Source organism: Pituophis catenifer, unplaced genomic scaffold (assembly GCF_029215685.1).
Source record: "Pituophis catenifer annectens isolate HBS135680 unplaced genomic scaffold, rPitCat1.0.hap2 SCAF_2, whole genome shotgun sequence".
In the NCBI taxonomy this organism is placed as follows: Eukaryota; Metazoa; Chordata; class Lepidosauria; order Squamata; family Colubridae; genus Pituophis; species Pituophis catenifer.
In genome coordinates this window covers 121,826,285-121,970,463 of record NW_027256882.1, presented here as the reverse complement: position 1 = coordinate 121,970,463, position 144,179 = coordinate 121,826,285, and the positions used below count along the sequence as shown (strand labels likewise).

At 39.8% G+C, this 144,179-nt stretch overlaps 1 protein-coding gene across 3 annotated transcripts; it reads right to left on the bottom strand.

Annotated features, from left to right (window-relative positions):
* Positions 1–27,177: 27,177 nt before the first annotated feature.
* ADGRL1 (adhesion G protein-coupled receptor L1) lies at positions 27,178–137,296 on the bottom strand. 3 transcript variants are annotated; one of them, XM_070937407.1, is made up of 23 exons: positions 137,246–137,296; positions 92,267–92,412; positions 83,035–83,251; positions 72,894–73,003; positions 52,241–53,041; positions 49,815–50,126; positions 49,144–49,247; positions 48,816–49,001; positions 47,918–47,956; positions 46,106–46,289; positions 44,143–44,265; positions 43,765–43,970; positions 43,298–43,468; positions 42,751–42,960; positions 40,557–40,777; positions 40,126–40,192; positions 39,688–39,779; positions 35,153–35,321; positions 34,022–34,150; positions 33,753–33,849; positions 33,250–33,378; positions 32,881–32,898; positions 27,178–31,050 (listed from the first exon to the last, which is right to left on the bottom strand). In XM_070937407.1, exons 2-23 carry the CDS (start codon positions 92,334–92,336, stop codon positions 30,272–30,274), a joined length of 4,434 nt encoding a protein of 1,477 aa, XP_070793508.1. In that variant the 5' UTR covers positions 92,337–92,412; positions 137,246–137,296; the 3' UTR covers positions 27,178–30,271. The 3 variants fall into 3 exon arrangements, with proteins under 3 accessions (XP_070793508.1, XP_070793509.1, XP_070793510.1); XM_070937409.1 differs by having other exon boundaries at positions 30,910–31,050; positions 32,850–32,898; XM_070937408.1 differs by lacking the exon at positions 32,881–32,898.
* Positions 137,297–144,179: the final 6,883 nt, after the last annotated feature.

The following is a 144,179-nucleotide window of genomic DNA, read 5'->3' as shown; positions in this document are numbered from 1 at the left end:
ACAGTAAAATTTCATAATTATCAACTGAAATTCACACCATCTAAATGAGTAAAAAAATCGCAGTTTGAACATTTAGCTAATAACATCTTTTATCAAACTAACAGATTTTATTTTAAAAAACATAAGCTTTTGTAAACTGTAGCTCACTTACTCAGATGTAGAGTGACTACTATGGTAAGATTTAAATTGGGAGTGGGGAAGAGAAGACAAATTGGTTATGCAGATGCTAGTTACCTGTGAGACAGACTACAAATACCTTATTAAAAGTTAAAACTCCATTGTGTTACACACGCACTGCCTGACATATCCTAATAGTCACTCCAAACATCTGATGAAGCATACTACTATATAGCTCACATTTTTACTTTTCAATAACAATTGTTAGTCTGAAAAGGTATTACCACACATTTTTGCCTCCCATAGATTCCACAGTTCCCCTCTACAACCCCTATCTTTTAATTTGGGGGAGGGAGTGGGGTTACCAAATAGTAAGAATTGTTTTTAGATTTCGGCTGAGAAATGCCGCAGACTGAGAAGCTCTAGCATCTGATACACCAAAGAAGTTCCTCACTAAAAATGTCTTGATTCTAGTCATCCCAATCAGTAAAGATATTTTTTTGTGAAACACAGAAAAGAATTTGAATGCATTTGTAGACCCTCTGTGACATATGGAAAGGAACTGCACACCTAAAAATTCATCATATCTTGGCTCTGAAGCAACTTTGAATTGTTCACACAATTGTCCTGAAGTCTGGTATAAAGAGTTTTGTTGCCTATGGCAAAATACAAGATGGCCATTTTTGCAGTTTCATTTACCAAAGCTTGATGGGCTGGCATTTAGATCTTGAACATTGTCCTTCGGGCTGTCTTGTCTCTATCTATCTATCTATCTATCTATCTATCTATCTATCTATCTATCTATCTATCTATCTATCTATCTATCTACCATTTATCAATCAAATTTAAACACTGTCCATCTCCCTATCCAAGTGACCATTGACATTTACAGAGTGTTTTGGAGCCATGTACCAGCCGTACAAAGATCTTCCAGTTCCATGTAGAGAATTCTAATGTATTGGTAGAGTGTTATTAGTTACTAGTACAGGTTTGTTTGGGGCCCCAGAGTGGGTGGCAAGACCTGCACAGTCCTCTGCACAGATGAGAAAAAGCCAGGAAATTCAGGAGGATCACCTTGGAAACTTCCACCTACTGATTTTTACCCTGCCTGATGGCTCTTCTCTCCTTTCTTGACTCTTCTACTAACCAAAGAATTCATGAAATGAGATGGTAGCTGGTGGGCTATTGCATTTTATGTCTTGGGATTAATTAATATGTATTTTCTTCCCTTGAGTAGGGAAATGCATTAGAGTACAGAATTGACATGAATTCTCTGAAGTGGGAAGAGAATTCAGAAGCCACAGAAGTTGTCGGACAATCCCACCCATCCCCACCACCATGGGATCATTTTCTCAGGAGAATGAACAGAGGATGAGAAAGAGAAGGCTGAAAATGCACAAAAGTTAAAAATAACTGCATAAATTAAAAACATGTTTCTTTCCTCAGAGCGACCCAAAGGAATCCCTAATTTTGGATTATTGCAACAAAACCAGGAAAACAATGGGAATAAATAATTGCTGCAAATGAATGTCTGTTCAGCTAATTCTGATGCTTAAAATCATCCTGCACTTAAGTCTATATATGAAAGGCAAGTTGGCTCAGCTAAATTTGTCTCTGTATTCATTGGGTTGAGGATTTATGCCATATGGCAACATTTATGGGAAACATGTTTGAAGCTTGATATCACAGGTAGACGTAACAACTTTACAAACGAAGGCAAATATACATGACCCAGGATAGTGTTGCAGGATCCAATCTGGATCAGTCACCGGGACCAGAGGTTTAGTCTTCCGAGCTTTCAGACTTGTTCTGGAGCCCATCCTCACGGAACTTCTCTCTCACCAGAATGCCAACACATTAGGGATTCTTTGCCAACACATTCTGGTAAGAGAGAAGTTCCGTGAGGATGGGCTCCAGTAAGAGTCTGAAAGCTCAGAAGACTAAACCTCTGGTCCCGGTGACTGACCCAGATTGGATCCTGCACAACTTTATTTATAACATCAGAATACATTTTCCTAAGCTGGGTTGGAATTTGTTTTCACAGCATTTCAGCTTTTTTGATATACTTTCTCATGGACCAGAAGGCAAAAGCAGAATGCAAACATATTTTTGTGTCTAGAAAACATGCTTGCGGAACCCAGAAGTTTCCTGAACAGATGGTAGAATAGCAGCCAGTAACGAAGAACTTTGTGGAAGTTCTCAACCAAAACTGCAGTTCAGGGGCAATGAAAGAGTGATGATCGGACTTCCGGTGGCTCTGCGCAATGCCAACGGAGCTCTCTTCAAGAGCTCCAGTCCCGTGTCTCCGTTTAGCCGCTAGAACATCGAAAATCGGCTGTCTAGCGGCTTCAAACCTCTCCCCCAGGGAAAAGGGGGAGAGAAGAGCAGAAGGGTCTGGGTAGAGCTTCCCTAGACCCCCATGCTTTTGTTTTTTTTAAGCCTGGGGCTTGCAGGGTGAGAGCTCCCTGAAAGCCCTTCAAACCTCCGGAGCCAGGACGAGTCTGCTTAAAGCAGACCGAAGCATCGCGTCCACTCCAGCAAAGAAATAAAAAGGATTAAAAAGAATTTGGAGTTTTGAATTTGGATGCTGGCAGAGTTAATCCAGGAGACTTAAAATGCAAGTATTCTATGCTAACTTTGTTTTAAGAAATAAAAAGAAAAAGATGGCGCCTTTGGGCGTGAAAATTGAAACCTAAAAGTGAAAGTCCTTGTTAACATTAGCAACAAGGTATCAGGCTACTTAAGAAAAAGACTTAAAGTGGAAGTGGAATGGAAAAGACTGTGGTATCGATTGTAACTGTTTTACATCTTTAATTTGTCTGGAAATAAGTTAATGACCTGATAGCTAAATTAATACAAATATAAAGAGACAATTGAAAAATGGCTGAAAATAAAGGAGGATTACAGGAGTCAGCAAATCCACAAGTGGTGACTGTGAAGGACTTAAAAGATGTTTTAAAATCTTTTACTGCTGAAATGAGACAGATAACCAACAGATCTATTCAAGATTTTAAATTGGGGAATGTTTTGCTGACTGAAAAAGAGGATGAAATCAATCAGGACAATGTGTTTATGGAAGGTAAAAGAGACACTGTCGGGGCTAAAATGGAGGTTATTGCGTCAGAACCACAGGTCTTGGAAGAGGCTTCCATTCAACTAACTGAGAAACAGCAAGAGGACTCCTTATTGCAGTCTGATAATTTTGACAAGGTTTGGCTTTATAGACAGAATCGATATATAAGGAATGAACTGATGGATTACAAATGCAGGAGTCGTCGAAATGGGGGCTTCAAAATAAAGGAAATAACCACAAGAAGAGAACGAATTCCTAAGACATATTATTCACAACTTCAAACCAAGAAATTTTCGAAAATAAGAGCAGGTGGAGGGGCAATGCTGAAGGAGAAGGTTTTACTGAAGAAGGATTGGAAAAAATATAGAAAGAAGAAAAAGTGGTCATATCTTGGAGACTGTTTTATGAAGTAAAAGGATTTAATTAAAGTTGGAGTAGGGGGAGGAGTAAGGGGAAAATATACGATGAAATAAAGACTGGTCATATTTTGGAGATTGCTTTATGATGATAGAAGATTTAATTAAAGTTGGATAACTTCTGAATTTTATGGTAGTTTTAAGGCATAGAAGTTTAAAGGTAAAGAATATAAAAAGAAAGACTGGTCATATTTTGGGACTGCTTCAGGTTTCATGATTTTAAAAGATTTAATTAAAGTTGGATAGCTTTTATAGTTTATGATAAGTTTAAAGTACTGTATTTTAAAGGTGGATAACTTAAAGTTTAATGGATAATTTTTTGAAGCTATGAAACATACTTTGGAAAATGTTTTTCTAATGGATTAAAAAGTTTAAAATAATTTTTTTTAATAAATGTGAAATGTGATGAGAGAATTTATAAAAGGAAGGTGGAAGTATACTTTTTAAAAGGGGAGTTAAGAAATATGAGAGAGTTTTGAATTCTGTAATAGTTAGCATATTTTTTGTTAAATGTTATATCCTCTTTTTGCTCTGGGAAGTTGGGGGGGGGAAATTGGGGAGGGGGGTTTTGGGTGGGGATAAAATGATGAATGACAATTTATTATGTAATGTTTGGTTATTTGAATATAAAAAATAAAAAAAAACTTTTGTTAAAAAAAAAGAAAGAGTGATGATCAAATAGCTTTCTTTTAAATTTTGTATTTTAAAACATCAAGTAGAACTGAAAGAGGTTTATGCTTGAAAGTTGAAAGTAACACTTGCCAATTATTGTAGAATAATTTGGGGACTTTCCAGATGTGGCATTTGCATTCTAACATATATTGAAAGCTCTAAGTTGAGGAAACCCAATGGTGGTGAACTTGTGGTAAGTCAGCTTCATTTGATGCAATTGTATCCATGCCACCAGTATCTTTTCTATCGGCCAAATAAAAAGAACAAAAACTAAATAAAAACTCCAAGACACATTGTTCAAGAGACTATAGAGTCAACTCACCTTAGGAAATTCCCTTACATAAAATTAAATTAGTAGTTTATTTAGTTTAGTGCCTGCTGCTTAATGTCCTTATGTTTATTTTGGAAATCTCATCTGTACACACCATATCTAGCAACAGGTAACTGCAAAAAGTTAAAGTTTCTAACTCTCTTTTCTGTTGTCTTGTGGCCATATCAGCTTTTGCACCCTCAGTCTCTTACCTCTACATCAAGGAGCAGCAACTCCTTTTTAGAAAAAGTGAGAATGTATGGCAAATGTAAGTTCTCTTATTATTCTCATGAGCTATGCCAGAATGTTTGTTTGGTACATTCTGTTAGGCAAGATGCCTGCATTTTGGCTAGCTGGAGGTAAGATGCCCAGTGTCTTATTATTGAGTGAGATGGGTGGCATATAAATTTAATAAATAAATAAATAATAGTCTCAATTAAGAGGAAAGGTGCACTTGAATAAAATATTAATGTGCCAGTATGATGAATAGGCAGAGATGGGTTTCTGAAGAGAGAAAGGCTGGATTTATGGATAATCACGGGGGGGGGGGGGGGAGGAAAAACTGGGTTGGTGTGAAGATCTTCTGTGCAAAGGATTATACTTAAACCAGCCACTTTCTCCATCTTCAATATTTGTTGACTTGGCCTTTCGTGGAGCAAATTTGCCATATTTATAAAATACAATAAGACACAACGTAACTGTTATACAAACAAAATACATACAAAATTCAAGAACCTCCATTCAAAGCATTGCTAACATTTCATTTAAATATGACAATGTATACAGATTCACTGTAAATTGGTACAGGAGGAGGTAAGTAAGAAATATGAAATACAAATCAATAAATAAGAAGATAGGTTGGTAGATGCATTTATTAAAGCTTCAGCAATTGTCAGTAAAAGAAAAACAGTCCACAAAATGCTTTCATAATCATTCAACTAATACAAATACTACTTTGACTCAGAAATGTTTACAGAAGACAGAATAAATAAATTTAACCGAATTATCCACTAAAAACCAAACTTGGTCTCCCTGCACTTTAAATTTTTTTATAGCCTTGGGCTTTTCCTAGCTATTTTTTAAAAAGTCATTCTCTCTCATTTGAAATATGAGTATTTAAAAATATACTTTAGATAGCTTATTTTAGTTCACTATTTTTACAATGTGACTGTGCTTATTGTTTTCGCAGATTGTATATGTGGTAATACTGGTATTTTTAACTTTGCCCACACATCCTTCAGGGATTTTTGCCTTATAAACTATTTTTTCACATTGTTTTCTAATTAATGGCTATATTTTTTTTGGATCTCTTCCTTTTCTTCAAGTGGAAAGTTAACTCTTAAGTACAATGTTTTTCTCCCCAGAATCTTTTCTTCTACATATGCTGAGTTTTGATATTGTCAAGAAATTCAGCTATAATTACATCCTGGATTTGTTCCCATCTCTCACTTAAGAAAAAATTAATAGTGACTCTCCAGACCTAGCACCAGTAGTAAGGAAATTACTGTGAGAAATATCTCTGTTTACTTCCTGTGTAACTTTCTTCATAAATCTACCAATTATGAGTGTGGTAGTTGTTTTTCTAAATTATTTAGCATTAGAATTCTAGATCAATCTCCACTCTTTGAAAGGGAAGAAGAGCATATTCACCACACCCACATCTTGTTGCATTATTCTTGGTTCATCAATCTTTAACATCTACTTTTTTTTTTTTTACAACCTGGTAAATCTTTGTTTTATGGTGGGGTCAGGGCGACTGAATGAAGCTGAGCATTTACTGGCAAGGTGCCCTTCCTGATGCAGTCTTCGCAGCAGGTATTTTCTCTTTGTGCCCTGATAGAGAAACATCTGTCGCTGCCTAGGATTGAACTCTTAACCTTCCGAGTAGGAGGCGAGCGTCTTCACCTCTAGGCCATGGTGTCGCTCCCTTAACACCTACTTGAACAGGTGAAAAAGGCTACTATGTGCATGTATTGTAGGGGAACCTATGGAATGCTGAACCAAATGGACTGATGACGGTATTAGGCCAGGATAATTTGCTGAAGTGACAAGTGAGCAAATGTGGTCCTTCTTTTGTTATTTCAAAATATATGCATTATTTCTGCAGCACAATCTTAATAAGAATTTTAAAGGGAATTCTAAGTTCTAGATCATAGCCCTAGAGAACTCAAAGAAAGTTTTTATTCTGTAAACCAGATCGTCTACTAATAATGATTACACTTTTGTTAAGCTTAAAATTAGCCATCCTGAATAATTACTGTTCTGAAACTACCAATTTATTATAATTTTTCAGCCAAACTAGTCTCATTGATGGCCAAGAATATCATAAGATAGTCTTTCCAGATGTGGTAGATTATAGCTCATACCACTCTCCCCCAATAGTCATGTTCAAAAGAAATTGAAATCCATAATATCTGGAGTGCACCAGGTTTTTAAAGGCTGCCTGAAAGGAGTTGCAGATGTAAATTGTGCCCTCTGATTTATGTCCTACCAAATCCCGAGTATTGTCACTTCTGGATTTCCAAACATTTGTTTCTTTGGAAATATCCATATAGTCTTGTCCTGCTTAGTAAATATAACAAACATCAGACCAACATCTAGTGATAGAATCAATCTGAATGCAAATTGCTCAGCATTCTCCACAGTATGAGGGAAGCAATTGACTCCCCCCGCCCCCAAATAGTAGTCAGCTTTGTTGAATGAGCATATAGGCACTGACTCATGCACATGCAGTTTTCACGTCATAGAGTTTGGAATGATAAAGTTTGAAATAATTAGACAAACTCTTCTGGATTCCTGTTTTTTCCCTACCAATAGACATAGCCATACTCTCAGGAATATGTCTTCCCAAACTCAATCAATGGCATGAAATAGCAGATCAGAGACGCATGGAGAGTTGAACCTTACTGGTTAGGATATTTTGCAATTTTCTAAGGATCTGATTGATTGCTAGGAGGACTCTAATTTACATTTATCTGCAATCTCTTTACAATCCCAGATTTTGTAGGATTGTATATAAGCTTCTGAAACATTACTTTATACTCACAGCAATTCCTAGGAGAGTAGGAATTCATCTAAATTCCAACGTTTAGTTCTCTGATTAACCCACATTTATAATGAAATAAATTGGCTGATTACTGCACAAAAGTTTTGAACAGTGGATATATCCAGTGAGATGTATGGTCTAAGGAGGGTGCTTGACTTAATTTAAGGTGCCCTAATTTAATGCTATACTTGAGAGACCCCATGTGGAACATAAACATCCCTTGTTAATAATTTTATTCTTCGGGGCTGCCATGAAGTTGTATTTATCTCACTTCCATCCCATGTGTGAGACAGGTTTATGTTGTCTTCAGGCATATAGAAAGTTATGGCGATGTTTTCCATTTTAAGCCAAAAGCATCCTACAGCAGCTTCAAATAATATGAAATTGGTTACATGTCACTGCTCATTACACTAGAGGCACAGTCAGATGACCAGTAGTTGGGAGGATTAGAGTGTGACATTTTGGACATTTCAGGCTGATGTGGGCACATGTTCCCTTCCTCAAATCCTTGATCAGCCTTGCCTACTCCTATGTTGCTATTGTCTCACTAAAGAGTTGGACACAGCAAAGCAATGTTTCCAATGCTTTCAGGTACGGAAAAGAATAATGGAACTGTAATTTAGCATGAGAATTTCCTTTGTGTTTTTCTAGAAAACCACTGTAGCTGTGTGCAAACAATTCCCTGCCACAAACATATGTCTGCCCTATATAGCACAACATGTTGATCACTATTTGCATTCTCCGCAGAATGGGGGAAGCAATTGACAGCTAGTAAAGTTAAATTTGGAAAGCACCAGATTCTCTGTTTCTGTTGTGGACAACATACTAGTTCTTTTACTCATGATAATATCATTTCCTATCGCATTACCAGAGTTTAATGAGGTTATTGTGGTAAGCAAGACTGCAAATAGGGCTACCACATAAAGCTTGTAAAATTCTAGGTAATGGCTAGATAGTAGCAAAGAGATACAGAAAAATATACTCTTTATTGCTGCAGTGTGAGGGAATATCCAGAAAATATTATCACATAAAAATGAGACAATGATTTTGGTTGTGTAATTTAGGAGTAATTCACTGGAAAGTCAATCTAAATCCCATAATTGAAGGGCAAATAGCTGGTTTTATATGATTGACAGCAAATATTAATATCTCCAGCATAGTAAATGGCCGTCAAAGACTCCACATGTGTTAGATAAGTACTCATGTCTTGTAAATAGTGATTGAAGGCAAGAAGCATGGTTTGGTTTGTGTATACTAGTATGACTAACCTATTTTATATATGGGGCATTAAGACAGGAAGGCCCCATTCTGGCACACTTGGCTTGAACAGCTCCTTTGGCAAGGTAATTTAGGATCCTTCCTTGTAAATTGAAGGATAAAATATATTATAACTATATACTACTAAAACTCTTGTTATCATAACATGTAACTGGGAAAAATGGTGCCTCATAGGGCAACCATTTTTGAACCAAGGTACCTCGAATGGGCTAACTTACAGAATGTGTCCAAAATCTGGGATTCCAAGGGAATAAAATTTGGGGAGCTTATGGCTGTTGTTGGACTACTGGTGTAGTCATGTAATCTTTATTTTCAACATTCTGTGACAGTTTCCCAACCAGTCTCACAATCCTTCATTCCATTCCCCACCCAGCAACAGCCATTGGGAAGGGAAGGGAGAAGGGAAGGGAAGGGAAAACAGTAAGAAGTCAGAAATCACTCCTGCTTCCACTGCCTTTTTGCTTAACCTTAGGCATTTTATTCCTCTGTTACTGGGAATTAAGGAAGGAAGGATGACCCAGGGCATAGGTTCTGTAGTTTTAACTCCCATTTACATGTGGCTGTAATTGTAACCTCTTGAATTCTCTCCTCTTTATTAAGCATTCAAGAGAGAGAGAGAGAGAGAGAGAGAGAGAGAGAGAGAGAGAGAGAGAGAGACATTTAGGGCCCATTCAGTGCAATTAGCATGTTTCACCCATTGAGTGCTATGCTCTCTGGACTGCTTCCTTTCACTGGCTTCATACAACTGATATTTAGTAGTTGTCAAGCTGCTTGGTCAGTCTAGGCCAGCCATGATTCTATGCAATGCTGAGTATGGCCTTTGGAAAATAATATCTCAGGCCATGTACTGACTTTCAGAAGAACTTGGGAAAAGGAACAAGGAAGTCATACATAGCCTGTGACCTTCCCATGTGTTATCTGCATTACATGGCAGATTAAGTCCAAAGCAATACATTTCCAAAGAGAGAATGTTCCGACAATGTGCCACAATGTATAGACTGACCTTTGGAGACAATTGTACAAATGCCAAATACACACCTTTACCAATTTGCTTCACAAAATTGTTACAATGCTGAAATTGCAATGTGATAAGCCTGGAAAAAGGGACAATAAGAATAGGGGAAAAAAAGAATTTAGATGGTGGACTCAGGAAAGAGAACCTAATGAAGAATTATCCCAGAAGTAATTTAGAGATGGATAAACCTCACACTCTTTCTTGGTTTAGATCTATGCTTTAACAGTTTATAAAAGTTCATCTGGCATCTAATGGGGATAACACATGGGAAGGTCACAGCCTATGTATGACTTCCTTGTTTTTGAAAATAAAGGATAGCAATTCTTTATGAAGAGGATGAGAAAGCCACAAGAAAGAAATTTACAGAGATTTAAAAAGGGGGGGGGGGCTGAGGGGGGGATTTACAGAGGGGGGGGCTGAGGGGGGATTTACAGAGATTTAAAAAGGGGGGGGGCTGAGCCCTCCTGAGAAAACTTATCTCTATTGATGGTTCATATATTCAGCCATGTTGGGAGGGCATCCAATGAGGGGGTGTTTGCATTCATAAGTGTTATTTTATGTTTGTCTTTCTCTAGAGGAGAAATGTGATTGTAGGGCCAAAGAGAAGGACCCCTGGCTTAATTTCAAAAGCTCTTTACCAGCGGTCAGTTCAAAAGAGAGAAAACAAAATATCAGAAAGGTAAAAGATAAAGAAAGGGAGAGAAAGTGATGTGCCAGGAAAAGAAATGGCATCAGAATGGATGCTCTGAGGGATCAGCTCTCAACTAGTTAAAACTGAGCAAATACGGCCCTGCCATAATGTAGCCAAGAAGATTCAGTTAAACCTAGAATCTGGGCACGTGTCTCATTCCTCTGCTCTGTACCAGAGGTGGGTTTCAGCAGGTTCTGACCAGTTCTGGAGAACCAGTAGTGGAAATTTTGAGTAGTTCGGAGAACTGGTAGTAAAAATTCTGACTGGCCCCGCCCCCATCTATTCTCTGCCTCCTGAGTCCCAGCTGATCGGGAGGAAATGGGGATTTTGCAGTAACCTTCCCCTGGAGTGAGGAGGGAATGGAGATTTTACAGTATCCTTCCCCTGCCATGCCCACCAAGCCACACCAACAGAACCGGTAGTAAAAAAATTTGAAACCCACCACTGCTCTGTACATATCCTGGTTGCTATCTAAGAGCTAGTCTCTCTGTAATAACCTATGAAAATTTTATGACAGGGTATCTTAAGAATACTTGTTTGTAGTTCACTGCCATTTCAGATCATACCCTTAAAATCAGTTTTACTTTTTTTGTCTCAGTCCCCCTGAATTGTAAAGGAGGGGAACTTACTAATGTAATTGAGCTCTTATTATTAGGATCATAAGTTTGTTTGGTGTTTTCCATAGTATCTCTCTCTCTCTCTCTCTCTCTCTCTCTCTCTCTCTCTCTCTCTCTCTCTCTCTCTCTCTCTCTCTCTCTGTGTGTGTGTGTGTGTGTGTGTGTGTGTGTGTGTGTCTTAGCATGTTATGGGACTACAGCTCATTTTAGTTTATGAATCCAGGAAAAGATTTAATTCATGATTAGGTTAAGTGCATTGGGTGAACATAGTCATAATTGCATTTGGGTTACTCAATGCACATCCCCTGATATACAGATTGTATCATTTTGTGGAACATTTAATGTCATACTGTTTCCGTTTCTGCTCTCCTGTCATCAGAAAATACAACCCAAATGATTTGTCCTCCACTGCAGAGGGGAGTGGGAGAAACAGCCACCCACCTGTAGATTAGCCTGTAGTTTCCTATTTGCAGTGTCAGCACTAAGTCCATTGTCTGGCATACTGGAGACAGGGGTGCCTGCTGTTGTGTCTGAATAGTTGATTGGGCATTCTGTTCAGACCAATATTATCCTATTCACACCATGTTTGACTCAGAGGCACAATCTGTGCCATGACCTTTTCCTTCTCACTTCCTCTCCCATTAGATAATGAGACCCAGGGATAAATATATGAGGGCTTTGATGGCTGGGACTATGTGGATGATCTCAGCCTGTTTTAGTGATATGAAGATTTAAACACATTCATATCCCTCAAAATTCATCTCTTTCCATGAAATGGCTCAGGGGGCGATTGCTTTGCCCTGGGAAAAAGTGATAGGATGAGACATCTAAATGTTGTCTTTCAATGCCTTTGCTTTCTCTGCTTGTGCAGCAGCAAGTGGATAAGCCTAGAAGCCACTAAGAAAATGAAAATGCTGCTACAAATAGATAATGAAGAATTGGTTTACCTGCATTTATTATTAATAACCACATTGCCCAATTATTTAGAATATGAAGAAAATAGATCCAGCAAGAACTCTGTGGATTGGCACACCTTGACCAGGTGGGAATGTTTTCCTTTATCGATCCACTTATACAGATAAGTGGCACTCAGTTAAATTTTCTCAGGGCCAAGCTGGCTGGGATGTATAGGATTTAGCACATACAGATCAAGAGGACTGCCGCAAATGGGATATGTTGGATATTAGGCTTTGTAACTGAATAGAAAGTGGAAGTCCAGCAAAGCAGATCCAGGTGTTTAGCACATCCCTTCACTACAACTTAGCTGAAGTGCCTGCATGCCCAATTTCAAGGCCATGTCAAGGCCAATCAAATCACAAAACCAAAAATAAATTAGCTGTTCCAAAGCTGATGCAATGTGCACATCTTAAGTACGTAAATTTTGTTCCCAAAACTATACAAATATCTCTAAAAAGTGCACTTCTTCTTTTGTGTGGCACCACACTGTCCACAGTGTGACAGCCACGCCCAGAAAGGAGGAAGGCAGAAAATAGAAGCCTTTAAAAGCCTAGTTGTTAGGAAGGAAGAAGCACAGAACCACAGGCATGGCCAAGAGAAGACCCAGGCTGCTAAGTCTAATTGCGAAACCATAATTATTTCTTTGGTGGGAAAAACAACATTGAGGTGTCTATCCTAAAAAGCTCTTTTAGAGCACTTTATTTTAGGCAATCTGTGTGCTCATATATGAAAAGTCGATGCTCTTTGGTATTTGGATCCAGGACTGTCACCATAATTAAAAGCAGAGCCTCGGCCATTCATACCGTGTTTCCCCGAAAATAAGACCTCCCCGGATAATAAGCCCAGTCGGGCTTTTGAGTGCATGCACAAAAATAAGCCCTCCCCCCCCAAATAAGCCCTCCCTGAAAATATTTAATCGCATGTGCAGTCGGCCCCCACCATTTCCTCTGGTTAGGGTTAGGGAGACAGAGCTGGAAATCAGGTAAGACGGCAAGAGGAGCCCTGTCTTGCTCCATGCCCCAAAATAATAAGACCTCCCCAAAAATAAGGCCAAGTGCTTATTTTGGGGTTCAAAAAAATATAAGACAGGGTCTTATTTTTGGGGAAACACGGTAGCTATAGTAGTCAGAACTAAATCCAAACTATTTCCTGTTTCCACTCTGAGAGCTTCTAGCACAGCACAAAAGCAGGAAGGGCAATTTATGCACATTGTCCTCCTATTTTTTCCTGCCCAAAGCCAGATCCTGCTTCTCTCACCTTCTGTGATGGGAGCAGGTCCTTATCACCCAAGACACAAATGGCACAGTGATATTGTTTAATGGTTGTTAGCGGGTCTGCGGATGTATTTGTGTAGTTCATATTACACCTTGCCCAAATCCCCCTTGTTTTTCTCTCCTCAGCCCCATCTGTCCATTGACTTTGCTGATACAAAGATTGTCTTGGTGAAAAGCTACAGTATTTCAGGGTGTTTATTGGGTCAGTCTTTGTGGATGTACAACATTGGGCTTCCCCCCCTTTTTTAATTTTTTTTTTATTAGATTTATATGCCACCCTTCTCCGGAGACTCAGGGAGGCTTACAATGCGTTAAGCAATAGCCTTCATACTTTTGTATATTTTATACAACGTCAGCTTATTGCCCCCACAACTGGGTCCTCAATTTACCTACCTTAGAAAGGATGGAAGGCTGAGTCAACCTTGAGCCTGGGAAGATTCAAACATGCAATAATTGCAGACAGCTGAATGTTAATAACAGGCTTTTAGTCTGTTGAGCTATCCAGGCTCCTAATGGTATGTTGACTAGGTTCACTCTGACCAAATCACAGGTGGGTAGTCTGGGGTTCTAAGGATGCTTGTATCCCCAAATCTTTTTTCTGACAGCAACTGCAACAGTCATTGCTATTTAACTGTGGAAAAGTGGAGATCCTGCCTACCAATCTCTTTCCACAACTAGAGAAAAAAACGAAACCACCAGTACTGTATAAGGACCCTTTACATTAGATCAGTGTTTGCCTATATGTCCTTTACTCTCTTATAAAGTTTCAAAAACATTTCAAAAGAGTTTCAAAAAAGGTTCATTCAACCCCTTATTATTCAACATTTGACCATCCTAGCATACAATGACATATTTAAATAAACCACAATTGCTAGGTTCACAACAATTTACTGGGTTGTTTTTTTTAAAGATGAACCACTAAATCCCTGAGGATATTTGCAGACTATCACACCAGCAAGTGGTTTTAAACATTTTTAGTACAGTTATGGTTGATGATACTTTTATATAAAGGAGTTCCAAAATACATTGATTTCTGATAAAAAGATATTGAGAAGGCTGAAGTTATTGGGGATTATATTCTTACTTTCAGTTTCCTCCCCTTTGCTTCTGAAATCTCCTGCACCATCTGTGAGGATTACTAAGGATCCATAGAAGACAGTCTTGGAAGCAGACTAAGCCAAAAACACATGATATTCATATGAATGCAGGCTTGAAGTTGTAGTAGCTGGAATTAAGTTTTCAGTCTAGTGAACCTTCTAATTTTCTCATACAACCAAGTCAACCAAGTTTGTTGAGACAAGACAATCTGTACCAATCTCCCCACAACTGCATACTTTTCATTTGCACAGGCTGACTGAACAGTACATTGCACAACTGCATGCCTAAAAAAGAGTTCCTTGCAAACCAACTGAGAGCAAGCACAATCAAATGTTCTGCACTAGCTGAGACTGAGTAGACATCTCCTCCTGAAGAACACTGGATGGCCTAGAGATTGCTGGGAGAGGTTAACACTCAGACTGATTTTAGGGAGCAGAGGATCTTTGACTGATAGACTGTAGGGCAGAGATGGGTTTCAGCAGGTTCTGACCAATTCTAGAGAACCTGTAGCGGAAATTTTGAGTAGTTCAGAGAATTGGCAAATACCACCTCTGGTTGGCCCCAGAGTGGGGTAGGAATGGAGATTTTGCAATATCTTTCCCCCAGGAGTGGGGAGGGAATGGGGATTTTGCAGTAACCTTCCCCTGGAGTGGGGAGGGAATAGAGATTTACAGTATCCTTCCCCTGCCATGCCCACCAAACCACTCCCATCAAGCCATGCTACGCCCACCATGCCACACCCACAGAACCGGTAGTAAAAAATTTTAAAACCCACCATTGCTGTAGGGTAAGGAAGACTAAAGGTCCATTGATACTGTATCTCACTATAAAACCTTCCAATGACTATAGCCCTATGATGACTGCTTGAAGAACAGTCCTCTCTAATAGCTGTGTGAATTCAATTCTTATAATAAGTGGTCTTTCAGATTTCAGATAGCTACATGTTCATAACCCTAGGAAGAACTATACAGATCTTTTTCATGCTGAAGAACATTTTTGTAATCAAAATGTCTTAAAGAAGGGCCGTTAGAGTATATGCATATAAGAAATATATTTTTTCTGTAATTAAGTGGATTCTTTTTTTAAGTCTACACAGAGCAAACACGCAGGTATAAAAATATGTATCCTGCAGGTACAAATTAGTTTTATAAGTCTATTTTTCCTTTCCTTCTTGCCATTTTGGTGTTATGTAGAGACTAATCTGGGTGGTATCACTTGCCTAACCATAATGTATGATAATATGAACTTACATTGTGGTTTGGAATGGACTTGTTTACTATGCTTTATTCAACAAAATATAGGTAAAATAATGAAGCCTCAATAACTTTCTTTAATTTTGTAAGAAAAGGAATAAAGAATATCAAACACATATTTAGTTCCCTCACAATGCTAACCTATTCTTAAAGCCTATAAGCCTTGGTTTCAAATTATGATTTCTGATAACTCAAAATAGTAGCTACAATGTTTGGATGTTTAGTCCACATAAGGAAGGAGATAAGATGGCAACACACACATATACACTTACTTGTGCTAATCCTCTAGAATAGCTTATTGCAATTTGGGGCAGTTTTGTCACTCCTGCTATGGCACAAATGGGTTAACCTCCTATCTTGAAAATATTACCCCCCCCTTAATAATCTTGATGGTTTGCTGGCTCACTCTTTTAATTCCCAGAAGTCAAGATACTATGTTTGCATAGTTCAGTCTGAGTTCAGACTTTTATGATTTTGTAATGCTTTGTGGCTTTACCGTAAAATGAGCTGTTATTTCTAATGGCATTTCCACCCAGTTCCAAAGAAAAACACATGGAAAAAAAGATTTGTTACCCAACTCTGCCTTTTCAAAATCTCCACTCTCTACATAGGTCTCTGCTAAGGCATTATTAGCATGCATATTTAATAATATCAATTGTTAATTTAACATTAACGTTAATATTAATTAATATTAATTAATAGCATTTTAATATTCTGAATGGCAATGCTAATATAGCACAGTGAAAGACAGAGCATGTTAGACTGAAATTACAAAAACATTACTTACACCTCTAGAATCGCTGATGTGTGAACTGGTTGTTACTAGTTTCACACAGCAGGCTCAGCCATAATGAAGTTGTGCTTATTTCGGATGTACCATATTTGAACCCAACCACTAAAGTTTGTAAAATATAGTTATTCCAATTGTGGTTTATGCAGTGTCATTGGTTAAACAAACGGTATCTTAGTACACTCTGTAATCCCACCCATAATAGGATCCTTCCATAGGGCCTCTGGCTTTGTCCCCAACAAACCATCTCCAACATTTTCATGCCACTGCTTAGGCTCTTGAGGTTCATTTACCCTTTTGAATTCCTGGGGCTTTGTCCACTTTTAGCCTTTGCTAAGAGCAACAGCTAGCAACCTAGAACTAAGAAGAAATTTCCTGACAGTTAGAACAATTAATCCGTGGAACAACCTGCCTCCAGAAGTTGTGAATGCTCCAACACTGGAAGTTTTTAAGAAGAGATTGGACAACAATTTATCTGAAATGGTATAGGGTTTCTTGCCTAAACCGGGGGTTGAACTAGAAGACCTCCAAGGTCCCTTCCAACTATTCTGTTCTGTTTTGTTCTGTTCCTCTACTCTTAATTCTTATTCTGTTTATCTGAGATAGCTAACCCACTGCCCCATCCTTCTTCCCCTCAGGAGTTGCCTTTTTCTTTCAAACTCCTCCAGTTGGCAACTGTAGAGAGTCAGAATATTGCCATCCTCCAAAAGAGTCAGAGTCATGGCAACAATGGCAACAAGGAGCTGTTGCCCCATCAGTTGTGAGAGAAGGTAAATTCTCACAGAATGGACAAGGTGGGAGTGCCTGCCAATTGGAATGCCTCACATGCCTTACAGATACAAATCTACTTTTGCCATCCTGACTCTCCAACAGCAGCTGGAATGATGGAACATCACTGGTTGATTCTGAGTATGAAAGTTGGATTTCTTTGGTGAGAAAACTATGGGAAAAATAGCCAGAAAGAATGGGGCGGGGGGGGGGGATCCAGAGAATAATTCTAATCTGGTCACGAACTTTTCCCCTACCTGGAATTTTTCTTATTCCTCAGTGAAAGATTAGTTACCTTATATTATCCTAGAAATTCTGCCCCCTCCACCTTCCAAGTAAACTGAGTTACTTGAATTAATTCTGGAGAAATGGCTAGACTGAGCAAGGGCGATCAATATTTTTACATATGCAGTGACTCCAAAGTAACAAATATATTTGCAATTGTGGGAGAGGGAACATCAGTACTCATAAGTGCATAGCTTTTCTAGCTTCCGGGTTTGTGGTATCTTCCTTATGTTTATGGATTTTATATCTGGAATAGCCTATGCCCATGATGGCGAACCTATGGCACAGCTGCCACAGGTGGCACACGGAGCCATATCAGTGGGCACGCGAGCATTGCCGTAGCTCAGCTCCAGCGCACATGTGTGCGCTGGCCAGCTGATTTTTGGGCCTTCTGGTCCCACCAGAAATTGGGAAATGGTCTGTTTCCAGCCTCTGGAGGGCCTCGGGGGGGGGGGGGAAGAGGCCGTTTTTGTCCTCCCCATGCTTCTAGAAAGCCTCTGGAGCCTGGGGAGGGTGAAAAACGGGCCTACCGGGCCCACTGTGCCATTGCATGTTAAAAGTGGGGGGGGGGCACGGGGTGCATTGAATTATGGATGTGGGCACGCACGTGGGCAACCTCCCCGCGCTCCCCCCACTTTTGGCACGCGACAGCAAAAAGGTTAGCCATCACTGGCCTATGAAGGGGCAAAGGAAGTTGAAAAATCTCCCTATTTCAAACTGGAGTGACTTACTCAGCCTGGACTCCTCCAGACTGGCTGGACCACAGTTGCCATCACCTCAGAAAATAGTAGTGCTGGCTGGAGACTATAGTAGTGTCCATTTGTAGTTCTGCAGCACAGAAAAGTTGCTTCACTCCTTTCAAGCATTTAAAGAAGAAACTGCAGTCCATTTTGAGGCTTGAGGAAATCATCTGTTTAGGGACACTCAAAGAACACCTTCAGATCTGGGAAGGGAGCCATGTTAAACTTGTCACTTTGCTCTCCAGCTTTCAGAAGGTCTTCGCAGTTGTTCAAGGGCTCTGGTTCTTCACAGAGCTGAGTTCTCACATACTCAGCCAAATAAACAGCCAAATTTTGGTCTTTAATAAAAATAGCTCCAAGCCCATCTCCTCCATCTGGGAACCATCTGCCATGAGGATGCTTGAATGTTTGTGGCCAGCAACTTGTAACACATGCTCCCTCTTTATTTTTAAACCCAGGAAGAATTATGGTGCTAATTTAAGAAAGACATCCAGCATTTCAACACAAAAGTTATAGAGAAAAATGCTGCCCATAAACTTGTGTTCATGTTCTTAGTTTCTTCTTAACATTTTATAGCTCAGTGAAAAGGTAACTGATCTTTCTGATAGAATGTCCTGGCTAATAAGAATTCAGCATGGTTGTGTGGGTGGATATGTTTAAAAAAGTATTTTATTAGAGAGAAACAATTCAGGGACTGAATCCAGGTGACTTGACGTTTCCTTACAAGGAGCCATTGATTATGCTAAAGAATGAGAATAGAGAGAATACAACTCTAAAGGTGCATTGCATATACACTTTCCAGAGCATGTGACTTACTCCCACCATGTCGTATACAGGCCATATTGTGACATTTTTATTTCATTTGATACTGGGTATGACTTTATAATCAAATATCTTTATGGTTAGTTTGATTCCCCTATAAAAGTCAGTAGGCCTGCCTGCTTTATCAAGAATAGAAAGAAACTGTGAACAAATATCTGAAATTCTGTAGGCAAAAATCACAAAACTGTGTTTCACTTATTATGCCATGTCATGCGGGTGGAATTCACAGGAGAAAGCAATTATGCTTGGAAGAATTAGGAGTAAAAAGAAACCAGGCTGTCAAAGAACCTGGTGGCCAGATACCATCAAAGCTGGCACCAGCCAGAGCACAGAAGTCGTACAAGTTTGGAAGAAGTAGAGACCTGACCAGGGGTGGCTTCTACTTACCTTTACTACTGGTTTGCAACAGGAGCATGTGTGCGCGCTCGCTTTGCTCACTTGCGCTTCTGCGCTTCTAAAGAACCGGACAGAACCGGGAGCAACCCACCACTGGACCTGACCCATGGACTTGCCAAGAATCAGATATGACTGATTAGATAACATCATCAATCATCATCATCATCATCATCATCATCATCATCATTCAGGATGACAAATATCCTTTGACCTAAGGTCAATTCACAAAATTCAACATTGGTCCCAGATATAAATCAGTCACAGGCGGTATGGCTAAGCTTCATTTACTTTAAATTTCATGTATCTGCATCTTGTTTTATCTCACTGCATATTCATGTCCCTGATTTTTTTAAAACTTCTGTTTTTTACATTGCTCAGTGGATATTTATGGGAAGAGTGGCAGAATAGAATTGTAGCTAAACTAAAAAACCCTCATTTTTCCAACTTGCAGTAAGCATGCGTAGCTTCATTAGCATTCACTACAACCAGAATATAGTAGCTGCATTCTTTTTAATCACAAGCCAATGGGGAATGATATCCTGGCCAAATCCCAGCTACATAAAGATTTAAGATATTGGCAGTTTAGCCAACATGAATACTCTCTTTGCTGCAGTGAATTTCAGATGAGATTGAAATTTCCATGATGGGATCTAGTGCACTATTTGCTCATTATGAATGCAGGTGAGGGGTGTAATGTAATTCATGTTTGACTCAGGGTCAAAATGCTAGATAATTTGCTACCCACAATGCAATCTCCATTTCTCCCCATGCACTTCAAGGTGGTATTTGCTCTTGTGTGGGAAATCAGGAAAGTAGCTTGTAGGGATGAAAAGGGGAAGGAAGGAAGGAAATATATCTTCTTATGTAGCCTTTTTTCATCTTAGTACCCTCCAGATTGATTGGACCACAGTGGCCATCACCTCAGCAAATAGCTATATGCTGGCTCAAGACTATAAGAGTTGTAGTTAAATGAGTCTGAATGGCACGGAAAGGCTGCCTTGCAGCTTTTAAAATGTTTTAAGAAGAAGCTGCAGTGCAACCTTTTAACGAAGTGCTGAGAATTGGCTGTGTCCCATCCCCTCTTACAGCTGCATTTATATCAGCTGCATCATCACAAAATAAGTTCCCTCTTGATTATCATCTGCAAGGTAAAATGAAGCTTGTTCCTCACAACAGAAAGATCCTTTACAAGCCCAGAATCAAAGAACATATTGTGGCAAAAGCAGTAACACCACTACCACCATCATCACTGCTAGATCTACTGCCATTGCCATTATTATTACTACCACAAATCCTACAGTATGTCTTGAACATGGTTTAAATCAGTGGATAGTTTGAGCATATGGCTCAGAGCTCCATTCTATGCCATTGTCAAACTACCCCATGAGTCTGTGTCATGAAAAGGAGTTGGTGGTAGAAGTTATGAACAGAGCTCCAAGTCATATGAAGCGATCAGTGTACCATATTGGTATACACATGACATAGATTTAAGTTTATTAAAATTTGGGGGTTAGCTCGTGACCTGAAGTTTAGTTTAGGTTACGTCCTCTATTGTGGATATGTAGCTCTCCTCCAAATTAGAGCTGGGCATTATTCTGTCTTTGGAGGATTCTTGACTCAAGGGCATGCAACAATTATCTAAGACAGGATCATGCATCAATGGTAAGTTGCCTGTTTTGCATGCAGAAGCTCCTAACAAGGAGTGTCAGATGTGATGGTTAAAGTGATGGCCTAGAAACTGGGAGATTATGAGTTCTAGCCTTACCTTAGGCATGAAATCCAGCTAGGTGATCTTGGACCAACCGAACAGAGAGTTATTGTTGTGGGAAAAATAGGAGGAAAGAGTATTATGTATGCTCCCTGTCTTGAATTATTTATAAAAATAATACAGAGGGGATTAAAAAAATATTTAAAAGTTGCTAGGTATCAGTATAAACAACTTTAAATTAAACTATGGTCCAAAGCACTGGAATATGATTGATCAGTTTGTATCTCAGTATCATGTGTAAATCCAGCCAGTTTATTATTCAATGTATGAATCCAGCAATTACATTGATTCAGTAAACCTTGGTTAGTAATGCAGGTTAGTATCCTGTGAGAATTGAGCCACTCTACAGTGAATACAAATATTATGGCTAAATTGATTTATCTGATTGGGGAAGGAATAACTACTTTGATAAAAGATGGAAACTGTTTATGGACTTTTTGTTGAAAATAAATAAAAATGAATTGATGATCTTGGGATTTACTGATTAAAAAAGGATTGTTTGTAGGAAAAAGGGAACCAAGACCGGGAAGGTCGAAATGCTAACAATCATGTTTATAACTAATGTAAAGTAGATATTTTTTTTATCTCCCCCTTGTTTTTGTAAATAAGACAGAGAACATATTTAATACTCTCCTCTTCCTATTTTCCCCACAACAGTCCTGTGAAGTAAGTTGGGGTGAGAGAAGTGCAATGGTCCAAAATCACCCTGCTGGCTTTCGTGCCTAAAGTAAGACTAGAATGCACAATCTGCTGGTTTCTAGTCTGGTGCCTTTTCTTGTTTTTTCCTTTCCTTTTTTTACTTTTACTGCTTCCCACAGTTTCTCTTTTCCTCTCTTTTTTTTCCTTCTTTCTTTGCATTTCCGTAGTTTTTAATTCCGTATAACTGTCTTCTCAATAAAAATTCCATTAAAACATACGAAAGAAAACATGATTCTTGCAGCTGCAGTTGGTTGAAGTTCCTTCCCTTTTCTTTTCATATCACAAGTGCATTTAGCAGTTCCTTCGCTCTCGTCCTCAGCGTGTTCCCCTGAAAAGAGCCCACCATGAGGTAAGAGACGTAATGGAATGGGAATCGGTACACATGCACCAGGTTCCTTTTTTTGTCTAAGTAATCTGTTCAGAGACAAACTGAGCAGGAGGTTAAAATCCATTACAAAGGCAGCCCCAGAGCGGAGGCTGCTCTGCGTGCTTTGCTAGGAAAGAAAAACGGATCCAGAGATAGTTGTGGAGTAGGTAGAACACAGCACAGCAGCTCATTGCACAGAGGAAGTCTAAGCTGAGGCCTTTCAGATATTCCTGAACTACAACACTCAGCATCCCTTCCCTTTGACAGAATGCCTGAGGAGCCTGGGAGTTAACAATGAGTAGCCACAGGATCTCCTCACCCCCCAGCCTTCTCATGGAGGGGGCATTCCTGAGCACAGCCAGGATTTTCAATGAGGACAATGAAGAATTGGGGCGGGTCTCCCCAGGGCGGGTGGCAAGCATAGCACAACAGCCAATAAGTCCAGGCCATGGTTGGGTTGACACCCTATGGGTGTCCTGCAGAAAAATAAGTGGAGAGAGACCCCCTCCACAGGGTTCACAATCTAGACGCCTTTCTTTCTCTCCAGATCCCCAACAAGCTAGAAAGAAATTTCACAAGCTAGAACAATTTTGACAGTTTGGCTCCTTTAAGAACGCAGGGGGTTCCCTTATTATGAACCAAATTGTTGCCCTTCTATGGGTAGTTTGGTGTTTTTTTCCAGATCAGCAGCATTACAACTGAGTTACTGAGGCCTTTCCTGATACAACAAATGGGAACCGTTGTTTGGGCCGTACCGCTGAGTTGTGTCCCTTTCTCTACTTTTTGTTTTCATCAAAGCAGCAACTATTTAAGCTGTGAAAAGGGAACAGACTCTTGTCAACTTTTCAGTTCTTATCCAGACAAAACAAGGCAAAATATGTTTAGTCAATTCCAGTCATTTTAAAAAAATTAGAACAGATGCTGGGAAAACAAGACTATTCTCAGACCTTTTTTTAAAACCACGCATGTTAGAACACAATGTTACATTCAATAACTGGTTTCATCCTTAGAATGAATGACCCTGACTGAGGCGTCATTATTTCAGTACCGACACAAGGATTTGGCATGTCGTAGAACCCCCAGAAGAATGATGTTAGATTAAATGGTTAGTTAAGAGGCTTGGCTTTGTTCTGAACAAATTAACACTGAAAAAAATTCACAGCCACCTAGAGTTCCAAGAAATTGTATTTCCTTTATTATTTTAATTTTTTTGTAACTCAACAAGTTTCCATTTTTTTAAATATTTTTAAAATTTTCATTATATATTTTTTTTCTGTTTAATGCACTCGACCCAAAATTGGTTTGGCATGTTGAAGGGAAGGGAAAGGAACTGAAAGACAGAGAAATGGAAAGGAAGAAGAGACGTACTAGACCAAAGCAATGGAGTGGAAATAGAAATGGATCAGCACCATGGGGAAGAAGGGGAAGTGAAGGACCAAGGTAGGAGAGCATGAGTCAAACTGTTCCCCACTAGCCCTGACCTCTTGGTCCAGGCCTTCCTTCACGCTGCCATTCAAAAGGCACGGCTTCACCGGTAAACCTGGAGGGAAACTGAACTGGGAAAGCAATGGAGGCAGGGAAAGGGCTGGGATGGGACAGCTTCAAAGAGGCAGTGTGGCTTGAACTGGAAACCAGAGTGAAGCTCTCCAGAGTGTGCCGCCATCATCTCTTCAGCCGTCACACATCCCCTCCCTGTCCTAGTGCAAACACTTCTCTTGCACTGCTGTGCTTGCTTGACATAGAAACATTTAATGTAACCTTCCCCAGCCCAGTCTCTCCCTGACAGTGTTAAATCTCATCATCCCCAGCCAGCACCACTGTTGGGGTAGACTAATCTACGGACACAAGAGCTCTCACTGGAACCCCCTGGTGGTCTGGCTTTAAGGGCACCCCAGCACACAGAGAGAGGCACAGGCTGGTGCATAGGACCTTAAAAACAAGACCAGTTTCAAGTGAGGAGCTGCTGGGATAAGGAGCCAACAGAAGACTCTTCCTTGTCAAATAATAGGAAAATGGACTCCCCTTAAATAGAGATCCTACTGGAACACCAGCCTTGTTCGTGAAATTTGAGAAGGATGAGCAGTTCTCCACTTTTGAGAGCTGCTGGTTGCTGGTTCAGGCTTTATAGCTGTCCTCGCATGGACTTTGCAAAATAATAACCCTTCAGTCTCACACATGAAGACTTTGGAAGCAGCCTGAGAGTTCCTAGCAAAGAAAGAAGTGCATTTCACTCTCACACAAAAAAGGGAACAGAGTGCATGTGCCACTGCTTCCAATGATTAAGCTCAGAGTGATATTTAGAGCAGCAGAGTCTGAGTTCTAAAGTTGCCCTAGAGGTAGTGCTGTCCTGAACTAGCTTATGCATATGTGCCCCTCGTGTTGACTTGCAGACAGCCAGGTTTAGAGAAAACAGAGATGGCCTTGATGAGCAGACAACAGTGTAGCTGGTAAGGGCTGACTTCCCCACCCATCTTCAGAAGAATGGAGAACCTAGTCCATACGATGGCCCATATCCTCTATGCTATGCTGGCCTAAAGGCCAGGGGGGACAATTTGGATTAACTTGCACATCTAATTGCATTGCACCAAGGCAGTGATAAGAAATGGCTCTGGAAAAGCTGAATAGAATACTTTTGCTAAAGTGAGTGGAGCTCACGGATTTGCATAAGTCTTAGACAAAAGTGTAGAGAAAGAGAACTGCAGTCCAGGCCCTTCAATTAATGGATTGCAAGCAGAAATGAACGCCATACACAGAACAACCAGAGACATTTAAAACAACTGTTGAATGGGAAGCTGAGCAGGCTCTCATCAGGAAGCCTACACCCTCTCTGGCTATCAGCATGGAAGTAGCAATTACTGTCTCCTAAGCACTCATGATGAGCAATACCTATCTCCTGGTTTTCTTCTTCAAACATTTGATATTTTTCATTCCTTCCTGTGACCTCCAGAATGAGATTTCAGTGTTATAAAATAAAAGACAAATATAAAGAGGGATCCTGTACAACGACATGACAATTCAGTTTCTGTACTATATTAATTTGCACAAGACCTAAGCTAAAGATACTCTCCCTGACCAACTCAACCCAGGACTTCGGACAGAATGACACAGAGTTTTTTTGGAAGCAGCACAACAGGACTCGGTGGTGTCCTACTTTAGTGTATGTTGCTGGAATGAGGCGAGGGAATCTGAATGATGCAGTCCCCAGGAAAAAATCTTAAGAAGCAAAACTCTTTACTCTCCCAATAAATGCTGTTGCCATTTTGAAGGAAGTAATATTACTGCAGGGGTGAAATTATATTCACCGACCAATTCTCTACAACCTGCTAATAGATCTGAATGACACATATGCACAAGGTCTTGGAGGCAAGGTGGAAAGTGCAATGGTATCAGCTTTGCTGTGGCAGTAACACCCCCCCCCCAGCAACTTCAGTGTTAGGGAGCAGCAAGCAACACAGTGCCATTCTACAACCTATGGTAAAACCCTATGTAGATCGTAATGTTATTTTGGATGCTTTTATGTTCCTCCCGCCCCCTTCCCAAGTGCTGTAAGAACAAAGAAGTGGGAAACTTCAGAAGTCTGAGGAAAAAGATTATAACGTGATTATAAATAAAGAGGTGTAATGTTTAAATATAATTGCAGCCCAGGCATGTTATCTTCTGAAATATTGAGCGTGGAGGTGTCCTCCATTTAAATTATAATAAGTTCAGTCTGCTCTAAAACTAGTCTCTGCAAATCACATATCTGGATTCCCACAGCTTGTTGATACATTCCTTGGGCCTGCTCTCCAAATGTAAAACAAAACCATTTAAAAAATTCTGGCATTGGGCAATTAAACTAGAACTTACCATTTGCACTGCTTTATTACATCCGGGACATTGTGATGCTGTTAATCCCTTCTCCTCAAATATTCCTACATGAAACTACTGCAGCTTTAAATCAGTATTTCTCAACTCAGATGTGTGGACGTCAACTCCCAGAATTCCCCAGATAGTATGTTACGCTGGGTGAGAATTCTGGGAGTTGAAGTCCACCCATCGGAAAGCTTCTGAAGTGGAGAAGCATTGCTCTATTGGGTGACATATGGCCCCTATTCCCTTTTATTCCATGTCTGCTTACAGCTAGTTGTGTCTCTACTTATTCCCATTAATATGAAGAACTCTTTGGGGCTTCTCTCTTCAGCTTAATTTTAAAATACCTGTCTCTGTGTCTATATAGCTTACTCAAGTTCAGAATAGTAGTGTTTTGCATGGAGGCAACTAGCATTCAAAGAACGGGGCAATGTAAAATTCCAAGTGTGAGAACAGGAAAAGGCTGCCTGTCTGTATAATGCTGACAATGTTTGAGTTGGGCCTTAAACTCCCCTTATCACAGCTCCTATCAATGCAGCCCGTCTTCCCATGTTTTCTCTGATACCAGGAGAGTGCATGCAATAACACTGATACTAACTCATCTGCCTGTTGATTTCTTCCTTTTTTCACCAGCTGAATGGACCTTGAACACCTAACATGCAGGAAAGTGCAAAGCTTTATGTTGGGCTGCCAGAAACTCAATCCTCATAGCTTCAACTCTTCGCAGGGAGAACAAGGGCAGTCTTTGGTTTTTTTGTTTTCATTTTGCTTTTAATGTGAGGTTTCCGCATGGAGGTACCTCTTGGTATAAAAGCCAAGGAGGTTCCTGAACCCAGAGCCTTCCTTGGATCAACGCAGCAAAGGGATGTAGGGTGAATAAGGCCATTTGGTATTGGAAGGGGACTGATCAAAACCACAGGGAAATGAAAGTGGGACCTTATTTTCACTTAATCACACTTGGGGACAAAATCAAAAGTGTGGCAGGAGGAGTCTGGACTCTGAAGGGTTTGTTAGCAACCCTAGCCAATCCTCTCCATTTCTTGCGCCACCATACCAATGAGTAATACAATAGCACAAAAAGCCCTGCCATCCGTTCCCTTGTGCCCTGTGAACTCATGATCTGGATATAAAGCAAAAGATGTTTGAACACCTTTAATAAGTGCCAATTTCATTGTGACTTAATATACAGGAGTGTGGCTATTACTGTGAGCTGGAGCGGCAGGGGGAAAAGGTTTTATGCGGAATATTCCACCTAGTTCTACTACGCATAATTCCTCTTGATTTGAAAACACGCCAGCTCAAGCTCTGCACTCCATTTATCTTGGATGTAAAGGTACGGAATGCAGTTCACCTACATGTTTTGTTGCTGCTGGCAGATAACCTTCCACAATATTTGGGTTACTGGTCAAAAAAGACATGTAGCATGGTTTCTCTCTCCCCCCCCCAAATTATTCAAGGACAGTTTGGGGGGGGTGTCCCAATGTTTGTTAGAAAGATCTAGTCAAGCCACACTCCAGAGGAAAACAGAGGATCTGTACATGCAAATGCATCCGGATTAGACTTGCCTCCTGGTGAAATCCAAAGCATCTAAGGATCCTAGATGGTTGGTTCATTGTTAATATTGGCAGTGAGGTAAGAGACAGAGGGACAAGACACCGGAGGATGGTTCAACTTCCTCTCTGATGCTGTGAGAGAAAGCCCAAGCTATCTAGAAAACTTGCTTAAAAACAGCTGATTCTCTGTTTTTGCTTTTGAACAGTCACTGATCTAACCAGCTCTCAGGGGATCAAAAGCCAAACAAAATGAAACCAAAAAACTGAATGCTTTGAGGCTCTGGCCAGCGAAACCACACATCACTTCCCTTTTTTGATAGAATGTCACCTAGCAAATGATAGCCTGGATGTTTCAAATAAATACGTGCAGTGTGGCTTCTTAAAAAAAAAAAAGGAAATGAAACACTATCCTGCCCACCCCTGCTACTAAAATTTCTAAAAGCAAAGGATTTTCCTGGCACCTACAGCATTGCAGAACTACAGCATCTTTGGGTCTTGCGGTAAAAACTTTGATTTTTTTCCCCCCACCCACAGTTGCAAAGTGTCAGTTAATGAGAAAATAACCAACTTCATCAGGATGTATGAAAAAAGTACCTCATCTGGAAGGAAAGGGAAAATGCTTCAAGGTCACAGAAATGTCGCAGTATATGTTATATATTACATAAAAATTGTGCCAAAATGTTTTTTTTTTCCTTGATTGTAAAAATCTGCTCTTGGTAGGCTCCACCCCCCCCATTGTCTTCATCAAAGCAGGGGTTTACTTTCCCCTTTAATGCTCCCATATACACATGGGGCCAGAGCAGAGCGGAGTGCTATATATCTATATATATTAGGATATAGATATAGATATATTTCAAACCCAGACAGAAAAGTTCCTTGGTTTGTAGTTTTCCTTTTTTCAAGTGAGTAAATCGATTCTTGGTTGTTGTTGTTTTGAGGATCTCCTATTTACAGCATTTCAACTGATATCCCTTCCCCCTTCCCTTAGACCCCGTTCACCCTGCCCACCGCCCGCCAGAGATATGGTGCCTCTAGGTGAGACCGGTTCCTCCTCTAGCTCTCCCAGGACAAGAGCTGCTGAGAAAAGTCGGAGTTGTGCTTGAAGAGGGAGATTTGCTATTTCTTCCTTTGGGGAAAAAGTGCAGTCTGGGTTAGTGTTTTTTGTTTTGTTTTTCTCGTTTGTTTGAAAGACATAATCCATCCAGTTTGGGGGAAAAAAAAAGAGTTCAACACTCCTCAATCTCCCCGTGTGGTCCCAAATATGTTCGGATGGCAGCCATATTTGCATTGCAAGTACTCCTGATTTTTGCTTTTGCGTCTTCACAGGCAGGAATGAAACAGAAGGAAGATGATTCTTCTTGCATCACTACTAAATGTTGGAGAAGGAACACAGTAGATTGGGTGAGGGATTGACCCAGCTGACAGTTGCCCTTAATTCCATCCCTCCTCATCTGTATTTTGTATGATTTCAAACTTGGTGGCCACAGAAAAGAAATTATAAGGGGGGGGGGAATGACCATTAAATGTGGCGATAAAAAGTAAAGCAAAAATGAAAATAAGCCATTTTAGTGCTACTTCCTCCTTCTTCCCCAGAAGCAATGCTGCAGCTTAAGTACATCTATGTAGCTTTAAAAAGACAAAGGAAAAAAAAAGGAAGATCATTTTTTTTCTGCAGTCTTGCCACTCAGAGGCAACAAATAAGGAGCTAATAGAAATCCCGCTGATAACCTGTGGGCTTTCCAACAAATACTGGAAGGCTAGCTGTGGTCTTAGCATCAACTGAACAACTCCTTCCTTTCCCCCCATGTGTACCTTTTCCTATGACATGGGGCAGGGTGGTGGCCATTGGCTGCATCTAAACCCTAAGAAGGCCATATGCCTTTTTGTTCGTGTTTTCTTGTTGTTGAAAACAAGCCAATGGGGAAGGGAGGGTGGAGAGTGGGTGCAGGGTATTTCTCCATGTGCCCCATTCTCTGCACATGGCACCCTCATGGCTTTGATTGTTGAAGCAATAAAAATTAATTTTCAACTTTCAAACTTTCTCAATCTATTGTTCCTCCTCCATTTTCTAGGAGGTAATTGTCATAAGTCTGATCTTCTTGCCTAGATACTGCTCTCTTTCCTCCATTACATTTGCCTGGAAAAGGAACTGAGATCTTCTAATCGGCAATGTCTCACTTTCTGTCTGGAAAACTAAGTGGATGGAAAGATAGCTGGATAAAATGGCTACCCATCCCTTTGGAGAAGACCTCTGCCTCCACTCTTTCTTCCACCTTCTCTCTTCCACTCATCCCCCAGCCTGCTCCATTCTTTTCTTCCCCACCATTTCTCCAGCAAAAAATGAAAATGTTCAGGTCACAGCAAGGATGCCATGTTGGGGTTAGGAGGTATGGTCCCTTAAGTCCCTTTTCAGCCCCTCAAAGGCTGGTCACCAGCTGCATTTGGCCATCTCCCTCTACTGCAGGGTTCTCTAAGCTTGCTGGGACCAAATACCCATCATTGCTGGGTCTCCGGACTTGGTAGTAGGCCTGGAGCTGGTTGCGCGGCACCAAGGCTGGCCGGTTGGTATAGTAGATCTCATTGATGGCTTGGGCATGAGGAAGCACTTCCCCAACTGCCTCAGGGCTGCTGTCCGGATACGGGGAGTCCCTCAGATTGGTCATACTGGTGTATAATGAGTCCCTGTTGGGTGAAGGAGCTTGGCCGTCACCCCCCTCTGTCAGGTCAGCTGTGCAGCTTTCTGACTCCTCCAGGTCGCTCTGGTAGAGGATGGACTGTGCCCTCTGAAGCAAGAGTGGCTCCTCTAAGGCCTTATACATAAGTTCAATTTCCATGTTCTCCTCATGTGTCAAGGAAGGGGCATCAGGCACAATGGCGTCATCCTCATTGTTGGTTCCCCCTCCCCCTGCTACTACATTGGGAGGGGGAGGAGGCCCAGGGGGGTTGGAGGTCTCAGTAGAGCCCCCGCCTCCCTTGACTGCACCACTGCCTCCCCCCCTCAAGTTGTTATGCACCAGCTCAGAGATGATCATTTTTTCAAAGGCCGCAGCATCACTCAGGTTTCGTCGACAATCAGCCATCTTGGTACCCTCGGCGGAGAAGTCACCACTGCGGAGGGAGTAGCTGTTATTGAAGTTGCCATTGAGCGGGAGGGTGTCCATGCCACAAGCGTCTCGGCTGTTGTTCAGGGGGTGCTCTGTAAGGGGCAGCACAGATAGGGGCATTAGTGGCAGAAAATAGGGAGGGAGGCCCTGCGCACCTTCTGGGGGCAGTGGAAGCAGTAACTACTCCAAGATGTACATTAAAAGGCAAGCTGTTCACTGGAAACGTATGAAAGACAGCTGAGCAGCATGAACTTATGAATGTTCAGGCACACAAGCGCTATGGATGTGTTTGTGCTGGGACAAAGGAGAATTGCCCAGATGGGAATCATGTGGGATGATTCCCAAGATAATTGGCTTGTGTTCAGAGAAAGAAGGTAGCATCAAAATGACTCCACCTCTACCCTCTGCAAAAAAAAAAAAAAAAGGCCAAGAGAAGTGAATCTAAAACTGCTGCTGGAATGACAATTTATGCTGAACTGAACTGGTCAGCACATTTCAGGAGGAAAAAAGGGGCTTATTTCAGAGTTCTATACGGGCTCCTTTATTTCAACAAGATGCTCTGAAGATTTGATCTAACTATTTCTACCATCCTGTGGAAGAGACAAGGAACCTTCTTGACCAAACCCACTCCTGTTAAACAGAAGAAGGTGATGGAGAAGAAAACAGCCATATGGGGAATGCCAAATTAGTTTTTACTGATCTGTTCTTGTCTGAAGAGCCTTCAGAGTAGGGCTTTCGGGCACGGATACAACAGACACCAACTCCCCAAAGGCAACAGGGCTGGTTAATCACATTTAGAAGTATTCATCTAACAAAATATTCCCCCGCCCCCAGAAAACTCCCAAATCTAGAATATCAAATTATGTAACCGCATCACTGAAAAAAAAAATGGTCATACTATACCCAATGTGGGATAATCCCTAAGCTTTTGAGAAAACATTAAATTCTGAAGATAGGGAGTTGCTGTTCCTAAGTAAAGGAGTCACTCCCTAAATAAGCAAGGGTCAAATATTTCCTGAAGTGTTCAAAGCGATGGCTGCATGTATGAAATAGCATCTTACTGTCTCCCTTGTCTTGGCCTCCTTGTTTCCAAAGATTTAAAAACAAGCATAGAGTCATTTTGATAATTAGACCCCAGCATTCTAAAACAAAGAACAAACGTACAGAGCTGTTGTCATTAAGAAGGTGTGTTTCTATATAGAAGTTGGATCATTTTGATTTTCTTTTTTATTCAGTCGGTATCTGCAATTCACTTCTCTTTTGGTTGTGTGCAAATTTTGACTGTGTGCAAATCGTACAGGATTTAAAAATGCTTGTGTTAGAACAGCTGCATCTGTGAGCAATGCCCACTTACATATGTCAAATGGGTTTTTTAGGCGTTTAAGTGTCTCCGTGTGTAGAAAAGTGTAATTGCGCATAACTTATAGGGTGATGGAGAAGAAAGCAGCCATATGGGAAATGCCTAATTTAGCCAAGCACAGCCACATGCATTATGCAGTATGGATGCCACCTCTTTGCCCACAGAAGAAAGATGCTGAAAGGCAACAGAGTAAACTCTCTCCTAATAGTGAAGGAGATACTTTAGGGAGGGAGCCCCAGCCAAATCAACTGGGCCCACTGCTTTAACCCAGCATGACTGGGAAAGTGGCTAGGTTGGGTATTTTGGAGCTGTGTTGGTGCTACTGTACTTGCTCCATCTGGTGCCCACAGCTAGTATTGCAAAAACCATGTGGCCTCCCCACAGATAAAGACATGGAAAAGTAAAGCCCGAAGAGTCCCTCCCAGAGCCAGCACTCCCTGCAGCCAACAGATAGAATGGCACACGCTTGCCCATGCCTGTTGCGCACCCACCCCAGCCTGCCAGTCAAACTAGCAATGAAGGAAACATTACTGCGAAATGGAACTGGAAAGGAGGGACGTACTGGACTCTCGGAAGCTCCCTGGAGGCAGCATCGATTAGGAGAGAAAAAGGGGGGAAAAAAGAAAAGAAAAGGGAGTTACCCAGGTGGCCACAGATTTTTGTTGAATTATTAGATATGATCCATAACCTTCATATCCCACTGGTCAGAGTTTGGTGGAAGAGCATGTGGTTTGCATGGATAAAGTCTCAAATCCAACCTCTGCAGAGTTGAAAAGCTTGCTCTCCCCCAGTGTGTACAATGCATGACCTGTAGTCCAGATTTGTATAATGCCCCTTCTATTTACTAGGTGCATGGAGGCAGGACCTTTTTCCAACCACAAACTCAGAAATGAAAAAGAAGGATTCTCCTTCGAGAGGGTGACTATCTTACCTGGAGAGTTGAAGACAGGGGGTGAGGCAGGGTTGAAGCCCACAGACTCAGCAATGAGTGTGTTGTAGGGACTGCTCCCGCCCCGTGTCTGCAGCACGGGGTTGGTCAACAGGTGGTTCCCCATTGTACCTGCAGAGAGAGTGTATGCATAAGTGTTAGGATTCTGCAGGACACAAATGTCCGTATCTAGACAAGAAAAAGTTTGTGGCAAAGAGTTGAGGAACATAAAGAAGCTCTTTGGAGGAATGATTACTACAATATAAGCTAGACTGGAGCTCTATCATTCTCCCGTGAGGACATCCAGAGATAGCTAAGAAAGAGAAGGCTACTTCAGAAGAAATTGATGCAGAGTATTAGGTTAGGAGTTGAAGAGGGGGCTTCGTAACTTGCCTGCTTAGGCCAAGAGATTTTCTTACTCAGCAGTACTGATTTTCCTCTTCACTTGTACAGGTGCAGATTCTCATTCTGGTTTAGGACAGGTTCATTGGAAATGGACCACTCACCTCGGTTAAGTGTCGGAGTGCTGTTGAGATCACCTGCCATGAAACTGGACTCAGTCTGTTTCCTCACAGTATCATTCCACATTCTCCGGATTCGGCTCTGAAAAGACAACCCCATTCTGGATTTAACAGAACCTTGACTGTCTGTTTTCCCCATTCGTCTTACTTTCATACCCTGGTCTTCTCAAAAACTTTAGTTTTGCTAAATCCTCTAGATTTAACTAAATCGTCTGCTCAATGACTGATTTGCACTAATCCCTGACAGACTTTACCTGTGTTCCAGAGTAGTAACGGTTGTTGCTGCGGATAGCTGAGGTCTTGAGGGAGCCTAGTGTAGCACCTGGTTGGCTCCGGAGGCAACAGGATGCATGTCGCAGGCATTTGCTGAACTCCCGGTGCACCTAATGCAAAATAGGGAAAAGAGAAAAAAGGAAAGGGAGAAAAATGCATTGTTCCACTCTGCTTTCAGACAAGTCACACATTGTACTATGCCTTAAGAGGGATCCAACTGGCAACATATTGCACCTGGAACTTCCTTTGCTGCTGCTTCTTTCTTTTTTTTTTACTTACCACATATGTACAAGCATTAACACGAGAAAGACAGAACACTTACACAATATCCTTTGACTGGTGTGGGTAAGAATAATTCCCAGTAACACAAGAACTCTTCATGCTGTTCTGTTGTTTTAGCAACTATTCTTAGCTTTCCAGAAACAATCTTTATCATCATGCAAAACTAGAAATGCAACATTGACTTAATTGCTTAAATACGGAAGTGTATAACTAAAAAGATGTCTCAATTTGTCAGGAATATTTTTAAAATAAAGAGTAGTTATTACAAAAACAAAACAAAACAAAACCCCACCGAACCCAGGTAACAAACACTGTCTGTAAAAGTCAAATATGCTTTTTCTCACGAATCACAATGAGTTGTACATGATTTAATTCATCCAGGTTTAAAACTAGAATTTTTATTCATATACAAAATCTCTGCCAATCTGATGTCTTAATCAACTAATTATTACGACTGGTATCTATATTATAGTAAAACTCTTCTGTCTGTAACTCTTAACTAAGAAAACGGTGCAAAACATTTTCAACCAAGGTACCTCAAATGGGCTAACTTAGAGAATGCATCCAAAACCCAGGACACATGACTCCTGTGGAACTGGAATTTGGCAAATTTTATAAAACATTTTATGACATAAAATTATTATAAAGCATTTTATGACATAATAAAAATGTTATAAAACATTTTCCTGTGACCAATTATTTTATCAGAAAGTTCAATTCATAACTAGTCATTGCAGATTCAAAGCATCGATGCAGCATCAGCTCCACTGGGTTTTCCTCAACCATCCATTCTAACTTGTGTCATGTTCTTCAATACGAGGACTACCCACCTTTTTCTGCAGTGCACAATGAAAAACAAAGAAGAACATGCCCTGGAAAGCATTGAAGGTAGTGAAGAGGTAGGCCATGACAATAGACTCCTTATTGATAAAGAGGAGGCCGAAGGCCCAGGTGAGGCCCAGGAGAAAAAGTAGAGTAATGGCTCCAAGTGCCCAAGACCTGTAGAAAGAGAAACTAGTAAATTCAAGTGGTCATTGGTTGCCTTCACCTGGAATATTTGCTTATTTAATATTAAATAAATAGGGATGGGAAAGTTTATGTATTTGTAGACCCACTATGTAAAGGGGAGGAGAATTCATCTCCCACCTCTCCCCAGCATCCAGCCAGGATGGATTCTATACGTTTGATGTTAAATTTATTTGATACTTGGATCATTTTTTTCTTTTTTCTTTGTACACCAATCTTTTTTCTTTTTTGTTGTTGTTAGTATTGGATGTGTATGTGTACACACACACACACACACACACACACACACACACGTATACGTCTTCTTACGTTTTCGCGAGTGTGCATATGCAAAAAATTAAAATCTCGGGTGTTTTCCCGCGTCATTGTAAATAAGTTGGTTAAAATATTTAAAATCCTGGTTAAAATCCCATCTTAAAATCTTTTAAAAGAGTGTAGAGTGCTCTGTAAGGATTTTTAGAAGATTTTAAGCTGGGATTTTAACCAGGATTTTAAATATTTTAACCAACTTATTTACAATGACGCAGGAAAACACCCCAGATTTTAATTTTTTGCATACATATATACATATATACATATACATACACACACACACACACACACATCCAATATATGTATATTGTCGTTCTGTTTTGTATTTTACTTTTGTTGATAAAACAAAATAAATATATTATTAAAAAAAGATGAGCCTTGATAACATTGGGGCTTCACTAGTCACATCTTCCTCCTACCTTCAGAAAAGGTTCTTCAACTTTGTACACAGGGCAAGCTGCCTTGAGAAGGCGAACGTGGTTTTTAAGGGATGGACTCAATGCTCGATGAGATGGAGCTACTGACTAAATGGACCAGAATCTGCTTGTGCTGCAGATTTTATGACAAAAACACACCAAAGTGCTCATTTACACAACAAGCCACAAGGAAAAGAACTGGAAAGACCTTAAGTGAGATTTAAATGACTTATATCCTGAACAACAGCCTGAGACAGTGATTATAAAATCCAAGGTAAGGTTAAAAATTGCAGGAACACATTACTACTTCTCCAGGGCCAACTCACATTCCCAAGCCTTAACGGTCCTGGAAGTACTGTCTTCTTCCTTGCTCTCTAAGAAAGAATTTATTAACTGTTTTTCATAGGTTTTCTCCCAAGGGTAAGTTTAGGAGTGAGGAAAGAGAAAGTGCGTGTGACTGAACATTGGGACTTGTTTTTCTGTATATATAATGAAGGGAAGACTTCCTCTGTGATGTTTGCTGATGCCAGAGGGGGAACCAGAAAGAAATGGGTGAGAAGATATGAGATGAGAAAATTAAAAAAAATCTCTTCCAGTTCTCTGATTTAGGCTGTGTGTGTCAGATGTTACTAGTCAAAAAACTGCTTAGTGGGCTCTGTTTTCTTACTCATCCTTATCCAATCATGCAGATGACTATAAAGCTGCTTCTTTTACTTTTGTCCTCTGCTATTACCCTCTGGTTTTATTCATGTATTACAAATGAAAAGGTGGGGAGGGGAATATCATATCACACTTCCCATTCACAGTTCCCTAAATTTAGTTTGGTAGTCATCTTGATGTTCTTTTTTTCTCCTCTTTCTCTCTCTCTCTCACACACACGCATATAGCAATATTTATTTTAATCTTCTGATGTTTTAAAATATCAAAAGTATTCCAAATTTAACACACACACCTTTTCTATAATACAACTACGCCCCAGTCTAACCCTTTGTAAGCTGGCCTCACACTAGAAAGCCTGAATAATTAGATATTCAGATAATTAGATATTTTGTTTCTGAGCACACATTCATACATTTATGCTCTTTCTTAAACTTCATTCTACTGGAACTGATACTATTGGAATTAGTAAGAAGAAAATTCCAGACACTCAGAAATGGAAGATACTTTCTTTAGATTGAAGAACATTCAATTTTCATTAAAACAATGGCTTTTGCTCCTCTCAGATTCCATAAGTATGTTTGTTCTCAGTCAAGTTTTTTTTTTAAAATACAGGAAGTTGAATATTTGCCCTCATATAGCATCCACTCTATATGGAACTATCCATGTATCCTACAAAGAAAGAAAGAACTTCCTTGGATAGAAATTGTATAACAAGTGTGACCTCATTCTTTTATATTCAGAATATATATTTTTTAATTTTATTTTTATATGCCGCCCTTCTCCGGAGACTCAGGGCGGCTTACAATGCGTTAAGCATTGAAGCATATGAAGAATATTCTTCATATGATTGTTGTTTTCTCTTATTCTTCCCATTCCCAGTAAGTTTTTATTTATATCTGGTCCTTTGAGTGCATTCTTTTCAAAAAGGACTTCTTACTAAAATATCCCTGATGCATAGAACTATACAGTTGTATTTCTGATTATTTTCCCTGAAAGGTTTGTTTCCCATTTTTGTTTTTTGCAGCAAAGAAAGTCCAAATCATTTTCTTATTCTTTTCTTTGTATGGTAATACTGATAACAGGCCCAGAATATTGCCACATAGTGGGAGAGTCTAAGGGAAAGCCTTGCAACAGAATGTCTACCCCTTTGTCACCTGTTATGAGCTACTCTTAGAATCCAAAGTATCTTCAAAGAAGTGGCCTCTAGTTTTAATTATATTTTTATATTATTATTAGCCTCAATCCCAGAATCATAAATGGGTTGAAGCAACCTTAACTCATTTTATTGTCAGGTCAACATACTACTTGCTCTGTGTCCTGTTTCATATGTACAGTATACACCTGAAAACCTTCAATAAAAATGTCTTCTCATGTATACACTTTTTTAAAGCACAACCTAAATGCTCCCCCAGTTGTGTGACATATGAAAGACAGAATGTACATGAATTTTCTCTCACTGACTTGATATTTGCACCAGCAGTCTACTAATATTGAATGCATGTTCTTATAATGTTGACAGACTGAGCTAAACCGGAATCCAAAATAGACATAGCAAGAATAAAAGAAGTGGGCTGCAAAATACAAAAAAACCAATAGTGAATACATTCTTTGCCATTAAACTAATTGGAAAAACAGAAGAAAAAATCAGCATGAAAGAACTGAACTGTTGTCTGAAAATAATAGTTTGTACTTGGCTGATAACAGTATTAAGAAGCAGAAACTACAATATCAATTCTGACTATAATCCAAGGTAGAAAACCTCCACCTATTGCTAACTGCAGATCCCGGCATTCCTTCTTAGCTAACTTACTAGGAGTTTCAGTTTAGTTAATACCTGCAGAGCTAAAGTTCCCCATTACTGAATCCCAGATTTACAGGATTCTTAAATCATGTGCACATCAGGGCCATACTATATAAATTAGGTTTACTGGAATGTCTTCTGTTCAGTTTTCATGTATTGTCTGACTGAAAATGAACGGAACCAACACACTGATATTCATTATGATGGTGAGAGAGTATTCTGGGAGCTGCTAAAAAAGGGCATTCAGGGACTGCATTCAGCCATGAATCCCCAACTTGCCAAACTTCGTTCTTATCAGCCTCTCTTGAACGCATCCGTTCACTCTTCCTCCAGCTACCCTTAAGCATGGTTCTGAGCCACTTGAGCTAGGTTAAGGAAAGTGAATGGACTCTGTATTTCTCAGTTTGGTAGATGTTAAAGTGAAACTATTTGTCTTAATTTAGCAACAAGCAAGGTATGTTCTGCCCACCAAGCATCATTGCTGGATTATTCTATTATGAAAACGAGTATAAGAAGGTGTGAACCTGTGAGTAATACATGTGTTTTGACAGTTTGTCATTTGTAAACTATTTGCTGAAAAAAAACATCTTTCCAAATTTTCTTAATGAATATGCTCTTCACCTCGTTGGCTATTGAATAAAATAACTCCATTCATCTGAGAGAATGGGAATTCCTTTTACAGAGGTATGCAAGGTTGTACATTTTGAAAAGGCGGGAATGGTTTCAAAGAGCCTTTGCGGTGTGCTGTTTTGCAAGAACCTCAGCTGTCCAAAGGCCTTGGCTAGACAAATGCTTCAAGGCATCATCCTATTTCTGAGCCACCCCCAAAGTTTAGCATGCTGAAAGGACCATTTCAACCCTTCAGACCCCTTTCTCTGGAACGAAGGCTTTCATTCCCAGCCGTGAGTTGGTAATGAGATATTGCTGGACCTCATTGATGAGGGCTTTCTGTCCTATTGTCTTGAGAAAGGTCTTACATTTAAACATCCCTATTTTGTCTGGGCTGGACATGTTTTGTTCTGGTGTACTGGTTTAAAAGATCCAAAAGACACTGTTGTGTTCAGACAACATCAGAATTAAGCTATTAAGATAAAGAGGCATTTCAACCTACATCAGAAGATCATCAAAAGGAATCCAAAGAGAAACTTACTTGATATTGTCCAGTCGGCTGGAATCAGGCTTGAGGACAGATGTGTTGCGGATCATCTTGTGCAGAGTGATCATGAGGAATACAAGGTTGATCTGGAAGATAATGTACAGATGGATGAATGGATGGATGGATGGATGGATGGATGGATGGATGGATGTGTGTGATGGAATTCTTTGTCTTACAGTTCCCCCAGTTAGCAACTTTTCTCTGTCCCATTCTGAGGTTGGCAATGAATTCCCACTGCACTGCAGGGTTGCATGGTTTGGAATGAGATGCGCATTACAGCACATCTTCTGAGCTTTGGGGATATCTAAGGGATTGGAAAGTGTTGGAATAAAGACTTTAGTTACTCTCCCCAGGTTTGGTTTGAAGTCTGCATTATAAGGCTGAGGGAGAAATCCCACGTCAACTACTCCAAGCAGTCCTTCAATGACTCACCCCAATAACAAAAGAAACAGGTCCAATGAAACTCCAGATGAAGTAGTTATCAACTCGAAGCCAACAACTGCCAAAAGTAGAGCAAGACATGTTTAAATAGAGACCCAAAGAACAGTGGATATCCCACACCTTCACTCCTGCATAGAGTAGTTCGACTGGCATGCAATGGCAATTTCACCAAAACCTGCTTTGAAACCTGGATTAATTCCTTGTTCATCCAGCTACTTTGGTCTTCTACCATAGCTTTACTTTTGGTATCCCTTGTCTTATCTCTAAATTCTCACGTCTTCTTTCAATAAAATCTAGTATTTCTACTGCCTCTCAAAGGGAAATGTATTTACCCTCTTCCTTAAATTTACATATTGGATTTTTGATTAAAAACAGAACATCATTCTTGTTCATGTTCCACCAGCTGTGACCCCTCTACTTACGCCTTTTCAGTGCCATAGCTGCGGTAGTCAATGGCGGCAGCAATTCCCACTACCAGGGCAGGAAAACAGTAGCCACCCAGGTAGTAGTATTTCCTACGGGAATACTCGCTTTCAAAGACTTCAACCAACATGAGGTAAAGGTGAATGGCCTCCAGGCACATCCAGGAGAATGCTGCCAGGAAAAAATAGTGCAGCAGCCCAGCAAAGATGGGGCAGGCAATCTGGGATTGAGGGGAAAAGAATATCAGTTAGCATGGATTTCTGTGTATCTGGGGTGGGGTGGGGGGAATATAATGATTTATTTAAAATCCCTACATATCTCTACTATAAGATAATATGCAATTTATATGTTGTTAATATTAGAAAAAGAGAAGGCTGTCTTCATCTCTACAAATCTTTCTGTGCCCTAGCTCCTGCTCCTGTAGTTTGGAATTTGGCAGTCCAATTTCCAAACTACAGCTTCCATCAGCGTAGCCATCCTGGGTAATGGTCAGCAGTGATGGAATCTCTGTGTAACCATATACACACGGCCACACACTGTTTCCATTTGTTTTGTACATTGTCCCCCTGCAATAATATTCTTTCACTCAGTCTCCCTGCTTCCACTCATCATCATGTGTCCTGGGACTTCTCTGGGGGCAACGGGATCATCTTCAGCTCTTGGTTGCTTGCATAGCAGTGCTGAATTGTATTAAGTGCCTGCTTCCCCAGTCTTAAATATTTCTCCTGTCACTCATAACACAGAGATTCTTCTCCGAGTTTTGATAAACTGAGATTATACAATTACAAATGCTCCTAAATGAAATAACTATTAATCTCTTCCTCCCTCTTTCCCAACTAATGAGAGTAAGCTGCCCAATCTTTTTGTTTTGTTTTGTTTGTTTATTGTTTGGATATATAGCCTAGACCCGTGATGGCGAACCTATGGCACGCGTGCCACAGGTGGCATGCGGAGCCATATCAGTGGGCATGCAAGCATTGCCCTAGGTCAACTGCAGTGCACATGAACGTGCAGGCCAAGTGATTTTCGGGCCTTCCGGGCACACTGGAAGTTGGCAAATGGGCCATTTCCGGCCTCCAGAGGGCCTCCAGGCAGGTGGGGAAGGCTGTTTTCACTCCTAGAAAGCCTCTGGAGCCTGGGGAGGGCGAAAAAACGGGCCTACCGGGCCCACCGGGCCATGACATGCCAAAAACAGGGGGAATATGGGGTGGTCGCACATGCATGTGCGGGGGGTGGTGGGGCGCATTGAATTGTGAATGTAGGCACACACATGTGCGACCCCCCGCGTAACCTCCGCTTTTGGCACGCGATGGCAAAAAGGTTAGTGATCACTGGCCTAGACAGACAGGCAGACCTTCCCCCACACAGGTAACCCTCATAAATGAGTGATGCAGTACTATTCCTGCTATGGCTATCATCATCACCCCCATGCAATCATAATCAATGCCATCATCTTAAGACTAGGCTGTTGCACTAAGAAGGGGCAGCAAGTAACCTTCCTCCATAATGAGACATTTATATCTTTAAAGGGAAGATGCTTCATAGAGAAAATTTTACTTCCGAGCTAGAGTAACCTCTCACGTCTTATTTTTATATAATTTTTATAGAAACTTTTAAACAAGGCGATGAAAACTAATACAAACTAGTATAAAGGCAGAAAAAAGCAAAAGCAAAAAAGACCAAGAAGAGAAAAGAACGTTGAAGAAAATTAGAAGAAAAAAAAAGATATACAATGGCTTCTGTTATTCTTCACAGTGGTTATAAATATAAATATATTTTAACATCTCTCTCCAAAGTAATATTGTATTATTCTTTCTATAATCTATCCTATAATAACTTCTCACTTGTATAGTTCACAAAAGTGAGAAGTTGTTATAGATATTTGAAACATGTTATCTGGAAATCTTTTTGCAGTCTAATGTTTCCTTCGTAATACACAGAGATCAGTGAGATCTTCAGTGGATCAGTGGTCTAAGAGACGTAGGCAGGCATACACACATATACGCTATTTTAGAGAATCCAAAAGGCTTATCAATGTCACCCTGAATTTGGCAAGCCAAATGGAACCTAGGGAGACCCTCATCCTAGCATATTCTACCTCACGGCCCCCTAATGTGCCTCACAGATCCCACTGTGCAGAGGAGCAGTCCATGGTGGCTTTGTATATAATAGGAAGGGAAAACCATCACATACCTCATACTGCGTCTTGTCAATTCCAATAAGGAAAAGGAGCTCAGTCATGAAGAGATTGATGCAGAGGTTCTTGTGGATGGTGTTGCGGTCAGTTTGCAACCCACGGAGGAAACAAAAGGTGGATATGCAAATGGCCAAGCAGACCAGAGAAATCACAATGCCCACCCATGTGATGACAGACAGCAAAAGTTCATTGATGCGGCCCTGATACTGAAAAGAAAAAAGGAAGAAGCCTGGTGTATGTGTGTGGTTTCCCTATCCCCTATATTTTATATTGAACTTAGTAATAGCACAATGGTCTCCACTATTGGGTAGCCTTGGTGTGCTTTGGTCATTTTCCAAATACTGTGAAGCCACTTCATGTTTATTGACATCATTTTGAAGGGTAACAGCTGCCCTGATTTTACATATGGCCCATACAATAAGATAAAGATTCAGCATGCATTAAGAGTTAAAAGGATGGCCCTGATGATAGGAAACCATTGCCCTCCCCCTAACAACCTGTCATATTTTCTCCCACCCTGCTTCAGGTAAGTGATATTCTTACAATTTCGCGGTGTGCCATGAGGACAGCGAAATTGGTGAGGTGACTGCAAGCACAGGTGGTGTGGGTCTTGTTGGTCTCCATCAGTCGGCAGCCCTGTGTGGACCAGTATCCCATCATGGAACGCTCCGAATAGTTCCAGAAAGAGCAATTGGCATTGAAGTGATTCTTGTCCTATGTGGAAAGAGGAATGAGTCTGGATGTCATCAGTAGAATAAAGATGGGGGAGAAAAGGGCACTCCCTGAATACAGATGGTTCATTATACTGGAAAAATTTATGACTTGGTTAAAAGTGAATTTATACATGCTCAATACATTAGCGGCGAATCCTTTACAAAGTGTAACTTTGCCACTGTTGTAGTTTAGTATAGATCTGATTAAAAGGCACAAGGACCAAGGCATGGAACTTATTGACATATGCAAAGAAAAGGAAACGGATAGAGTGGTCCCAGGAATCATGCTTATCTCACCTCCAGGTGGGACAGAGTAAAGATGACGGGGTCCATAAGGAAGACACGACTAGATTCCTTGTTAATGGAGGCAGCGATAACTTGGGAATTGACAACAAGTGAGGGGCTAAGTGGACCAACTTCACTTCCAAGCTTGATTGTGGCATTCTCAGTAGAGAGGAAAAATCCCAAATTATTGTAGAGGATGAAAACAACTTTGACCACCCCTAAGGAACAAAGGAAAGGAGATCAGGCCTACAGTCTGGGGTGTAATAGACAGGATGAATTATTGCTAGAAAGGGAGGAAAAGATATAATTGCATGATGATGGCCTCCAAAATGTTCTGGGAAGATGTTTATCAAGATCCTCCCCAAATCTGGAATTCTTTCTCTTGCTCACCATTACGACTGTTTTGTTTGATTGTGTTGGCTGATAGCTGGATTGAGTTTCTGGTCGTATATTCATGTGGGAACACAATATCTGGCACTTGCCCCTCTGTATTTAACACAGAGACCTCCAACACTACAATGGGAGAGAAGAATGGAATAGGTTAACACATAAACACAGGTCAAACAATATAAGAAGCTGTACCAAAGGTGCTTTTTCAAGAGGCAACTGGACTTTCTTGTTTTTCTTTGAAGACATTTTGCTTCTCATTCAAGAAGCTTCAATCCAAGATGAAAAGTGAAATGTCTTCAAAGAAAAACAAGAAAGTCCAGTTGTCTCTTTGGGACAACTATGACCTGGATGACTGAGAATCTCCATAGACATAAAAAGTTGTAGTAATCACCCTTCTTTCATCTGAAAAATTTCATGTTTCTGTATAGATACCAAATGTAACCTTCATGTTTCTTCATATTTAGACTACCAGGTTAGAAATGGGGTGATTTGATTTCAACCTCTCTTTTGTCATGCTAAGTTTATACTATGACCTTCAAATGCTTGATAGTTGTTAAATTATCATCTCTACTTTGCTTCTCTTAATACTATATTTCTTTATAATCTGTTACAATCATATTGCTACAGTTAAACTCTGTGATAAATGCAAGAATTCTGTATAGGCAACTGCACCATTTCCACTTATTCTGATCTGTTTTCCAGTCCATTGTGGATTGTTGTTTTCATTTTGTATCTAAAGAGATGGAGCCATTTTACAGTTTTATTGCTTGCTCTATTGCTCTGAGGTCACTTAATCCAAGAAGCAGTGACACACCAGAGAAACCTGGCAGGAGACTAGGTTTCTATATTTATTATTCAAGAGCTATGGGTTCAGTCTGGCACCAGACACAAAAGGTATGTTTCTCCAGATTGCCTGGGCAAGATATTAATTTATAGTTATGCAGCACGCTATTGTGAAATTTTTTTTCCACACTAGGAAAATGGTTTGCAAAACTGACTGGATTTTCTGATCTTTTGGGTCTAGCTAGCATCACATTGTATGACATTTCCTTGTAATGAAATGGCTTGGATTACGTTGGTAAAAGGTTATCAAAACCTTAGGAATATACCTACAGGAAGGTATCTACATTTTCAATTGGGCAGGATATGCCCAAGAGACCTGGATGGGAAATTTCTAAATTCTACCTCTCCTAACTCTACTCTTCTCTGCTTTCTCTTCTTTGGTTTAATACCCTATTCTTTTCTACTTGCTTTAACACCATCAGCTGCATTTGTACTTTCTGCCTAGTAAAAACAAAACATTTTAATGTGGCATCTAATATGTAGCCATGTTTGATATGATTCTGCAACTGATGATTGGAATGAGTTTTATGATGAAAAGATATCTTAAAGCTCACTTGATTAAGTGAGATAATGGTAACATGCTATCATCCTACCAGGGGATGTGCCAAGCAGACCCAGTCTTGTGCCTGATCAGCAAAAATCTTTCTCTTGTTTTTACCCCACAGACCTATTTGCATCAAGCTCCTGAAGTAAAGAAGTGGGGAATGCTACAGATATCCTTTCCTTGTATGTAATGAAGAATAAATGAAATTAATGCTGCTTCCATGTAAGAAACCTACTTCTCCAATGTGTCACGCGATGATAATACAGATCGCTTTTCTATAGGTGCAATGGAGAAATAAGGATGCTGCCAGGAAGTATAAATTAAGAGCCTTTAAAAAGAAAATAGCACCTTCCTCTTTTTTTGACAGCCTGCATTTGATAAAGGCTCCCATCTCCCTAGATTTACAGAGCACAGGCACTGTGTACAATAATGTTCAATACACATTTTGAAGAAAGAATGGCTGGCTGGCTTAGAATTGCTGCAGAGAGGCACAAGTCTGCTGCACCCACACACTCTGTGAAGTTCCCTTCCTCCCTCTTGACTTCTTCAAGATGAAGCAGACAGGCTGATGCTTACCAACGTTATTCTTAGCAGTGACAAAACGGGCTGGTTCTTTGACGTTGTCAGCCAGAAGGAAAGCTCCCTCTTCTAGGATATCAAGCAGCATGGTGGCAGTATGCACCTGCTCTGTGGCATTCATGTCCTTCCATGATTCCAGAGCCTCTGGACGCAGGAGGTTGTCTACTGTCTCTACCACAGCCTGGAATGACATTGATTTTTGAGGAAATGGATCCATTTCTCAAACTTCATTCCCTCCCAAAAGTTCTCCTGCTCTCGCACTTTCCTTTTCTCTTCTTTGTAATTGAGCAAAGATGGCTACAAATCCATGCTACTGCTTTTATTTGACAGACAAAAGACATATGTATTGTTAATCTTTATCCATGACACCCTGGGTGTTATGTATTTTTTAACCCTCAAAACCTGGAGGGTCTGAGATTGTCATTTTGCTCTTGTTAGTTAGGTGCATCTCCTGAGTGGGATGGGCCAATTCAAAGATGTTACCATTTATGGAAGTACTGTAGTTACTGTAGTAACTGTGTATTCTCCCCCCCCCCGGCCCATTTTCTTACCTAACTTCTGCTTATTTTCATTCAAAATTCTTGTATGGATGGAAGGAGCTTTTCAATTTCTGAAATGCTAATTCGGTATTCAAGGCACAGTATTTTCCAAACAATCCACAACTAGAAAACACAATTCTTCATCTCCGGAACTACAGGCATTGCTCATCATTACTTTGAGTATTATAAAGTGGGCAAGTCCGTTCTGCAAGCAACTACAAGATACAACTACTTTGCTTGCAGGGTGAGAAGCAGCATAGCTCCCATGTCTAAAAATTCATATAATTTATCACAGTTTTTGAAAAGTTGTTTCTTCTTTATTTTTAAATGACTTTTCCCCCTCAGCATGTATCCTCCAGATTTCTTGGAAGTTCAGCCACCATAGCTAAAATCTTTTCTGGTCGGATTTTTTCTGCTTATTTTATTTAGTCTAGGGATTGAAGTTCAGCACAATGGGATGGGTGCCAAGCGAAAAAGGTTGCCTTAGAGCCTCTTTTGTGTCCATCAGTTCAAGACCATGCATTTGTGACCCTAGTTCCAAATAAATGATCTGCATCTTTTATTTATTAATTTTAAAAAAACCCACATAACTTTATATTATATTAAATCAGTCACACTGGCATAGAATAAAATGTAGTTTTTAAGTAGTACTACTAGCAGTAGTAGTTGAGAGATTACTTGCATGGTTATTTGTGTTTTGGACAACTACAAATAGCACCCCACATAAAATTAAAATGATATAGGCTTGTTGGAAGTTTTCTATGTATTGTTTCCAGGATTAAGGTTTTTACAAATGGTTATCTCATGTGGGATGTTTTGTGCATATCCATATCAGTTGTATATCCAGAACAATTTAAATGAGGACCATTGTTATAGAAAGGACTTTTCCTGTGTTCCACTTGTAGTTCAGATAACATTGGACAAGACCAAAGAAAAAAAATCTTTTTGGTAGCAAAGCATGTCCTTCCTCTTGTCTGTTTCCTCATAATTTCCATAGGTTGCTGAACAATTTCATATATACTACTAGAAAGTTATACAATATAATATGACTATATCAGATGTGGGATAAAAATATTTTAATAAACATAAACAAGCAACTTTTTAGTGCTGCTCTAAATTTAGGGTGCTTCTAAATGAAACAATTGCTTTGAGATAGAAATATGTAGGTCTCAGAGAAACGTCAGCTTCTCCCTGAGACCCACAGATGTTTGACAGGTTACTTCTTGCCCACAGCTATTCCTACCTGAATTTAGAACATTGATGTCCTCACCTTGATATAGTCTTTGCAGGTCCTTTCTCTCTTATGCATCTGTAGAGTACAGCATACAAGCCCAGAGTCAATGGTGGTCCATATATCAAAACAAGGAGAAAATAATTAGAATTCCCCAAAGGCCTCACTCTAGTCTACCCCAATACGTTTTATCTATGGGTTTCCTTAACATTGTTTGTTCCGGACATAAAGTCACCAGATGGGCAGAACAAAAAAGAAATATCCTAAATGACAATGTGAATTTTAATTTACTGGTTGCTTATTATTCAGAGACAGGTTGAATTTGACAATTGTATCCATTGTTTACCTTTTTTATTTCCTCACACTGTACAATTGATCAAATTCTTACATTTTTGATTTATGCTTTCAGGTCCGAATTAAAAATGATCACCAGAATTGAAAGATTGTAATCCTAGACATTTACATAGGATTAGGTTATATTAACTCAATAACATATTATCTATTCTTTGAATGCATTCACATGATCAATCGTTATTTAAACATTCTGCATTGTTATCATCAGAGCTAATATAGAATCCTATAGGAAAACCAATAAACACAACCAGAGTCTCTATATAGCAACAGCATCTGATAAAAACAGCATCTGACAAAATTAGCCATCTAAAGATATTTCTTCATAACTATTCTCATATCAAGGGTAATAATCAGGAAGCATGGAAGACTAAATTTATTGTTGTTTATTGTAAGGCAAAAAAAAAAAAAAACCCCAAACATGCAGACGTTTAACATATATTTTCCCAACCACTGGATCTTTAGGCTGCTAAAAGGTTTATGCCAAATTATGTTATTCTGTTTCAACGGTCCAGGAAATTGAAATATAAGGTCAGGACACACAACCTACTGAGAACAGTCTCCCAGTTAACATATCACCATGCACCTTGTTGTAGTTTTTGCCAGCTGATTCCCTCTCTATTGGACGCAGTGCCTGCAGTTGAGCATCCAAGATATCTAAGAGCTGCTCCATTAATTTGACAGAAGAACTAACATCTCCAGCGTAGATGGCACCACGCGTATGTCGGGCAAGCTCGGTAGCAATATTGGCTGCATTCTCTCCACTCTTGATCTGTCAAGAGGAAAGAAACATAGACTTCCTCAATCCAGCAAAAGAGTTATGCAGGCGTGAAGAAGCCTGATACCCATTGTGAACATGAACTGTCTGATTAACAACTAGAGGGCGGGAAGAACTTCTGGGAAGAAAATGATACCTTTTGGGCCACCTGGTTGACCCAGGGACTTGTGCAGTTGCTGAGATCAGGCCCTCGTGGGTTCCAAATACCAAGAGTAGCAAGGCATTGGAAAGAAGCAATACCTGTGGGTGGGACAGCAAGAAAGACTTGTTACTCAATGTCAGTTGTGGCTTCAGTCTCTCATCCCTATCTATTCCCACTACAAAAGCAACCCACTGTTAATGGTTTCTTAAGGAGCATTATTAAGTTTGTCCAGAGCTGGCTTCCCAGGTAGATTCTTCCCTTGCTCTTAATTACAATACAAATATTGTATAGGAGCATATTTATCCAGCCACATCTTCATATTGCTGTTTTCATCTCATCCCAAGTTCACAATTGAGAGCTATATCAATAGATCAAAGGTGTCCAAAGATCGCCTGAAGGTACATGAAGACTGAAATCAGGTAGTTGCCACAGAAAGGCATGTTGAGAAACAGGAATAGGGGCAGCAGACTTCATTCCAATACAGGTTTTTGCCACCTCAAGGATAGTACTACAACTTGTAGTATTGGCTAATGGAAGAAGTACACCCTGCCTGGACCAAGCTTCTTTCATTTAGATCTGGTAAGCATCCAAAGGCATTCACCTCTGCAATAAAGACCAGAACATTTTGCCTAAGGTTATCCCTGGTGAAGCTGCTTATTTTTTACCTCTCGTGCCCTTTGGGCAAGGCCTTTCCACCAGCATGCCTTGTTGTGTGGCTGGCCACTGGACACGCCTCACTTCCTTTGCTTCACAGAAGAGCTCTGGAAAGATGTGCTGGTTGTTTGCTGGTGGACGGCGGGTACTGGGCATTATGGCAGTGACTGTGTGCAGTTCTGTACCCTTCTGATTTATGGCACCTATAGGGTGGGTTGTAAGGGGTGGCTGCCGAGTAGTTGTAACAGCGGGCGATATTGTGCTGGTGACAGTGGTGGGACGAATAGTGGTTGTCGTGCTGAGTGGTGTTGAGGTGACTGGGCCTGTGGGCAGAAAGAGAGTTGAGGGCAAGCAATCCTTCCCATAAACAAAATATCCTCCCTTCCCATTCAGTTGTAAAATTTTAATTTTTAAAAATGCCTATGCTATTACAAGTCCACTTTCGTTGATGTTACTTTGCATTGATCCAATCTTATGGTACCTCTTGATTTGCAGGGGATCCCTAAACTCTTCAGCGGAGTCTTTTCTTGCCCTGTATTGTTATTTCAGATCCTTTACCCTGAAAATATCAGGGGCTGTACTTAAAACTTTGTACATGTAAAACATACGTTCCCTCACTGAGTTCTCACCACAGTATTATTTATTCTAGTCAGAAAATCTCATTGCATAGAATCATCATTTAATCACGATCACATTTGTAACAAAAGATGCTGTTCTCCAGGTTATAAAGAGTCCCAGATTTTCTTTAGTATCACAAATTCTAGTTGCCATGGTTGCAAAAATATTTTTTTTTAAAAAAGGGGGAGATGGTGATTACTAAATGTTCAAATGCAGAATATTCTGAAAAGGAGCTAATGATTCCAAAAGAATTATATGTATTCTTTCCTCCTCTCTATTGATTCCAACCCAAATTTTTTGACCCTTGTTTTACTGCTGAACAAATATTCCATGAGGCTCTGTATACAGTATATTCCTTTATATATCAGTGTGTCTGGATCTTCCCTGTGTAGATCATATAAATTGCAAAAATTCATCAAATTTCCAAGTTATATTACTTTTTTAATTTCAGTATATCTAAAATGGTTAATCTGCATCATCTTCCTCGTATCTCCTTAGCCCATATACCATTTATGACATCTTCTGTCAGATCTTCCTTAGGAATATGAAATACAAGCCATGTTTTCACACTGAAATCATTTTTAATTTTAAAATATAGCAAACTGTAGCATTTAGTGCTAATTTAAGTAAAGGTAAGTTTCATTCTGTCCCATCCCTTCTAAAAATATGTGCATGACTCCTACAGATACAACTGATCCATTATTCTCACTCAGGGTAAATCCCATTCATCTAGCCACAGCATGGGGATATTAATTGTGGAAATGCTCAGTTTCAAATGCCATTCAGACAGAAGCTGTGCCACCAGGAAGAATGGAGAATGTATGAAAAACAAATTAGTGATATATTGGGATAAACAGATCTTAATCTGGCCCTATACCAGAGCATGACTAATCTTGAACCTCTTTTATTCAAAAATAGACTGAATTTTTCTCCTTCTGCCCAACTTTAAGGAATTGTTTTTTGTAGCCTCTAGGCTTCTGCCAAATACTGAACATCAGACAATCCATCTCTCAATTTAAACTCCATGTGATGTTAACTGTCAGAACTTCAGGCACATGCTGACTCTGTTGGGGTCACAGTGAGTTTGAATTGAGGTGAATAAACTTTCCAATACTTACTATTTGACTGGAGCCTGAAGAACTGCCTGCAGCAAGTAGCAAAATTAAAGATATTTTAGATGTCAGTGCAAAAATTTAAGCCTTTCTTTTTAAAGTGATATTGCCTATACAGGCTCGAATATTTCTTGAAATGTGATTATGGTCCTTCACATCAAATAGTAGGAGCTGAGTTACCTGAAAAACCTGCGATCGCTTGTAGAATATGCAAAATATATGTTTGTTTTATCTAATTTAGCTCAAGTCAAGAGATAGCTGTCAAAAGATATTTAGCTCAAGTCAAAAGATAGCAATCCTAATTCATATGCAACTGGGGACTGGTGATATATGAGATTTAGTGTAAAAAATCTTCTGTAACCTGATGCTCTCCAGATGTGTTAGCCTACAAATCCCAGAATTTTCAGCCAAAATGCACAAAATAATTCTAGTGGTCCAACCCAGCTGGAAGGCACTGATTTAAAGAAAGTTGGTATAAAATACGTATTAAAGAATCTATTTTTAAAAGATAATTTCATATGGTCTGTGTGCCAAATTGTACAATTAAGGAAGTCACATCTCTGCAAGTTGACTCATTACTTTTGTCCCCAAATATTTTTTATCAATACTGTGAAAATTGGAACAAAAATCTAACATTCATAATTTCCAAACATTGACCACTCCTTTTTCTTCCCCACCCAAACTTTTATCTTAGGATGATAGCTCACCAGTGCTAGGATCAGGTGGACCAAACTCAAGAGAGTAACGCAGAACAAAATAATTATTCCATACATAAAGCTGATTATCACGGGGGTTATAGTCAATGGAAGAGATGAACTGGTAAGGATTAGGAAAGGTCAGAGAGATCGGTTCTTCACGATTCATGTTAGTATTGAAGGCATAGTCAACACGGTTCCCTGCGGCTTCACTGTCGTCATCCACATAGACTGTCCGTACCACATAGAGGACTCCACACACCATGAAAGCATTGGATGCTGAGCGTTTGTCATAGCCAGTTTCCCATGTGCCTTCAAAGCGTAGAGTATAAGGATTGAGCTGGCTTACCACTAACCGTCCATTGTTGCTTTCAGTGGCATAAATGACCCATAGCCCATTTTCATCAACAGCCAGGTCAATGTCAGTCTTGCCACCCCAGCGGTAGGGTGAAGTGTCATGATAGTTGGCTGTATTGATAACTGTTTCTCCACTTTTAATCCGTGTCCGCAGATCATACTTGATAATGTTGCGGGTCCGCTCTTTATTGTAGAAGACTGCTCCATCGTACACCACAAAGCCGGTGCCATCGACTCTGTTGGGTAAGCGATATGTGGTGGTATGTCGGGCACTTACATAGTCTTCCCATGAAGCATACTCTGTCAGGGTGTCTGTCCTGTATGGGATCCAAGGCATGACATATATTCGGTCTCCAGCTTGAAGAGGATCCTTGCACCAAGCTCCAGACTGGTGCTCTGATTCATGGGCCGAGGTAGGTTCCAGGATCTTGTGCAGCGTCCCTGGGCAAACGAATACTAGGGAGGGGATGTAAGGGAGGAAAGGATGTTTGGGTAAAAGGGGAAGGGTGAAAATTCAGAAAGAATGTGACAGAACAAGGAAAAAAGAAAGAGAGAGAAAGAAAGAGAGAGAGAGAGAGAGAGAGAGAGGATAAATTTGTAAAAGGTTGTTGGCAGGAGAAGTGAAATCCGCGCTGAGTTTTCAGAGCAGCTGCAATCATGACACTTTTATCTGTTATTGAGCTGAGATGGCTCAGTGATGTTAAATAATGGGAGGGATAGGTGGGGAGCATCAGAGGAAATCAACACTTTGTCCAGATCAAATTAAAATGGGAATATAAGGATTCCAAACCATCCTCCCTCACTTTGCTGTACTTTGAAATTTAGCAAGGAATGTCGAATTGTTTCCCTGCCAAGTTCTAAGTAATATCATTTGGATAACTCAGAAATATGAACAGGAGTACTGGTGAACTTAGAGCTACAACCCCTATTCCCTGACCATATGCTTTACTCATTCTATGGAGGTCAGAAGAGTTAAAAGCTCTGGAAAAGCAATTACAATGAGCTAGACCTCACAAATCTTCTCCACCGGAGATACCTAGGGGATACATCTAATGGTATGGAAGTTAAAGCTTCCACATCACATCTTTGAAATTAAGTATGGAATTGCGGCACTAAGGAATGCATTGAATAGTGTTGTTGGGTTTATAGGACTGATGGACCTATGGGTATTTCTAGAGGAAGGACACCTTTTTGTTTTACTTTATTGGAAACTTATAACATATTGGTTCCATTAAATCTTGAAGTACACTGATCAAAGGATTATAGCACTCATAAAAGGAATTTGCTTCACCAGCTCCATTGACCAAGATTAATCTACACCCGTCATCATGCTGCACCTAAAGCCCAGTTTTACGTTGGCATAACCATCAATAATAATGAGGCAGAAAGAAACTGGACCCATTTCTGCATCTACAAAGGCAATTATTAGTGGTCTTTCTTTTCCTTGGGGTTGCAGTAATTAGCTAGAATATCAGAGCTGCAAGTTAGCTCAGTGCAGTTCCTAAAACAGAAAGTAATCATGCATTTAGAAGCAGAAATTAGGAGCCCAGGTTTCAAACTTCCATTGCTTCAGACTCTTTTATCTCACGCCCTCCGAGAAATGTTCTTCTACATCTTATCACTGTCTTCCAAACAGTTCTGAGGAAATGCCTTCTAATGGAAAAAGAATGAGGGCCTGCCAGCCTGAAATATTCTACCATTATTAAACATTATTGAATGGGCAGTGGGAAAAGAAAAACAAGCACAAAATAATCCAAAGCTTGGCTGCTTAGAAGCCCACTGAATATAAAAGACAGGGTGTTTCCTCTTCCTCTGAAACAGACTACTTTTAAACCCTGGGGACAGAGAGCTGCAGATTAGCACAGGGACTGTCTCCCTTCTGGAAATAAGAGCTTACAGAATCATAGCAGAAGGATGCAATTATCCAAAGCTTCTGCTTCCCATATCCTGGGTGCCATTCGAGCAACTTATCAGCCAGGTTTGATTCGAAGCAGCAAAGGACATGAGGCTAGTGCACATGGCAGGAGGTGGAGGAGTGAAGTGACAGTGGGGGGAAAAAGGAGGCTGGGCAGGGGGGAAAGGAAGCCCCTCCCTTTCACCCACACCCCGATTGGCCGCCCGCAGTCTTGGGAAAAGCCAGGAGGAAAAAGTTTGAAAGGAAGACAAAAACAGGCCAGCATTCTGCAAGTATCTGCCTCTGGTTAGCTGGAGCAAGGCTGGGAGGAAAGAAAAGCATTTAGTGGTGGAAGGAGGGGTGGAGTGGAGTGAGGAGAGCAGGATCGCAGCAGAGAATTCACCTGTCCATTATAGCACAGTGTTACTAAGCAGCTATAGAGAAGACACTGGAGCAGTCAAATCAAATGCAAATTGTAGGGCTTAAAGGCTGTAAGATGTTTTCATTAAGAAGACCCAGGACTATATTGCTCTGGTGTACAATTATTGACATATTAGTACACGGCTAGGGGAAACTGGATTGTCAGCAACCCAGTTACTGCTGGGTGCTAGCTTATAGTTTCCACTGTGAAAGGTTTTTTTTCGCACTCTACAGTCTCGATGGCATTTGGACTTTGTTATAGCAGCCCTAAAATGTCTGGCAATAGTTTTTGTGGATACAGTAGTGAATTCTCTGCTCTCCCATTATTATACCTGCACAGTTGCTATGAAATGCCACAACACTCCAGATGTAGCAAGTCTTATTGGAGTTGGGCATAACTTAGATTCCACATCAAACCATACCACCACACACTTGGAAGTAGATGAGATACACCAACAGCCTTAGAAATGATTGGCAAATAATCCAGGAAGGAGACTGGCATCAGTCAAGGAGGAAAATAGCATTTTTGTCAATGCCAGCTCTCATAAATATTGACAAATACCCCTCCCCCGATTTTCCAGACTCAGGCAGAGCTTCAGTGCAAATGGACAGAAATGCATTTCATATCCACTTTTGCATAAAGGAGATTAGGTTGGGATTCTGAGCACACACTATGCCATAGTTTAAAAAGTTTAAATTTCCTCAAAATCAACGGGATTTTGATTTTCCTCAAAATCAACGGGATCTTAAGATATGAGCTTAAGAGTGTGATGGACTGTTGTTTTCAATGGTCACAATCTCTGGTTAACTCCAGAGGGAGCAAGCAGGGCTGAGTCAGCAACCTGGTGAGTTCACTCTTATTCACGGTGTTTGGGTCTCCATGGTGATGTTGTGCTGCATCCTTAGTAAATAATAAATAATTCTGATTAATAAATATTCTGCCATTCTAGCTGCTGGCAAATTCTGCCTCCTGAGCTTATTTGGAGAACTAGTACATGGAATGGAAAAGAGGTATTCACAGTGAGTAATAATGAGTTTAGAAGAGGGCTGAGCCAGGACTTTTCTGATGTAGGGACCATACTTTTATTATTATTTTGTCTATGAAGGCTGCAAGGACTATGACTAATAACACTGTGATGACACCAGAAATGTTCAGCCTGATTTTGAAGAATGAAAGAAACAGGCTTTATTAGAGTTGACGATGTCTTTTAATGCCCAATAAAGGTGTTATTTTTTCCCCTGGAGGGTCAACGTATCTATTTTGCCCCTTCCCCTACTGTAAAAAAAACGCTGATGAAATTCAGTGTTATGACCTTGGGGGCTCTAAGGGAAGGAAAAATGAGGTTGGAGTAGCCACATATGGCCCACATGTTGTCCATCCCCTGTGAAAAATAAGGATGCTGGCTACTATAAACCTAACTAGTAAACATCATTCTTTCCTTGAGAACTGGAAATAGTTCTCAAGGAACCAGGCTGAGAGAGATAATGGTTATTTAGAAGTTACATTTCATATTACAGCTATAATGTGCCAGCTAGAGATCCACAGTGTATATACATTTTAACTTTTTAAATTCTCTAAGCGGCTCGTGCAAAGATTGCATTGATATAGCAGGCCAAGGAAGACCACTTGCAATTTGCCTATTCACTTTTAATTAGGAAGAAAAATAACTTATTTTGTCTCCGTTATTGTCTACCAGGTGTTTGAGATCATCTACTTAGTCTTCTTGCATACAATGAAAGAGCTATTATTTGATCTATAGTGCAGTGGAAATGCAAAGAGACAAATGGGTTTACCACTGTATGGCAATGAGTCAAGGAGGAGAGAAGCCAACTAGCCTAGATGTTAATGACAAGGTCTGTTAAAGATCCCTGTAGTGTTTTCTGTTGTGAATCACCAGACAAGAACCGCTTAATGGGAAGCAGTTGGATTTTATAGCACTGCATGATGTTCCTTGTATTAGCTATCTATCTCTGTCTAATCCATGATTTTCAAACTTTGTCATAGTGAGTCCCTCTAAAGTCAAGAGCAAACTTATTCAAGACTCACAAAAGTGTAAATTATGACAATTTCAGAGGTTTTGCATTTAATGACATGGGTTTCAAGACTTAGTTCTCAGGACCATGTCAGTGTTGCATCAGTTTGGCTGAACACAATTTTTACTTTCATATTGATGACACCTGTATTCCACAAAACACTTTTTATATGTTTCAAACAAAGATCACTTTTATTCCCAGAAATGTTATTGATTTTTTTTGGCATTCATGTCAGGAAAAAAACCCCCACCAAAACCCTGGAACATAATGTAAAAAATAACTGCCTACATTGCTCCTGTTGTAAAATAAGTCTAGAAATGAATGTTAGCCATAGAGGGGATTCCATAGCAAGGTGTAGGACTTGTTAAAGTTATCACTCACTGATCATGATAATTTCCTCTAATATTTACTATGGACTTTTCTCTTTTGGTAAGGAAATTGTTTCTCTGTTTATTATTGGGAAGGGCCATGTTGGATTTCCCAAGCTGGAGAATTTCCTGCCCCACTTACATCCCCAGAAGATAAAAGAAATCATGTGGCCAGGGACCCATGTTATATCATGCCCAAATCCAACCAACTTTCCCTGCAAAATGATGGTCATGTGTCAGGGAAATAGTTCATAATTGGAAAAGAAGTCATAGGTGAAAAGCCAGAGTCTGAACCTGTGAGCTCCAAATGTCATGTCTATTGACTAGACCAGCACTTGAAATCCTCTTGGTACTTATTAATGGAACTTTATGAATAACCTTGTCTATAGAGTTTCCTTCTAAGTGATAATTCAAAGGAAAGCTGCCTTTAGCCTAGCAATTCCTAACCAGCCTTATCTAATTCAACAGTATCCAGATGTGCTAAACTTCATTTGCCGTTGTTCTGAACCAAGCTAGGAATGGTTGGCTGGTCTACATGTAACTATCTAAATATTGTGTCACTATTCTGTCATGCATTGAACATTGTGTTTTTCCTTTCTTTCAAATAAGGCTATCAATTATAGGGTTGGAAATGGGCAGATTGCCTGGAGCCATTCTCTGATCCTGCTTCTTCAATACATGCAGCTAAACCCAAGTAAGGACACTACAAACTTGAAGATAAAGAGGAGTCTCAAGACCAGGAACTACTACGAATGTCATGATTTACAGTTTGATGCTTTTCTATAGAGCACTCACGGAGATGGATGAACATCCTTATATCTATTGATGCTTTATAAGAACAGCTGGATCATATTTAAAAGTATACTTCCAATTTAATGAAGCTTATGGTTTGTGTTTCTTGTGCATTTGTGTAAGATATTTGTTTGCACATGTGTATTTTTACATATATGCAAAACATTCAGACAAACACACACTCAAACGCATCCAACTATATTGTACTTAATGTAAAACTGTCTATATGCCTCTGGTTATGTAGGTATCTTCAGGTGGTCTTCAACTTGCAATCATTCATTTAGTGACTAAAGTTACAACGGCACTGAATAAATGACTTATGACCGTTTTTCATACGTATGTCTATTGCAGCATCCCCATGATCATGTGATCAAAATTTGGATGCTTGGCAACTGGCATGTATTTATGACAGTTGCAATGTTTCGGGATCATGTGATCATCCTTTGCAATTTTCTGACAAGCATAGTCATTGGGGAAGCCAGATCCACTTAACAACCGTGTTACTAACTTTAACAACTGCAGTAATTTTCTTAACAACTATGGCAAAAAAGGTATAAAATGGAATGTGCAACTCACTTAACAATTGTTTTGCTTAGAAACAGAAATTTTGAGTTCAGTTGCGGTCGTAGGTTGAGGACTACCTGCAAGTGAATGTGCTGCCTCCGTTTTTTATTTTCACCCATCAGACTGGAGATGTCGGCTGCAATATAATTTGACCTGAACGGTGGTTTGTTTTACTTGAACATCTCTGCCATTTTCAGTTTCTTGTCCCCCATTTTGAAGCTAAGGAACCTGAGATGGGATAGGATGGGGACAGGGAAGAGGTGGGCAAGAGGCAAAGAATTTCAGGACTCTAATCTTGCCTCCCTGCTCTGAACACTTGCTTGGCAACCTTGCCCCGAAGCGTTTCCTGGACCTTCACAGGTTCAGCTCAGCCCAGTTTCCCATCTGGGTTGGTGGGGTGGGATGGATGACTCCTGGCACAGGGAGGAGAAACACACCATTAAAGAATGAAGCGCTGGAGAGGGAGGGGCAGCACAAAGCGTTAACTGGTTCCGATCCCTCATGGATGGGGTAGTGCCGACTCAGCCTTCTAATTCGGGATGGGGGCAACTGTGTTCTGGGGTTGGGGGAGAAGATGTCAGAAACAGAGAAGGAAACCATCAGTGAAAAACCACATCCAAAAACCATGGAAACCTGTGGAAAAGAAAAGTATAAGTATATGCCTCCATCCCCAAACTTGGGGAAAAATTCCAAACCAATGTAGTGGGGGGAAAAAACGTGCTTTTAGAACTAAACAGAGAGAAAGAGAGGGGAGAGGGGGAGAAAAGAAAGACATGGTTTGGGTAGAATCAAGCCTGGCTTTTTAGTTGTACTATCTTGCAATTAATTGGTTGAATTCCTAGATCTAACTTGATAGCTTGTCTCTTGTTCAAAGAGGCTCATTGCAATTGTGATTTCAGATTCTTACATTAGGTTAATAAATCTAGCCAATATGACACATTTAGTGATCCCCTTCCTTCATGCACCATCCCCATCTTCCCCCAATAACAGACAGAGCCAATGATCATGACTGCAGCTTTCTTTAAATTAAAAAAAAAAGCAGAAATGGAAAAGAATTTTTTAAAAAACACAAAATCACCCAGGATTTGATCAGGAATTAAGAAAAAAGAAAGGAAGGAAAGAAGGAAGGAAGGAAAGAAGGAAGGAAAGAAAGAAAGAAAAGAGAGAGAGAGAGAGAAAGAAAGAAAGAAAGAAAGAAAGAAAGAAAGAAAGAAAGAAAGAAAGAAAGATGTACAAAAATTAAAAATGCCCACATTGAAGTGGTTACTATATCAGAATAATTGACTGCATGCATATTCTTACTTTGGGCTTATCTAATTTCCATGTCATCTTGATAGGTAGAGCTCACCAAAAAGAGAAAAAGGCTTTTCAAGTCAACTCTGAGTATATTCGCAAGGAAAGTAAACTCAATTTGAGATACAGCTTGGGAATTCTGATCAAAGAACTGTACAAGCTTTGAGTGAAATTTCCACTGAAGGATGGATTACAAATGAAGTCATTAATGCTCAGCTTTAGCCACACGATTCACTTTGCTTGCCAGAGCATGGCAAAGGCTGAGTTTATCCTTGCTTAGGATGATGCCACTTAGCATGAGCATCTATTCCTTAGGAAGTATACTACCAATTGTAGACTTCCCCAACTGGTGGCATCCTGTCTAAACTACAGTTCTCATCATCTGCAGACGCCATGGTCAGGGAACTATCAATCCACACTTCTGGAAGTTAGGGGAAGGCTCCAATGTGTAAGCTCAAAAGAATATCCCTTTTACACCCAATAGTGGATTAAAAAAAAAACCCACCCTATCATTTCAAGAGAACACTTTGAGGTTGAACATATAGCTTGGGAGAAGGAAAAAAAGGCCCCATTGATTGCAGGGCATCTACTTTTGCTGAATATAGGATCAAAAGGTATGCATATCTTCTGGGATCTTGTTGAATGTCGAAAACCAAATAGCTTCCATAATGGTAACAATGATCAATGTATGCATGTAAAGACTTTTTAAAAAATACACAGGAAGCCCTGGAAGAAGTATTTGGAAATGTCCAAATTGAAATAAAAGCAGGAGGATTAAATAAAAACAAAAAAACATGTATTGTTCTTTTGTAATTTCAAAAAATTGTAAGCATTTTAAGAAAGAAAGAAAGAGAAAGAAAGAAAGAAAGAAAGAAAGAAAGAAAGAAAGAAAGAAAGAAAGAAAGAAAGAAAGAAAGAAAGAAAGAAAGAAAGTGGTTGAGGTAGGCCAAGGTACCCAGTTGGTTGCCATGGAAACATGAAGAAAGGAGCAGAGAAAATCAGTTGAATGATAAAAGACGCAGGCAAGAACGGTTTGGAAAAGTGTATTTCCCCTGAAGGAAGCAAAACCAGAGAAGGACAGGCATCGCCCAAGCATTCATGGTGCTTCCCCTCCACATGTGAGCACGGAAACATGGAACGTTTGGCAGGGCTGTTGTTAGATGATGGCTTTACCTCCTTTATTTGCTGAGTGGCTGTTTAGTGATTGGCAGATTTGTTTCTAAAGAGGATGCCAATTGGAATTAGTGAGACCAAAGAAAGAAGAGGAAGGGAAGCCAAGGGGAGGGCAGGTGGGAGGTTAGGAGAAGAAGGGGCAGGGAGAAGAGGGAAAGGAAGGTCACATTAAATATGGCCACAGAGAAAAAAAACAAGGTGCTGGGTTAGGGGTGGGGTCAGTGGTAATGTTGTTGTTTACCTTTCTGTTCCACTTCTACTTTATGCATCGAAGGGAGAGAAGAAAAAATATATTGAAAAAAAAGGTGCAAGAAGGAAAAAAAAGAGAAAAGAGATTAAATTCCTTTTGTTTCTGCCCCCCACCCTAAAGTAACCATTTTTTTTCTTCAACTGTCCATCTCCCACCCTCCCCAATCTTCCCGCCAGCCCAACAAACACCAGCCCCTCCCGCTTTGGAGTCACATCAAGGCAGAGAGCGTGTGGGGTTTGCTGGGGGAGGTCTCCCCTGGGTCTCCCCCTCCTGACAGCATCTGAACAGTTTGAGGTGTGCAGGGTCCTCCCCACCCTCCCTTAAACTTTTGGTGCCAGCGACATTGCCCCTCAAAAGGAAAATCAGAAATCAAAACCAACCAGGAAGGACAACAAAAGAGCAAAACACAAAAGGGGACTGCTGGGTGGAAAGCATTTGCAGGAGAAAAGAGCAGAATTGGGGAGAGAGAAAGGGTAAGCAGAAATATGAAAAAGGGAAAGAGTAAGACTTTGAAAAGAAAAAAAAATCCCCCAAATCTTTACTTAATGTCTATGGAACACATACCCAACCTGACCACAGACATGCACTACCAGTTCGCCTACTCTAAATTCAACCAAAACTATTCTTCTGTAAACTATAAATCAGTATATATTTCTACCCGTTAGTATTGTTCCTATCCCTCTTCCTCATGGCGTAGGGCCAAACAGACTGCCTGTCAATCCTTAAAATGAGAGGCAGACTCTATGGGGAAGGTTTTTTTTTATGGGTCTCACCACAAATACATCAACAGCAAATTTGTTTTGCCCAAGAGAAGGTCATACAATGGAATATATTGCAGTCACCATTCCTATTAGTCCTGAGGAAGGGGCTTAAAACCCTTCTATCTTTTGGTGCTTTCAAGTCAATGTTGACTCCTGTTAACTGCAGTTCTCTTGGCAAGATTTCAGAATTGCCTCCTTCCTAGGGATAAGAGAGGGGTCTGCTCCACGTTCACCCAGCTAGCTTCATGCGTAAGGCAGGACAAGATTTAAACAGTTTTTGCCTGATTCCTTAATGTCTGCATTAAACTGGCTTTCATCTATAACTTTTTGAGTAATTTTAAACTTCTGAATTTAACCCTTGTTTTACAAGTTTAGAAACTATTTAGAATCATCTGTTAAATGTGTACTTTTGTAAGTTGCTGGGAGCTCTTGGAGGGGGCAGCATCTAAACTTAGCTATAAATAAATACATGACTTTCTGCAGTTTTGTAGATGTTGAAGTGCAACTTTTTGCAGAGTCTAATTAATGTTCTGCTAACTTGGAAGTAGCTCTGAAAACATTTTACGAAGATCCACCCTTCAATCTAGGGCTTTATGAAGGCATTCTGCCATTCAGCTACAGTTTCTCAACTTCATATCTAGATTAAAATATAAAATCACAGGTTCAGGTTCAAAATTTAACAATACTAATTACTAGACATTCCAATGCTCATGCCAGGTGTTTCTGATAAAGGGCTTAGAGACTCTCCATAAGTAATACCCAATCTTCAATGGACAAATGGGAGATTCCTAGGACTGACCTCAAATAGAAGAGATATGATAGATGGCAGGTGAATAATTTAGAAGGTAGTAATATAGGCATTGGGAATCTGGGAGTTCTACTATCAAAGACAGCTAGGTGACCTTGGGCCACTCACTTTCTCTCAGCCCTAGAAAAGAGGCAATGGCAAAATATTTCAAAAAACCCTTCCCAAGAAAGCTGCAGTCTCCAAGAATAGGACACAACTGAATGAAATATATACATATGCAAATGCATATATGTATGTATTTTCTTGTTTCTTGTTGAAGAAAAAAACAAACACACATACAAAAAACAATTCAACTGGTAAAAAACAATGTATTCAACAATTCAGATTTTCAAGAAATATGGACCAATTTTCCCGAGTTGATCAGTTTATAACATAATTTTCCAGGCATGTTTTATTGTCATAATTATAATGTTGCATTTATATTACCGTGTTTCCCCGAAAACAATACCCTGTCTTATATTTTTTTGAACTCTGAAATAAGTGCTTCGCCTTATTGCCATGTACTCAAAAGCTCGATTGGGCTTATCATCAGGGGATGTCTTATTTTGGGAGAAACAGGGTATATTGTTAATATTATAGTCAGTATATGGTTTTCTATTAATTAGTTTAACCTAACAAAATATATAAGTTAAGGTCTGTCAGGCCTCATTTCTTTAGATACATTTATTGTCCCAAAACCAGATCTAAAGCAACATACATTGGAGTGGTGATGTCTGAATAATCTGTAGAGTAATCTACAGATATTGTAACATCAATGTTACACAGGATAATATTAAGCAGATATATAAGAAGGAAATGTCAGAAGTAGCCTGTCTTTACTCTCTGATGGAATTTTTATAATAAGAAGCAGGAAACAAAAACAAGGATATACTGTTATAAGGAGAGCTGTGGTTTGAATGAAGCTGAATCCTTTCTGAACTCTGTATAAATTATGGTATACAGTAGCAATCACACCAACTCGTGATCTGAGCCCAATGGCAACCTGAGTCTAATTTAAGCTGCAGTTCAGAGTGTAAATAAAGGGTAGCTCTATAGTGTGGTCAAGGCAAGACTGGACAACACAAATTCATAGAAAATTTGTCCCAATTATCTACTAATCATGATATCTAATTGGAATTTCCACATTCAGAATAGATTTATCTCTAAGGTTTCTTTGCTCTTTCTTTTAATATTTTAACTGTGACCTTTATGGAAATACCTGTCTGCCTACAATATGGAACAGTGCTAAATTAGATCTTTCTGCTTTATATAGTCTACTATCAATAAAGAATAAAATTTAAGTAAAAAGAAATATCGAAGATTACTGGAGGTGAACTTTGCAGAAAAATGCATAAAGAGCACTTCCACAAAATTAACGAATTTGGCATAAGCAAATGGTATAAATATATAGATACACAGGAACACAATGGAAATTTTGCTAAGCAAATGCAGGTCATGCTAGTACTTATCCAGGGAGTCTACTAGGACATGCTCAAGGCACAGACTAGAATGAGAGGTTAAAAAAAAATATCCCCAGAAGAAGGTAATGGGAAACCATTTTCATGGGTTGCCAAGGCAACTATATGGACATACCCATTAAGTCATCAGAAATTAAAGGAGACTTTACATTTCACAATCCAAAACTTCAGGGAACACTGTATGGTCCCAGATGGCTTGGCAAAAGTTATAGAATAAGATTAATTATAACTTCTTAGTATCTTCAAGTTCTGTCTCTATAATTCTCCAAATTATCTTTTGGAGGGATTAATTTGGAAGGGTTAATCTTAACTTTTCAGTGCCTTTAGCATATATTAAAAATTTAACATTAACAGATAGGATATTTTTATTTTTCAAGTGAGACTCTGGATCAGACTTTACCAGTCTGATATCCTCTGTAAGAACTAATAACCCTAACTTATATGACCATTGATAGTGTATTACTGAAGATGGGAGTTAAGTGGATGTTAACAACTCTCTGAATTGCTAAAAAATGCTAATGGTCAGAATCAGCATATGCAGTACATGACATCTGATTTACTGATTACTTACATAGAATTTGGATAGAAGAAAGAATAATAGCAAAAGCATTTAGACTTATATACTGCTTCATAGTGCTTCACAGCATTTTCTAAGCAGTTTACAGAGTCAGCATATTCCCCCCAACAATCTGGATCCTCATTTTACTGACCTCGAAAGGATGGAAGGCTGAGTCAACCTTGAGCTGGTCAGGATCGAATTTCTGCCAGTGGGCAGAGTTAGCCTGCAGTACTGCATTCTAACCATTACCCCACCAGGGCTCCACATAATATAGTGGATTGCCAACAAGTGTTGTAATTCAGAAAATTAGAATTTCATCCCATAATTTATCAGAATGCTTATTAGATTATTATCTATTATTCATTATTTATGAGCTAATAAATACAAGTTTCATATATATATATATATATATATATATATATATATATATATATATATATATAGGAATGAATCTAAATTGTGTGAATATATGTATGTAAACAAGAATATAAGGAATGATGATAGGACAGCTGAAGCCAGCAGGATCTTGAAACACCAAGAAACTGTCACTCAGATGAGTTTAAAATTAGATGGTTTGTACTAAGCCTATGGAACAGAGGGTCTCCAAAAGTAAAAGACAACCCTTTTAGGAAGTCAAACAACAATTGACTGGCACTTGGCTAACACTGCAGATTTTTGTAAGAGAAAATATGCCTAGACATCTAATTTTGTTGCTGGAATCAACTTTAAAAAGGAGATTCCAGTTCTGGATTATCAAACCAGTCAAAAGTGTGTGTGTGTGGAGGGGAAAGAAGGTATTTCTGATATATATATATATATATATATATATATATATATATATATATATAAAACCACTTATACATTTTATATGTTAAAAACCATGCATAGCATTGTAGTATTAAAAGGAGCTCTTAAGTTCTCACAAAAGAATGTAGGATGCTAATATAAGGTTCAGATTTTCTCTCCTCTCAAGGGCAAAGTGTAATGGAGTCTCAGGTAAAATGACAATTGCATAATCAGTCGCAAACTTCTACACTATTTGTCACCTCCATTGACAAAGGACATTTCAGGCTAATTGGGTCCCAAAATTGACCTATGAGAACCACTTCCCAGGGTTTTCCAAGAATTACGTACCACTAGCTCCCTAGTCAGAAGTGGAATTGGAACATCGGAAGCCTAGAAGAAATAGTCTGAGTGAAGAAGGTCAGGATAAAAGGAGACTGCATCTGCAAGTGCTCATAAATAAGGACAAGTAGATTGCAGCTACAGAGACAGCAAGCAAGGGCCTCCAATTTTGCCAACACATAGATGTGAGCAGAGAATCAATGAAGAAAAAAATAGAATGATGAAGACTTGTTCTATTAAAATAAATCAAGCCAGAGCTCTTTAAAGAAACATGGACTCTGCAGCAAGTCCTAAAACTTTTCTCATATATCTAGTCACTTTGTACCTACGCTATTGTTTATTTCAGCAATTAGTTCCTTTGTTAGCTGCTCTTGTTACTACAAGAATATTCCAGTACTTCTATTGTACCACACCATAAATCTACTGCTTTTAGTCCTACTCTCATTGGCCACTGCAACTATTATTTGACATTCTATGGAATTATCGAAGTAGCTGAAGCCACTTAAAAGTCCATTTCATCGTCACCTGTTTTAGAACACTAATAAGCAATTTGAGCATACTTCCTTTCAATTCTTTATTATCTCTTTTTTTCTCAGTCTTTTTTGAAAGTGATGCCAAAAATTAAACATGCTCCTCTAAATCTAATGGAACAGTGTAAGTATTATTTCCTGACCTCTGCTAACAAACTGAGCCAAAATAATTTTTCTAATAATACTGATAATTAACTTTTTAAAAATTTTGAGTTCAATCTAAACCAGGGGTGTCAAACTTGCGGCCCATGGGCCAGATGCATCACACGCTGGCCACGCCCACGCCTTTTAGCGAAGGGGGAAAAAGTCATGATATGTCACGTGATGACAATGCGACAATGCAAGTTTGACACCCCTGATCTAAACCATTCACTCACAGCACAGTTAGAATGACTACATATTTTTATTTTCTACCTTTCAGACATATATTGAGTCAGATTTCATGACTTTAACACCCCACCCCATAAAACTTCAGAACTTATTTTTCCAAACAACAGAGAAGGATCTTTCAAGACATATACTGCATCCTTATTAAACATTTTACAAACATTTGGGGGGGGGGGGGTTAGACATAATGATTACATTATTTAGGGCAAGGAAAAACAGAAACAAAATTTATATTTACTGGTAGACCTTAAAAGTGATTTGCTGTACATTTGCAATGTCTTCCAATTGTTTAAAAATAGTTACAACTGTAAGATTTTCTTCTGCCTAAATCTGTTACTGAAATAGTAATAATAATAAAAACCTTGGAGCTGGCAAGAATGGAGTTTCATATGAAATAACTCAGCATTTAGTTCATTCAGATATTGAATTCAGATCCCCAGGTTTGTGCCTAGAGATGCCTTCATTTTTAATTCCATGTATGTATAAAGCCTTAGTTTTACTCCTGTGATTCTAGAAAAGAAACATTAAATAGAACTCACAAGCCTGAATGTAGCCACTTCTGGGCTATGGAGCTGACTTCAAATGAAACAGATAATATGATTTTATTTGTTTTGGCAGACAGCTAAAGGCAGTCTAAAAGGAATTTCATTTCTTGATGTGTATACCTATCCTATTTTTGCCTTCAGCAAACAAGTTTTGTTGATTTGTGTGTGTGTGCTTTAAAATTTCCAAACTCTGTTTATAAATAGATTGAAAAATGTAGACAGGTACATCTTAGATAAGCAGTATCTCTTCGGTTTTTTTACAACCAAAATTGGAGACACATGTGACATAGTGTTAAGAAAGCAGGAACATACTGTGTGAAATTACACAATAAGATTGTCTGAATTCAGGCTCAAAATTTGTTTTTAATACTCTCTGGAATTACGCCTCCCAATTCCTCCTCCTCACGTATTTTGATTCCTGCTGCACCTCATAAGAATTCTGTACTGCTCTGAAAGCAGCTCTGGATCTCTCCAATCCTATCATGCTGGCAGCGTTGGAGAGATGAACCAATTTATTTCTTGCTCAAATACAGTGTAGGTGAAATTGCAGGAAAACTGGTATTTTCTTTTGCAATACTGTGAAATGCTGTGACTTCACAGGGCTTGTGAGCAGTACATTTCCCTAGTGAAGGGCACTCCTGCTTCACCTTGGGTCCAGTTCTTCGATGTAGGCTGCTCTCCTTTAGGGCAAATGATGGCTTCTCCACTCCACAATAAAGTCGGGTTTTTTTTCAGGTGGCCACAAAAACACACCTTTTCTCCAAGAGCTGACATTACTTTAGGAGGCCTCTCCTCCATCTATCCCCACAAGAACAAGACAGTTGTTGATATCAACCATCCAAGGAATTTGTGATTAAACAAGGGCTCGGACATATCTCCTGGCCTAAGCTTAACTAATAAATTAGATTATTTATACAAATAGCCAAATTAAGAGGAAATAAGCTCTCACAAATTATGAATAAAGAACCTGTTGAAAACTACATCATACATTCACCTTAGAAATCTGGATAGTCTTCTGCAAAGGTGTTGACCATATGAAGCTTTTCATCTAATCTAAATCTGCTCAATGTGGATATGAATGTTTAAATTACCAAAAACGTGGAACCTTGAATACTCTTTCTGGCTCAATTCCCTGCAACTTCCTGTTCTTTGCCTAGTTTTAACAAGTCTTGTTTGGCAACTCCTCAACCCTTTCAATCATTTATAGGAGAGAATCCAGATACTGTTCAAACAAGCTACTTTCCTGGGCGAGTGGTGGTATCACAAGGTGCTTAAATATCCACATCCCATCATTTGAAAGATTCCTCAAGCAGAGAGGAACTAAGTACCCCTGGTCTATGAAAAAGCAAAGGAAGCAAGCGGCAGAAAAAGGTGAAGTGAAAGAAGAGAAGGGATAGCTGGGAGGAAGCTGAAAGAAGGTAGGGAAGAGGGAGGTTGTGTTTTTAAAAAAATATTGACACCATAATAAAAATCCACTTAAAAAATCAAAACCAAAAAATAGGATACATTAAATGGTTTTATTTTTCCACATGACAGACTGGCCCCTGAGGAAGGAAGATTGGTGTATGGTTAGAGTGGAAGGAGCTGCAAAGAAAGAAGCAAAAGGATCTGACAACAGAGGCCCCTCTCATCTCTGCTCTCGCTCTGTGACCCATCTCTCCCCACCACAACTCCAGTTTCTTGCTTTTCCCTCCCATCACCTGCCCCAGTCCTGAGCCCAACAGAAACAGCATTGGATCAAGCTTTCCCCTGTTTAAATAAACAGGATAGAGCAACTAGCAGAGAATAGCAGAAACACAGAGACAGGACGAGGTGTAACAAGAGCAGGAACTGAATTCTGTTTCTACAGAAAGCCCAATGTGACCACAAGGTATTTTTAAAAGAAGGAATAATGGCTTCACTTAGCCATACTATATCCTTGGCTTCATAAACAGTGGCTTGGAAGTTGTTGATGTCCACTCTAGATCTGTGTGTGGATATTTTAGCTTGAGATGGACTTATTCATTAAATGATTTTTATAGAAACCTTTGATTTAGCCTAAGACAACATCTCTCCATGCCAAGTCCAGAATGTGAGAAAAAAGGAGGGAAAAGGGGATCATGGAAGAGTTCATGCTAACTTGCTTATCCATAATTTCAAAAACTTGGTGGATGAATGCCTAAACAATGCTATGTAAAGTCTTCATGGGAAAAATATATAAGTAAATTAGCCAGTGCATTTTCGTGAGAAGTATAACTTGGTATGGAATTCATAAATAAACATGAACTGTACCAACAGATCTACATGGCTGTCTTTGTCTGCATCCACAAAGTACATACCTCTATATGTACACTATACTACATATATTAAAAAATATGCCTTTTTGCATGAGATTGAAAAATGTAAGGAAGTTTGTGTGCACATGTGTATGAACACATACAGTACACATAATGTATGCATACAAACATTTTAAATTATAGAAATATGCATGTATGTAATATGCATAGGACTATGTGTAAAACTGAGGGCCAGCTTGGTACAGTAGTTAAGGCCTCAGGAATCTCTGAGTTCTAGCCCCCATTTAGGCACAAAGCCAGCTAGCGCCATCATTTTCTCTCAGCCCCTGAGAGAAGGAGGCAATGGCAAACCACTTCTGAAATTCTTTGCCTAGAAAACTGCAGAGATTTGTCCAGGGGCTCTCCGAGAACTGGATTTGATTGAACAGATAAAAAATGTGTAAAACTAAACAAATGAGTTGGCAAATGTACTTATATGTAAATATTACTTATATGAATAATATATAAACTGTGATGTATGCAAATGGTTGCAGTGGGTCATTTCCAGGCCCTGAGGTCACCTGTGCTGAGAAGACAGTTATTTCTACAGCTATGCTCCTTGGCACATCCACCCATCCTGCTTTCCTACCACAATACCATCTGCATCTTCTCTCCCCTTTTTATAAACCAATAATTTAATTCCCTTTGCTGGTTTGGTGTATTCTCAGTGCTGTTAACTCTGAGGGGTCAGGACTGGTTACACCCTGAGATGAGCGTTGATTGATTTGTTTCGGCACCATCAGGTAGCTGGAAGGAAAAGGGGCAGGAATGAATGTTAAGAAGTTAAGAGGCCACGTCTGCCTTGCATCACTCCATTTCATCTGTGAGGAGAAATCAAAGGGGTATTAGCATGGAGGGAGGGGGATACACCCTGAATGATTTATCCCTCCCACATGGACCCAAGCCCCAGTGGAGAGTGGGTAAGGTATGAAGCAAGGAAGAGCCAACCTCTCCACACACCCCAAATAACAGAACAGGAAAGGAGAGGGTGTATCAGTTGCTGACCCAGGGAGGAAGGACATCCCAAGCTGGCAATTCAGTAGCTCTTATCAGGCTTGCCAGGTGAGACTTACTAGGCTTGATCAGGATCCATGATACAAACAGAAATAGGTTTAAGTCAGGCTCTGTGAAGCTACTCTGAAATAAAAAGTTTCTTCCTTGATCGACCGCCATAACGTTACAGGATCCAGTTTTAATTCAGATTCCTCAGCAAGTCCTAGTGTTGAGAAACTAATTCAGGGAGTGGCAGTTATACCACCCCCACCCCTGCAACTATTCATTAGGAATGAAAAAAGATGGGTTCCAGGAGGCAGGGGCAGCTTATAACAGAAAACTGTCCTATTTCCAGTTTTCACAATTATCTCACAAGCCAGAAAATCAAATTCTCCTTAAGCTCAATTTATTAGCATACTTGTGAGTGTTCTTTTTAAAAAATCACACATCCTTTTTGAGAAAAATAATTGAATTATCTTAATTTTTTAAGGGATGCCTACCTCGATTTCCTCTTTTTCCAAGAAAGAGAACAGCTGTCAAGTTTCATCTTAAGTATCTTAGTCTGGATGATGGTACAAGCGCATACATGGCCACATTCAATAAATATGCATAGACATACTTATAAGGCCACTGATATAACACTCACACCATGTGGGCTCTCATACAGGCACTCAGAACCGAACTGTACATATACCCAAATGGCCATACACCCAGTTGAGCTTAGCAGCATTCAAAGCATGTGGTGTGTGTGCAAAAACTTTAACCTCAGCGCCTGAGGACAGCCATGTGGCAGAGTCATTTTCCATTTGCCTCTCCTCTGGGAAGAGGCAGTACCCTTCGTCCTGCTGCCATGGCTACGTTCAAAACAAGTTCCCACCTCCCACCACCCAGATGATTTAGCTCTAATACGAAGCACACAAAACCACCTCCAAGCACACACCGAAACATTGAGACATGCATGTGTGTACATACAGAGAGTCATGTGCATGCACACCAACATGGAGATAGCTATATACCTCACTGCACCATCCATATGGGCATACAGTCCATATATGCATGGATGCACTGCATATATATATATATATATATATATATATATATATATATATATATATATATCATATGAAGCATGAATATGTATGTATGTATATCCATATGTCTATATAGATATAGATATAGATAAGATAGAGTATGGGTATATCTTTTAGATGGACACTCACATAAGGGTTAGCCAAATGCTATAGATCCATACGTATGTACAAAAACAAACCTACAACAATCAGAAACATACAGCGCATGTTAGGAGCATGTATTTCAAACCCCTGCACCTTCCATATGCAGTCATGGATGGCTTTATATGGGGGAACATTTTTCCCTGAAGGCCTGTTCTGTGATGAATTTTTATTTTTCTTAAATTTGGCTTCAGGGGATGCGGACGGAAATATGATCCTGGAAAAGACCAATGCTGGCAATATTTAGCTCCAAATGCTCAAAGGTGATGGAGGGATCGGGTAATAATATAAAAAGGAACCGGTATTCAACGTTCATCCAAAATCTGATTAAAAGATTAACTTTTTGCTCAAAAATATTATCCCCCAAATTTAAAACTAGACCTTTGGGCCCGGTCACGTACTTGGCACCCAAGGATACAAATTACTGGTTGGCAAGAAAAGGTGGAGAAATGAAAACAGTGATCATCCAACACAAGGTGAGTTGACAATGGAACAATTAGGATTCCTCTTGCCCAGCTTTCCAGAACTAATGCATTATATTCAATCCCATTCTTAGAACTTGGGAATTGGTTGAACTCTATTATTATTTTAGCCATTGAAATCCCCTGACACAAGAGGCACTATAATCAAGACTTGTTTCTTGTTTCAGTGCTAAGTAGTATTTTTCCTAAGTAGATCCCCTGCTCTGTGCCGGTAGATGGGTGTGCCAGCCTGTGGAATCTCTCCTCCCTGGGTCAGGCGGGGATCTCATTTGGATCAAGAACAGAAACAAGATGATGCATCATAATACAATGTGAAATGAACTCACTGTAGGGGACACAGTCGTATTGGACCTCCAAGTACTTGTAGGTGCCAGGGCAAGGGTCCGGAAAAGCATCTGAGCCAGCCACCACTACACACTGTGTCCGATTATTGCACCTGCAAGAGAAAGGAAATGAGGAAATATTATTAAGACAGAGACATAATGCAGTTTTAAGGGAAGCCACTAGATGGAACTGACTGACACTTTTAATTGCACTTGCTTTCCAGAACTTTAAAAAAAAAAACAAAACCACTGCACCCATTATTCAAAGCTTCAGATGCAGGTGCTAATCTCAAATAAAACAAAATGTCTATCCTAATGTACATATAGGAAGTCCTCCACTCATCCCACAACAGAACTGATCCACTGAAAACTTGCCAGAAATAAAAAAAAAAAATACACTTAAAGAGGGGAAGATTATAGGCCAACTACTGTAGTGGCTGGCTACAGTCTGAGAGGCAGATCTCAACACAGAACATCTCAAGCAAATTCAAATAAAATTCAAATATTGAAGTTTAGTATCTAATGCTTGTCCAGAAATCTATGCACGCACATAGATGCCTGAGCTATGTTTCTTTCCAGTCAAGATCAAACATGTATTTGTACAAGTCCTGAAGAAGATGCATAACTCCTGTATAGCAGTACTGTTTAGACTTGGATATTGTCTTATAGGGGCAAAATACAATTCAGTTAGTTCCTCCCCTGCTGTTGGATAATAGGCCCATCCGGCCCAATATAAGAAATGTACGATAAGAAATGTACTATAAAAAAATATTGAACTTACTACATCTTAAAAACAAGCACAAAATGGGGAAAAGTGGGGAAGGGGGAGTACGGATGAGCAAATTTGATCTGGTACATTTGGGGATCAGGTAATAATGAACATTATTATCTGATCCCCAAATGTATCCAGCCAAATTTTAAAATCTGTATATGATTTAAAGAAAAAAAAATTCCCCAACCTATCCTTCCACATACAATCTGACATTTCAAGGAAGCAGTCTCCTCATAGACTATTGCTAAATAATTCGGATCTTAGCAGAATGGAGGTCCAGAAGGAGAACTAAGAATTGCGGTCTCCTTATTTCCCACTTCGTTAGCTCCTGCCACCTGCTCTCCTCAAAAGGCTGATGCAATAGGCAAGAGAGGTTGGAGGGGGACTCCCAGGGGCTGTCGGCTGCCAAAGCAACTGGAGCCGCTATCAGCTTAGGCCTATTGGGACCAAAAAGGCACCACCTGCTTTCACAGAAGCTCAGTTTACCTGTAAAATAAGTTGGACAAGGTTAGGGCAGCGGTGCTTCTAAGGCCTGCACAGCCCCATCAGTCAGTATCAAGTCAGGTGGTTATAGCATTCTATTTGGAAAATCCACCCACTATGTCCCTCATCTCTGAATGCTTCATTCGAAGAGCCGAAATGTGAGATTTGGGGAGCGCAGTTCAGAGAAAGACTACAATACATCTGACTGCAAGTTTAGGATATAGGTCAAGATTACTAAAAACCTTGTGGGGAAAGAAGAATTGAACACAGTAACAAAATTGTTACTGGTGATAGCCAGGTCAAAATTAAGCAATAGACAATTTTCTTAAATCTATAATGAGGTGCACATCTGTTTCTCACCAAGAACTGTGCAAGTGTTGGGAAGCTCTTTCTCTCTCTGAGAAAGTGTTCTTTAGGCAGAGGAAATTTTGCACATAGAAAAAAAAATATACATCAAGCTAAAAACTGGCTATTTAAAGAAAGTTTTTTGATTGTATATAACCTTTTCGGCACTGAGTGCCGAAGCTGGAGCACACTTGCGCCCGGAACCCGGAAGAGCAGTTGGCTGGTGCGCATGTGAATGCCGGAACCTGGAAGACAGCAGCTGGCCACCGTGTCGGACCAACTGTCCAACACGCATGCGCGCGACGGAACCCGGAAGAGAAGCTGGTGGCGGCGCACGTGCCCACAGCAAGAGCTCTGTGTGCCATCTCTAGCATGCGTGCCATAGGTTTGCCATCAAGGGTATATAATGTGAACTGTGCAACTGCTCAAATGGCTCCTTTCAGCATTAGAATTCTAACAAAAACCATAGTTTTAAAGAGAAAATCAGATTACGTTGCTTAGGAAAACTTTCAAACAAGGCCTATAGGCATCAGAATACAAGTACAGTATCTTGAAAATAATTTCTGATGTATTGTTTGCTAACCCTTTGAGTTTTGCAATTGCTGACGTTATACTTTGAATTATCCCATTTCTTCATATAGTCAGACACTTCAAGATTGTTGAATGGGGAAAACAACATGAGTATACTATTAATAGCAAAAAGGGAAGTGGTATTGAGAAGGATGGAACACTATCTGGGAAGTGAATCCTACTGCATCACAATTGTAAAATGGAGGCCAGATCTACTATCCATAAACCAATCAAAGTACGAGAAAGAACAGAACTGGAGTTATTAGAGAATAATAATAATGGGAAAAGACACTGGAAGCCAAGTTCACACACTATAACTGGGTGGGAAAATGCATATCACAGGAATTAAAATGCAGCAATAAAGCAAACAATTCTATTTTTAGTTGTTATTTTTGTTGTTTTTGGTTCCTTGAAGTCAGTGTTGACTCTTGGTGACTCCCTGGAGAAATCTTTGCAGTTTTCTTGGCAAGATTCCAGAAATGGTTTGCCATTTCCTCCTTCCTAGGACTGAGAGAGAGTGATTGGCCCAAGATCACCCAACTGGCTTGATGCCTAAGGAGGAAATAGAAGTCACAGTCTCCTGGTTTGTAGCCTGGTATCTTGACCCCCACACCAAACTTGCACTCTGTTTTTAGACAGAGATTTTTTAGAATTTTTATTGTTTTATTGTCTATGCCGGATTTGGAAGTGCTTTACATTTCTCAAATCGTACAGTGTAAGGATTGAGATGTAGCATGGAGATCCCCTAGTCTAAGCTCCTGTCCAGCGCAGGACTGCACTGCCACAGCATCTCCAACAGATGGCCATCCAGCCTCTCTTTAAATAATTCCAACAGAGGAGGGTCCCAAGACCGTCCGATATCCTGTTGAACAACTCTTCCTATTTTGAAGTCCTTTCTTACAGCCAATCAATATCTACATTGTTGTCATGTAAATAGCTTTTGTCCTATCTTCTGAAATACTCTAAACAATTCTGCCCAGCCTTCTACATGACAGTCCTTCAGATACTTGAAGACAGCTATCATATTTCCCTGCAGTCTTCTTTTCTCCAAATTAAGCATACTGCCTAATGTTCCTTATAAAATTTCCCTTCCAGGCTCCTCATCATTTTGGATGCCCCTCCTTTGAACACACTTTAATTTGCCAATGCCCTTCCTAAATTGCAACACCCAGAACTGGACACAATATTCTAGATGTTGTCTGAACCTATGTAGAACAGAGATGATCATGTTCATGTTCATGTTCATGTTGATTCACCAAGACACTCAGTTTCTTTCTTTTTATTTATTTATTTATTTTATTTAATTGGACTTATATGCTGCCCTATCTCCACAAGACTCAAGGCGGCTCACAACAATAAACAAAAACAAACAGACCGTTAAAAACAAAGTCCATAATAAAATTGACAAAAAAATCCAATAAAATCCCATTAAATTCTATTAAAAACCCCATCAGTCTAGGGCGGCTAGGTGAAATAGCCACGTTTTCAGCCCACAGCGGAAGGAGTGAAGGTTGGGGGCCACCCGGAGCTCCAGAGGGAGTTGATTCCAAAGGGTGGGTGTACCCACAGAGAAAGCTCTCTCCCTGGGGGTCGCCAGCTGACATTGTCTGGCCGACGGCACCCTGAGTAGGCCCTCCCTGTGAGAGCGCACCAGGCGATGGGAAGCTGTTGCTGTCTGCAGATGGTCCGCCAAATATCCCGGGCCTAAGCCATTTGCATGTACTGTTGCACAGTATGGCTTCTTTCATTCCTATACTCATGCTTTTCATTTTTCTTACTCCAATGAAACACTTTACATTTGTCCCTGTTGAAATGTATCTTGCTGGTTTGTCCTCCAACTTGTCAAGAGCCTTCTGATTTGATACCATCTTTTAAAGTGTTTGTTGTTTCTCTGTCTTTGGGTCGTCCAAATATAAAATTTATATTTACTAATTTCTCCTCCAAGTCACTTACAAATAAGTCAAAGAGTATAGAGCAGGGATGCCAAACTCGATTTCATTGTGGGCCGCATCAGGATTGTGTTTGACCTGTGGAGGCCAGGGTGGAGGGCATTGCCAGGGAGGACATGGCCAGTTCAATTTCACTCAGGTCAGGGGTGCCTGTGGTGGCCCGAGCACTCTGCCAGTGAAAACTGCCATTTTCAGCCGTGACAGCCTCCTGCAACCCTCTGCAAGCAAAAACAGAGCTTGGGAGGACTGCCTTTTCGCTAGCAGGGGCACTGCAGGCTGGTCCTTCGCTGTTTCCAGGGTGGCCATGCAGGCCAGTACTGGGTTTCAATTTAGTTTGCTACTGGTTTGCTCGTGTGTGCGCAACACTTTGCATGTGAAGAAGCTTCTACGCATGCACAGAAGCATCCAGGCAGGTGGGCGGAGCCTCCCGCTGCCGCTACCGGTTCTCCCAATCCAGGGCAAACTGGTAGCAACGCACCACTGCTGCAGGCCAGATCTAAGCACCCCTTGAGTTTGACACCCCTGGTATAGAGCCTAAGACAGAGCTTCACAATATGGTGCTCCACACATTCTCCTAGCTTGACTACATGACTACGCTTGTTGAGTATGATTGTTCAATCAGTCTGTATCTAGCTCATGGCAGTACAATCTGGCCTATATTAAAAATCTGCTTTAAAAACTGTTCTACACTTTTGCCCATTCCCTCTAACCAGTCTGTAATTATTTGGATCCTCTTTTTTCCCCTCTCATTCATTCAACTTGTAACCCGCTCTATTTGAGGACTCTTGGTGCTTAACTATTTACTAAGTCTGCACTACTATTAATCTTCTCATCGTTCCCACCACCCATCTCCTTCCACTTATGACTGTATGACTGTAACTTTGTTGCTTGTATCCTTACGATTTATATTGATATTGTTCCCTGATTGCTTATTTGTACCCTATGACTATCATTAAGTGTTGTACCTTATAATTTTTAATGAACATATCTTTTCTTTTATGTACACTGAGAGCATATGCACCAAGACAAATTCCTTGTGTGTCCAATCACACTTGGCCAATAAAATAAATAAATAAATAAATAAATAAATAAATAAATAAATAAATAATAATAATAATAATACATCAAAAATGTCCATATAATACAAATAAGGTATCCATAAATAAATAACAATATTCCAACCAAACAAAGCCCGAAGCAAGTAAAAATAATAAAATAAAATAAACCAAAGGACATCTATTCAGGCTACGAGTTTAGTTTTCAGCATTTTCCAAAAGCACACCAAGGGGGACAGGCAGATCTTAACTGGGATGGCGACGCTGTTCCAAAAAACCAGGCCTTCCATGCTTCAATCCCCCTCATGGAAGTGGTGCACTACCAGCAGTTTTTCCTGAACGAATGAGTTGGTCAGTTCAATTCAGGCTGGAGAATGCAGCCTTGGAGGTATCTAAGTGTCAAATCATATAGGAATTTATAACTCTGAACCAACAACTTGAACTGCACCCAGAAGCCTTTTAGAAATTAATGCAGGGCCTTGTAAAATATTCCTGATGATGTGTGCCACTAACAAGCAAGTGGCTGCAGTTTGAACCAATTATAGTTTCTAGATGGTCTTAAATGCTGACCCATGTAGAGTTCACTGCAGGTGATGAAGGCATGAATTACGATAGCGAGGAACAACATTTGTCCTCTTCCAATCCTCCGCCTCTACAACTGTCCTCAATGATTTTTCAAAGATCACGAAAAGGCATCCTGAAATGAAACCCCTTTAAGACTCTCGGATGCAAATAATCCACTTTTGGAGATTTCAAATATTAAATTGGCCAATCTTTGCTTATGAGTGACTATTCTGAAAAAAAGCTTTCTATCTTGGAAGGCAAGAGAAAAATATTGGTTCTAAAATAAATACTGTACAAAGGATGCTGACGATATAAAAGAAATGAAAAACTGCAGTATACTGAATAAAGACATTCCCTTCAATGGCAAATGGGGATAAATGGGGAAAAAATAAGCATTCTGAATATCTCTGTTTCTAAAGAAACAATCCTAACTCCCAGGTCCATTAATTGGGTGAATTCAGAATTTGGGCAGAATCCAGGGCAAACTGGATCCAAAATCCCTTCATGTTCTGAAGCTCCCAATGTGAGATCACTGCCCACTGCCCACCAGTCAAGAATTGCTAACTTATCCTCAGTGATGAAATCCAATTTTTTTTACTAGCGGGTCTATAGGCATGGCTTGGTGGATGTGGTGTGGCTTGGTGGGCGTGGCTTGGTGAGCGTGGCAGGGGAAGGATACTGCAAAATCTCCATTCCCACTCCACTCCAGGGGAAGGATATTGCAAAATCTCCATTACCACCCCACTCTGGGGCCCGCCAGAGATGGTATTTGCCAGTTCTCTGAACTACTCAAAATTTTCACTGCCAGTTCTCTGAATTGCTCAAAATTTCCGCTACCGGTTATCCAGAACCTGTCAGAACCTGCTGGATTTCACCCCTGCTTATCCCCCCTTAAAATTGCAAAAGATATAAGCAAGAATTGGTAAGGAATTTTCTGGGGGAAAATATTGCCTACTGTAATTGTGTGTGTGTGTGTGCGCGCGCGCGCACATGCGTGCATGTATGTGCATCTTTGAGTCAGTCTTGATTCCTGGCAGTTGTCTGGACAAATCTCTGCACTTTTCTTGGCAATGTTTTCAGAAGTGATTCGTCCATGGATTCTTCCTGGGGTTGAAACAGAGTGATTGACCAAACTCACCCACCTGGTTTTCATGCCTAAAGCAAGACTAGAACTCATAGTCTCCTAGATTCTAGCTGGATGCATTTAACCACTGCTGCAAAGTGGCTTTCAAACAAATTCATATACTTCATATATTTAGCAGATATTTCACTTAAGCATATTTAAAAAGAACAAAGCATTTAAATAAAGCCATGGGAAAAAAATAAAGTAAAAGGAAAGTTGTGTTGTCAGAATTCAGTATCACTCGCCCAAGTTTACACTAATGGTCATGCTGTATATTTTACAACCAGATCTAAATTTCACTTGGTTTCCGTTTAGGAAAAAGGAATGACAGATGCAGCTCACTAAATGGACACTTCATCTCTCACTTGCCTGAAGAAAATTGGGAGCCTTATGTTTTGACCACATGTCATCCTGCTACACAATGCACTAACAATAGCAACTAGATGCATCCTAATCTCTATGGCAATGGAAAAACAGTTGCTAACCATCTTCCCCCATGGCACCTTTTATATACCTAAATACTGCTATCTTGTTTTTTCTCCAGGCTGACCATGCCAAATTCCTTCAATCTGTCCTCATGAAAGTATGTCTTCAAATACCTGTATCATTCCTGTCGTTCTCCTCTGGATCTGTTCTAACCTGGTGGTTCTCAACCTGTGGTCCATGAAGCCTTGAAGAAATGTTATGATTTAAATTCCGAGTTAAGCCCAGGACCATGATCCGTGGCCACAAAAGGTATTTAAAGAGAATCTGTGGTGAAGAAAATATTGAGAACCACTGTTCTTCTAACCAATCAATATTCTGGAAATGTAGTGCCCAGTACTGTACATAGTACTCCAGGTATGGTCTAACTAGTGCAGAGCAAAGGGGAATAAGATCTTCATGTGTTGTGGTCTGCCAGCAGCCTGCAAAACTGGCAGTGGAGTCGGACAGTGAGGAGGCTGAGGAAGAACATGGGTCAGTCCTGGAGGCTGGGGAAGGCCTGGATGAGGGCTCTGCGTCGGAGTCAGAGATGGGGCCAGGGCCATCTGGGAGTGATGTGTGGACTCCAGAGCCTCCAGAGGCTGACAGCAGATAGGCAGAGGAACAGGAGGAGCCTGTTCCTAGTGCACGCATGAGAAGAGCTGTCAGAAGGCAAGAGCAGCTAAAGCAAAAAGGACGACTCGGGAGTAAGGCCAAGAGATGATTGGCCCCTCCCATAAGGCTTAAAAGACCAGCAACACTTCTTGGGCTCTTTGTCGGAAAACAATGTTGATAGATTTATTTCTTGTCTTGCTTTATTTATTTCTTGTTGGCGTCTTCTGCTTCTGAACTTTTGCCAAGAAAAGCTTTTGGCAGGTTGTCTAGTTAGACCAAGGTTGGTGATAAGTCTGAAGAATTGTGTTATGAAGAATTTGTTTTGAATTAGTTTGGACTACGCTGAGAATGAGTTAATTCTAAGCTATTCTAATAAAGTCTGTTTGTTTTCGAACTGATTGCGTCTGATAATGCCTACTTGGGCCTGGGTCACAACGTCGTGCATCTTTGAAACAATGCTATTTCTAAAGTAGTCCAGAACTGCATTAATCATTTTAGTTGCCATATCATACTGCTGGTTCATGGCTTATTGTCACTGATCATACCCAAGTCATTATCGTACGCAGTGTAGTGCTTCCAAGCCATCTTCTACATGTCCAGTGAACTTTCTCTCCCTAAATGTAATACCTTATTTATTTCCCTGTGAGGACATCTTGTTTTTCTCAGACCAGTCCTCCAACCCATGCCTATTATTTCAATTGTTTTCTGAGGGTTGGCCAGACCTCCCAATGTTGCTTCTTAAATCAATTTGAGAAGTAGCCCACCAATCCTACTGCCCAGGTCATTAATAAAAATGTTAATAGTACTGCCTTGAGAGAAGTCCCTGCTGGTCCTGCCTAGCTACTACTCTTTAACTTGATCTAGAGCATGGGTGTCAAACTCAAGGCCTGCGGGCCGGATCAAGGAAAGATCAGGCCAGCGTAGCTTTGGCCTGATCTTTTACCCAGTGCAAAGAGGAAAGATCAGATCAGCGTAGCTTCGGCTCGGTCTACTCAATGAGAAGAGAAAACATGCCAGCAATTTGGGGAGTGGTGTCAAGCCACGCCCACCCAGTTGGCCACACCCAGTCTTCCATACCCACCCAGCCCCCCGAGGTCAACCACAGCCTTCATGCAACCCTCAATGAAATTGAGTTTGACATCTCTGATCTAGAGTCATTAATACTGAGTGCAGTTAGCCAGCCAGTTCTAGAGCTCCCCTTATCTAGTGTCATCCAAATCCCACTTGTCAATGAGAATGTTCTGGGGAACCTTGTCAAAAGCACTGCTGAAATCGAGATGGATTCTATCCACACTATTTCTCATTAAAGTAGTTACCTTGTCAAACTACTTAGATGGAAAAATTTCCTGGAAAGTCTGTGAAAACCTGACCTGTATACATAATGGAATATGTGGAGACTTCAGGGAAATTTTAATGAGGAATAATAAATAGAATAGTTGATGGCTTGTATAAACTTGAATTATTTTAGGGTCAAAATAATGAAGGTAGACTGGCTGAGATTTGAATTGTTGAGCAGTTGTCATTTTCAGTGCTGTGAATTCCAAAATTTCCTTTGTAATTTATTCTGTTTGAGGTGACCCACTCACCCACCCTTTTCTGCTCATTTACTCCAAAACATATGCACGTTCTGTCTTTTGTTAGCCTCTCCTGGACAAAGTGTGCTCTGGTATCTATAATGAAACAGATTTTCAAACATCTTCAGTAAGCTGAAGGTTGAAAGTGGATTTCCTTTTAATTTCATGCAGGGTTCATTATGTGAAATCTAGTTGCAGAAAAACCTTGTTAAACTGAACCAAATACAACTAGCATATGACCATAGCTAGATACTAGATGATGATGATGATGATGATGATAGTATTAAATTCCACGTTTACTTTCAAGTGATCAGGAGGAATATAGGATACCCCTTGTTGATCCTTACAATAAAGAACAGATTCCTTGCATTTTGCTTCAGAGAGTCACCCTGAATTCCAGTATTATGTGAGAATTAACACGCGCCAAATTTTTAACATTGTACATCAGTATAATTATACTCCTCGCTGTTATTTTTAAGACATTGAATTGCAAAACTGCTCAGATTTTGCTTTTTTGCAACTTCTCCATCTCTACAATATCATTTTTTTGGATTTACTAGCATGACACAGAGAAAGATTGTGGAAGAAGGATTGCTCCATAAAATTTCCTGGAGACCTATAAAGCCATTTACCTTTGGGACATGATTTTGAAGGCGTCTGGCAGGTAGCACTGGACATTCTCCATCTGGAAAGGGTCAGCATCACAGATCTTGTCATCTGTGCGACCATAGTTAGCATTCTCCACCATGATGACATCACTGCCTGGGCAACGCAGCTCAATAGGATAGCCCTCGCATGCCAGTTCCCGCCGAACCAGGCCAAAAGGTAAACCAGCACGGCTTAGGCCTGCTGGAATGAAAAAAAAATGAGAGAGTAAGGCAACAAGTTAGTATGCAATTCAGTCCTGAAATTCAATTCCATCTCCTGATTGCTGGCTGTAATTTTCTCCCCTGTATAAGTATTCAGTGAAACCAAAGCCTGAAAAACCTATGGTTATTTTCCACGCTACACAGAATAGGAGATAGATAAATCAGAATTTTGTTTTTCTCTTATAATTTGTCTTATATTTTGCTTGTGACATGCAACATCTCTCTCCACATCTTTTGTTTTCAGTTTCAGTCCTTGATGAGAATAGTAGGGATCTAGAATCCTTTATACTTTCACTGTGGCACAACTGGGTAGGTCTTAAATGTGAAGCTGTGTGTGTCCTGGCACCACCCAAGAAGTAAAAACAAAACAAAAACAAAAACAAAAAAAAATCCACTGGCTCCTATTTGTTGGACTGAGCTGCATATTCCACCTAAACTCTACAGATTCAGGCAGGTATGTCTTTAAAAACCCAGACATGTTTTTCATAAAGCTCTTGGCTTCCCACACCACCCACTTTAGAGACAGCAGCTGAGAAAAGGGTCTGAGAAAATTCTTTACAATCCTTTTGAATCCTGCAAGGTTTTGTGAGACTGAAGAGGTGGAGGTGGGAAGTAAACAAGAGGAAAAACCATTTGAAGGCCAAACATGCCATTAGGAAAGTTTCCAGAAAGATTCGTATTAGATGAATCTGTTTATTTTTGTTAAAGGAGGATGGGAAAAGATAACAACGGACACTGAGCTGGAAGTCTACATTTGCTGAATACTGTCACCATCCCTATAAGCCAGAGAGACAATGACACCAAGCATCTATCCCATCAGTTAGATCTTTGGAACTAGTTCCTAGTCATCAGACAATTGTGGTTAGGTATTTATTACAGAAATCTTTCTATATGAGATAAAAAGATGTGGGGAAGATGGTATTAGGGCCCAGCTATTCCTGGGAATGCTATAGGCAAAAGTTCACTCTGACACACAAGGTCCAACCTTTTTACCATTTTCCCCCCTCACCCAGATTCATCCTTCCTGTGCTTTGGAATATCTACCTACCTTCAATGACTACCTTTATCCCAAAGATTTCTCCGTTGTAAGTTTGCTGTAACTGCATACTAATGTCATGTGAAGTTCCAGTTACAATGAAAGCTGTCTCAAAAAGGAGATGACTCGTTGCCTAGTGCACAGATGATCAACAGGTCACCTCTTTACATTATAGTTCTTGTCCTCTGAATGATAAACTAGAAGGATGAGGCAGTGTTGCTTCTTAGCTGGCAGGTACTGCTCTCATTTTGTGGTCAGAATTGCTGAAAGGTAAGTTGCAGCAGCACTATAGTATGCATTCAATCAATCAATCAATCAGAATAGAACTTGAAGGGACCTTGGAGATCTTCAAATCCAACCCCCTGCTCAACCAGGATACCCTATACTATTTCAGATAGGAGGCTCTCCAGTCTTTTCTTAAAAACCTCTAGTGATGAAGCACCTACAACTTCTGAAGGTAAGCTGCTCCACTGGTTAATTGTCCTCACTGTTAGGAAGTTTCTCCTTAATTTCAGGTTGCTTCTCTCCTTGAGTAGTTTCCATCCATTGTTTCTTGTCTTGCCTTTTGGTACTTTGAAAAATAAGTTGACCCCCTCTTCTTTGTGGCAGCCCCTGCTAGTCCTTCTTTTCTCTAGATTGGCCATGCCCAATTCCTACAATCGTTCTTCATATGTTTTTGTCTCCAGGCCCTTAATAATCTTAGTAGCTCTTCTTTGCACTTTTTCCAAAGTCTCAACATCTTTTTTGTAACATGGTGACCAAAACTGGATGCAGTATTCTATGGGTGGTCTTACCAAGGATTTCTAAAGCGGTACTAATACTTCACCTGATTTTGATTCTATGCCTCTGTTTATACAACCAAGGATTGTATTAGCTTTTTTTCATAATTCCTTCAAGGGATGACTAACAAGGACAAGAGCTTGACAAAATGGTAGGATAGCAATGAAACACTTGTATGATCTAGAACACTTTTGTATGCGAACTGATGAGTACATTCCACAGCATCATCCAGGACAAAATGTCCCAGTTGCTCAGAGCTCTATTTGCTTTGGCCTACCTTCTTCCCAGCTGCTTTAGCCACCACAATCGGCCTCACATTGTTTAACATGTCCATTTTCTCTCTCCTTGTTTCCCAAGGAGAGGGTAGGAAGGTGTTAGTGCATCACCAGGTAAAAATGGCAGGAAGAGCTTAGCAGTGGTGCTTGGGGGCATGTTATGGCCCCATCTGGCAGAACATCTGCATTCCTTTTGGGCTTCTTATTTCTTCCTTGCTGGTTGTTCTAATCAGCCAAGAGGCTCCTGCATTCGACTGCAAGGGCAATTGTCAAAGCTTCTAGTGGGAAGCACACATTAGTGGCACTCAGGACTTCAAAGGGAAGATAAGAGAGGGGGCTAGAAAGCAAGCATGTCATAGATGCTCTTTGTCTAATTTTTCCTTCCCCCTTGCTGGGTTAATGGAAGAGCCCTGTGGAGGCAGTCTGTAATTAAACCATTAGCTGAGTAACTAACTAGTACAGCCTGGCGCTTGTGTTTGAGATGTGGGGAGAGCCCAGCAGATAAGAGAAGGTTGGAGCTGGAAAAAACAGGGCAACTGAGAATAGCAATACCAGTGGAGGACAGTAAATGAAGAAGGGATGAAAGAGCTGGATTCCAGTAGAAAAGGAATCCATCAAAGCCATGGATTTTCCCACTGGTAGCCTAGGGAGAAGCTCTCTTCAATAAAGACCACAGCCTCCCAACTACATCTTAATGTGGTTGCAATTGCTAAGACTATGGTACTGATTTGATTTCAAGCCAGAAATGCCTAATTGTAGGTATCAGAATTGCCCCCAAATAATTGGCAGCCTGAAGTGAAGAACCAGATCCTTTCCACCCACAGTATATCCAACAGAGGCTGGCTTGTAGCATCAACACAGCCAACAGAGCGATGTCCTCTGCTGCAATGGAGAATAACAGGTAGCTTAAAGGGATGGTATACTTAAGTGTGTTCTCCAGCAATTCACACTCACTCCACCCTCCATCGGTCCTGGTAAGTGTGATCAGAAACTTTCTAAACACTTCACGGGCATCACATTGTGGAGAAACCTTTATTTCCACCTCCTCATTCCATTAGCTGCTTTTACTACAGCTTTTTGCTACATGGCTGTGATTTTGAATAGAAAGATCACAGAGTTGGGTACTGTTGCTAGCTCGAAACCCCAAATATCTGTGTCAGAAGCTTTAAAGGCTCCAGCAGTGTGTGACAATGGTCTGCAGTGACAATGCCATCCCTTCTTTGGTCTAATTTCTTTCCTTTCCTTTCGGCCTGGCTGGACTCTTGTTTTACTTCTCCACAGCAAAAATGAAGGTTAGCTAAAATGACAATTATGAACAAATCTGAAACGTCTCTAAGTGGCAGATTAGGACTTACTTCTTCTTCACATAGGCTGATTCTTCCAAGGTTTGGAGTCCTAAAGAATTAACTTTCATTTCCAAATCTGAACCTGGCAATCCTAAGGGTGGTGTGCAAAGATGTGTATATTTTTACTAACTGCTTTCCAATGCTTATAACTTCCCTCTTTACTCTTATTCCTTCTCACCATTTCTAGCCTTGTCTTCTTTCCCCTTCACCACAAGATGATCCCCTAAACCAGATAGATGATGACATCTATCTATCTGGTTTAGCTACAGGAGGGTGCATTTCCACTCTGGAATACCTATGTATGCTTAACTCACTGTGGACACATAAGAAAAGATATACCAAAGAATCAGAATTGGGCAGAAAGATAGAACTGGACAGGAAGATGGCCAGGAAGATTTAATTGACATGAATTGACTCTTTATTCCTCACAGAATACAGAGTCCTTCATGCTCAAAAAATCATCCATACCCTTAGTGTGTTTATGACTTGCTGACTTTCAGATAGTAGATAACAGAAATCCTGGACATTCAGGATTATATGTCCAAGATTATTTATTTAGTAAGAAAAATGGGGAAATAATCTGGATTTTTGTTTGCTTGTGTGAGCTCTATTGTCCTCCTAGGTGCCAATTATGTTTCTGTCCACTATTGTTTTATGTGGAATACAGATGGCCATTAGCCTTTTCTCTTCAGGTTTGAAGGTCAGTCATCTGATTTTGTTTAGAGACACACAGACACCTCGCTCACACACATACACACAGAGGCTATTGGCTTTAAGCATCTCCCAAGTGCCAGGCTGTTGTCAAAGGGATGTAAGAAATGAAGTACCAAAAACAGCCATCACTATAGAACCACCTTGAAGTGAAAAGCACAGAACAGAAAGTTCCTGATTTGGGATAGCTTGGAAGATTCATGGTGAAATCTCCTCCACTAGAACTTTCTTTAGAAAAGTAGAATGCTCATCTCTCACAACAAACTGGGTAAGACAGAAATCTCATTAGAACCGCCTGCTTTCTTGCAACATTGCACAGGATATTTGTTCGTAGTTACATACTTGTGTACAGTATAGTTACACACTGCCTACATGTCCATTTCAAAGTGATGGTTATTACCTTCAAAGTTCTCCTCAGCTAGGAGCATGCTTCCCCCAAAGGTATGCTTGAGCCCAGCTGTTGCATTTTGCAAGGCTGCAAAAACTGCTTTTTTAGCATAACTTTGGTCACATTTTCTTCTTGGTCCTTTTATGCATGTGAAGTAATTTTAATTTGGTTTGTGACTTTCTGCTTCCCTCCCCCATTGCTTCAATTGTCTTTAGCTTTGTTTTATTGTCTAGCAGTCTTAAGACTTGTAGATTCTTAAGTCACCCATTTTTGTCACTCAAACAAAAGTTTTGGCCTACTCATTCTGAAAGAGATGGTCAAGATTTCTTTTAAAATTAAGGTTTTACCTACGATCCGTTGAACTAATTAAAGTAAACTTGTTCAGACATCACACCGAGTTACACGTTACATTACATGTTCACATCTTTTGCTAAGTCAATGCCAAAGAAATTTGTTTCTGATAGCAAGAGGAATACAAAAAAAGTTTCATTTTAATCTGATTATAATTTTATATTCTAAGCAAGGATCCTGATTTAAAACACAGGCCTTTGAGTCCATGATTTAAAACTGATTAAGGTTTGTTTCCAAAAAGATTTCCTGTTTTAAACTAAGTTAAGGTTCTCTTTCTGAGGCATGGGAGCAGGGTTCTCCAGGTTTATCTCTCATTTAAAATCTTTCACACAGAAGCCTAAGAAAACTCACAGAGTTTGAAAACTCATATAATAATCTGCCTTTGGCATTCAAATCTTTTCACAAAAGACAAGACTTACATATAATGATTCTGATGTGTATTTCTCCAATTTTGTTTATTGTTTCATAAAGTTTTCAATATTTGAAAGGCTCAGGGTAGGTAACAATTATCAATTCACAGTCAATGATACTAAAACAAACAGCTGGAGTAGACATCAGAAGGGCTTTAACAAATTGCATGTACTCAGTATTATAATGACCAAACCTATTTTAAAGCACTTTTCTCCATATTTTTTTTCAGAATCCAAATTGTCAAGTTAAAAGCGCACAGGTGCAAATGGGAAACCGAGATTACCTTTAACTCTTAATTTAGGTATGCAAACTGACACTACTAATCAAATCTGGTTAAGTGAAAACCCAAGAGGGTGATATGGAATAAGATTTAGGACAGAACAATGGTGGGTTTCAAAATTTTTTACTACCGATTCTGTGGGCATAGCTTGGTAGGTGTGGCATGGCTTGGTGGGCATGGCAGGGGAAGGATACTGTAAAATCTGCATTCCCACCCCACTCCATGGGGTGTAAATGGGGATTACTGCAAAATCCCCATTTCTTCCCAATCAGCTGGGACTCGGGAGGCAGAGAATAGATGTGGGCGGGGCCAGTCAGAATTTTTACTATCGGTTCTCTGAACTACTCAAAATTTCCACTACCAGTTCTCCAGAACTGGTCAGAACCTGCTGAAACCCACCTCTGGGACAGAAACCATATGGCTAAGGCAGCAACTTTTCCATCACCTTAATTTCTTGGCTATGTTCACGGTACAAAGAGAAGTAGAGAAAATCATAGCACATCAGTTAAAGTGAAAACTATACTAATTTGCATAGTTCATATAGCTCATCATGGGATTAAGTAAATATTATTTTGCAGGATTTTTGTAAAAAAAAAAAAACTATAGGGACTATCAAAACATGTAGCACTTAAAAGATATTTGATAGGCCAGTATATATGTGTGTAAGAAGCATTGGTGGTTAAATATATTAGCCAAGAGATGTTATCAAAGTGGACAAATGCTCAAATACTTGGGTCTAAATGTAGCTGGCTTTTAGTGGTTCCAATAGGCCAGAGATGTCAAACTCACGTCATCACGGCAGCGTCACCTGATGTATTGGGACTTTTTTCCCCCTTCGCTAAATTGGGGGCATGGCCAGCACATGACGCATCTGGCCCGCGGGCCAGGAATTTGATAGCCCTGCAATAGGCAGTACTCCATTACCTATCTCCCTTTCATTCAAAATCTGAAAACCCAAAGCAAAAGAAAGCGAGCAGAAGGTGTCTCACATTAGGACAAACATGGCAGGCAACATTCTATGAATTCTGAGCATTTCACTTTAGGAAACAAATCTGTTCTCTTTCCTCTTGGCCTTCTGAAATATGGTAGATCTTCAAGGGTATGTTCATCTAAACAAATAGAGTCACCCTGTATTCTCAGACTGAGGATGTCCGTTCTTCCTCTTGGCAGGAGTCCTGAGACTTCTAATCAACTCTATTCTCACTAGTGAAAGTCACCCAGTCTAAAAGATTAAAATATGACACAGATGGTGGTGTGTGGATCCATTTTTAAATAAAATAAAATAAAATATCTTCTGCCACTCCTTCTCCTCCAGGAACTTTAGAGATGAAGTAGTACTTGAGGGATGTGGGATGTGGATTCCAAAAACAGGAAATATTTAATATTATATAAAATTGAATGTGCAAATGCCATATAATCACTGAAGAACAGTCTCCTCCCCAATTAATGTATGCAGGACTATAATACAAATAATGAAAGGAAATCATACCTTATTTTAAGGAGCACCCATTACATCCTCATCCATTTTCCCCCTTTTCTTTTAAACCAAGCTGGTAACTTTCAATGCATTTTTTTCTGCATTCTAGTCTAGTCCCTGTTCAGAAACCTTTTAGGATATCTATGGGGATGTAAAAATGTGAAATCTATGGGGACAAACCAAAGCTGAAGAAGACAAGAAGCAATGGATGGAAATTAATCAAGGAGAGAACCAATTTATAAGGAAGGTGAAATTTCTGACAGAACAATTGATCAGTGGAATGAGTTGCCTCCAGAAGTTGTGGTCAGTCTAACACTGGAGGTTTTAAAGAAGAGATTGGACAACCATTTGCCTGAAATGTTCTAGGGTTTCCTGCCTGAGCAGGGGGTTGGACTAGAAGTCCTCCAAGTTCCCTTCAAATTCTGTTATTCTGATAAGCAGGATTCCTGTTCTTAATATCAGCTGTACACTGACTGAATATTTATTTTTTTATTTATTTTATTGAATTTCTATACCGCCCTACTCCCGAAGGACTCAGGGCGGTGCACAGCCATGAAATAAAACACATAGATATACAAAATTTAAAATCGAATAAAATAAATTAAATAAATTTGGCTGAATTAATACCCATAATTTAAAATACCCATAATTTTAAAATATCACATGTACGAGCAACATATGAGGGTATTTTGGAAAGCAATTAATACTTAGCCAACACATGAAATATATTAATAAACTGCGTAGTAGAACAATCAATTTCTTTTCCCCCCCAACTTTATCCCATCTAGGATCTTTAGATATAGTGTATTGGACTACAACTTCAGTCATCCACACCAGAATGTCCATCACATCTGGAAGGTGTCAAATCTGAGAAAGCTGCTCTAACCATAATGTGGGAAAATATATATGAGAGGATGAACAAGAAACATTTGTTGAGCTTTCATTAGTCAAGATGAAAAGAAACATGACAGGAAGACTCAATAAGCTTAAAAACAGGACCAACCAAGGAAAAAGGTTAGTTATTTTTCTCCTTATCTGCCTTGTCCAAGATTTGATAACAAATTTGGTTGCTCCCCCCCCACCCCCGATTCTCTTACCAACAGTTCTTCTCAATTGTCTGAAAAAGACTTTGGTTGGAAACCCATTGCTAGACAAACTTTCCTTCTTAATGTTCACTTTTTCTGTACTTGTTAGAAGTAAGGGATGCCTACCAGAAAAAAATGATATAACAGTCACAGTAGTTGCTAGAAGTGTTCAAAAATCTTCCAGGTGCATAAATTCAGTATAAGCACCAAAATAGACTGCTAATTTTGCAGAAAACTGTGTCACCCCACAGCAAACATATCTAACCATCTATTACTAGAACTCGGTCTCCCAAAAGCAGCTTCAGGTTATTTCCTTACAAGGTTTATAATGTTAACATGCTCATTCCTTTTGCTGTTCATGTTTTCCCATCCCAGGACCTTAGAACTGGAATTCAGTAACTGTCCAAAGAGCACTGCCATAGTACCAGGATCTCCTTTGCATTACTTGAGGCAAGTAGCCTCTTCTTACTAGTTAGGAAGATGTGATATTAAATGCAATTTGATCAGGTACCTACTGTATATACAGGAGACAAAGAGACAGGGATTTCAACTGTAAACATTGTGCATTTCTAAATAAAGCAGTCCTGCTTTTAGTACTTAATTGGAAAATATTTTGACATTGTCAAGGGAAGTTGCTAAACACTATTCTAAAATTCTTTTTACTGTTTATTGTGAAAGGAAAATAAAAGGTTTTATTTCAGAAATTGCAACAGAATTCACATTTTTCATTTTGTCTAGAAAAGAAAGTGTCTCTCTTCCTCAGCTTTTTCTCGCGTCGGGTGGTACAGGTTCATGAATTAATTCATTGCAAGGCCTGCCCTGTTTTTGGAAGCTGCTCTCCTCTGTTCCTCTTACCTTGTGTGGCTGAGGTGACAAGGACAGTGGTGATGCACAGGCTCCAAAGGGCATGGATGAGCTGGGCCATCCTGCAGTGAATGCTGGAGTTGTCAGCGACCAGGAGCCACTCTGTTCATCCCCAAGGAGGGTAAATCACAGCAGGCCTGGTGGAGAAAGAGGAGAAGATTTGAGTCAGGAATTAGCACAGGGATGAGTTATTACCTGCTGTCCTTAATCTGCCTCCTATAGAAATCACACTAACATTATTTTTCCTGCTCTAAATGATACACCTTGTTGTCCTTAATCAGCCTTTCCATTCTTTGGCCCTTCAGATTAACATATCTATCTCTTCCCAGAAAAATTAGAAGCCTTTTATGAAACCCTGTCTATTCTCTCTAGAAGAGGATATTTGAAGAATCAAAACACTGAACTGGAATTACTGTTTTTATCCAAAGGACATGTACCCCAAAAGAGTAGATTTTTCTCAAGAATACTTTCTTCAGAACATATTGTGCAATAACATGAAACCAATATATCCAGACAAGAAGTAGCTGGAATCCACAAGGATTCATTTCTGGCCATTGCTAGAAAATGATAAAAACATTCGAAGCAGATTCTCCTTATACCTCTCTGTTTTTCCAAAAGAGAACTTGTTTCTCTGCAGGGGGGTTTCGCCCACTTACTCATTCACACATCTCAAAACTTAAGACATTCTTGCAACGAATCTTCAACAAAACACAGCTATTTATACTCCCATTTAACTTCAAAAACAACAGCCACATAAATGTATCCTCCATTGAATGCCTCCAAATCAAATGTTTACCAAAAACTGATGTCAGTTAGAGATGTGTTTCTTCTGAGTTCTTGAAACAAAGGAACAGTGGCAACCTTTTTAATACTTGAAAGCTAAGGTAACTTTACTGCAGTGGTTTTCATTTTGTTAAATGATATTAAGAATTTGTAAAAGAAAAAGGAACAGTTGAAAAAAACAGAATTTATAAGTGTCATAAACAAGATTAGAATGTTCAATATTTTATTAATTGGATTCATGTAATTCATGAACATATATCACTTTAAAAGCTACAGATGGTTGTTAAAATCCAAGTAATACATAAATATTATCAGTACAATAAGCAAGGTATATATCTTAAAATAAGATTCAAAGTTACTGTAAGTTCTATCGAAACTTTTGAATATTTATTTTGATTTAACAGATTCTTTAGAGTCAGAATATTAAGACTTCATATTAAAGGAAACTCAAATTTTGGATAGGATACAAGCACGTATATAGAGGTATAACTGAGTTAAATTCTATCAGATACAGACTTATATTGGACATTATGAGATATTCTATTAGAAAGTAAACCGTATTTCTGTCTTTCATCTCTTGTAGATAATAAAAAACAACAACAACCAAGAACACTGTTTCAGAGTTTTCTTGTCTGCTGAGAAATTCCTGTATCTGAGACATGGAAGCAGTTGTGCGTTGAGAAGAGGCTGGAGGCACAAGAGAGCATCAATCTAGTGTATCCATGACATGTGCCAGACTTTCTGGATCTGGCAGTCTCCTCGTGTGAACTGAGTATGGGTTCTGGAATACACCCAGCAGTTTTGGTGGAAGCTTGTCAATTACTGACAGTTTTGTCCCTGAGTAAAACTGAATAGCTTCCAAGGAAACTCAGGGTTCTCCAAAACATCATTTTCGAAGTCCTCTTCAGTTTGAATTGTGCCTTTATTCCCCACCTCCCAAGATAATTTGGTTGAAACCCATGTTAACAAGGACCCACCCACCTTTAAAAAAAAAATCCTCCCAAAGTACCTCAACTACCAAACCCCCTGAAAAGTCTCTTCAGTATTCCAGCATTATTCAAATATTACCAATAGCAATATTGGTAAATATTATCAATAGCAATGTGGTAGTAATGGTAATGGTAATAGTAATGGTAAATATTTGAATAAGAACTGAACAAAATAAGGATTTTTTTTCTTTGCAGTCTTCTGTGTATTCCTTCAGTACGGTATTCCTTCAATAAAGGAATGGGCAAATTGAACTGTGTGAGGCTATGGAATCCATGTTTGGGTTGTAAAATTCAGTGGCACAGTTGCCAAATTATGCAGTGTGGTTTTCCATCTTTCTGAGACATGAATCACTATAGACCTGATCTACAAGCCCTAATATAAATATAACACCATTATCTGCCATTCAATTGGCTCAAAATTTAGGTGAGGGAAAAGGATAAATCCTGGCCCTGTGTGTGACAAGATCTCACCTATTTGGGGTATGATCAGACATCATCCGTATGCAACAAAATTTCATTTTAATGTATGCCGATTACTGTACATTCAAAGTGACAATGAAGTTATTATCCTATCCTATCCTATCCTATCCTATCCTATCCTATCCTATCCTATCCTATCCTATCCTATCCTATCCTATCCTATCCTATCCTATCCTATCCTACCCTATCCTATCCTAGCAGCCTGGTCAGTGGCCATACCAGCATAAACCCTGGCACAGGAAAAATCAACATCCACATTTGACTGTTCATGGTGCTTAAAGCTACCATGTCTGGGTGTTCCAATGATGCTTTTCAAAAGGCAACTGGACTTTCTTGGTTTTTTTTCCTTGAAAATGTTTAACTTCTCACCCAAGAAGTTTCTTCAGAACATTCCCATACAGTCAGAACTGAATTGAGAATCTCCATAGATATTTACCATGTCTGGGCTGCAAAAAACTAGATCATCACTAGATGGCAGCAAATAGAGTTTTCTGCTGTTTTTTCCCCTCCTATCATCTAGTGCTGTGATGGCGAACGAACCTATGGCACACGTGTCAGAGGTGGTACACAGTGCCCTCTCTGTGGACCTGCGAGCTGTTGCCCCAGTTCAGCTCCACCATACATACGTGTGTGCCTTCCGCCGGCCAGCTGGTCTTTGGGTCTCTGCTGCACATGCGAGGGGGGTGGGGTGCATGTGCGGGGGGTGGGACACGCGCATGCTTGAAGGGTATTGCGGGGCTGCACATGCACGGGGGCAGGGCATATGCTCGGGGAGCGCATGCACAGGGTGCATGCATGGGGGCCATGCACGCATGCGGGCAGGGCGCATGCATGGGGGCCATGCGCGCATTGCCTTTTGGGGGTTTGGGCGTGTCCACTTTGGATACTTGATCCAGAAAAGGTTAGCCATCGCTGATCTAATAGTTGTCTGGATGTTTGCAGATAATGGTGCCCAATTCTGCCTACAAATATACTTGAAGTTATGAATTAGCATTAATAAATATGCAAATATATTCCAAATTAATTTGCCCTGGTTTTATTTTTGGAAATTTGGTTACTCTATTTATGACAGTTCACAACCATGCCACTCTGACTCTCCCCTCTCCCTCAAAAGTTGGGTATGGCTCCTTTTCACCAAAGAATTGCAAAAAAACCTCAGCAGAAAATTAGCAGGAAAATATTTCATGTCACAGATATGAAATTATAGGAGAAGCTTCACCTAATACATTTTGGCTTGTCAGACCACTCTTGATGGCACTGGAGCTCTGTCAGAAAAACACAACAAAGTCATACGACTTAACAAATAACACTATCAGCATTTGTTATGTGTGTATTTCTCATATCAGAGCACAAATAATTCCTTAAGAAAAGAGGGTAAGTTACACAGAAGACCCGAAGAAGAGATCAATAATGACAGCATAGTCTTTCACCGCAGGATTATTCTGTCCAGCTTCTCAATCAGATGGCTTTTGGTCCCTGCCTTGAGGGGAATCTGGTGCAGCCAAGCGTAGGAAAAATAAGACACAATGTAAGCCACAGCTATATACTGAAAAGATCATACTCCCCCTTTTCTAGATGTCATTTACTAGATTCAGCTATAGGGGGATTCAAGAAACAGGCCACACAGCCTACCATTTCATATTTATAGCAAATTTTTAGACTAGGCAGTTGTCAGCTGCCAGCCTAAAGGACGTCTTACAAGGACTCAAGACTTGAAATGTCAGTTCCAAGACTGCAGAACTGCTTCAGAGACTGACTGCGGGGAAGCCCAAGAATACATGGCCATTCTGCCATATATCTGAGATGCTTTTCTCTCTCTTTCCTCAGTGACTCCTTTCACACACATATACTGTAAGATTGCCAGCAACTTTAGCTTTAGCATTTCCAGAGAGCCAACGGCAAACTGCTTTTCTGCTCGCCTCTGGTTTTTTTGTTTGTTTTGTTTTGTCTTCTTTTCAAAGCTTTTAAGTATTGCTCTGGAGTCTATTCTCATAGCCCTTGGCTATATCTCTAAACTTCAGATGATGTGCATCCTGTACCTACTGACCCTATTTCTGACACCAACAACTAGGTCTCTGCAGGACCATGAATCTAGTCACATGTAAGAGTAAAAATGATGTCCATTAGAAATACCAATAGCTCATTTTAAAGACACTTGCTGCGCTTAATAAGGCCTTCAGGTATTTGGTGAGGGAAAAAAATAAAAATTTATTTATTTGTTGTTCAGGGACTGGGTCATCTTTTGACAACTGGAAGTCATATATTTTAAATTATTGTCTTTAGCAGTCAAGGATTATAGGAAAGAGGTAATTATGTGAAGCGGGCAAGGCTGACTTTGGAGAAATTCTGCTATAGTATCAGATGAGGTTTTCTACAGAAAATCAATCCTATTCAGAAAACATTCATGTATAGAGCTAAATATATGAGCAATAGTGCTTATTATGCTCACTACATTGTGACATCTATGGTAATCCAAGAGAACACAATCTAAGAGAACACAACATTGACTGCAATAGGGACCTTTTATGTGTACATACAGGCCTGATTGTGGTACCTTCACTTTGTAACCATCAAGCAGGTTCTTTAGGAACTTGAGAGATGCTGGTTTCCTCTCCTAGCATGGCTGGGAGCTGCAAAAAAGAGGGCTGGGCACCCATGTGTACTGCAAAATATTGGTTATTCATTCCTGTATTATGGTATAATAATACTGAGGTTCCTTTTCATTATGACTTAACAATTAGTTTACTTACCCACAACCAACTCAGGTTTTTCTGAAACACTATCTTTGAACATCCTGACCTGGTATAGAACAAACAAGCATTCCTCATCCTGGGATTTCCTAAAAAATTGGAATCAATTATTTGAATGGAAAAATTTCCAGTTGATAAGTTCATTTGCCATGCCAGGGTAGAATCTGCTTGTTCAGGCCAGTTATCACAAGAGAATCTATGGCAGGTCCCTCGTCATTATGATGGGGATGACATAGACTCCTCACTGGCTCTGTTTTCCTATGGAATGCTCCTCCCTTCCCTACCCCCCTCCCCAGAGATCCAGAGATATAAATGGTCTCTACCTTACTGAATTTTCTAGCAAGTGTTTAATTTACTTTGCTCCTTGATGATTTTAGTGAATTATTTTGGATTTTGTCCTTGTGGCGTTCCATTCAGAGTCAGTTTGGAGGTGTGGGCTGAGCTAAAACGACCGTGAAAAGAACCATGTTTCATGCAAGCAGGATGGCTTCAGGTTGTTTTTTTTAGTTTATTTAGTTTATTTGATTTGTATACCGCCCTACTCCCGAAGGACTCAGGGCGGTGAACAGCCAACAATAAAATACATAGATACAAAAAATTTAAAACCAGAATAAAATCAAATTAAATCATTTTGGCCCAGACAGATTAAAACATCCCAATAATTTAAAAACAGATTAAAATTTACATATTTAAAAAGGGAGAGATTAGGCCAAGCCCGCCTGATGGAATAAAAAGGTCTTCACAGCACGGTGGAAGGAGCGCAGATCCGGGATCCTCCGTATCTCCAGGGGGAGCTCATTCCAGATGGTAGGTGCCCCCACAGAGAAGGCTCTCCCCCTAGGGGCCGCCAGTCGACACTGTTTGGCTGACGGCACCCGGAGGAGTCCCTCTCTATGAGAGCGCACTGGCCGGTGGGAGGCTATTGGTGGTAGTAGGCGGTCCCGTAGATAACCAGGTCTACGGTTAAGGTGATTATGTAAAAAATGCAGATTTCTGATTTCTAGATAACATAGTAGAAGAAACGGCAAACATTTATTTTTGTAACAATTCATCAAGAATCATTATGTATTATACTAATTTTTTAATTATATCTTTTAATTAAAAGTTATAGTGAAATATTATTATATTTATTTAATGCCTCTGAAACGTATTTTGAAAAAGTTATTTTTGATTATTTTTTAAGATATCAAAACATTTTATTTTACCACTTCCTGACCATATTAGTTTGGTTTGCATACAAATATTTTCCGGTTGAATATTTCCTGGAAGAGCCCCACCATGGCCTGATATTCAGCTCCACTTTTAAAATCCCCAGCCAAATCTTAATGGAGGATTTTGTGAGCTCTAGTTTCAAAGTATCTGGCTTGCACCCTTTTAGTGAAACTTCATGTAAGGTGTCTTGAAGCTATCTTTGTGAGTAATGGATTGTATCTAATGAAAAATCCCCAGTTAAGAAACATATGCTTTTTCCTACCCCTTAACATCCACATTTGACTGTTCATGATGCTTAGAGCTACCATGTCTGGGTGTTCTAATGATGCTTTTCAAAAGGCAACTGGACTTTCTTGTTTTTCATGTAACTTTCATGATCAATATTTTTTTATGGAACATAGTCAATTATTGGAAAGAATATCATTCTTAGTAGAAATAATCACATCTTAATAACTACTGGTCAACATCTTTTCTTTTAATCAATATATGTTCAGGCATCTTTAAAACTATTTGCATGACCAAATATTAAAAAGACGTCCTTTTATGACTAGAATTTTTTGCCTTTGTTAAGATTTCTGGAGCAGATTACAAGTGGGCTCTATTCTGAAGTAGATGAAGTGTAGGATCCCATCATAGCTGGTAATTCCTTGCATCAGCATGGACCATTGCACATTTCTCGATAGCATAAATTCTTTAAAATTAGGAAATTATTTTTATCTTTGTAAAGACAGTGCCCTCATCCAATTCTCAAAATTAGGATAATAGGTTTCATAGATAATAGATGCAAATAGATGCAACTTAATGTGCTATGTTGAGGTGATGTTTTTACAATATTAGGTCAGTCAACAGCTAAAAAATAGTGTGTGAGCTTTCTTTATATTTGCATTGTCTGCAAACAGATGAATGCATTTGAATTCGTCTAATAAAAGTATTGGCTAGTGAGGATTTTTTTTATAGAACATTCTCTTTTGCAGCCAACAGAACAACTTTGGCTTTTTGCAACAAAGCACTTCACCATTTCTAAATGGTGCAACTGCTTTTCATTTCCCAATGACATTTACCTTCCTTGGCTTTGTGCCATGTTATGTAGAATGTAATCCTGTCCATTTGGTCAGAAACACATTTCCCTTTGTTCAGCCAGCATGGATTCAGGGATCCTAATCAAATCAAAGGTTGGGCTTTTTGTAATGGTTTTTCTTTTGTGTACATGAATTAAAATGCTGTCTATGAAGATAATGATTCTTTTTGTATTTCCATAGCCTTCTCATTTTTTTCTGAAAAACTTTGGGAGTATGTATTATGATGGAAAAGTTAAAAACAGACTCTCTCTCTCAAAGGGTGTGATAAAGGTAGTCAATTTAGCCCTCTGATTGTCAACAGCGTTTTCCAGAAGCCACCTGGGACATACAGCCTGGAAAATACATTGTCTTCTGCCACTTGTGAGAGAACAACTTCTATTAATGGAAATATATGCTTTTAATGTAACTTTAAATTTCAAGAGCTAGACATATGCATCTCTGGTACAACACAAGCATTGTGTTTTTCTTAATTATGTAATATTTAAATATTTATTTTACAAAACATAGCCTGCCTTTTTGTTCGCAAGCCACTAATTTTTTTTTCTAGAATCATTTTCACCTTATAAAGAATGGAATGATGTATCCCACAGGGTGTTTGTATGCTCCATGGTTTCCCATAGGTTTAGGACAAAATATTCACAGGGTCATCCTTTCAGCACCTTCTATTTCCCCCAATTTTAGCAGTTATGTAACTGCTGAGGAACTGAGGAAGCTATCTAAGGTTATGAGTGTATTTTCAAACTAGCTGCCCAACAAATTCTTAAATGTATGCCATAGTGAGAACATATCTTTGTGAAATTAAAAAAATGTCTCTCTACTACTGCTGTGGCCATTATCTGAATATATGAAGCCCAAGATATGGATACAATCTTTTGGAAAACAGTAGTTCATAATATAATGAATCATTTGAAACCTAAACATGTTATCTAAGGGAGTGTGCCTTGTTGCTTCCGAATGCGGAGCTATGTTTTTCTGGACTTTTGTAGAACTGTGAATGAATTCTGAAAATAGCTCCTGCAATATTTATGGAAAGCGGGTTATCTCCTTCAAGACCTTCTCTTATTGTCCTTAGACTCTGATCAATTCGCAGAGCCTTGCCATCTCTATGGCTTTGTGAAGAATTAAGCCCTGCATTAGCTGAAATATTGCAGAAAGACTTTTGTCTAGAATTCCAAGCATCGATCTCCAAGGTGCCCCTCTTTTTAAATTAATAGATGCACATTTAGACTATTTGTTAATGCTCTAACAAATTCTTCAACATTTTCCCATGCTTCTAAGTTCTCTGCCCTTTCAAAAATGACATTCCTCTCAAGGATGTAAGATGTTGCGGGATTCAAATTTTTTTACTACCGATTCTGTGGGCATGGCTTGGTGGGCATGGCCTGGTGGGTGTGGCAGGGGAAGGATACTGTAAAATCTCCATTCCCTCCCCACTCCAGGGGAAGGATACTTTAAAATCCCCATTTCCTCCCGATCAGCTGGGACTCAGGAGGCAGAGAATAGATGGGGGCGGGACCAGTCAGAGGTGGTATTTACCGGTTCACTGAACTATTCAAAATTTCCGCTACCGGTTCTCCAGAACTGGTCAGAACCTGCTGAATACCACCTCTGGATGTAAGGGATATCAAACTTTAACCAGAACATTCTTAAAATTGGGTTTATCTTTAACAAAGGGAAAATATTAATACATGTTGTGGGTTCCTTTCCTCATTGTACAAAAGAAGAATTTATTGTGCCATCCATTTGTCTCTTTGTGGAGCTTGGAGACTGGGGCAAAGCTAGCAAATCATTCCTTCTATTAAGGCTAAGACACAAGATTATTAAAACTAAAGGCTTCCAGCGTAGGAAACAATGCAATATTCTTTCTCTAATTAGGAAAGCTGAAATTTAAAACAAAGGCAGCTGTACATATCCTTTCAAAAAGGTCCTGGAGTGTCTAATTGTACAGCTGATGCTTATCAGACAATAGTAGAAAATCAAGGTGAAAATTCTCCCTAAAGTAAGCTCTAAATATTTCGAAGAATGAAAGAAAATCCTGCTTACCTTTTCCTAGAAGAGAGGGAAACCTGGAAAACGTAGTCCTGATATGCATGACATACCATTACCTCCCCTCCCCCCAAAAACTATTAGTACAGCTCTTGGCTACAAAAATATTGTCCACCTAGACTTGACTTCTAAATACACAGCCAAGAAAGAATCAGTGGACACCCCAGTCAAGAATTAAATATTAAATTGTTTTATAATACTATTCATTCAGATGTGACAGGGTATCTTTCTGTCCTATTTTACAATAGCAACTCCTCTTTAAAAGAGACCTCCAGTTCAAATCTGCTTTAAAGACAATCATAAAAATATAGAGCAATATAGTACATGGACAGCATAGTGAGTTATGTCTAGTATTAGTCATCCTAACTCAAATTACAATAATTCATTCAAAAATCTAAAAATTTACAGTTTATGCCAATACACATGCTCCTCATTTTTGATGACGCATCTCCCCCTTTTCTCCCCCATTTTTGAAATGAAGAAATAGCTTAACGTACAATTAATGTCCATGCTACTTGATAATTAGAATATAATGACACTATCCAAAACACACCCCTACCTTGGTTAAATTAAATACTGAAGACAATAACTCATCACCACAAGTCAGAAAAAGGAAATAAAGTCTATTAGTCCACTGGCATTATTAGAAAAACCTGTAAGAAGTCATATCATCCACAAACTAATTTCTACCTACCTTTTTTTCTTTCTCTTTCCCCCTCTTTATCTCCATCTTTCAGTTCTATCTGAAAATACTTCTTGGATTAATTTAAAATCTTTAATTTAAAATCCAGCATCCCACTTTACATTATGAGAAGCCAAATAACTCCAGGAAGCAATAGTATAAGAAAGAAAGGCCTTCATCATCACATCTGGTAGACAGAGATATACTTTTTATATACATGCAGGCTTCACTAAGTTATTATCCCTCAGGAACCATGTCTAATCTTCTTTTAAATCTACTTAAACAAGTGGCAATTAACGCATCTCGGGTTAGTAACTGCACAACTTAATTATGTGGCAGGAATCTCCAATCAATTAGATTTATTGGTGTGTCCCAAAATCTATTATGTTGAGGTGTAAGAAAAAATGCTCTGTTTTCTCCATACCATATAAATTGTGTTTCCAGTCTTAATTTCTCTAAAGTTACTTTCACTAGTTAACTGAGGACTTTTAGCCATCATCGGGAAAGTATTTCTTCATTGTAGAATTACATAAGATTTAGAAGACACTGTAAGTCATCTACTTAAGCTCCTAGCTAGATACCTATAGTACAGAAATAAATTCAGATGTCTCTGGTTATTCAGCCTCCATTTGAAATCCTCCAGTTAAGAGGACTCTACTGCTGTAATAGGCAAATCTTCCCATTACTTTCCAGCTTTTCCTGTTTGGAAATTCCTCTTAAATTAATTGTGAATCTTGTTTCTTTTAATTTTAACCCAATAGTCTTTGTTTCAATAAAGAAGAGGCCTCCCACTTTTTGGATGTGAAAGCTGTATGAATATCTGAAGATTACTATCATACCGTATTATTTTGTCTTTTGCAACCCAAACATTCCAGCTTCTTTTATTGTTTCTCTTGACCTTAGTTTCTAGACTCTTTATCATACTCCTTATCTCTCCTTCCAGTCTCCAACATCACCTCCTTTTTAAAGTGCAATGCCCAGAATTCAGTATTGTACTCAAAATGCAGTCCAACCCAGTCAGTATATAGTCAAACAACTACTTCCTTTGATCCAGATATGAAGGTTTTTTAAATGCAGCTTGTTATCCACATTAGCTTTTTTAGTTACTGCATCATATGGATTTCTCATGTTCAAATACTGGTTGACTAGAACCTTTGCTTCCTTTTCACGCACACACTGCTGTTAAGTCTTCCCAATACTGAATCTAAATATTGGAATTTTATTATGTGGACAGAGAACCTTAAACTTCCTACAAATGGATTTGGCCCAATGGTCAAACTTCTCAAGGTCATTTTGATATATGTTTAAGGAATTAGCAATCTCCTTAGCTCAGTGTCATCTGCAAATCTTGTAAGAATAATTACCTCTGGATCAGCGGTAAAATCAACTTACCTTCACTACCAGTTTGGGCGCAGGAGTGCGTGGGAGTGCGCGTGCACTATGCACGTTCCTCTGCTGTGCATGCACAAAACCTTCTCCACATGTGCAGATGCTAAAAAAAATGGGACATAATGACATCCCAGCAGGTGGGCGGAGCCTCCCACTGCCAGCCCTACCGGTTCAGTGAGCCGGATAGAACCAGGGGGATTTCACTGCCGGTCTGGATTTTTTTCTCCACATTTCAGTACAGTGGCAAATCAGATTTATTGAACATACGGCGGCATTTGATTTTTCTTTTTGATTTCTTTTCTTGCAGTTTCTCATATTTTTTTCTTCTTGGAATTTTTCCCTCAAGTGCGGGGTCCACTTTTTTCAGATCAGCTGAGTTCATTCATTGGTTGCAATAGGAACTGATCGGCCAACTTGTTGCTTGAATATTGTGGACACTGTCATCCGGCTGCCTTTCAAACTTGAGGTGGGACTTAGAACTCACAGTCTCCTGGTTTTTAGCTTCGTGCCTTAACTGTTTGACTATTTTGATGTTATCTTTTTCACTGATGCAACAACTAAGGGTTTTTTTTCCTCCCAATCTTCTGAAATCAAAGATTTCCCATTTTTATGTAGGGATTTAATTTTTTTGCCCCATTTTATATTTACTTATACCAAACCTCACATACGATACAATTGCCCATTCCTAGAGTTTAGAAATTTGGAATTAAATTCAATGGTCTAGGATCTTTCCATCCTGAATAATCAGAATTTTTACACAACTCTCATTGCTTACCTTGATTCTAGATAATTTATGAACACTGAATGTCTCTTCGACACCCCCCCCCATTCTGTTCTAGAATAACTGCTCATGCAAACCAACGGAACAGTTCAATGAATGGAAGTGGAAACAGTTCACAGAATAGGAGGTATGATTTTCTGTCTCTCTGAAGCCTTCCGGGCATCATTAATATCTGTGAGAGTCCCTGAAACCTTCAGATAGGATGCTGAGGGGAGGGTGTCTCTGTCCACTCGTGTAACAATGAATTGCACTCTCTGTTCTCTCTGCTGTAGAACAGATTTCTCTGTATCTCCATCAATCTTCCTTTTTCCATTTTTTCCACTACACAGCTCTCTGCACTGTCATCTCTATTCTCCCATTTTTTCTTCTCTAATATCATTTCCCCCCTCAAATACCTTTTCTAGTCCCAGTGCTAACCATTCTTCTTTCCTCAATGGTACACACAAATTTTTATATCCCACTAAGAAAAATGCACATACAGGCAATTCAATAGAATAAATCAGTTTTGGTGGGCATTGGAATATAGAGGTTACTGCATGGTAACTTGAAGAATACTGAGCTCATGCAGAAATAGTTGAAGTAGAAATACTTGAAAGTAAATCGTGATCAGATACCTACACCACATCAGTACAATGTATTGAAGACAATAATTTTTTAAAAAAACCTAGCATATCATCCAGGACGTTCCCATGCCTGAGGTTTTCCATCACCTTAATCACTATGCCACATATTCACATCATTGTTGGTAGATAAAGATTCCCTTTCATAAAGTGCAGTGATTATAAGTGAGGCAGAACTTTGATTAATAGATTTTTCAAGTTCCAAGACAATGGACCTCTAGAAGGCTTTATCTGTTACTTTTCTCAATGCACCAACATCTGAAATTTAACATAGCATTAGAAAATAGGACTGAACATAGGGGTTCTGATCCAAAGCACCATTTATATAGAAGATTTGATCAATGTAGGGCTCACCCATCGCCCTTGCTCACTCAAAGGAGGGTGTAAACATGGGATTAAGTATCTCTAACACAGAAAAACAATAACTCGCTCCTGAGCCTTAATCCCCCCTGCTGGTAGACAGATGCTGCACCAACTACTACTCAATCGTACCGGAGGTCTTAACTGAATTAAACACAATGGCTCTTTCTTCTCCTTGGCCACCTCCTGTGCTACAGCTCAGAACAGAATCCTCTTACAGAGTATGACCAAAGGAATGTCCACTCAGTAATGGAACAGTACATTACGCTGTCAAAAAACCTTACACCTCTTTCCATTGCCTTGTATGGGAATCGATTTGCATTCTCTGACCTAGAAGAGTAATAAAGTGTGCTTTGAAGAAAGATTTTTGGAAGCTGATTCTAGGAAACTCTTAACAATAAAAGAGACATCTCAAGCTAGGAGTTCTCAGGACTTGTGGGTCCTATAAAGGAGATCCACAAGTCCCCAAGCTCTTTTACATTCATTCGGAATGTGAGTTCTGCATATGAAAAAGGAAACGCTTTGTTGGAGTGAAGCATAATAAATCACTCAACATTTTCAATGAAGTCCACAAAAATAACTAGCGTTAAACTGCTGTCTTCCGTTTCTCTCGCATCCTAAGCCTTCTGCTATTCTTCCTACGGTAGTTCTTCCTACTAGTTCTTCCTACTGTGGTGGAAAGGTAGTGCAATCCCTGTGGGAAAGAGTGTTTGTTCCTGAGCACTGTAACTCTCCCCGGCTCACTAACGTGAAGGGAAAGGCTGACAGCTACCGCACAAGGGAATGAGAAGATACAGATGTCCGAGTCTTGGCTTCAGTGCCTGGTTCCCTGGCACAGAGACAGTGATTCCCCATAGAAGCTGAGGACACAACATGAGCGAGCAGTTGTAAATTTTCTCACAGAATAGGGTAGTAGGAGATGGGGTAAAATAGGACCGTATACATCACAGCCAGGGAACACTGTGTTCTGAGCAGGACGCTGAGAGCTGAGGCAAAAATCACTTCCATTGGCACCTTCTGTGTGCTAGCATGGTGACTATTCAGATTTTGGGTAGCCAAACTTGACTGATCTTTACAAAAGTTCAGCCATATTGGACTCGATTAGTACCTTGGGTAGGAAACTATCAGGAAATAATGTAGTCCAAGAAATAAAAAAAGAACCTGGAAAAAACCAATGACAAATTGCTTCCTTATGGTTGAAACTACAAGCAATTGAGGTTGACGTAAGAGGGTCTTTATCTTAAACAGATGTTCCTCCAAATCCTACATTACCTACAGTTAATGCGAAGAACAATTTACCTTCAAAGAAGGCTCTGCCACACAAAAGGAAACATGTATACGCCTGACTTATCCAACAGATGCTGTTTTGTTATTAAATGCACTTGTGCAGGGCACCCCAAATTTTTTCACCCAACCTTGATAAACATTCTGAATCTACATCTTGACACAGAATACTTGTTCCACTGAAGCTCTACACCCAATCTTTTTTACTCTACTAAGATCAATAATGGGGTATTAACTTCTGTCAGAAGTTTAATCACAGCTAAATGCCATGTATCTCTGTGGTGTAATGTTTCTATGACTGAAGATGATCACATGAGCTAATTGAATAGTATAATACATACACCACTGACCAAAGTCCCTGCTATTAATTTTTCAAAGGAAATAGCGGTCCCAAACTGCCAATATTCAATATTCAGATTTTTTTTATTATCAGGCACCAGGTGGGGTTAGTGCTCGTCCCAAACAAGCACTAAATGACAAGAATTTACAAAGTGCTTCAGGGAACTGTTGTGGTTTTGATATGCATCCAGTGAGGAAAAGGCTTATCCCACCAAGCAGCCTTAATGCCAGGCCAGTGTGCAGGGATAGTGCAGAAACCACCCTTGCTCCAACCTCACCTCCTTCCCTCTTTCTTTGCAGTGCCTGGCTCTTGACCAATTGTGTCAGCTCTTAATGATGGGAGAGATTATCCCTGCAGAGTCTTTCATGTTAATTTCCTGCTCTGCCAGGCAAACTGACTCAAACCATCCCAGCTTAAGCTAGAGATTTAACAAGCAGGCGGGAAATTGTCCCCCTGCTTGCCCTTTCCTGGAGCTGAGAGAAAGCTGTTCCTCTGCTGGGCCTCAAGTCTTTGTCCTGGGATGCTTCCGTTTAGTGATTCTGGGCTTTCTGAAACGGGACCAGGAATACACTTCCCCAGGCAGGGCAGTGTGCATTAAAGACACTTTCAAAACCCTTTCCCTAATTATGGATTTATTAACTCTCCACAAGGCTGCTCTCTTGCTTGCACTCTCTTGGGAAAAGATGCGGCTTCTTAAGAAACTGCCTAATTACATCTAAAACTGCCAAATTATTGCATTACCCCCAAGAGGGCAGCGATGTACATATCTCTGCAATGTACACCAGGGTGAGACAGCAGCCAGATGTAGGCCCAGAAGAGATGATTATGCAGGGGGAGCAAAAAGCCATTTGTCGTTGCATGCTGAGCAGGTGCCACATGATCCAGTGGTTGAACACTGGAGTGGAAGCAAAGACAACACAGCTTTTGCCCTTCACTTTCGATGAGTGGGTTTTATTTCTAGGTGCTCGTAAGCAGATCTTCTCTTTTAGCTTATTTAAACCGCATGTTCTAGGGATGGTTTTTTTTTTTTTTTTTTTAAATTTGATTTATATGCCGCCCTTCTCCGGAGACTCAGGGCGGCTTACAATGCGTTAAGCAATAGCCTTCATTCTTTTGTATATTTTATACAAAGTCAGCTTATTGCCCCCACAAACTGGGTCCTTGAACCTTACGGGTTCAAACCGTAACCCCGTTCCTTTGTTGGTATTGGCAGCATCCAACTACAGGACCTAGAATACAGTTTGAATACAAACAGTTGACCTAGAATAAAGTAGATTCATGCCCATCTAAATCATGACAAAAACATGACAGCATGTGAGAATCATCCCAGGAAGATGTGTGCTTTTACAACTCCTTTATTTCCCAGGCAGCAAAAGCTTCTTGGGATGGGAATTTTGCTTAGCATTGACCTCCCCTTCATTGCCAGACCCATGGCTAAAGCGGCTGGATTCTGGACTCCCAGAACCAGAAATCAGATTCACACAGGACGGGCATCTTTTTACATCTCTCATTAAACTTTGTGCACTTTCAAGCTGGTGCCTCTTTAGTTTATTTGACTGGAGCCTTCTGCAGATTAACTCACCACCTGGACCATTTGATAGATCGTTTACCCCAATCTAGTCATACAGCAAATATCCGGTCTACAGTAGATCTATTCTTAATTTGGGGGTGTGAAGGATGATATTGACAAACGAAGCATGTACTGATGGGAAAAGGAGTATGCAATGTGTAAAGAGGAGATCTACACTGAAACTGCTATGAAGAAACCAAACAGGTCTTGCCCTAGTCATTGTTTGGAGAGAGGAGATGCCTTACGAAAGGCTGGATATATGAAAGGCAGGATGCATGCTTGTGGGTAATACATTAAAAGAGTTCAGTAGCTTTAGTCAGAGTTGAGAAACCACATTCAACACTCCAAATAGCTATCCATGAAACCACTAGCCCAGCTGCTATGTTATATTGCAATTTTAGTCACAAGGAAAAGCTATACTCTTGAAAGAAAATCACTTCCTACCAAGAAGTGCTAGAAGTCCTCTGCTCGCAACAAAATATCATATGCCACCAGACTTGAAATTCTAGGCTTAGAAAACTTAGAACTACACCGCCTTCAGTATGACTTAAGCGTGGCTCATAAAATTATCTGCTACAATGTCCTATCTGTCAATGACTACTTCAGCTTCAACCACAATAATACACAAGCACACAATAGATACAAACTTAAAGTGAACCGCTCCAAACTCGATTGCAAAAAATATGACTTCAGCAACAGAGTGGTCAATGCCTGGAATGCACTACGTGACTCTGTGGTTTCATCCCAAAATCCCCCAAATTTTAATCTAAGACTGTCTACTGTTGACCTCACCCCATTCCTAAGAGGTCTGTAAGGGGCGTGCATAAGAGCACCAGCGTGCCTACCGTCCCTGTCCTAATGTTCCCTTTAATTGTATTCATTTTATGTATTCAATTCATGCTTATACTTATATATATTATCTAATACATACTTGAGAAAGAAAGAAAGAAAGAAAGAAAGAAAGAAAGAAAGAAAGAAAGAAAGAAAGAAAGAAAGAAAGAAAAGATTCGTATTCTACACCAGAAATAAACCACTATTCCAAATTGATAATCTGAAATACTATAGCTTGGTGAAGGACTCCTTGTATTTATTAATTTTATATATTTAAAGTATACTGCTTTGTAGCTTTAAAAACCCCTTTAAAAGGTTACAACAATTATAAAATATGTGTCAAAACCAAGACACAGCATATATTTAAGTCAGTAATTCTGAACAAAAAATGTCTCTCTACATATAGAAAGCAACATGTAACAGTATAGGAACTTGATGGCTCAAAAGATGACCTATTACTATAACTTAGCTGACAAGCTGTACTTGTTTTAAAGTCAAACCTATGGGCATTATATTAATATCCTAATTATTATATCTGATTTCTGAAATAACTGCCTTACATGCCTCTGGTTTGTGCTAATGCAAAAGATACATTCCTAACAGAGCTTCTTTAAAAGTCATCTAAAAGAATTCTCCCCTCCCAATTCTGCCAAGCTTGGCTAAGTAAGAACATTTACAATAACCCCAAAGGAGGTGCAAATAAGAGAGTCCAGCAGTGCTAACAGAGACCAACACCAGTGGATTTATTGGCTGTCAAGAGGACTAGATTCCACTTCTAAATACAGAGGTGCCCTGGCAACTTCTGTCATTAAACTCCTTTCCCTGCAGTGTATCCTGTGCTTTTATAAGCAGAACCACTGTTATTTTCTAAGTTCAAACAAAAGCCTTGTGAACAGAGAACTGGCATTGGAATGAGGATCTCTCTACCTTCTATGGTCAGTAGTTGAAAAGTAGGAGTAAGACTTACTGGTTAAATAGAAGAAAAGATGCTGGGTATCCTTGGTGCTATACATAACTATTTCTGCAGCCCATCCGGTTCACCTCTCTGCTCACCATAGAAACCAGGGCCTTTTCAAAATTATTGGAGGAAACAAAAACAATTAACAGGGAGTTGGTTGATGAGACGTGAGGACAAGAAGAGGCCATAAGAACTGAAGGGCAACTACGGAGGTTTTGGTTGTGGGTGGTACAACGGACACGACTGCTTACTAGATAACAATATTTAGCATAGCTGAGTGGTCATAGTCAGCCAAGAAGGATGTTGTCAGTCAGAAGCACCCATGTGTTATGTGAATCCAACTACCTAAGAATTTGTAGCTTAGCATGGAACTAGACAACTGGGGCTTGTGATATATTGCTATGGCTTAGCATGGTCAGGTGGAAATAGAATACATTATAGGCTCTGAGGAGCCCCAACATTATGAAACCTTGCACACTGCTTCCCCTTGATGAATGGAGTAGTGACATTTTGTGAGTGATTCTGAATGCTCCCATCCTTTTTCATTAAGACTTGTAAAATTGCAGATCTTGCTGGAGGTAGGTGTCACACAAGTAGCCACAATGTAATATCTTAGTTGAGTTTAATCTTCCTCTTCAAAGACAAATGTAAAGAAAAATTACAAGTCAGCTTTAGTCAGGCTAGTCCATTTGAAGTTTTAAGTGTTGAAAGGAGCAAAAAGATTAAATAGCAACAGCATTTTAACTTATATACCGCTCCATAGCACTTTACAGCATCTCTGATCGGTTTACTATGTCAACATATTGCCCCCAACAATCTGTGTCCTCGTTTTACCAACCTCAGAAGGATGACAGACTGAGTAAACCTTGAGCCAGGCAGGACTGAACTCCTGGCTGTGGGAAGAGCCAGCCTGCAATACTGCATTCTACCCACTATGCCACCACAGCTGTGGTACTGTTTTAAAAAAAAGATACAGGAAAGAAAGTTCATACAGCTTCCCATATAATGCTGAATCGTGAGATGGGAAGCATATAATTTAGTATATTATAATAATACTATTATATTAATATTAAATAATAATAATAATAATAATAATAATAATAATAATAATAATAATAATAATAATAATAATAATCTATTTGGTCATCTCAGTGAGGTCCTGGATAAAGGAAAGCACTGAAAGATTATCTTTCTCTGCAAACTGATCATTTGCTAGAGTTTGTCCCACACCTCCGTTCTTCCTCCCCCAAAACACAAAGAAAAGCCACTTCAATTTTCAATTTTCAGTTTTGTCAGGAAAACACATTCCCAAAGTCAATGTCTTCTTCTTTGCCTCAAGGCTTAGTTTATTCTTAAATGTCTGCTTCCTAGGAAATTACTTTATCAATAGGTTATTACTATTCTCTTTCATCAGACTGTGAGATTTATGTGACTTATTTAATTTTATCTTAGCATGTGGTATGAACCTGGGCTTGCCTAATTACCAATCGTGGCTCAGTGCAATGTATAAAGCTAATATTAAACCTCACTATACACAGTTTTTTTTAAAAAAGGTTATTATGGATGATTGTAACTCCCTTAATGGTTTTAATGTTCTGAGTTAGACTGATGATTGTATTCTTTTAATGTAATGATTTGAATTCATTTTAGTACTTTAATAAACAAACAATTTAGTTTCCAAGCCTGCTTTATAGGAGAAGATAGTTGAATCTTATGCACGATCACCAAGCAGCCAGACTTTTTTTTCCTGTTTATTGCATCTATAAAAATGGAAAATGCAAATATCCTTTTACCCAAATATCTCTGTTGTTTTATTTTGTGGAAACTGCAAATATAAGATACAGAACATTTATATGTACCATAACATGTGTGAAATGTTTCATTCCAGCATACAGACATTACCTACATTGTGTTTAATCTAAAGATTCTGGTAGTACTTGGTAATTTATTTCTTAATGTGAGTTATACAGCAATATTAGCACCACTTGGTGCTGGGAAACTTTGGCATACTTGAATTTCTTACAGCAGGCGATCTTATCGGCTCTCTAAACCGATAGCAGGCGAGCTTATTGGCTCTCTAAACTCTCTAAATGAGTGGGAGGGGCAGGTATGACGGGCGCAGGGGGTCATATCAAGTGTCGGGGGTGCGCACGCGCTGTCTCCGAGCGATTGCGCACTCCGGCCCCCAATGCGTGATTCGTGTCCTGGGTTGTGTAGAGCCTCAGGCCCAGGGTCCGCGGCTGATGTTATATAATGCCAGGTCGGTGGTTAATAAGGCCCCCCTCATCTGTGATCTTATTTTGGAGGGGGGTGCAGACCTGGCAGGTATTACGGAGACCTGGTTGGGCCAAGAGGGGGGGGTCCCCCTCGTTGAGATGTGCCCGCCAGGTTTCCGTGCATTTCATCAGCCAAGGGCCCAGGGGAGGGGTGGGGGAGTGGCGGTGATCATTAGGGAGAGTCTTTGTCCGAGGGAGACCACTGTTCCTCAGATAGCCGGATGTGAGTCCCTTTGTGTGAAGTGGGGCCGTGAGGTGCAGATGGGTTTGCTGACTACGTACCTGGCTCCCTGCCACGTGGCAGCGACCCTGCCCGAGCTACTCGACGTCATTGCCGGGGTGGCGGTCGATACCCCCAGACTTATTGTCATGGGGGATTTCAACCTCCCATCCACAGGTGAGGCGTCAGAGGTGGCTCGGGAGTTCATGGCTTCCATGACGGCCTTGGACCTGACCCAGTTAGTTCAAGGCCCCACTCACATAGGGGGACACACTCTGGACCTGATTTTTATCTCTGGTCAGTGGTTGAATGATCTTGGTAGAGGGGACCTAGATATTAAACCCTTGTCATGGACAGATCATTCACTCCTTCAACTAGACTTTCCTACCGCCTGCCCCCGCCGCAGGGAGACGGAACCGACCAGATGGTTCCGTCCCAGGCGCCTGATGGATCCCGAAAGGTTCCTGACGGAGCTTGGGCCGTTTCCTGAGACTCTAACACACGACTCGACTGAAGAACTGGTGGCCGCCTGGGAGAGGAGGGCCGCTGGAGCTTTGGATCGCGTCGTGCCTTTGCGGCCCCTGACCCGATGCTGATCTCAATTAGCTCCTTGGTTCTCTGAGGAGCTGAGAGAGATGAAGCGTCGGAAAAGACGCCTAGAGAGCATTTGGAGGACTAGTCAATCCGATTCCGACCGGACACAGGTGAGGTCTTATATCAAGACCTACCTAGTGGCGATAAAAGCGGCAAAATCTAACCATTTTTCCGCTCTTATCGCATCTGCAGAGAACCGCCCTGCCGCCCTGTTTAGGGTGACCCACTCCCTTCTTCGGAGGGGAGTGCGGGAAGATCCCTTGCAGGGTCGTGCTGAGGATTTTGTGCAATTCCTGCATGATAAAGTCGCTCGGATTCGGGATGGCTTGGACTCCGATTGGATGAGTCCACGGGAGGAGACCGGGGCAGGTCTTGAGAATGTTATCTGGGAGGAGTTTGATCCTGTGACTCCCGAGGATGTGGACAGGGTTCTGGGTAAGATTAGTGCCGCCACGTGTTTATTGGACCCTTGTCCCTCCTGGTTGGTACTGGCCTCCCGGGAGGTTACACGAGCCTGGCTCCAGGGGATTATAGGTGCTTCTCTGAGTGAGGGTGCCTTCCTCTCCGACTGCTCGCAGTTCATGTTGGCAGGGGGACAGAGGTCGACCTCGAGGCGTCTCGCATGGGGAGTGCCGCAAGGGTCGGTCCTCTCGCCCCTCCTGTTCAACATTTATGTGAAGCCGCTGGGTGAGATCATCCGTGGTTTTGGGGTGAAGTGCCATCTGTACGCTGATGATACTCAGCTGTACATCTCCACCCCAGACCACCCCAACGATGCCCTTGATGTGATGTCTCGCTGCCTGGAGGCCGTGCGGGTCTGGATGGGGAGGAACAGGCTCAGACTCAACCCCTCCAAGACCGAGTGGCTGTGGCTTCCGGCGCCCCGATATAGTCAGCAGGTGCCATCGCTCACTATTGGGGGTGAATCTTTGCCCCCCACGGAGAGGGCTCGCAATCTGGGTGTCCTCCTGGACGCGCGGCTGTCTTTAGAAGAGCATATGACGGCCGTGGCCAGGGGGGCCTTTTATCAGGTTCGCCTGATTCGCCAGTTGCAGCCTTTTCTGGATCGGGACGCCCTGCGCACGGTCACTCATGCCCTTGTTACTTCCCGGTTGGACTATTGTAATGCTCTCTACATGGGGCTCCCCTTGAAGAGCACTCGGAGGCTCCAACTGGTCCAGAATGCTGCCGCGCGGGTGGTTATGGGCGCAACCCGTTGTGCCCATGTGACACCCCTCCTGCGCGAGCTGCACTGGCTCCCAGTGGTCTTCCGGGTGTGATTCAAGGTGTTGGTTACCACCTTTAAAGCGCTCCATGGCATAGGACCCGGGTACCTCCGAGACCGTCTTCTGCCACCAATAGCCTCCCACCGACCAGTCTGTTCCCACAGAGAGGGTCTTCTCAGGGTGCCATCAGCCAAGTTATGTCGGCTGGCGACACCCAGGGGGAGGGCCTTCTCTGTGGGAGCCCCAGCCCTGTGGAACGAACTGCCCCCGGAAATTCGTAAGATCTCCGACCTCCGAGTGTTTCGCTGCGCATTGAAGACCCTGTTGTTCCGCCAGGCCGGACTATCAACACAATAGTTTTAAATTGGGGTATTTAAATTTTTTGGGGTTTTAAATCTGAGCCAATTTATTTAATTATTTTAAATTTTATATTGTTGTTTTGTCTGTGTTTTTAAATGGGCTGTACACCGCCCTGAGTCCTTCGGGAGAAGGGCAGTATAGAAATAAAATTATTATTATTATTATTATTATTATTATTATTATTATTATTATTATTATTATTATTATTATTATTATACAATCTCAGTTTTTCCCTCCTTCTTTACCCATCATCCTGGGCAGCCTTGCAGCCTCTGCAGTTTTCCTGGGGCAAGCAAAAAGTCCTAGGAATCTCCAGCTTTGCATTCAAGAGCAAAGGCACTCTAGAGCAGGGGTCTCCAACCTTGGCAACTTTAAGCCTGGAGGGCTTCAAACTTTGCTGGCTGGGGAATTCTGGGAGTTGAAGTCCTCCAGGCTTAAAGTTGCCAAGGTTGGAGACCCCTGCTCTAGACCAATGTTTCTCAACCTCAGGAACTTTAAAGCTGTGTGAACTTCAGTTCCCAGAATTCCCCAGCCAACCATGCTGGGGAATTCCCACCATGCCTTCTGGGAGTTGAAGTCCACACAAGGTTGAGAAACACCGCTCTAGACGGATCCCATCTGGCCCTTATTCCAAAACAATATTCACTGAACTTATCTTGGTTCTTTACCCAATATGCTTGGAGTTTAACGTTTAGCACAAAAAGAGGTTGGTAACTTCAACCTTGTAAAATGACTACTAAAGAATTATTGGGCTATTAAAGCATTAAAACAATTTGTAACCACATTTAATATTTTTCTGTTTGCAGAAATCAAAATACCATACGTCTAATATGATATGTATCACAGAGAACAGATGTTTCATTTGAATGGCAAATATTCTAAACAATAGAACCTGGAGCAAAACATATGAATTTTCCTCTTCCTGGAAACACCAAAATGTACAGTACTCCCCCCCAGAAGACCCTACAATGGCTTACTTCTGAGTACCAAGCCATGGCCTGATTGAATCACCAACTTTCAGGTTTGCATAGGCAGCCCTTCCATTTGGGGGGGGGGGGTAGAAATTTCCATTTGTTTGCCATTTTCTCAAAACTTATGTAATCAAGGTTTGTATAACAAACACAACACATCACTTTTTTAAATTCAAATTGTAAAAGCAACTGAAGTGCTGCTTGAGCCTTCTTTATCAGATCATTTACAAGTGTCAGAAAGGATAAAAAGGATCCTTTTGGCAGAAGTGGGCAGAACATTCACCAGAGCATCCTTAGTGAAGGCTACCGAGAATGTACATTGTTTCATATTTAAACAAATTAAGCGTTTCTCAACTTTGATAGCTTTCAGATAGATGGACTTCAGCTTCCAGAATTCCCCAGGCCAGCTTGATTAATCCACTGTTTGTCAACCTTGGCAGCTTCAACATACATGGGCTTCGACTCCCCAAAACACAGAAATTATGAAAATGGGTACAGATAGTTCTTGACTTAGGGCCACAATTGGGACCAAAACTTCTGTCGCTAAGTGATGCAGCTGCTAAGTGAGTCATCACATGACTGTGTTCAATTTTATGACCTTTTTGTCATGGTCATTAAGCAAATCATCATGGTTGTTAAGTGAATCTGGCTTTCCCCATGGACTCTGCTTGTTAGAAGTTGGCAGGGAAGGTCACAAATGCCAATGAAGGTGACCCAGGGACACTGCAACTATCATAAATACATGCTAGTTGCCAAGCCCATAAAATGTGATCGTGTGACTGTGGGGGCGCTGCAATCATTGGAAATTCAAGGACCTGTCATAAATCACTTTTCAGTGTCGTATTTTCAAACTGTTGCTAAACAAATGGTTGTAAGTTGAGGCTACCTGTAATGATAGCAAAAGTTCTTTCCTCACCCTTAGCAGGAGAAAGAAGAACAATATTTGTAGCTCAACAGCACTTTCTTCCTTGTTTTCCTTCATTTATGTTTTCCAATTATGCTTACCCTCTTTTTCTTCCTCAGCTTTGTGCTCCAAAAAGGGGAAATCCCTGTTTACCTTTATTTACTATTTACATTTGCCTCATAAATGCATCAGGCTGTTTCCTATGTACTTCCTGTCTTTGCTTTGAATATGCTGAGCTCTTTTAATCACCCCTATTTAATCCCCTAAAACCCCTTAATCATTTTTTTAAAAAAATCTCTAGATCTTCTCTCATTGGATTACAATTCTATCTCCCTAAATTGGGAGTTCAGGATATCCCAGAAACCAACCGATGTTGGATACTGTGTGTGCTTTGTCATTGATGGATGAGTACAGACACTTGTTTGATCCTTAGAGAGCTCTTCATGTTTTTAATCTCAGTACCGAACAGTCTGCAAAAATCTTGAGTTTTCGCTTGTTCCTTCAATAAAGTTTCTGGCCTATGAACAAAATACTAACCATTAAAGAGAAAGGGCATTAGAGACAAACTTATGTGGAACCAATTTGATCCAATAACAATATGAATTTCTCCTCATTAGTGATATGACACCTCCGAATAATTAAGTAACTAAATACAACTTGAGACACAGCAACTTTTTCAAGCTCCAAAGATCTCCTACATGAGACCCAATGATGATCTTCTTATGATAATCATATTTTCTCTTTCCTTCTCCTTTTTCTCCTTCTTTCTGCTCTCACATTTCTGCCTATTTTTCCCTCGAAGACCAGCATCTGCAGTCTATAGCAGTCCAGCCCCTACTGCCATAGGAAGAGCAAGAGACTGGGAGGAAGGCTGGCCCACAGGTGAGTGGGATCTTCTGGCCTTGGAGTGCAGGAGGCAGAGCTTTTTTTCTAACTGGATGCGACCTCTCTTTCACTCCTGATGCACTTGATGGTTGAGCCTCTGAACTTGAGTGTCTGCCTACCTGCCCTCTGGTCTGTCTCTCATATTCTCCCTGTCATCGTAGGCAGCAACTGGGTTAGGAAGAACTAGCGGATTGGGTGAGGTCGGGTGAAATCAAGCAGAGGGGATCCTGAAAAATGAGACAGGCAGAAAAGGGATACGTGCTTAAAAATAACTAAAAGCCATCCCTGAAAGTTTTGAGCATAAAAGAGATTCTGGGAAAACAGGCTTGCAAGCAGGCAGATAAGGAGGCTACTGAATGGGCCTATTTCTCTCCAATCCAGAATGTGGCCCTCTCCAGTCTTGGACCCTCCTCCCAAACCTTCCTATCCCTGATAACCTGGGCTGGGAGAACTCTGGGGCAGAGGCTATTTTGTGTTCTGCATTTGTTCACCGCCTAGCACAGCATGGCTTTAAGCCAAAGCAGGCCTGCCCTATAATAGAAACAGTAATGTCACCATCATGCTGGGACTAATTCTCACTCCCTCTGACTCTATTTGCACAGGGCCATGCACAGATCAATAGAAGCCAATGCTTTTGCCGGCTGATAAATTATCCTCACACAGTTTAGAGCAACAGCCAAGGTGTAACCCTTTATCCACCCAGTGCGTTGATCTTAATCTGGATCCCGGTCTTCTAGCCTTCCGTAAGGAGATAGGATTCAAACATTCAGTGAGTTGCTGTTCACAAGCTCTGGGTTAGTGCAAGCCAGGTTCCTACTCCTCTTTCAATGTTATCGAGTTAATACCAGAAAATAATAACCAGAAGTCCAAAGCCTAATTCTTAGATGGGCAATCAATAGCTGGACAACCCAGGTTTACGTTAAACCAAAGGAAAACTCTACAGTGCAACCTTAATCACCCCGTTTTCTGTTTCCTTAAGCCGTCATACTGTAATCTTCAATATTTCTCATTATTATTTGCATCACAAGGCTCACATATTATGAAGCGAACAGCCAGACTTCTGTCGTTTTATGATTTCCAAATTCCTCTGATGTGGCTCTTTTGGGTAAACCAGTACTCCAGAGATTCTGCATCACCCAAGAATCCATTATGACATTTTGTCAGCCAGCCAAGAGCAAAACTGAAATGCACAGATTTGTCGTCTTTGACAATTCAATGTCGTGACTGCATGCATATCTGAACAGTAAGCTTACTGTGTCCATTTATGGTCCCTCTAGACTTATTTCTATTCCTGACATGCCTCCTATCTATGGAACTGCGTAGTGGCAAAGCGGCATAACCAGATATTCCAGTTCCATCAATCATAGCCTGATTTTGTCAGCCTACGGTTTGGGATCAGTATTTGCAAGATGATGAGAGGGCTAACTACCTTAGCCTCAGATTCCATCTTCCACCACTCTATCTGGGCGCTTTTAAAGAATTTTACACAATTTTCCATCATCATACCTAGAGTATATCTATCATGAACTAGAAAGCCATTTAGATTTACGAACAATTTTAGATATCTCCAACCTCCTCAACTTTCATTGTCTAATGAAAATAAGCTCTCTTCAGCTTTCATCTGCATGACACACAGGGTGTTGAACTCTGATAAAATTGTTGCCCTTGATTCTTCTATTTCCTTTTGGTAGCAAACTGGAGTTCACTGCTAAACAATCCATGCATCTATATAGCTGATAGAAATGGAAATCTACATTTGCTGGAAAACTATTTAATGGTACCACAAAGTGCAGCTGAGCTCCAGTAAGATATCTGCATTTTGACAGAGCCGAGGTGGCCGAGGTTAGACTGCAGTACTGCAGGCTACTTCAGCTGACTGCAAGCTGCAGTTCGGCAGTTCAAATCTCACCGGCTCGAGGTTGACTCAGCCTTCCATCCTTCCGAGGTGGGTAAAATGAGGACAAGGGGCAATATGCTGACTTTGTGATATCACTTAGAGAGGGCTGTAAAAAGCACTATGAACTGGTATATAAGTCTAAGTCAGTGGTGGCGAACCTTTTACCCACTGAACCAAACAGGTACGTGCTTTGCCCGCATACAAGCTATCCACACTAATGTGCGGCTCCTCCCCTGTGCGCGCCACCACACCATCTGCACATGTGCATGGCTTTTGCACACACCTCCCCCGTGCGCTGCGTGTGCAATCACACCATCTGCGCATTTGCATGGCTTTTGCGTGGCTCCGCTCCATGCGCTGCATGCGCAATCACACAATCTGTGCATGCATGCAGTTTTCACATGCGCAATGCACGTAAATGCACGCACATGCGCAGGAGAGTTCCGAAGACCAGCTGGGTCCTCTGAATTGCGCGCATGCACACTGGAGGCCCCAAAACCAGCTGGGGCGCGCACGCATGCGCAGTTGCAGGTGAGTTGGGCAACAGCTCGCGTGCCCAGAAAGATGGCTCTGCGTGCCACCATGGGCACGCGTGCCATAGGTTCACCATCATGGGTCTAAGTGCTATTGCTATTGCTATTGCTATTGCTATTGTTATTGCCAAGAATGAGAATAATCTACATATTCTTGTACAGACTTCAGATGAGAACAGAAGTCAGAATTGGATTGGGGCTATAGGGTCCCCATTATTATTTTTTGTATTATTTTCTATCTGCTGCCTTCTCTTCCTCCTTCCCTTTTTAATATTACTGTAGTCCTACACATGCTGTTCGCTTTTTCATGAAAAAAAAAAAAACATTGCGCAATATTTCCAGGAAATTATGGAAACTATTCCAAGAATTGTTCACTGAATACAAATAGCTCATTAAGATGCCCAATAGGATGTAAGTAAAGTGGGCGTTGTTATTATTTTCTTCCTCTATTAATATGTGTCATTTGCAAACTGGGACTTCGTGTTGTAAAGATGAAGCTAGACATGACGTGAAGTTGCATCTCTTTGTTCCAAAGATCTGTGGAGCTTTTTTTTTTTTTCTTTTTTCAAAACAAAGAATAATTTCTAAATCTGAACAGATACACAAGAGAGAGAAAGGGCTAATTTTTCTTGATTGCCAAATAGGTTTTCTTTAAAGAGGAAATGATCAAAGCTACCATTTTTCTTAACATCAGGTATAATATTTCTATATTTGCTTTGGGAGTCTTTGTTGGGAGCTCTGAATGCATCTGCATCCTCACACACTCAGACTATTATACACACACATTCATCTAGAGAGGAAAACTCTCATCCCCTTTCTTCTGCAAGCAACTCTTCCTGGCAGACTGTCAGGAGCACATACTCCCCTCTGGGAAAAAAACATGTCAGCACTTTACACCTCAGCCCACCGAATCAGCTGCTAGCCACCGAGGGCTGCACAGGCAACGGGTGAGCGGTAAGTGGTCCATCTGGGCTTTGAATTAAGTTAATTTAAGAAGAAGAAGTTCATGGCAAACCATCACATCTAGTTTGGTTCTAAGTACTGTCTAAACTAAAATTTAGATTGCAACTATTGAATTAATGGCACTGTGGAAATTGGACAGCTGGTGTCTCCCTAGATTTTGCCAGTCTTTCTTAAAATATGATCCAAGGACCTCAGTGGGGTCCCTTAAGACCCTTGCACAGATCTGTGAAATCAAAATTATTGGCTGGATATTGAAGATGTCAAAAGAATGTCATTCTTATTATTATTTCTATTTCTTAAAAAAAAAAAGGACTTTTTTCAGGAAAAATATTTTATGTTAATATCTAATGGGTTTAATACTGTTATTCTTGCATGATTTAATCAATATTCTACAAATGCAACATTTTTCATTTTTAATACGGTAAATATTGATAAATTTAGCCTATACAAACAAAAAGCTCTTTTGGGGTCTTCTATAAGTTTTAAAACTGGGAAGAGGTCTCAAGAGCAAAAAGAAACACTCTTACATACAAATACATATCCTGTAGATACGAAAACATTATAAGAATGGCTGTCCCTGGAAACTGGAATTGGAGCATAGTTGATTTAGAGATTTATTTCAAATACGGTTCTATAGTGCCAAAATAGTGGGCAGTTTTCCAGTTCTTTTATTATCTTACCCCAATATATCCCCATTCAACAATGGGTTCCTATACTATAGCGGAGGAAAAGAATTTTCTATATTTAAACTTTGGACTTTATTATCTAAGAGTTTTTCAGATTCTCAATCTAGTGATTGAAACTATTATTATTTTGTCTTCCACTGACTTGATGGCTTTGAATACATTTCAATGGGTGCTCAACAATAGCTTCCTTGCTTCTTTGTTCCAACTATCCCTGGAAAAGCCCTGGAGATAAGCTGAAACCATCTCAGTGTCTAGCATAGCAGAGACAGGTGATCCCATACCCCCTGGCATTTTGTTCAAAAACACTGGGGGGACATCAGGTTATCTATTCTAGTAGTCAGACTTAATTTGAAAATCTACAAGTTTCTGTCATATTTCAAAGCTGCCTAAAAGCACTTTCTACATGGTAAAGACCCCTTTTCCTTCCTCCTTTTTCTTCAGTTTATCACCCTCTTTGATAAAAAGATTGGAGAATAGCAATAGCACTTAGATACCGCTCCATATATACCGCTCCATAGTGCTTTACAGCACTCTCTGAGCGGTGTACAATGTCAGCATATTGCCCCCAACAATCTGGGTCCTCCTTTTATCAATCTAGGAAGGATGGAAGGCTGAGTCAATCTTGAGGGTTATGCTGAGCACTCTTTCTCAATGCAATACACCACTTCTAGAAGGAAGTGTCCTCTATCATCCCCTGAAGTCCATTTAAGCTCACGCCTACTGCTCCAGTGACTCCATCCAGCCACCTCATTCTCTATCGTCCCCTTCTTCTTTTGCCCTCAATTTTTCCCAGCATTAGGCTCTTCTCCAGTGAGCCCTTCCTTCTTATTAGGTGGCCAAAATATTTGAGTTCCATCTTTAGGATTTGGCCTTCTAAAGAACAGCCAGGGTTGATCTCCTCTAGAACTGACCAGTTTGATCACCCTGCAGTCCAAGGGACTCGCAGGAGTCTTCTCCAGCACCATAGTTCAAAGGCCTCAATTCTTTGGCGCTCAGCCTTTCTTATGGTCCAACTTTCACAGCCATACATTGCAACTGGGAAAACCATAGCCTTGACTATACGCACTTTTGTTGGCAGGGTGATGTCTCTGCTTTTTAGTATGCTGTCTAGATTTGCCATAGCTTTCCTCCCCAGGAGCAAGCGTCTTTTAATTTCTTGGCTGCAGTCCCCATGTGCGGTGATCTTGGAGCCCAGGAAAATAAAATCTGTCACTACCTTCATTTCTTCCCCATCTATTTGTGTATATATGTATATATAGAGACAGGGGAAGAGAAGGCAAATTACCCAGAGTTAGTAACATCTAAGTTCACAGATAAATAAAATACAAGTGATTCTTGCTCAAAATAGCTCTTGCTATTTTTAAGTATTTTACTATTTCAATCCTAAATTCTGATTTCCCTCACTTGGGAAGCTGGTATTTTGGAACCTTTTTAGTTAAATGGTGAAGTGTTGTGCAGTTGGCATTTTTACCTTTTGATATTAGTGAAGAAATATAGCTAGGGCACAGGGATTCATACACTGTGAACTGTTGTATGTCATATGTAGACTGTCTTTATTCTGAACTATAGTTCAGAATAAAACAGCTAGTTTAAGTTATTGTTTCAAAAGTATTTTTTAAAGAGTTGGAAGTAGTTGAAGGAAATACATCTCCCAAGTCAAAACAAAACAAAAGCCGTCCCGCACCAGTGACAGATGGTCCATTTCTATAAAAAAGTCAAAATGCTGTTGTTTAATCAGCCTGGCTCTAAATGAATTCAGACTGAACTATTTTAAAGATTATCTTCTCCCACAGCAACCTGTGAGGATTTTAGCATCACCTCTGGGGCAGTGGTGAAATCCAAATTTTTTTACTACTGGTTCTGTGGGCGTGGCTTGGTGGACGTGGTGTGGCTTGGTGGGCATGGCTTGGTGGGTATGGCAGAGGAAGGATACTGCAAAATTCCCATTCCCTCCCCACTCCTGGAGGAAGGATATTGCAAAATCTCCATTCCCATCCCACTCTGGGGCCAGCCAGAGGTGGTTTTTGCCGGTTCACTGAACTACTCAAAATTTCCACTACTAGTTCTCTGAAATTTCTGCTACCGCTTCTCCAGAACCTGTCAGAACCTGCTGGATTTCACCCCTGCTCTGGGGTCCCTTCTCTTTACATCCCTGTTTTCAGAGCTTTAAGGGGTGGTACTACTAGAGAAATTTCCTTGGGTGTGGTCTGTACTTTTAATCCCTCTGGAGAAAACTTAGGTGGAGTCAAATCTTTTGACATCAATTAAAGACTTTTTTAATTTTCTAGGTTTTTTTTAAGTACTAAGTGAATTTGGTTTTATCTGTTTTTGCCACTTTATACATCCAGCGTCCTGTTGTTTTATTTGTGTTTCCTTTGATTATCGATTTTCTTGTTTTAATAGGGTTTGTTTTGTTGACTGCCCTGTAAGCAGCAATTCTGCACAAGAGAAGGCACTACCCACATTATATTGCACCCACCGTCTTCAGTGGCAGGATTTAAAATCCATTCTGCAGAAAATTATATCAAATCCACTCCAGGTCTCATTCTCAGAACCAGATCTGAAAGAGTTACCTTCAAATAATTAAAACTTTTGTTCTTTAAACTCTGTGACCAAACAAAGGTGCCTTTTTTCTTTTGTTATTGTTAGGCTTAATTTGTAAGAATAGATCAAGCTAGAAACACATTCAACATTGAGGTTTTTAAGACCATTCAAAATACCCAGGATATCTGAAGACTGAAGGCATTCAGGAGTAATATGTTCCCTTTAGATGCAGTATTTAGGGGTCCAATTTTCTGCAAAATAAACATGGTATTGGAGCAAGAGAAAATGACAGTATTAACACACATATGTATGATACATTGTTTTGATCTTGAAGGACACCCAGACTCTATTTTCAAGTTGACAATGCTTGTATCTGAGTCATTTTGCACATCACTTATACATTTTGCACATCACTTATACCAGTATGCTAATCCTTTTAAATTAGAAATATGAAAATATCTTGAGCCTTTTAGAAAGCATGCATGCTATCATACATGTTCTGTTCTGTTGCCTGATAGAATTTTTCTTGACTATTCTTCTCAAAGTAAGCTTGTAAATGGATTCTCTGGGCTGAGATCTGGGGGAAGCTTGCCAGAAACATAAACACAAACCTTGAGATGATATATTACCATGTAAAATTTAACACACAACAAATGATGAGCAACCCTCCCCATTCTAAGGCAGGTTATGACCTTAGAAATCGTATCCAGATGTTACACTGCAATCATCTACAGTGAGAACCCATTGCATTCACACAAAAGTTCCTATGTGAGGGAGAGGAAATTGTATTAGTATAGCTCCTGCTCATGTGGCAACTTCTACAAATAGGTAAAGGCCTCCCCTCTGCAGTCAATTATGCCATGTGTATAGACGCAGACTTGTCAGTGATGTCACCAAAATAACTTAGGAAGCAGAAGGACTGCTATCATTTCTGAGATCTACACAGTACAGTGTATTGTATTGCCTGAGCTGGGCCACAGGATACTCCAGTTATAATCCTTCTACTATAGATATGAGTTTATACACAAAGGAGTTGAAAAAAATGCTTCCTTTTCAGACCATGGAATGAAGAATAGAAAATTGATTTAGTTCTTCAAAGGCTATGGACCACTGCACGCATTATTTTTCCCCCTATACAGATATAATCCTAATATGGGGGAGGGAGCAGAGAGTATTACATTGTCATTTCAAACCAAGTAAGTGTCTATGTCACTATAATTATGGTTATCTGGAAATGACTTTCAAAAATACATAATCAGAAAAAAATAGACAAATGTGTGATTCACACACAATGGTGTAAACAAGTAGGCATATTTTTCCTTGTATTTTTTTTTTGCCTGGGGATGGGGGAGGAAGGGACATGACCTTAATTGGTTTGCACATGCATTTTTGTTTGGGGTAGAAGATTTTTGAGGAACAGGTTGATTTATCACTGTGTACAGGATTTGTCAGCATGAAGAATTCTGCCCGAGGAAATACCTTTTTTTTCTCCATCTAGACGCTGTTGATTTATCAGGACATCAGGACACCTATTTTTTTTATTAAAGTAGGCTCCTTAGAGAAATTAACAAGATGGCCATCAAACAAGGTCCTCTCCCTATACATACATGATGTGTTCCTTTCTTTTCTGGCCTTTGCTGATACCCAAGATCCCTGAAGAATGTATTCACAAAGGTTCCCTTTGAGAGAAGGCACTTTCTGGGCTGGGCGATGTTCTGATTTAGTCATCCTGGGCTTAGGATGCTTCTCTTTGGAGCCAGACAGGCCTTTCCTTTACCCAAGGGCAACGCTGGAGTTTGTCTTATCCTCTTATTCTTGGCAGCTGCTGCAAAACCCATTCCTTGAAGAAAAATGCTTAGTGACAGACACAGCGCTACATTGGTAGAGGCAATCTAAGCGATTTCAAGGCCAGCCTAGATAAAATGGGAGAAGAATGTTTCTCAACAGTTTCTGAGTGAAAAATGCATCACCAGAACAATGTGGAAGAGAAATCTACCAGTGTTGCTTTGCTGTTCACTCAGGAAAGCAGTTTTTATGGCCAGTTACAGTTTTGGAATTTGCCATGTCAGTCACTCACAATTTCTCCAATTTTCTTAGGAATAATACATTTGGAGACTAAACTCCCAATAAAGAGAAATATTTAAAAGGTCTTCCAAAATTGAGATAATCCATCTAAGACAAAAAATCCTTCTGTTGTTGTCCATGGACACCTTCCACCCAAGTGCAAAAAAAAAGGCTTCCCATCATTTGGATAAAGAAAAAAACAGTACATTGAAAACAGGGCGTAAAGCCTAAAGTAGTCTTAACATAATTTAAGAACAAAAAATACCCTCCCACAAATTCCATCCACATCTAGGCTGTTTTCTATTATTATCCAGTGCCCAACCACCCTTCTATCTTTCAAAAATATTAGTGTAACCTCAAGATTACACTAAAAAGTCATAGCTATAAAGTCATAGCCCTTTCTCCTGAAGAAAATAGTAGCTGAGAAACAGAACAGTACAAGAAATACTAAATTTAACCATAATAAAAATAAATGATAATTGCATTGAGCAAGAGCTAATAATGACATGCTAGCAAATTTGCAGAAAGATGAACTAGCAAAGGCACAAAGACAGAGTTAAACACATACTATCCCCCTGCCCCCAACCATATTTTTTTTCATTCAGAATTGCTGGAAACATTTTCCTGAAAATGTCATATCAGTTGCATTGTACATAGGAATAGGGAGCTTTACGTGTACTGTAGCAGCTCCACCTTTTGAATTTTGAAAGTGAAAAGTGGGCACTCTCACAAAATGGCTTCCAGGATGAATGTAGTCAGAAAATACTGATTTAATGGAAAGTAAATTGGTAAAACCTGTTCCCCACTATTTCTCTATCCCTATTAGGAATCCTGTAGTACTTTTCAATCTATCATTGCTGGGCAATTGAATGTATTTTGAAGAAAAGCAGTCATGCATGATTTTCATTTTCTAAAAATGTCCACAAAACCCATATGGAGCCCAGAGATATTCTTGGAAATAAAATATTCTATATAATTGTCCATTTCCCAGCTTTTTAGCTCAGGGTTCCCAGGAAAAGTCTGAGATATTTACAGGTGCAAATATACATACCTCCCCCCTCCCCAAAAAAAGGGCATGGGCAAGAAAAAATTAACACATAAATCTAACTTAATTTGAAAAATACAAATAATTACTGGCTAAAATGGCCATATTCACCAAGCTAATTGACCGTCATCCAGATATATCCAACCATTCCCTCACACATAAATATTTTGCTTTCTCCTTCAAAAGAATCTGGAAAAAGAAAGTGGGAAACAGAATAGAAAATGGTATTTTCTGTTGAAAAATGGCTGTGGCTGTGAATTATTTGGCATCTAATATACGCCCAGCAAACCCCTATATCCAAATTGCAGAAAGTACACGCACTGCTCAGGGCAGCTAGCAAAAACAAAAAACTCCCACCATAATTTAATGTTTGTTTATTTATCAAACTTCAGCAAACTACAAAACAATTAACTGGCAATACCAGGTGCTACTGGTATGCGCTAGCATTTAAATATCGCAACTCATCCATTGTCTCCTTCTCCCTCTCCCAATCTTTTTGTTCCACTTGATAGTCCATAGTTATTCCAAATGCAATTGAATTTACTCCCTTTTTCCTTTTAGTGATATTAACTTTACAGTTGCTCATTCTTGAGCTTTGCCTTTAAATAACTTTATGTAGAGTATGACAGATTGGGTTGCTCCCATTCCATAATCACATCGGATTTTACCCCCATTTTTTGTTGACAAAATGTTTGGAGATAAGTAGCTATGTTGTGCTTTTCCACCAAAAATCCTTCAGTAAAATTTGCACCAATCAAAAAACACCTTATTGTGCTTAAAAGCCTTTTCCCATTTTGCTCAGGGTTATTGCTTAATATTCAGAAGTTGTGGGTGCTCCATCATTGGAGGTTTTTAAGAAGTGATTGAACAGCCATTTATCTGGAATGATATAGACTCTCCTGCTTGGGCATGGGGTTGGACTAGAAGACCTCCCAAGATCTCATCCAACTCTGTTATACTGTTGTTCTTCATGTTCTGTGCCTTCATTCTTCAAGTTGTCCTCAAATTCCAAGATACAATATTCTCCCCCATTATCAGACCTTAATAACTTGATTTTTCTGTTAAACTTGTTTTCTATATAAAGACAGGACAATTTGAATTTTTCTAATATTTTACTCTTATTGGCTAAGAGATGGGTGCAACTATACTTTGGGTTGCAGACTATGAGCATTACAAAGTTGCTTTTCCCCATATTTTTTTTTTATTTTATTTTTTTTTTAAATTTGATTTTATTATAACATATAGTGATACAATCGGTACATTTTCGGTTCATTGGTGCAGTTATATACATATATACATCTACATACATTATTGCTTGTCTTTTGTTGATATTGTTTCTTGAAGCTAGATTTAATTTCAAACACTTAAAAATAATAGTGCTCAACTCCCTAAGACTAAATCTAATACTATTCATATAGATTTTGTTAATCTATATTTTATTTTTATTGGCGTGGGATCCCATAAGACTGAAAATACAAGTTCCAATAGCTGACGGGCTTATTTGAATTCAACCTTGGGAAACCTGTTCCTTTTTCCATTTGCTTTTAAACAACAGTCACATCTTGATTCCTTTTGTTTCTTGCAAGGACAAACATTCAGTCCAATTGCTAAATCCTTATCCCTTATTTTTTTTCATAACAGACTCATCTCTGGGACTAAATCTTCTAAGCCATTTTGCAGGATTATTATTATGTATGCATCCTGCTATTTTGTTTGCCTCGGATTGCATAACTCCAGCAAATTAGCTTCACGGTGCTTTTCCATCAGCACAACTTCATGCATCTTTGTAACAATGCGACTTTATTTTTAAGCACAATTTTACAGTCCCATTACATAAAAACATAAGCAATCTGCATACAATTCATGTATGTAATATACTGTACTTCTTGAAATACTTCTCCTTTCATGATGATCTGTTAGGCATTTCAGTTTAATACTACCCTTTCCATATCTATCAAAATTCAATTTCTTAATTTAACGTTTCCTTGGTAAGGTTCATCAAGATTTAGAAGCAAATCTTTGTTGTGGATATATTAACTTGATGCACTATCTAGAAGAAAACAGTTTTTTTTCAAATTCAGAATCAAATCCAACGTCAAGTAAGAATTTATTTGCTGTTTCTTTGCATCTCATTGTTTTTGCTATTCCTAGGCAGGCTTGACTCTTCTTTTATGACATTTGATCTCATTATCTCTTGTATGAGTCTTAGTTTTGTAAGTCTGCATTCTCTTTTAATATGTCCCTTTCTTTTACAGTAATGATGGACGATGTTTCTCCCTTTTTTTCTGGTTCACAGAATTCCCTTCAGTTGCATTTTTCTAATCATGCTAGTATGTCTCCACCTTCTCATTTTCTATTCTCAAATAAAATTTTATTAGAAAGGTTGATTAACTTTTCCATGTGTCTATACTTTTCTGGTAATGAGATAAATATCAATTCCTTGATTAAATTGTCAGAAAACGTCATACTATTTTTATTGTCTTCTGAACAGAGAGATACTCAGTCACATATTCCATTGCATTTCCATTCTCTGATAATTTTAGATTTATGAGTTTATTTAACTTTACAGTTGCCCATTCCTGAGCATAAATATGTCTTATTTTGTCCCAGATCTCCTTTCTGGAGCACTACTGTAAATCAAATTAGATTGATCAAGTTCAACCTCAGAATTATTTCATATTTCAGTAATCTATCCTTTTTTATGCAAGCTGTCTTGATTTGTGTTTATTCTGGGCATAGCATCTCAAGAACTTCAGAGAGGTCCTACATACAGCTTGATATTTATTAAACATCAGCAAACATCAAAACAGTTAAATGACACAAACAAGACAAAAGGCAGGCAAAACAAAGGGGGGGGGAAGAGAGAGACAAAGAGAAAAAGAGATGAATAAGCAAGAATTTATAGTATACATCTATCAAATATACAGAACTTTCCAGAGCCACAGGGAAAGCATGAAGAATGCCAAAAGTAGACTTTGGTTGCTCCAGCTTTAACTCTTTGATGTACATTGCAGAAGCAACACAGAGGTGGAAAATAGGCCACCAGATGATGATCTCTCGTCAATTAGCCCCAGACAAATCTCTCCTCTTCTATTAACATTAAGCAATCAAGCAGAAAGCATTACCCTAATCAAGAAACTACCAAGGAGAAAACCATACCTCCACCAAAATTGGCAGGGCAAGGTGCTGTATATCATATAAACAGAAACAAATCCCACACTCATTATTACTGATGATGTTACATAGTTGGGTAACAAAACATTTGCAAGCCAATGACCCAGCTCAGAGAGCATCAAGGTCTCCACATTCAACCTTTAACAACATATATTCTCCTCTTGGGATATTTTCTCTATTCTGCACCATACAGGGGACAATTTGGTAGTCAAGGGTAATGTTATCCAATAGATTCAATGGGTAGGGAAGGGAAAGTGGGAAACAAAACTGGATGGAGGGCAGAAGGGATAATTGGGCAGAGAAAGAAAAAAAATGAGCACCACCATTTCACCAAGGGGTAAATTTCAGAAAGGAAGAAATCCTTCCTAAGCAAAGATTGATTTTTAGGTTAATCTTCAAAGGCGTCCATATTTTTTTCAATAAAGATGTCTGAAGCCATTTGCAAACCTCCCTCCACCTTTGTTTTCAACAGTCTCTATTGTTACAATAAGACAATATATTATATTCTATGCAGAGAACCAGAAACACATTGAAAAGGGATGCTAATGATTAGAACACTAAACCAAGAGCATCTGTACTAATTAATGAATGGCTTGGACATCTGTAGAATGAGGTAAACTTATAAACTACACATGAAACAGCTTTTGTCTGCTACAATAAAATGAGGAACATGGAAAAATAAAAAACTAGGACATAATTGGGAAGTTTGGTCTAATCTGTATCTGATTTAATAATAGCTCTCTTACACAATGTAAACCAAATCTTAAACACAAACTTGGCATAAACAGTGTTAGTATGCCTATCAAAATTTCTAAAAGTTCCAGAACAAATAAAAGAATTACAATGGGTAGGACTAAATGCAATAAAAATATAAATGAGTAAAAAAATGTAAATCCTGAAATTTACAGCTAGGTTCCAAGAAGGTTTGCCAACTCATAAATCTATGTATTTACCACATTGCTAGCATTAAAATATAAACAATTTTAGTGTTAGCAACACTGCATGCTGGAACTTTTGCAAGATGAAGGATCACAAAGTGGTAATAGGAAAACCTTTATCGGCCATGTAAAACCAACTAAAAATATTGGCTTCTTTGCTGCTACTTATAAATTACAGTATTAGTTGGCTGTGATAATGAAGAACATTTCATAAGACAACTATTTCATTGAGTGACTAAGTCTGAATATCTAATACCAACCAAAGGCTAAACATAGTTATCCCTACTGGGAGTTCATACCTGAGAGACACATTTAGAATTTTGAGGGAAAGGTGTGGGGAAATGGTCTACATAATAGTTGACAACATAGTGTGGGTGCTTTCACACAAATGTCAATTTACCAGTGAGAGAAAAATCCCAGCCCTTAAAATATTCTTTACTACCTTCAAATACAACTAAGGCTAACCTTGCTTAGCTTATCCAAATAATCAAATTCAGCTAGATGCTGTTTTTCCTATGTATGTATTGATAAACAGCCCATTTTCACACAAAGCACACACATGGGTTCTAGCAACCAGCCATATTTATTTACAAGAAGTATCTGTGGGACCTATGCAATCCTGTAAACATTAAAAAAAAAAAATGACACTAGAATTTGTACCCTGTTTCCCCCAAAATAAGACATCCCCTGATAATAAGCCCAATCAGGCTTTTGAGTGTATGGCAATAAGGCCAAGCACTTATGTCAGGTTTCAAAAAAATATAAGACAGGGTCTTATTTTTGGGAAAACACGGTACCATGCTGGGTTTTTAAAATCACAGAATTTAAAATTACAGATTTCCCAGTGACCTGGGAAATCTGTTGAGTCCAAAGGAAATGTCCACCTATTCGCTAATGTTCATAACTGTCACACTGGCTGCTTTTGCTTTAGACAATTCCCAATGCAGATGATCAAGAGATAAGATTTTGTTAGGGAATCTACAGTATACAGTGTTTATACAAAATCACAGATTTGTTCAACAACCTGCACTAAAAAAAATACAGTGAGTCTCCCCCCCGCCCTCCCCCAGTTATGGATTTTTGGCATGTACTAAAGGCATGATCAATAGTACACTTTTCAGCACATAAACTTACGACAGTTCTAAATTAGTATACTGTTTGACAGCAGATTTTTGATTGGCAGATAAATTCTTCCTATCTGCTCCAAGTGTCATGACCTTCCCCTCCTGCAGTTTCTGACAGATATTTTTCCTAGACTGAAATACTTTTAGTTGTGTCTGTAGATGATCTGTGGCAGAGCCAGAATGGCAATGATGCATCCATCCTTACGCTGCTTGTCCTCATGGTGACTTTTGATAGTGTTGATCATGGTATCCTTGATACCATGTTTTGTGATACCAGTTTTGTGGTTTGGGGATTTTACAATAGTTTTCTTCCTGTTTCCAGAGGCAGCTTCAGGCTGTGTTAATTGTAGAGAGGGACTGATCATTCCTCAAGCCCCTCCTTTATGAGATGCCACAAGACTCTATTCTCTTTTCCCTTCTTTTCAACATATACATGAAACTGCTGGGTTAGGCTATCCTCCAGTTTGGAGTTTGGTATCAGCAGTGTGCCAATGATATATATCTTTTCACTCCAGGCCAGCCAAGTGAGGCTGTTGAAATTTTGTCCCCGTGCCTGGAGGCTGCACATGTTTGGGTGGGGAGGAACCATTTCTGACTATCAAGTGGTTAAAAGTATTTGGGTCAACCATATCTAGGGATATTCCAGCTTTAATCTTGGAAGCATTGGTACTTCCCCATTCAAGGATAGCGGGGTAATTTGGGAGTCTTCCTAGACTCACAGATCCTGCTTGTGGCAGCTGTGGTGAGGAAGGCATTTGCACAGCTTAATCTGAGGTGCCAGTTATGCCCTAATAAACAGGTATAGACAGTTTTTCATGCCTTGGTTACCTCATGGTTTGACAACTGCAATGCACTCTACGTAGGGTGATTATCAGACTGGGACGTTATCCATGTCCTGCGTCACCTCCTTAGGCTGATGTCAGAATTTCATTTTGAAAAGGATCTCAACCAAGAGCTTGCATTATGTACCTAGGACATTGAATTGTTCAGAACATGGGTGTGAAATGGCTACCAGTTTCTCCCAAGATCAGGGGGCTTTCTTTTAGCCTCTTTGTAAAGGAAGAAGAGATGTTTTTTCAATACTTGTTTCCAGCCTCCAGAAATACCTTCTCTCTCTAGCTGGTCTTGTCCTATCGCTTCCCCTCATCCAATCCCTTATGAATAATTGAGCCAAGTTTTTTTTGTTTTGTTTTTAGTTTGAGCCTGATAGCAATAGCAATAGCACTTAAGACTTATATACCGCCCTATAGTACTTTACAGCACAATCTGGGTGGTTTACAATGTCAGCATATTGCCCCCAACAAGATGGTTCCTCATTTTATCAATTTTGGAAGGATAGAAAGCTGAGTCAACCTTGAGCCCCATTGGGATTGAACTCCAGGCTGTGGGCAGAGTTTGCCTGAATATAGCTAGGATTCTTCCTCTCTATCATCTCTTTGCTAATTTCTTAGAATTTGAGAATTATTTTATGTTGGATCCATTGTTAATTCTGGTAGTGTGTCTATGTGTAAACAGAATAGGAAAGGTTTAAAATAAAGGAGAATAAAATGCCTATTTTGGGAAATTCATATTGGGAGCTCTAGAAAAGAAACCAGGAAATAATTATACTTTGCGGGCAAATTTGAGGTTGCTATTGTCCTAGACGTTTTGCAAATGCTGGCAATAGAACCATAGCATCAGTATCTCGCACTGGGATGGCTCATCTCCTAGGCAAAACCTTTGCACCTTTCCTCTGCTACAGAAAAATTAGGAAATTGTTTTCTGTGTTCTTTTAATCCACAGCGTTATAATACTGAGTTTTGTTACCTTGCCCCTTGAGTTTTTCCTTCTCCTTTCCATTGTGTTTATTTTAATGAGATTTTAGGTAGTAAATAAAAGGACAAAAGAGAGAGATGGTCTCAAATCAATTAACCTTAAGCTTAAAATGGCTCTAGCAAGTCAGGATTTAGGACTGTAAGTATGAAAGCTAAAATGGCAATAACTCTGCAGGTAGACGTTTAGAAGCATATGGCTGGGTGGGAGATCCAATCCAATCTTTTTCTCTCAAAAGAAATAAGGGGAGCTCAGAAATGGATGGGCAGAAAAAAAAAGGGATATAGAGAAATGGATGTCCTTCAATAAGCCTTTGTCCAAATGTCAATTCTATATATACATATGGTTTTGTGGGAGGACAGTGAGAGAAAGAGCTTAAAACCCCTTTAACTTCTTTCTCCCATTCTTATCATGGTAACAAGATGGGTTGTCATCAGAGGTGGGTTCTACTTACCTTTACTACCGGTTTGCAATGGGATCACATGTGTGCCTTGCTTCTGCGCATGCGCAGATCGTCGATGATAACATCCGGGGCAGTGGGCGGAGCCTCCCGCCGGTTTTACTACCTCCAAACTGGGGGCAACCCACCACTGGTTGTCATGCTAGTTTAAAGTGCTCATCTAGGCCAGAATGTTGTTCATGTGATACCCAAAACTATGAATATATATATTCCATTTAAACAGATCCTTTTTGTTAAGTCCTCCATGCATTTGTCTTATTTAACCCTCTCTTTTAGCCTTCTGAGATTTTTACAACCATGTTGAACTACATTCCTTAGCCAAAAGGACCAGCAAATTAAAAATTTTGGAGCTCAGCACATTCAGAGGGTATTTGGATTGGTAAAGCTAGCATAATCTTTTCCTGATATGATGATGATAATGGTAACTCATGTAATGCATTTTATAAGTTAATTACACACTTCTTTTGGGCTGTCCTAATATTTGGAGAAAGAAATTCATATAATTATGTAATTCCCATCATACCGAATTACTTTTTAACAGAAACATACGTATCTCCAAATCTAGCTTTTCCATATGGCAGAGGAGCAAAAGTGACTTCTCTATCTTAACCCATCTTCATCATGTTTCCCCTTTTTCTGTCCAAATATTATTTCTTCCCTAATTCACTAGATTGCTCATACACTTGACTTTGTAGTAACAGCAGGAAGGGGAATGGGAATTGCAAGTGAAGACTAAAGTTTAGTGATAAAAGAGAGAAATAGAGAGCTAGTTTATCCAGGTTTGTTTCCCTGAGCATGCTAGGTTAATAGCTGTTCCACTGTCTGTCTATTTTGGTCATGAAAGCTTTTTTTTTTTAATGCCCTGGAATCTTCATCAGAAGCAGTGTTTCTTGCAAATGATCTGATATGAAGCTATGACATGGCAGACACTAATTTCCTTGTCAGTTTAATGACACAATTGTTGTGGGTGACATGGTGTTATCTCAAATTGGTTCTTGCAAAAAAAAAAAGGCATTCATTTCTGAGAAGGTACTAGAATCTCAAATCCATGGAAACCTAATAGCTCCTTAAAACTAGAATGGCAAATCATGCACTGTTGGAGAGTTGAGTGGCTGCTTTCTTACTGCCAGGCTGGACTCTGTTCACCAAGGCTAAGGTATAGGTCATTGCTAGATTCCCAGCACAGTAGACCATTCCTGAAAATATGAGAATTTGGAGGAGGAGACAGTATCCTCCCTGGCTTTGATTCCTAAGGGAGTATAGACTCACAGCTAATTTTGAAACTCTGTCTGAAACTTTGTTTACTGGAAAGACTGGGAGCGGGAAGGGGAATGATTCTGTGGCAAGATCTCAATTCAGATGCCAATAAGACAGGGAAGGAAAACCTATGAGCAAAGGGTTCGAAAGATGGAAAGAAAAAGAGGATATGTGTAGCCATCAATGTTATCTCACCATGGGATAAAATTATGGATCATAAAATCAAACTTAAGACCACAATATGGCATATATTTTGTATGGAGAAGGTCCTAAATACAATACTGGCAGGATCAGATGGCAGATGCTGGGAAAATAGCTACCATGAATCAGAACAGAGATTACATTACTAGGCTGAATAGAAGACAAGTTCAATCTGAAATAAGGTAACCATCCATATTCCTATATTCAAAAAGACTGTATATAAACTAGCATCTTCCTTAGTCATCTCACAAATCAGCTTTCATGACTGAGAGCAAAAAGATGCAGAGTAGAATAAGAAAAGCATAACAGAAAATCCTAACAAACAAATAAACATAAATTTATACAAGAAATCAATGGGTCACATGCTGGGAAAAAACTATCACCAAGGACAACTTCCATAACATTTTTTTGCTTATGGAAAAAAAAATCTCTAAGTGACTCTAAGTACAATATGCAGGAAGTATCTAGTCAAACAATAGATTTTTTTTACTGATAATAATGAATATTAAACATTAAACCCCTGACATCTATCTGCAAAAGCCTAAAGCTTCAGCAAGTGGACAGCCTAGGCTTGTATTTACGAAAGGAGTGAACACAGTCACTCCTGAAATAGAGCAGCAATTAATCAACCATCTAATCAACCAACCAACTAAATATAAAGCAAGTAGCATTAAAAACCTACTTATGGTAGATTTTTTTCTTTTTTTTTGGTCAGGCGCCGCTAATCCATCCATCCATCCATCCATATAATACAATTGTTGTAGGGCTGCCCTGAAATGAGTCTTAGTTATAGCAGAGCTATCTACCTGCTCCTCCCTTTTTCTAACCAATAGGATAACCAGTCCCCAACTTTGCCTATCTGACCTTTGTCTACATGCCTGGCTTTCAGAGCTTGGCATGTTTCTACTTTGTCCTCAGTTTTGTGTTCAGTGGCCATTGGCCACACCCCTATTTCTACATCATAAACTGTTGAACGTGAAACACAGCTTCCAAATCCACAGAATGGCTGTACAAAGAGAAACGTATCAACCTATGCTCCCTTTGTACAAGGAAGGGCTGCTACACCTATTGTGTATCTGAGGTACATCTAAAGATTTTCAATGTTCCTTTCAAATGTTAAACATATGATAACTTTATGTATCACACAGGCTCACCTTTCAAAAAAATACAGCACACTGCTGACCTCCATGCTAAATGCATAGTCTAGGAAACTTGTCGTTCTCACTGCGTCATGTGCAAACAGCTCTTGAAACTTTGGAGGAACAAAAAAAAAACTTAGTGACACTGCAATGTAATGTGTGTTTACTCAAGAGCAAGGCCATTTTAGATCAATGGGAATCAACCCTCATGCCTGTAGCTTTATTCTGATGAAAAGCCAACAGCAAATATGCACAAAAGCTCTGCTGAGTAAGTGGAGTCTGAGTAAGCAGCAATAGGTAGAAGCATGAAGTCATATGAAATCCTCTGTTTCCTTCTATGGAATTGAAAGCTGAAGCTTACTACTTTTCAGAGTATAGAAAGAAGCCAACAAGTTTGCATGTCTTTGCTGGCCTGCTCCAGCTTTTGCACAAATACAGATAGTCCTTGACTTACGACTGTAATTGAGCCCACATTTTTTGTTGCTAAATGAGACATTTGTTAAGTGAGTTTTGCTCCATTTCACGACTTTTCTTGCCACAGCTGTTAAGTGAATCTGCAGTTGTTAAATTAAATTTATGGCAACCGCCATAAATATGAACCAGTTGCCGAGCATCCAAATCTTGGTCATGTGAACATGAGGATGCTGCAATAGTCATAAGTGTGAAAAATGGTCATAAGTCACTTTTTTCAGTGATGTTGTAATGTCGAACGGTCACTAAATGAACTGTTATAATTCGAGGACTACCTGTAGACCATTCCTTCAGGCACCGCTTCAGTACTAATACACTTTTGGAAACTTGGGGACAGCAGCTATGCAAAGCCAAACAATCAGCAGCCTGCTATACTATGTATTTGTGGCTGGCCTGGACCACTCAAGGCAGCAATCATAAGAGCTAAATGGAATAGTCTCTGATGTAAAGAAACTTTTATCCCAAAGAAGGCTCTGGCTTAAAATTAAGGGGTCAGAGAAAAGCTTAAATCAGGGTGGGAGGATAGGGTTGATCTGGACTGCTAAGCTTTAAAATGCAGAAAGATTCCTTTAATAGGTACAATCTACCACTCAGTCAGGTGCCTAATCCAAATCAGATCCAAAACAAACAGAAGATCAGTCAAAATGAAGACAATATCACTCCCAACCAGTGGTGGGATTCAAAAATTTTTACTACTGGTTCTGTGGGTGTGGCTTGGTGGGTGTGGCGTGGCGTGGCTTGGTGGGCGTGGCAGGGGAAGGATACTGTAAAATCTCCATTCCCACCCCACTCCAGGGGAAGATTATTGCAAAATCCCCATTTCCTCCTGATCAGCTGGGGAGGCAGAGAATAGATGGGGGTGGGGCCAGTCAGAGGTGGTATTTACTGGTTCTCTGAACTACTCAAAATTTCCACTACCGGTTCTCCAGAACTGCTCAGAACCTGCTGAATATCACCTCTGCCCCCAACAACTAAGTGATACTTTCTAGGAAACGCCCAACACCAACTGATCTTCTTGAATCTTATAGACTTTAAACATTGTAAGGCAACCTCCCCACCCCCCACCCCTTTCTGAACAGTAGCCTGGACAAAGCCTAGCCAAGATAAGAAACAAATGTCTGCAGAAACCTTGATTAATACCATGGTATTGATCTCCCCAGGCTTGGAGAACCGAACCACAAGGTATTTAAAGTCTCCCTGACCTAAAAGCTAAGGTAGCACCGTTCGGGCCACAGAGACCTTCCCGCAAATGCCATCCCTTGCCTCTTTATGATGTGACTTCCTAAAGCCTTGATTACCTGATGTCATCAGAGGGAGGGAATCCAGTGGCCACCAGCACTCAGGCCTCCCTCTTGTGTCTCTGAATGCAGACCCTGAACTCATTTCTCCACTTCAAATGATGTGAAATGCAGGAGGAAGAGGCAATGATTTTGAGTAGAAAAAGTAGGGGTTTGGGAGGAGGCCAACACCAAACCTTTTCCTGCAGTTTCTGCTTTTCTATCCTCAGCTCTTTTGCCCCCAGCAAGGCTCCATGGCTCAGAATCTGAGCTGCCATGGGGGGTAGGGGGGAAGCACCTGATAAGGAGCTTTGGGGAAAACAGCAGACAGAGGAAAGGTTTGGCGCTACCTTCTGCTATATTGCATTTTCCATTCAGAAATCATCCACTTTCACCTTGGGCTTTAGAGTTTTTCCCCCAAGTACTCTGAAGATGTCTGAAGTCAAAGGAATAAATTTATAGCAAAATAAATTGGATGTTTTTTAGGCATGATAGTTGTAAACAAAGAGGAGTCTGGATCATAACAAATAGCATGAGGGAACTACCCCACAATCTGCAGGATTTGTAGTTGAAAATCCTGGCTTGGCAACTTTAAAATGGCATATTCAGTGGCATATACACCATGCTGTGAAGCTAAAAACAGAAACATAATGAGAAACCAATTGTAGCTAAAGCAAATTCTCCCTTTTTGTAACACCTTTACTAACATGTTGGAAAAGGGCCAAATACACTACATTCAACACCTTGGATGAGGAAAATTACTTTATTAGTAATCTCTTTTATTTATCTGTAAACAATTATGTACAGCACTTTTAAGACTTTTTAAATATCATTCTCACTACAAATATCTGAGAGGGATACTGTTACTCTCAGTTAATGGCAATATGGTTGATTACAGCTAAAAATCTCAAATAACTACCCAGCTGAGTTTATAGCTAAGGTATAACCAGAACAGTTTTTTTCAAATCTGAATCGCGGCTTAATGCCATAGACCCAATTTAATTTCCATTTTCCACAATATTTTGGCCATCAAGTGCTCAATATTAAAATACAGGTAAAAGGAAAGGAACAGGATATATGCATGTATCAGTCCTAAATACACAGAAATATCCACCCCAAGATTTTAATTATTTTTATCCCAATACCATTTATCTTTACTGGTACAAACCAGTGCAGTGTAAAAACCTAGTAACATAAATTCTACGAAAAAGGATTTCATGTTTCACACACTGAACAAATAATACTCTAATAAATCAAAGCCAACCCCTCTCCACATGTACATTATGCATGCGACATGCATAAAAAAGAGGGGGGGCTTTGATTGCACAGTTGCTGCCATTATCTTGATTTTTTTTTCTTTACTCTGTCAGATGCCCCTGGCTTTGCTCAACTTGTTCTTTTAAATGTTTTAAATGGTATTTTATTTAATATTTGTTCAAAGAAGCTGGCATGCTACAAAGGGAATGAGTAACCTTTAGTGTCCTTTTATTTACAAAGAATGACTCTGAAATCTGTAGGCACTTTCTTAGGAAATAAAATTGGAAAGGAGAGGGGCGGCTCAATGCTTTGCTTGGAAGAGGTCCAAAAACCCAGGACAGAAAATAAATGGGGTGGGGGGGGCAATCTCACCACTCACCACTTATTGGCTAGAGGTTTACTTGTTGTGGCACATAGTTGGGATATATAATGCTTCCTCCTCTTATTTTTCACCACAATAAGCTTGTGATGTAGGTAGGGCTGAGAGAGGTGACTGGCCCAAAGTCCCCCAGGGAACCTCCATGGCTGAGCATCAACTTGAACCAAAGTCTTTCCAATGTTGGTCCAACATCTGAACCACCACACCACACTGGATCTCTGCTAAATGCACAGTTCTGTGAATGACTCTACCATGAACGGCCACCATGTTGCGAACAGGCAAAGCAGCTCTTTCGTGAGAGCACACTGCACACTCTCAAATATCTCACACCAGCCCCCAAAATTGCCTGTCCCTGATCTCCCCTAGCTGGCTGCTGTTGTCCACAGTTGTCCACAGGGTTGCTTTCTCACATTCTTTTGACTGGAAGCATCAGGAGCAAAACCTGATCCTTTCTGTCACTACTGATGAAACTACTTTTTCTCACACAACAGTCCAGATGTTCAATAAAGGATATTATCAGTAAACATGATGGTCATGCCATCTGATCACATCTGTGCAGTTACTGTAAACAGAAGTCAAAGAAGAAGTTTATATATTTAATTGTACCTGTTCTCTTGCGAAACTAGACCTAAAAAGGACTTCTAAAATATTTTTAAAGAGCATAATTATAAGGTTGTTTGGAAATGGTATTTGACTCCATTAAGATTGTCATTGATGGATAACAAAATTAGTAAACAATGTTGGAGATGTGATATGGAATTAGGGACTTATGAACATATGTGGTACAAATGTGATAAAGTTAAAAAGTTTTGGCAACAATTGGAGGAAATGATATTTGAAATGATGGGGAAAGTAATAATATTGAGACCAGAAACTATATTACTGTTGATAATTAAGGAAATAGAACCAACAAAATATGAGAAAGAATTGATTAGAATTATGATTATAATGGGTAGAATTATAATAGCCAGATATTGGAGATTAGATGTGAATTTTAGAATAGAAGAATGGTATTGTGAAATGTGGAAATTAGCTCTAAACGATAAAATGACATGTGATATTAAAATTAGAAATGGTGACTATAAAGAAGATATTTTCTGGAAAATTTGGAAACCATTCGTGGACTATGCGCTGGGAAAATTGGATGCTTCGGTACCTGTACCCCGAGAACATGGATTTTGGCGATCATGAGGATATATCCAAAGAACCAAATCTTCCTTTCTTATGTATAGCACAGGGTGAAGTATTGTATATGTTGTTTGTAATGTTAGTAATTAAAAAAATAAAAAAAATAAAAACTAAAAAAAAATAAAAAAAATATTTTTAAAAATATATTTATTGTATTCATGTACTTATTGCAATATTTGCACGACTCCACCCTTCTTCCTTAACAGAGGCCTCCAAAGCAGCTGGTTAGTAAGTGAAAATGAATGGTGTTAAATATAGGTTGGGACTACAGTACATTTCTCTGGAGCTCCAGTGTAGTCAGGCTATTAGAAAGGAAGCTGTTCAATATTCCAGCTGTTGCTCTTTAGATATTCTATATTGATCAAGTAGAAGACTGTCCTATAACCAGACTATGAATTGTCTATACACGTGATTTGAGAGTGCTTTTGTGTTTGTGTGTGTGTAAAATGTTATCTTTGCAGATAACAAACTGGGTTCAATGAATTTAGGGAAGTAGGAAGCAGGATTGTAGCTAACAGCAGACCTGACTTCTGTGCCAATGCTTCACATGTCATGAGGATATATTGTAGTTTCACTAAGACAAGTAGTGATTTCTCTGTTAAATGAAATCAAGCCAAATTCAAATGGAGTTGAAACTGGCTGGTTTTAGAATATCCATAGTTTAATGAATTGTGGTTAAATTTCCAAGGAAAGTTTAAACTTCCATTAATCTAAAATAGCAGCAATAGCAACCAAAGCCTTCCCACGGTTGGTTGGAGAGGGAAGAGAGGAATTTGCACACCCAAAGTTAATTGTATTTCATGGCATCTGAATAATGGTGAGCAGACTCCATTATTTTCCATTACGGTCGCTTCTACCAGTGGTGCATGAATTGGAGACTATGTAGCTTATTTTTTTGAAGAGTTTTCCTGCTTTCAGAGTCTACTTGAAATACCTTAGTATTCTCAGCGATATTTCGCAGAAAGAAAAATCTTGTCTATCTGTAATATTCTTCTTCTCTCTCAAATTCCGTTCTGAACATTCATTTTTGCTGTAGCTTTATCATGTATTGACGGTGTCTTCTCCTGATTTGTGAAGTAGTCATATATTAGTTAATTAAAGAAAATTTTCCTTAACAGCAATAAGTTTGTCTTCAGCCACTACCTGTTATGGGTTGCTTTGAAATTCAAAAGTATTCAGCAACACTTTCTATTTTGATAAGAGTTCATGCTGAGAAATAGAATGATGGCAACACATGAATGTTTTGTATCAATGCATGTTGTTCTGAAGCTGAGGAAGACGGGAATCCAAGTGTATTCATCTATATTCAGAAAACCAGCTTTTAGAGCAGACTGCACTTCTGGTAGCCACGTTCCCTAGGAAGTGTGGGGGTTATTTTCCCAACACATCTGGAATGCGCCAACTGGAGAATGAATATGCTAAGGATCCCAGAAAAATAATAATCTCAAAGCTGATAGAATTAGTGCATATATAGGTCCCCTATATAGATAGATTGTTTTAAAAGCATTCCCTTTGAAAGATAAAATAACAATAAAATAGGAACGGAACAGAAAATAAACAGGAAGAGCCAAAACGTAGTATTACATAATGTCCATTCCAACTTTTATCTGTCGGCTTTGGAGACCTGGACTTCCCAATATGTTCAAAGGAACTACAGTACTTGTTTTTTAAAGATATGGATTATCACCAACATGAATTTGCACATTATTTTTGTAGCTGTGGTTATAAAATGCAACAAGACAGACAGTAGTTGCAAATCTTCCTTTTGCCTTTCAAGAAGCCATCAAGGCACCCTCAGATGATTGCTATCTTAATGGCTTTGCTAGCTGTGGGGGTGTGCCCTTTGAATGGTCTCTGGCTAAAGTGATTGATATCTTTTGTGGCTTGGCTGTTATTAGTAATTTA

Coding starts and splice junctions, on each gene's coding strand:
- ADGRL1 (XM_070937407.1), bottom strand. CDS start 92,336: ATGGCCCAGCTCATCCATGCCCTTTGGAGCCTGTGCATCACCACTGTC. Junction 40,778..42,750: donor TTGACAAGACGCAGTATGAG/GTATGTGATGGT, acceptor CCTCAATCCCAG/ATTGCCTGCCCCATCTTTGC. Junction 33,850..34,021: donor GTTACTACTCTGGAACACAG/GTAAAGTCTGTC, acceptor TTGTCTTTTCAG/AGCCGAATCCGGAGAATGTG.